We start from the raw sequence: 144179 nt of genomic DNA, 5'->3' as shown, positions 1-144179 counted from the left end.
CCTCGTGTGTCCATCGTTGAACGTTTTACTTCTGACCCCAGATGTAGTAAGTATCAGGAGGCTTGACGACAGGGTCGGAGGCACACTTATTTATTGACACCAACTTGTGCACAGTAATGGGTACACACAATACTTAAGGGGGTATCGTCCCCTTCACTCGGCTACAGGGATACACAACTTCTAACCCCGCTAACCTATGCCCAAGTCCTCCACTACGGAGCTAGGGGAGGCTACCTATCCCAGCCCTGGTCAAGCTGGGATCCCGGCACCCTGAGTCTCCAGACCGGCTCGTCAGTCTGGGCTCTCGGGGCCACGCCACCGGCTTGCCCTGGTCGGCCCTGATAAGGACAGCGAGCCAGGGGAGCTCCGGGGCCTATGCTAGCTGGTCTTCCGTCTTCGCTGGTTAAAGCTGATACCCCCGACCCCGAGCCCTCCGGCTCACCACCTTTTATAGTACTCGGCCCCCGGGAGGGGCCCGTGAGGGATGCAGGTGCGGACGTCGGTGTGAGCACCTCCTATGTGTACGGCCCTAACCACGCCCCTTGTGTTTGTTGGCCATCCGCTCCCATACACAATTACACCTCTACACATACACTTGACTTCTCCCCGCTCCTATCTATTCTGCACCTCACTTATCCTGCACCCAGCAGCTCTGCTCTCAGCTACTCCGCACACAGCAGCTCCGCACTCAGCGACTCTGCACACAGCGTATTCGCACTCAGCGACTCTGCACACAGCGTATTCGCACTCAGTGACTCCGCACACAACGACTTCGCACTCAGCGACTCTGCTCTCAGCTACTCCGCACACAGCAGCTCCGCACTCAGCGACTCTGCATCTCCACTGCTGCCCTCACCTACGCTCCCTCAGACCCGCTCACCCGTCTGTCCCGGGCAGAGGGTTCAGCCAACACCCGCCCGGCGACGGCGTGAGGGTTGAGGTCCCGTTGACGGCTGGAGCGGCGATGGCGAGATGTCTTCACTCTTGATTCCCCGGCAACATCTCCCCTCCACTTACGCACACTCCCCTTATATAGCTCCCCTCATTTCGAGTCCTCACGTGTCCCCCCCCAAGCTGCCGCCAGGCAGGCGGCAGTTGTCCCATTAATCCCTTATCATCACCCCCCATCTCCCGTCACAGCGTACCCACCTGTTCGACCTCGGTTTGCACCTACTTTCTCCCCTTAATTACAGTCGGTTTGTCGGTGCAAACCTCATGTTGCAACGCGCACACCTATTTGCCCTCAGTTGCACCCGCTTAACTGTTCGCACCGCGTATTTCTCTCCTCTACATAAGTAAAACATTTTTTCTAAACTTTGGCTCACACTGTCGGATGCTATCGCAAGTAAAAAAAACTTTACACATTCAGTGCCAATAACACTGCGTGTGGCCTTAAAATGAACAAAAATATATAATGTGATGTTTTTGGCAATGGTACGACAGCTAGGTAACGTTTCGGATAATGGCCCTTCTTTACAGCACACACCTCTCTGGCCTCGAGTTTCCTCCCACATGTAAACATCCATTAATTTGCCAATAACACCTACTATATGGAGGACCGCAGAGCTTGGGAAATTGCTGGCACAAACTTATCGCATAGCTGCCTTTCGGCTTATGGTAGTGCAACCTCCTCGCGTCTCTCGACTAATTCTGTTTCTACGAGAGTGGTCGAATATTCTGTGGGCTGGTTTTACAAGTTGAAATTATGATTATTTGCAGTGTGGAAGGGCCATTGCCTTATAATATGTTTAACTTTTAAGACCACTGTGTTTGTTGGACGTGTTAAGTTTCAGTTATCTGTACTTGTGCACCACTGCCAACGCAGCAGCATGGCCAAATAATGAGTTTTTTTATAAAATGTAAAGACACTACATCATTGACACGGACTAAAGCTAAGGCATGTTACGCTACATACGTGTTAAATGAACCACGCCATGCCGACCTCCACAGTAGCCTCTCTCTCCTATCCTTCATGACAGTCTCTACCTCTCATGAGTATCTCCATATGCACCTCTATAGGCAAAGGCACAGCCCAGCAGTTGCCCACTCACGCCACTGCTGGTCGAAGGGGGGTGCGGCAGAGATGAGCCTCTATAGCAGTGGTTCTTAACCTGGGGTGCGAGACATGGCCAGATTTTTTTCGAAGGTAAATCATCGAAATACAAATTAAGCACGGGCACGTAAATACAACTACTCTTTTTTAATCAAACCTATATATTTGTTAACACTACATTTTTTTACAATTGAGAATAAAAAGGGATGCAAGGCTGCAGTAAAGGTTAAGAACCACTGTTCTATAGCGTATTTTGCCAAATTATTTCACGCTGTAAGAGATGGCATTACCCATACTTTACCTCACCAGGCGACAGATCGACTGTAGGTGAACCGAGGCGAGGTTGGTGGTGGGCGGGGAGCCGGTGTGTAATAACCCTACCCCGGATTTTAATTTCCGTGCCAGGAGATGTAATCTAACCGACGACCTCTACATTGCAAGTGCGGTGATTCACACCGTTATACCACAGTGTCATCTTAATTCCCTCAATGCCTTGTAGAATTTTTGCCCTTAATCTCCTGCTGGAAAACAAACAAAAAAACAGACGAATAACCTCTGCAAACTCGCACGTGTTCCTGCCAACTGCATAGCGTTTTGAGATGTCTTCGTATTATCTGAGCGACTGACAAGAACCGCATTGTTGCATCCGTATTGAACCTATGGAAGGACAGAGTTGGGTGAATGTGGGTGGGTTAATACGTTAACTCCGGACCAGATATCTCATCTGTCTGTACCACCTGATGTGGGTTAACTTCAGTGGTTCTAGTTTATTAATATGGTCAACAACAGTGAATTACGTGATAAGCATTTGAAATTAACGGGGTTATCAAGTTTTTTCAGTTAAATTTTTCATTTATTTGGTATAGCCCTGTGAGCCATTCGGCTCTTGAATCGGGTGCAACCGCAACAAACAAAAACATGGACAAGAAACATCTTAAAGTGACTACGCACAAACAGAAAAATCTAGGAAAAAACAGCAGTCTTCCAGAAAAAGCACCGTATATCAATGCTGTGTGCAAAAATCCCAGTGGGATGCAAGTCAAACAATAACAACCATAAGACAATTTAGATTAAAGTTATCAGTCTAACTGTACTACAACAAATAAATATGGCTAAACCAAAACGTTTTCGAAGTAATTCGCTCACATTAGCCGTATACATAAATCGGTACGACAAAAGTTGCGTTGTGCTATCTTAGGTGGTACCGATTTCTGCATTGGCCCATGAACTATGTGAGATCAGCGTTATTAAGTGTCTGTCTGGAATACATTTGCCTTTACCCCGTAGCGATACAGTGCAAACTCCACGTTTTGTCAAAGCACTCAATGCACTGGCGAAACCAGTTTGGAGAGATTTTTGTTTGTGGTCATTATTAATTCAGGATACAAGGACAAGGCACATTTACCGCACTGTTTTAACGTTGTGTGTGTTTCTCATAATGAGGCTAATGAGCATTTAAATGTATTGCCGCTCTGAAATAATCACTCCATATTAAACATGATTATGGTGCCGCTACATAGATATTTTCTCCAAGTGTTAACCCCTCCACATATTGAAAGGCGTGTTTAGATTATTTAGCTGCTATATATTTCCAAATGATATAAGCCACTTCGTTGAGCTATCATTTGTGGCCATGTCGCTTCTGAAAAATAAACTAAAAGCTCACTGGGCTTTACTTGGTAAAATAAAAACACATTTTTGTGTTGCTAGTAATACATTTTTGTGATTTGCTTTCCTCTACTTTTCACTGCTACCGTATGTTTATATTGTTTGTTGTTGTAAAGTTCCGACCTGCCGCTTATTGGACATCTGTGAAAAAGAGCCTTATGGCTCATCGGATTCCTCCAGTAGAAATACATATTCTGATTCTGCGGTGGTGCACAAGCTCAATTAAGAAAACAAACTCAGCACATTCTTCAATAACGCATTAAAGGAAAACTAGAATATAAATATATATTAGACAACGGTTTGGGCAACGACCCTTCATCATGCACGTATACATGACGGCATTGACGAATGTCAGTTTAACACGTGGGAGACTGTCGCGACCAACATTATGCATAATAGAGCTTGTTTTTGGGTTAGATCGCGTAAATATAAATGCGTCGTTAAACCCGCCACCAACCTGACACAGCCAATTAGCAAGGTTGTGTCAGATGAACAAAACATGGCAATTCGTTACTAGTACAGCACACACCGGTTGTGTGTTGGAGAGTAAATTCACTACAACATTACAATTATAGTGTAGTGTATAGTGTAGTGTATAGTGTAGTGTAAAGTGTGGAGAGTAAATTCACAACATTTACAATCTGAGTACGACGTTTCGCCAGTAATTACAACTAGCTTCAGGCGACATCCGGATTGAATCTATTTTTTTAGTGATGTGCATCATCTGGATGTCGCCTGATGATGCTTGTCGTAATTACTGGAGAAACGTCGTACTGCAGATTGTGAATGTTGTGGATTTACTCTCCAACACACAACCGTGTGTGCTGTACTAAAGCGCAGTCAAGCATGGCCCTGTGTTTAAAGCAGCACGTGCTTTCATTTTTGTCTAGCCACTTAACTGTTACGCCACCGTGGACAGTTATGTATGTGTATGTATACAAAGACAACCCCCCCCTATAGCCTTAACAAATTGTTGCAGCAAGTGCTGTTAGCGAGCACCTCTGGCGCACGAGGAGATGGGTGGTGAGCACCACGCCCGGACGCCTTTGTCTCCCCAGTGGCGATGGTTACACGCCACACCAGGTATTAATTTAAGGCTGAGTCGACTTAGGGGGGGCAGGACCAGTTCAGATAATCGTCGCTGGTGTTGGCTGTAAGCGGGAATAGAACTCGGCTCGCTGGGTTCGCTCCCAGCGAGTTAGATAAGCGAACATTGTGCCATATTTGTGTGTATTTTTCATTTTTTTAAACCAAAACAAGACTTCATTTGTACGGAACGACGACGTTTATTTACCCAGGAGCTTCAATGTTAGTTTGTTTTACTGCTAAATTTAGGATATTTGGCAAAAATCCATGTTTTTTATCGAGGAGTGGCGTTTTTGGTTTTGAGAATCACGTTTTTTCCCGATATGGCCGCTAGCATTTGGAGTTGCTTAAACTAGTGACCGAACGTTTCAACTTCCAATGCTCATGGTCCAACCGTTTCAACTTGCAATGCTCATGGGGGTGGGGTCACGCGATTGCAAAACGATCGCAAGCGGACGCTTGTGCGATCGCAACGCTATTTCGCAACTGTCGGAGGTCACTTGAGTTTTTATTAAATGTTGTGTTGTTGCGCGATTACACTGAGGGTGCTCTGTTCAGCGTTGGCTATGCAGTGAAATTGTCACAAACCCGAGATCAACAAAAAAACGTGGACACTAAAAAAGGACGGAACAGAGGCTGAAAAGTCGGCAAATTTAGCACGGGGCACGACGCACGTTTGGGGTTAAACTGCGAGGCAGAAAGAGCAACCACGTGGATTAGAGAACATAGGCGGGTTAGATACCTACTGTACTATAATTATGGCTATTAACAAGACACGGCGCTAGAAGGGACGATGGCCTGAGACTGATTTACTGAGCGGGAGATTAAGTAGGAAACGCGCCCAAGAGATGGAGTAATGAGATCGGCTCGTCTGCAGATGTTGGGGTGGTTTGTTGCATAGCAGGACCATGAGCCATGAGATGCTGCAAAGGCTTTGGGAGGGTGCTGATAAAAATGTTTTACATTTGCCAACAAGCAGGATAGCCATGAATGTGCTCAATCAATTCGTAACTCAGAAGCTAAGCGGAACTGAGGCTGGTTAGTGCTTGGGAAGGATGACCATCAGTGCTTGCCAGCGGCTGTAAGCATGGTGCTGTAAGGTGGCCAGGATCTGTCTGTACATCAATGGCCCCAGTCCACATCACAGATTCAATTATTCAGTCTTTCTATGGATTGCCACCTGAAGAAGACCGCTTGTGTTGCGATCGAAACGTCGTGGGTTTTTTGTTTTCTATTTACGTGACTTTACCGAAAGAACCAATAATATGCATTTATGCTAGTGCAACTTGGAGGTTGTTATCCCCTCATGTGGATGGGGTTTGGCATTGGTCACATATTCCAATGTAGCAGCAGAAGTAGTACCCTCCTGAAAACAAAGTGTTGGGACTCAGTGAGACCTTTCCTTAGTAAATAAAGGACAATAAAATGTCAATGTTGTTATATTACAGTATACTGCAACGCATCAATGGTGACGGGTATTTTAAAGCAGTGAATAGAGAATGACATGTGAAGAAAGTTGATCTTAATGTTGTGTATGTGTGCTTTCACGAAACACAGATTGCGTGTACACGTTGAGCCACAGCGAAACGTAACAGTTCTGACTCACAAAGCCACACAGAGCTCATATGACTGGGAGCGTGAAAGCAAACCGGCTCCATACCACGTGCCTTGGCCCGACCCGTTAAACCTCGGAGGCACCATCAATTTGCCTCAATATCCCATCGTAATTTGCCTGCCATTAAAAAAACACACGTGGTCCCTGTAAAGCAGCGGTGGCCAATCGCGTGGATCGTCATCCAAGGATGGATATCGCAAAAAGATTGTGTTTGTGTAACTCGGGACAAATCAGAATAAACGCTTAGATCATAAGTGGACAATAATTATCGTTATGGCTGATGGAAAATACGAATCCCCAACTAAGAATTTACACAAAAATAATAGCTACCAACAGGGCAAGGACTGGGTATGTCAAAAATGTTCAATCACAGGATAAAATCTATCTGGATCTTCTTCTTTCGTATGGCTGCTGATGTAGATGCAGAGCATCAACTTATAATTTCACATTCAGGTGGCCAAGCCCAGGTAACCGCGTTAGCAGGAGCAGCGGAGTAGTGTATCGATGCGATGTCTCCTTTGTACTTGTGAATTGGGGCATTGCGTCGTTCATACATCGTTACGGTTTGTGCTGGATGACCACAGTCGCACATTGGAGAGTTTGTTTTCTTTACAATTGTGCATGAGGTGTCCGCATTTGCCATGGTTTGTGTAGTGGATGCCAGTTAGGGTGGACCATGAGCTTCGTGGAAGATCAAACCCAGCTGGATCTTCTGGTTTTTATCTATCCGGGTATTCGTTGGTTATAGCTCTTCTGTGGATCGTGGAGCCCGCTGAGTTCCACCAGAATGGATCTCAGCGCTTGGTGGATTGGACAGCTGCTGCTGTCGAAGTCTATATAATAAATATGCTTCTTGCACAGGGATTCATTTCTCGCTCGATATTTGCCGGAATGCTGCTAGGCTTGGCTGACAGTTGGGATGGGATTATTTTGGCGTAAGGTATCATAATACCTAAATTCATGCTAAAATGGTATGAAAAGGCTTATTTTTTTTACAAATTGAGTGAATCGACTCACTCCTCTTGTCAGTGTGATTTTCGTTCATGTAAGGCGAGATTCATGCAGCGTCCAGAAATAATCCCCGGAACAGAATTCAGACCCAAATTAGGCACTGCTCTTACAAATCGGTGCGAAAATTCATCGTCACAATTGTCAGCCATACTCTATCCACTGCTGGATGAAGAGCCACACCCCCCCACCCCCCTAAAAGTAGCTACCATCCCTGACCATCCTGCGTGAACAATTCATTCAGCTCTCGCACACGACATGATCTCATCATCACTCCATCTCCGTGGTGGACCCCTTGCATGCAAGTACTTATGTAGGACTCGTACTCTCGTCTTTCTCGTCTCGTTTATTTACGCGTAGAGTTCACATCTCCTCCTCATCATCGCTCCGTGTCTCTCCGTTCGCTCCGATGCACAACCCGCCATTAACAACACTCCATGTCTCCCCGTTCGCTCGCTCACTCTCCTTCTCTCCCACGGTCCGTTACTCCGCTGCTACCCTACTCTGTACTCACTCCGTCCACTGCTACCACTGCTACTGTACACTGTGTTCTCTCTATCCACTGCGACCGTACACTGTGTTCTCTCTATCCACTGCTACCGTACACTGTGTTCTCTCTATCCACTCGTATCGTATCTATCCCTGCTCACTGCTGCTCCGTCTCTGTCCCGGGCACCAACCACTCCAGCTCCAATCCCAACCAAGACTCCCGTCTGTCCGTTATGCTGTGCCCTTTATCCCCGAACCAATCAGACCCAATCAATTATCTCATCCCCCGCTTTGCTACTCGCCCCCAGGCCCCAGCCTCACGTGACCATGTTATTGCCGCCAGGCCGGCGCCGGTCATTAGCCACTCACCCTCATGACCAATCACCGGCCTGCGTCCTCAGTCACCCCTAACACCTGTCGCGTCTCTTAACGACCCCCCCCCCCCTTAATGCCACGACAACAACAACCGTGTCCTCAGATGCTCCCACTGTACTCTGCTCGCTTGCCTAGCAACAGAACGCGTGGCGCGTGATATTTCAAGTCCTACACTTATATAGAACTTCTTTCGCACTGTACGTAGCCAACCGTGCTAATCAGAGGTGCAGTGTTGAGTCTATGGGCAATGTTGAGTCTCTGAGCAGTGTTAGTCTCTGGGCAGTATGTATGAATGTTGAATTTCTTTTGCACCATACGTAGCCAACCGCGCTAATCTGAGGTGCGGGGAAGGACAACAAACTAAACAAAAAAAGCAGTTCTGAGTAAATGAATGTGTCAATTTCGATTATTTAAAAGTGCATAGCTTCCAGTGGCAACTCTAATATCAGAAGGAGGAGCGTTCCAGACGGCCACAGAAGCGCATGTTTCGCTGCCACTCGCACCATTGTTAATCTCGACACGGCCATCATCCCTTCAAGCGTTCTGCCCTGCCCAGTCATCGCTGTGGCTCTAATCAATGTGTGTGTTTGCTCTCCGATGATAATAATATTATTTTCATCCGCATGTCCTTATTAGAAAGAGGAATACATGAATTGCCTTGGAACTGGAAGCAAATGCAAATTAGAGACATTGTAAAATGAAAAAATAACTTTAAATGTGACTGTGCATCGCAAGGCCATGAGCGATGGAGAGCGACGACATGATCCAGCAGTGGATGGATCATGAATGTGAAGGATTGATGGTAATCTTGACTTAAAGCTTTCGTGACTGCAGGAATTCATATTATTTGGGTCTTTCGGTAAAGTCACGTAGATAGGTTGAAAGAAATAACAAAAATACAAAAACTACGACGTTTCGATAGCACCACAAGCAGTCATCATTTTCTTGATGACGAACGCTTGTCTTGCGATCGAAACGTTGTAGTTTTTTTATGGTGAATGCGAAGGAGTTCATGACGGAATACGGAGTGTTTGTAAAAAAACACTTATCCAGCAGCACTGGGACGGGGAGTGTGGTGAGGGGGCGGGGTGTAAGAGTGATGCGTCCAGGCATTGCCAAATGTAAAATAAGAAATTGGCCTCATTGCATAATGTCCTCCGTTATTTGTGTCCCGGGCAGCACTTGGCAGGACGCGTCCCGTCCACCCAACACGCACGCCCACAACTTTAAAAGGGACGTGCCATCCGACTCTGTGTCGGCCAATCTAAAATGTGTCAAAAGTCTAACGTCGCGCCATTGATATCGTGGCCACCCTGCTCCCTGATTGGTTTCAATGTTTCGGCTCTTTAAACGGTTTCTCCACGTGTCGTCGAGATATTTTGTGAGTCGCATCGATGATTAATGAGGATCCCAACTGAGCTTAGCAGCAAATTGTTGCACAACTGAATTTTTGCCAAGGGGGAAAAAAGAGCTCATCTCCAAGCTGGGCTTTAAAGGTAACACGCTTGCGCTGTTTATATTTGTACGTGTAACAACATTAATAACCGACACTGACCGCGCATTCGCATGGGATACATCTTAAGTGTATTGCAAGCGATATATCGGATGGGTTTTCTTGCTATTGGTTTCCCAGTGACAATCGTTGGCCCACTTTCATTCAACAACATCATCAACGTTTAATAATCGAAAAGTAAAGAGTAAACTAGCGGTCTGTTTCATTTTAAACTGTAATTATATACTTTTTGGTTCTTTCGGTAAAGTCACGTAGGTATAAAGTCAAATCTAGATTGTAATTCTATACTTTCAGTTTCCTATTCTAAAAGCCTTCTCTACTGTTCATCCACATTACATTACGTGGTACTGTAAAGCTATATCGCGAATTGATGGTTTAAATTCATTCACAGTATTAGGCTTGTTTACCCAGGAAGGCCTCACCTAGTCTCTAGACTCTGTTGTTTTAGCTGTAGGAGGAAACTGGCGAAACTGAAGGCAATCCATTGCAGAACAGGAGAACATACATGTGCCACACAGACGTGCGCCCGAGTTGGGAATTGAACCTATGGCCTTCTAGCAATGAGGCACAAGTGTAGATATCACCATTGGCGAGACAAAGGCGGTAGGGCGTGGTGCTGGCCACTCACCCTCTCGTGTGCCATTCCGGCCTTCATAGGTGCTCGCTAACAGCACTTACCCCAACAGTCTATTAAGGCAACGGGGGATATTTGCCTTTGAACGATAATGTGCATGCTATTTATCAGAAAACAGACACTATTATAACATAAACTCCAATAACCTGCACCTGGAATCAGCTCACGAAACTCTCAAATATATATCTATTCTGAATGAAGCTAGACGGCACATGCCATCGCACGTGACCTCCATTCTACGCAAGTTCAGACAGCACTGCGCACTCATCTATGAAAGTCACCTCATAACCCTCGAGCTGCTGGGACTATTGCAAACACGTGCAAGCCAAAGGGCCTTCGTAATGAAACCAACATGAATCTGACGGCTTGTTGTCTTGCTTCAATTTCCTTCTGGGCGCGTGGATATTTATTAATTGCGTTATTTTGACCTCAAGTTCTCTTTTCTTTTTGATTTCGCCCAATAACTTCGTCATACCCCCCCCACTTCCCCTTCCCAGTCCTCACCCCCGCGTTGGTGAGATAATGAACTCGATGCGAATCACTAGCCCGTGCTTGGGGAGAAATAACTACCCTGACGCCATAACTCCTGGATTTACGATTCTATTTATTTTAGCAGGTAAGGCCCACTGAGCTATATGGCTCTTTTTCAGAAGTGACCTGTAACCACATGATAGCTCAACGAAGTGGCTTATCATGTGAAATGTATAGCAGCAGCCAAATACTCTAAACGCGTGATGTTGATGATAAATGTGGAAGGAAAAACCGGAGGACCTGGAGAAAAATCCACGCCACCATGGGGAGACAGACATGCAAACTCAAAATATACAGGCGTCAGGGTCGGGATCTAACCAACGACCTCCTATATACCAGGCGAAGTCGTTAACATCTCACCACCATGGTGCTCTATACAAGCCCTTAATGTATGTTTTATGTGTCCTCTGTCATGATTGCAGATTCGGGTTCAAGAAAAACATAATAAAATATAATTACGTTATTTTACACGTGTTTACCCCAGGAAAGCCTTGTCGGTACTCCGATACCACCGATACGCCTTTGATATAAGTGACCACGACCTTTTGACCTCCTCTCTGTCTCCTCCAGTCGCGACAATGACCATTGGCGCATGTGGAACGTCGTCGGCCCTCTCGTTTGTTGGCCGCCTGGCCCGTCGCAAGGCCCTCTCGGACAGCGGCGAGGTGGAGGGCGAGGAGCAGCTGGCGCGATGCCTCACTACGGTCGACCTGGTGGCGCTGGGCGTTGGTAGCACGCTGGGTGCCGGCGTCTACGTGCTGGCCGGCGCCGTGGCCCGCGAGGACTCTGGCCCAGCCATCGTGCTCTCCTTTCTGGTGGCGGCGCTCGCGTCGGTGATGGCCGGCATGTGCTATGCCGAATTTGGCGCACGCGTGCCCAAGACGGGCTCGGCGTATCTCTACAGCTACGTGACGGTGGGGGAGCTGCTCGCCTTCATCACGGGGTGGAACCTCATCCTCGCCTACGTCATCGGTAAGCAGGTGTGCGTGCAGCAGGGCAGCGCACATTTACACTCAAGGCGGCCAGTACACTTCCATCCCTTTTTCCCCACCGTGCAACTGAGCCATGGACCGCCCAGCTCAGGGATGTGCAACCTGCGGCTCTGGAACCGCATGCGGTGGCTCTTTAAGGGACTGCTGCTTCGTAACACCTTATTCATGAAGGACCCACCGCTATCCTAGAGATCCCTCTAGAGGGGTTCTAGAGATCCCCTCTAGAGGGGTTCTAGAGATCCCCTGGATGAATCCCACTGCATGTGCTCTGAACAATGGCCAGCTCCCAAAACGTCAACTGTCACGCTTTTTCATTTTGTCTATTCAGGCACGTCGAGCGTCGCGAGGGCATGGAGCGCCACGTTTGACGGAATGATTGGCCGCCCGATGAGCACCTTCTTCCAGGCGAACGCGGGCATCAATCTGCCGGGCCTCGCCTCCTACCCAGATGTCTTTGCTGCCTTCATCATCCTCCTCCTCGCAGGTATGGGGTTTCGATAGGGGTGACCAAACCCTACTGACGCCACAACCCGGCTGTGCACCAAAAACCTTCGTGCGGCGTCGAGCCACAAGTGGAGAGTTGCCAAACGAAGCTCAAAACGTCGCGAGGGCGGCAGGGTGGTGGCGGTGCAGTGGCGACACCCGTGCCTCACAGCAAGAACCGCCTTGGTTCCATTTCTGAATCAGGCGCCTTACTGTGTGAAGTTGGTACACTCTCCCTCTCTTCTGCATGGGTTTCCTCCGGGTTCTAAGATTTTCTCCCAGAGCTAAAATAAATAGAATGTAACTGGTATTGGCCACACATCTGATGCTGAAATTACCTGCAAATAACTAAATTTGGGATTATACATAGCAACACAACTTGGCAGGATCCTCCTGAAAGAGAGTCCTAATAATAATGAACGTTGCACGATAGACCTTCTAAATTAGTAAAAAAAATTGCTAGTTCAATTTACCACGTATTCAATATTCAGTAGTAAACTATAATACTGCCGCAGTGTAATCGTTCGCATAGTGGACTTGCAATCCAGAGGTTGCCGGTTAGATTCCATCTCCAGGTGCGGCAGGTGAAACAATAGTGCAAGTTTCTTAAATCCCCCCATCCTTCCTCTGTCCACTCAGCGATGTCAATGGGTTCAACCACAGTCAATCGACAGGTCACGTACGGTGGGGTAAATTGCGGGTACTTCCACATCTTCTGAGACATCTGGCCAATGTGAAAGAGTAGGCCAAACACACTCTCACCAGTAGTGGCGCGAGCGAGCGATTGTGTATGTACGTTGAACTTCTTTTGTACCGTATGTAACCAACCGTGCTAATTGGAGGTGTGATGGAAGGACAATAAACCAAACACAAAAAGTATTTATAAAGAAATTCGTTTTCAAAAACTAATATCATATGCCGGGTTATTGACGGACACGTTGAGTTTTTCAATTCGATTCAAAAGCGTCGGCGTCCGTATTCGGCCTTCGCAGGCTTGCTGTCGTTTGGTGTGAAGGAGTCTGCATGGGTGAACAAGATCTTCACGGTGGTGAACGTGCTGGTGCTGTGCTTCGTGGTGGTGGCCGGTTTTGTGAAGGGCGACATTCACAACTGGGCCATCGTGCCTGAGGAGATCACCAACATCACCAACTCGCACAGGCAAGTCGACGGATGAACGCGCCCTAGGCAGTGGTTGGACAGACCGACAGATGGACAGATGGGCAGCCTGGACGTGCCCCATAATGTTATTCACGTGGCTGTCGGGAGCAGTGCCGGCGTTAACGCTGCTAAGGAAATCGTTAATGACAAATATTTGTGGACGAAAGCGTTTGACGTTTTTTAAAATATATTTTTTGTCAATAATGCCTACAAGTGGACGAAAATGATCATGTGCGACATGGCAGTGAATGCCCGTGAAAGAGCAAAAATGCAATGGACTGCGACGAGATGAGACTCGCGCGTCTGAGTGAAGACGCAAACTGAGATAAATAGTAACATTTCAGGAGTCCGCGGCGCACTGGAGGAAGAGCAAGCATGCTATGGGCCGTACATATATATAAATAAAAATAGTTGATTGGCTTACCTTTTAAGGCCATCAGATGGGTAATAAATGCACTTATCAAGGCCAAGTAGTATCATTGCAACTACCTCATAACGCATTGTAATCGTAATAATTTACTTACGCTCAATACACCTATGGCATGAAATCGGAGCGGCCGCTGGGCTCGAACCGCGAACCCCTGCAATTGGCTGGCAAATGCTCAACCGCTCGGCACCGTCGCCGTGGATCCCGTGACCGAGTGCGGGTGGCGCGGCGGCGCCCCTCGGCGTGTTTCCTCGCCGCAGTTGGAATGTGTCAGCGCCCGCGGAGTCAAGGCTGGGCGTCGGGGGGTTCCTGCCGTTCGGCGTGACGGGGATGCTCGCGGGCGCTGCCACCTGCTTCTACGCCTTCATCGGCTTCGACTGCATCGCCACCACCGGTAGCGATGGCGCCCGTTGGCAAGAGACCGAATAGCTACGACAGAAAAAAAAAGTCCGGCACGTTCCGTCAATAATGCCACGTGGCCTTGAAAAGAAAAGTACATCGTCGGTGTGACATTGCCCGAAAATTTCGCCATCTCACCAAGCATTTACTTTTCCCACTGTCTGGAATTTTGCCAATGGCCCTCCTTCGTGTGCAATGAAGAAGGGCTATTGCCCGAAACGTTGCCTTATATATACTTTTTCTTTAGGGCCACGGTGTTCATGACAAACGTGTTGTGACTTTTGTTTGCTATTTATCAGTGCAGGTATCGCTAAAATAATTAATGCAAGACCAGATCGGAATTGCGTGGGATTTTGGTGGAGACCTGTGTCAAGGCCTCTTGAGGCCAAGTTCCTCTTGGTTGTCTGATTTGCTACAGGGATTATTTTCCCATACAACAGTGAAAAAATGAACTGCACAATTGAATTTTTTTTTTACATATAGACTAACTTAATAATATATAAAAAATGTGAATACAAACTAATCAAGAAGATTAATTACGCTTCAAAATACAAAAACATATTTTTTTCAAGAAATATTACATTATTTCTGGGACAGGAAAGTAACGAGATTAGGCAAGTAGAGGCAATGCAGAAAATGCCCCAAAAAAACGTGATGGATATATCCCATCATCTGGGATATAGCAACAACAATTCAACAATAACTGGCTAAATACCACAGATGGTGGGAGATAGTCTGGGCGCATCTTGGAGGTCGTTGTGCATCTCTCCTGTGTAGCAGCGTTTGGTAATGAGGTGCAGTGGTGGGCATTGGTGGCATTGGCGGTTTAACACGTAGGCTTTCGCGACCAATATCCATAATAAAGGGGGTGGGGGGGGTTTGGGTTAGATCCCGTAAATATAAAAGTGTCGTTAACCTACCACCACCCAATGCAGACAATTAGTAAGGTTTGTCACGTAAACAAAACGTGCCAATTAGTTACTACTTCAGCGCACTGGTGTGTTGGAGAGTAAACCCGCAACGTTTACAATTTGAGTACCGTGACGTTTCACTGGTGATTACAACCAGCTTCATCAGGCGATTTTGCCACCGGCGTTTGCTGAAGTAATAACTAATTGGCACGTTTTATTTACTTGACAAACACATTTATCCATAATAGAGGTTTTTGGGTTAGATCGTGTAAATATATAAATGTGTCGACAGACAGTTTCTGGCTGTCGCCTGATGAAGCTAGTCGTAATTACTGGCGAAACGTCGGACTCAGTTTATAAATGTTGTGGTTTGGCTCTCCAACACACCGGTGTGCTGTACTAGTGACTAATTTGCACGTTCTGTTTACGTGACAACCCTTACTAGTTGGCTGTGTCAGGTGGTGGCTGGTCTTAACGACACATTTATATATTTATGCGATATAACCCAAAACCTCTATTATGGATATTGGTCGCGATAGTCTACGTGTTAAACCAAACACATTTATATTCATGCGATATAACAAAAAAATATATATTATGGGCATCAGCGGTGTTGGCCATGATGATGTCTCGTGTTAGCAACTCGCCACGCGAATTCCACAGGTACTATTGATTGATACTATTTGTGCGCGGGGATAAGAAACGTTCAGCCTTAAGATGATTTATAAATGACCCGCGGAGGATCATGGCGAGAAAAGAAAAGGAAGCTACAGCAGCGGATAAATTGTAAACATTACAGACACTGAGCAGCAAATGCATTCGATTTTGATCTTGAAAAACGGCGTCGCGTCCATCCCCCCGGGCTGCAGGCGAGGAGGTGAAGAACCCTCAGCGGGCCATCCCCGTGGGGATCGTCGCGTCGCTGCTCATCTGCTTCGTGGCCTACTTCGGCGTGTCGGCCGCCCTCACGCTCATGATGCCCTACTATCTGCTGGACAAGGAGAGCCCTCTGCCAATGGCCTTTGAGTACGTGGGTTGGGACCCCGCCAAGTACCCCGTCGCTGTGGGCTCCCTCTGCGCACTCTCCACCAGGTGGGTGACAGGTGACAGGTTTGGCCACCCCTCTTCTCCTCCCACCACCCCTCTTCCTCCTGCGTCTGCAGGACTTCATGTTGCGTGTGTAATGCGGGCGTAAACGACCTTCCGGATGTGACGTCATGGGGGGAGGAGTTACGTCACGTGGGGGAGAGGGTTCAGGTCTAAAAGGGGAGAAACCGGAAGAGGAAGGGAGGTTGTTTGGAGACTGGGCTAGAGTAAGGCCACGCAGGGCGAAGGTTGGGGAGAGTGGCGAGATCGCCACACACACAGAGTACGGATAGGGCACCGTCGGCCAGCGGTGACCGACCCCGGAGAAGCGGGGAGCAGCGGTGAGGCTGCAACGAGGGCAGCTGGGAGGCTGCACGAAGAGAACAGCAGCGGGACTGCTTCGGAGAAGAGAGAGCAGCGGTGGGGCTGCAGCGAGGGCAGCTGGAGAGGCTGCACAAGGAGATTAGCAGTGAGGCTGCTACGGGGAAGAGAAAGAGCCGTGTGGGAAAAGTATACGAACCCGAATAAAGGACACCAAGCCAGATACCGTGGTCGAGTCCTTTATTACACGTGTATCTGTTCACTCGGCTGGGGCGCACTTCTGTGTCTAGTTTGTAAACTCTCCCCATTATTCTGTATGGGATTTTCTCCGGGTTATCAGAAGGTTCCCAGAGGAAATCCATGCAGAACAGCTAAACCTCTTTACAGGAACACCCGCTCTGACCTGGGACATTCAGGCCAACGTGAGTGTCTTTGGGGGCAAGGTGGCAGTGTAGTACTAAAGCTTGTGCCTCACAGCAAGAAGGGCCTGGGTTTCGATTTCTGACTCGGGCCACCTTTCTGTGTGCAGTGTTTATGTTCTCCCCCGAATGTGCATGGGTTTGCTTCGGGTTCTCCGGTGTCCTCCCATAGCTAAAAAAGCCATACAATGTAACTAGCATTGACAAAAACTACTGATGAAAAATTACCTGTAAATTACGGAATTTGGATTACACACAGCAGCACCTTACTGCGAAAATTTGGCAGGACCCTCTTGAAAGAGGATATTGAGACTCAGTGAGTCCTTTCCTGGCTAAACGAGTGTAATAATTATCACAGAAGATGTCGCAAGATAGACCATCTGAAGTTATCAAAATGTTCCTAGATAATTAACTAAATATTATACATAAGGCAGTAATCTGGGATGCTGACCTTGTGTAATGGACAGCACCACACTGGACTTGCAATCCAGATGTGACCGGTTTTTATTTGATCTCCTGGCGTGGCAGCTGAAACGATGGCTGTACGTTTCTTAAATCCCCCTGCACTGTCTCTGTCTGTCCACCCGCCACAGTTAGTCGACCGGCAGGTCGCGTGTGCTGGGGTAAAGCGTGGGTACTCCCACTTCTGCCAAGACGACTGAACATCATGGAAGAGTCGGTCAATCAATGACGATGTCAACTTGCAACGCGTCGCCGCACAGTATTCACTCAGAGAGAGCGACACGATCGAACCGTAGACGAGCGGGAAAGGGAGCCACGCGGTGAACCGCCACCGAATTCTCCCCGCCCCCAAGCTCGGCAGTCCTCTATTATCAGTGGTTCTCAGTTTCCAGCACGTGCAGAGAAGCATCGGCCATCATGCCAAACATCACGTGGTAGGACCCGAGCACACATCGGAGAGATATGCAGCACTCCTGTGAAATCCTACGCAGTAGTGTAACCCGTCATTCTCTACGTGCAGTGTCCCAGGGTGTGCGTGAGGTTGATTTACAAATGTGTGAAATTATATTCACGCATGAGAGTCACTTGGTGAGTAGTCATGTATGAATCTGCCAATATAAAATTCAGAGCGTCCATTGTATTTTGTTTTATTCTCTTGCAGTTACTCTCTAGTTAGGGTATCTCACAAAATGGACAATTGGTTATAATATTGATGATGTTCATTATTCATACATTTATTCCTCAGAACCATTTTGGGTCAGGCAAGTGGGTACTCTATTTAAACAAAATTCAACAAGGGGCCACAGGAGCCAAAAAAAGTTGAGAACCACTTCTATCCGAAATATGATGGGGATCATCGCTGCCGGCTCATCTGACAGGTACTCACTTCCCTGTGGCTTCTGTGGGCCTGATGACAATCGCTACTCCTTCTTCCTCATTCAAGGCACTACTGCCTTAACTGGGACCAAGCTGAGTGGGGACTTCACCGGGATCTCAAGTGGGCACCCCCCTTAACTGGTGTTTCATCGATTAGCCCATATTAAAGTGTTATCTGCCAATTTCTGAGTGTTTATACATAAATAGTGGACGCCTTTCTGCCAGCGGTGAGGGAGGCAATTTCAAGGCTGCGCCTTTTACTCTTCACCACCTTTCCAAGTTTTTAGAATAAAAATCAATATTAGTTTGATTGTCACGTGACAATGTTTTTGCAGCAAAGTACAAGGGAAATTTGCACCCCGTCTGGTCTGTGGATAAACAAAGGCCACTTATGTAAGGATATCGGCTTCTGTGGGCCATTCTTAAACATGGAGGGTTGCTCTACTGTGTGAGATTTCTCAATGGATCCTTCATCCGAAGAGCCGCTGCTAGTTGCACGATTGGAGTAGACAAAAAAAGAATGGTTTATTGGTGGAAGTAATTTGCAGTTTTGTTTACATTAACATATTTTATCTCCCTTATTTCACTCTCAGCCTCTTGGGCTCCATGTTTCCCCTCCCGCGGATTGTGTACGCGATGGCTCGAGACGGCCTCATCTTCCGGCACCTGGCCAAACTCAGCTCCCGGAAGTCTCCCGTCGTTGCCACGATGGCGTCTGGCATGCTGGCTGGTAAGTTTTTTTTTTCTACATACAATGGGTCCCTGGTTGTTCAATCCTCACCCCTCAATCCCGCTTGCCCCAAGGAAATTGTGGACAAGTCAAAAGAGTAAAATAGTTGAAGTAGTCGATATTTCAAGTCCAAATAGTGAATGTGCTTGTAATTTCATTGTAATTTCATCAAGGGATCCGGTGGCTTAGTGGTTATCATGCCGCGTTATGATTGAGCCTAAACGTTGTGAAACGCTCTTCCCATGGGCGTTGAGGAGGCACCATACCCTGGCTTTTTAGAAAAAGGTGGTACAGAGTGGGTTTTCTCAGGTTACTCCGGTTTCCTCCCACATTCATAATAAACACTCATTAATTGGATGAAAGCATCGTAATGTATAGAGGATTGCAGAGCTTGGCCAAATATTGGTGGTAGCTCATTGCCGAGCTCAAGTACGAAGGCAACATCACAGCAATACACTCCACTACTCCTGACACGGTTATCTGGCTTGACCACCTGAATGTAAAAATTGTAGTTGTCGCTCTACATCTACATCAGCTATACGAAAAAAGAAGACTGCCTAGCTGCCTTACAGGTGATCAGAGTTCAATTCCCATCCACAGCTAACATCAGTGGTAAGCAATATCTGAACTGGTCCTTGGCACCAACTTCACCAACCCACACTAATCAGTTTGATGAACTGTGACTTCAGTTTCAGTTTCATTTATTAGGTATAACTCTGTGAGCCATGCGGCTCTTGACTCGGGTGCAAAACCAAAACATGAACAAGAAACATCTTAAAGTGACTACATGCAACAGAAAAATCCAGGAAAAAACAGCAAAGTCTTCCAGAAAAAAACCGTATTTCAACGCTGTGTGCAAAAATCCTAGTGGGATGCAAGTCAAGCAATAACAACCATAAGACAATGTAGATTAAAGTTATCAGGCTAACTCTGGACTACAACAAACAAACATATCATGGGGAGCCCCTCATCCAGCAGTCGATTAGCAATAGGGCTGTAAAACAAGTATTTTATTTATTTATCAGAATTTGAGGGCAGTAGACATCTTACCATCCAATGTATTGGGCCTGTTTTAGGCTTTACCGCTCATTCAATAGCCATATTCAAGTGTGTTAAGCTGCATTCGGCGAAAAGTCAGTTACTTGATGAGAGTTAGTGTATGCTTATTATATATCGTACAGTTTAAAATAAATGTACTGCCCTTTGGCAATCCACTGTTGGGTGAAGGCCCCCTTCTCCTCCCCCATATTATGTCGGTTATGACGATTGTAAGATCACGCTGGCCAGTACGGGTTGGTGAAGGGGAGGACTCGTATCCCGGTTCGGATATCACTCGCCACTGAGAATGGCATTCATATCACCAGGATTTTACAGCGCACGTCAACAATCACCGTTCCACCACTTTCACACGCTGGTGGCAAAAAATGGGGCTCGATTCAATGCAACGTTTACAAAAAATTTAAACCACAATTTCTGAGAAAGTGGCAATTCTCAGTCTTGGTGCACTTGCTACGATAGCTTATTTTTCACTCCCTTCTCTTGTGTCCAGCGGTGATGGCCCTGCTGCTGGACCTGAAGGACCTTGTGGATATGATGTCCATTGGAACCCTGCTCGCCTACTCACTGGTGGCGGCCTGCGTGCTCATACTTAGGTGACCCCCCCTCCCCTCCCTTCTGCTTTCATTGGCAGAGCTTTCACCTTCATCGTTTTTTGTCGAGTGACACAGCGATATTGCGATTGTGCTATCCGTGTCATGTCACGAGACAAAGTAGCCATTCAGATCTGTCTCACAGGAGAGTGACCCTTTTTATTAGTGAATGGTCCAAGGAAGTGGATACCAGACAGCTACCTCTGAGATCCCTTCAAGTGACTTATGGTCCAAACAGTAGAGGGTAGCGCAATAAAAAATATATTTGTATTACCTGTGTAGTGAGTCCAACTGAGTCACAGACGTTAACTTGGGAGCAACACTCTTTATTAACACAATAGCACCAACATAAAATAACCTACGCTTGGGTCTTGAATGCCCATCCAGCCACGCTATGGCAGAAATAGACTCGGTTCGCTATCCCGGTCCGGTCCACAAGCTGGGTCCCGGACCGTGTGGCTAGAGGCTTCTCCCCGACATGGATCTTCGAACACCAACACTTGAAGAACCCTGGGCCCCTCACGGAGCTCTCGTTATATGCCCACGCGCTGGGGCTGGCTCCGCCCTTAGCCCCACCCACCTTCCAGGCTCTTTGGGCCCCTTCTCGAACATTCCCGAGAGCTCTCTGGGACCACGTGACCGCCCCTCGGCCCCCATCCACCGGTGGCCCCCTCCAGTATTGTCCGGTCACGTGACAACAGGTCAGCCAGAGTATCATGCTCCAGCGTAACCCTGGCTGGCTGACGCTCGCTCTCGCTCCCTCACTGGGAGCCGGCACCGCACGCTGCTCGTGGTGCCTTCGTGCTCACCCGCGCTCACCCAACCACCACTAGTTGGTACTGCAGCCCGCAACCCGGGCTGCCCGCAATGACAACATCACCGGCCGTGACTTCGCAAGTCCCGGCACCATACAGTGACAAGTACAGTCACGACACCTGTGTGTCCGTCACATCCACCATAGAGAAAGATGGGTTACACTCCTGTGTAGGATTTAATAGTAGTGCTGTGTAGCTCTCTGGTGTGTGATCTGGTCCTATTGCGTGTGTCGTTTGCTACAATGTCCGACCTTTTGCTGCGCATGCTGGAAATGTAATTCAGTCTCAATTTTGGAGCATTCGTGACTGCAGGAATTATTCTTTGGTTCTTTCGGTTAAGTCACGTATAAAGATAAAATAATAAATTAAATAATAGCATAATACGACGTTTCGATTGCAACACAAGCAATCATCATCAGGTATAAAAGAAATAGCAACAAAAATCTAACCAGAAAACTATAGACAGACACACAAGCAGACAGACATCACACAGACACACAGAGAGAGAACACCTATCGGCAGAAAGAGAGAGGTTGTTTCTGTGACGAGGCCTTAAATATAGAGAGGGGGCGGGGGCGGAGAGAGGGAGGGGGCAGAGAAAAAATTTGCATGTCAATGAGTGGACGACGACGTGGTACGGTAAGCAAGACGACGACGTGGTACGGTATGCAAGCTTGAAAATTAGGAATGTAACAGGCATTACATTTCGATATTTTACTAGGTTATTTAATTTTAGTGTGTCTTTCTCCTAATTTTCAAGCTTGCATACCGTACCACGTCGTCGTCTTGCTTACCGTACCACGTCGTCGTCCACTCATTGACATGCTAATTTTTTTTCTCTGCCCCCTCCCTCTCTCCGCCCCTGCCCCCTCTCTATATTTAAGGCCTCGTCACAGAAACGACCTCTCTCTTTCTGCTGATACGTGTTCTCTCTCTGTGTGTCTGTGTGATGTCTGTCTGCTTGTGTGTCTGTCTATAGTTTTCTGGTTAGATTTTTGTTGCTATTTCTTTTATACCTGATGATGATTGCTTGTGTTGCAATCTAAACGTCGTATTATGCTATTATTTAATTTATTATTTTATCTTTATACGTGACTTAACCGAAAGAACCAAAGAATGTAATTCAGTTCCTGCAGAAGCGAAACATTGGATATCATGCAAAAATAATGCATGGTATAACCCGTAAAACGCACCAGAAAGGATGCCATTAGCTTTATCCTTTTCATGCATGTGTAGTGCTCGACTTGACATGACAGCTTCTTGCTTTTCTCTCTCGCTTTATTTCGCTAATACCGATCAACATTCCTCCAGCTAACACCAATCAACATTCCTTCCGTGCGCTCTCCGCTCGCTCGCCGCATTCCGCCGGCCTCGCTCGCTCCGCGTCTCTCCTCCGTCGACTCTCCTCTCTACTCTCTCCGTCACAGTTCAGCCGCTCTTTATCAACTCTCCCGTCACACTCAGCCATATCACTATCGGCTTCTCCGCCACACTCCAGCCGCTTTCTGCTGGCTTCGCCGTCACACTCCAGCCGTTTCTGCTGGCTTTTTCATTGCTACCATATACTGCTCCACTGCTACCCTATACCTCTCCACTGCTACCCTACACTTCTCCACTGCTTCTGGCTCCGCTGCTTCAGCTCCAGCATCTCGCTTCTCCTCCCAGGCGCGAACTCCCGTCTGCTTCAAAACCCCCTCTCTTTATCCCCAAGCCAATTAATCTCCAATTAATTGGTGGCATCCCCCGCGACGCCCGTCGCCCCCAGCCCCCCCTGGCACCTGCCATATTTTCCCAGACAATGCGGCGCCACTTAGCGACAAGAACAACTTCCCGGCCTGTTACTGTCCTCAGACAGCGTGGCGCCGCATCCAGACAACAACTCCCAGCCAATCAGCGCCCTGTGTCCTTAATCGCCCCCTACCCGTCTCTGGCCTCCTCCTCATGCCTAGCAACAATAACAACCTCGACCTCATTTGCTCCCACTACGCGCGCGTACACCCACACCCGCGTGTGGCGCGTATTTCAGGCACTACACATGTATATACATATAAGAAATCAACAGAATATGGCTTGCTCTGCGCTCTAGGTACAAGGAGGATGATTGTTATCAGTCGGTGTCAGCCACAGCGGACATGGATGTCTACGGGGAGAAGACCAAAGAGCCTCACGGAACAGGGATATGCGTGCCAAGCAAGGGACCCGGCTCTGCGACATTCTGGTTGAAATCCCTGGTCCTTCCGGAGTCACAGATCCCCACGGCCACGTCCTCGCACATCGTCAACATCTGCGTCTTCATCGTTGGTAAGCAAGCCGAGCCAAGGCAATGCGGTGTCGCGTCAACCACTATACGTTAGAGAGGCAACAGACCCTCTAGCTTCAGGGTCATGGATTAATTCAAGCATTGATTCCTACTTGTCTGATTTCACCATTTGTTTCCCAAAGTCTGGCTTTCTCGATCAGCGTAAATGTAACATTAGCATACCATCTACATAGGTAAATAATAATAATCATCTGTGTATTATTTGCCATTTTATTCCCCGGCGCACTACTGGCATCGTGTCATAGACCAGGCGCGCGGCCTGACTGTGGCTCTTGAGCCACCCTGTGGCTCCTGGGCAGTTTCAGTGCGGCTTGATAGAGGTGCAGATAATGTTCACCTCAGGGAAATTTCATTTGACATGGGAAACAAACGAGAAAGTGGGGAACTCACTCACTCATTCACGCCCTCGTGGCGGAGCTGGAATTATATTGAGAAACCTCCACAGCCAACCGATGGCGTTGGAAAGCGTGAGGGAACCCCAAGCGCACGTACGATTGTTCTTCCTCGTTTTACAACTCCCCACCAGGACTTACGATACTCCTGCTCAGCGTCGTGCTGGCCAATTGGCCGCAAGCGTTGATGGACAGACAGCCGCAGGTGGTGGCTCCCGTGGTGCTGCTCATGGCCGTCCTTGCTGCCTGCACGGTGACCATCTGGCGGCAGCCTCAGAGCCACACCAAGATATCGTTCATGGTGAGTGAGGCTGTGGGCATCACACTCCCGCCTGCTGCCACCCCCTCATGCTGGCGCGTCCTGTACCCAGTGTCGATCTACTTGATGCCTTGAAATGCTCAAAAGAAGGCGGAGGTCAGAGCAGTGAGCCAACACTGCTGAGATTCTGGGCTCCAATCCAGGCAGCTGCCTCTGATTAAACCATGTGCTCAAGTGTACAGTTTTCTTGGATAAAGACCCATATATGTCCGATTATCACGGTTGGTTACGTATGGTGCGAAAAAAATTCAACATGCATACGTACATAGACAACTGTAGAGACCTGTAGGTTCGCATAGGCTGAGTTTTGATTAAACCGGGATCCCGAATGCAGTGAGTTCATGATCTCAGCCCGGTCAAAATAAAAGCACATTAAATTTAGTTCTGCACTTAAATTGGCAAAATTCCGTCTCTGAGACTTAAAATATTGGTTTAACCCTCACGCGACAAACATTTACTCTGATACGCGGGTGGCAATTGGCTGTCTTCTTGCGATATTCGCTTCTGCCATCCGTTCGCCAGCACGAATTGTCCCGCCGCTCTGCGAGTAATTGTACTGGTGACTTTTATCTCGTGGAATATCACACACAGTCGGGATAAAAATTGACAGCAGAGGAGGTGAAGGGGCGTGAAAATCATCATCTGCAATAACCCTTGCAGGTGCCGCTGCTTCCGGTGCTGCCAGTGCTCAGCGTCTTCGTCAACATCTACCTCATGATGCAACTCGACGCCGGCACGTGGGCTCGCTTCTCTGTATGGATGCTCATTGGTAGGTACCAAGTCACAAGTGTTCACAGTAGTAGGAATAATAACCTTGTTTTATATATAGAGTGCCCTTTGATGCGGTTAACATAGTAAAAAAAACGGTTTATACAAATAAATGATTTTGATGGCAGGGGGCATGCAAAGAGATGAGGAATTGGTGACCACGATAGAGGTGTGAGTAGGGGATAGAGGAGGGTAGGTGAGGTGGTCACGATAGAGGGGTGAGAAGGTGATAGGGGAGGGGAGGTGGTCATGATAGAGGGGTGCATAGGGGATAGGAAAGGGTATGGGAGGTGGTCACAATAGAGGGGTGAGAAGGGGATAGGGAAGGGGAGGGGGAGAGAAGCAATGGAGGGGTGGGGGAAGTGAACAGGAAGAGACTGGACAATGGAGAATAGGTGAGGCTTTGAGAGAGGAACGGAAGGAGGTTAAGGAAGGGGACTGCTTCATGTAATAATAAATGCCATTTATAGCACGTGCACACATCACGAATTGTGATCGAGGACACAGAGGTGGCCACTATGGCGCAGAACTAAACGTCACCCTCGTCATAGTCATGCCCTGCTTTCAATCCCCACCTAGCATTAGGTTTCCCATTGTCACACCGTCACCACGTGTTAGTGCAGGACATTTCAGAATCAGAAATCTGTATATATACTGGAGGAATCCGATGAACTATGAAGCTATTTTTCACAGATGTCCAGTAGGGGCAGGTCAAAAAGTTACAAAAACACAATACAAAAACACGATAGAAGTTCAAAGTATAGGAAAGGTAAGCAAATCATGATAAAAATAAAACTAAACCTTTATTTTCCAGGTAAAGTCCACTGAGCGATTCGATTATTTTTCAGAATCGACCTGGCCACGAATGATAGCTCAACGAAGTGACTTATGTGGAAATTTATAGAAGCCAAAAAATGTAAATACTCTAAATTATTGCAATTGTAATCCGTGCAAATGTTGCCCACGGTGGCCAGGAGATGGTAATGCAGAGATTGATTTTGGAATCTATCTGAATAGAGCTTTTAGAGTGTTGCCTTAGGGAGACATTCATCCAGGCGTGGATTGATCATGGCCAGACTTGACAAGAGGTTGGGAAAGATTTGCAACTGTACCGACGTGCCAAACTCACCAATTCGCTCCCCAAATGTTACAATATTTTAGTTTCAATTTACATGGGGAAGGATTGAGAGCCCGAGCAGTAATTTGGAGCTCCAAATGTCTCCCAATGGGACAATGATGTTTTTGCGTACGATGGCAGAAAAATGTTCAGGAGCTAAATGCCAATGTTGAGGTCTGCTAGCCGTGACGATGAGATGGCTTCAGGAGAGAGTTACGTGTATTTTTGCTGTTCCTCCTCCGTCGGAGGAGCACAGACTAGAGTGGTTTACTGTATGGTCCGTATGGCTCTACTGATATCAGGATCCGAGGCAATTACATTAATTTTGCCTAGATGACAGTCTTGTGTTTAATATGACATGAAAACAAGTGATGGGTGCAGCCACCGTGAGAAGACTATTGTCTCCCACTTTCATCATCATCATCAATAGCTGATTTATTAGATGACAATGGTCGCAAAGAATCACATGTGGAATAGCAGAAAAGACTTCATGTCGTTTGTACAGGTATCTGTCGATTTACGAAGATTTCACATTTACGAGATTTCGCGTCAATGCAATTGATAAATTATGGACACATTTCAATTCACAACATCGAATTTCCGTGTTAACACAATTTCACATCGCACGCACCACGGGATGAAATACTGAGCACCCCGGAGGCTGCGTCATCCGTCCATGACTGGATGTCTGTGAAAAAGAGCTTCATAGCTCATCACATTTATCAAGTCCAAATCAAGGTTTCTGATCCGCGACAGTGTCACGGCATCCCTACAGTGCAACAGTAACTCATCCACATCACTTTTCCAGTCATTCGGACATGCAGATCTTTTGGTGAGTTCCCTGAAAAGGTTAATTAATTATTGTTCAATAATTTTAATATTTGTGTTATTTATTTTTTATTGTGAATAACGATATAGGTGTGTATTGTTAGGTTAGGAGTAGAGTTGGAATGACTGTCCGAAACACATCCCGAATTTTTAGTATTATATTAATGGTAAAAAGTTACTGATTTACGAAATTTCGTTTAAGGCGCGTTTTTTTAATTGTTTTATAGAATGCGCACCTCCCTTCGTAAAAATCGAGGGAATACCTGTAAATCGTGGCAATGCGAGTGCCACCTCTTGTGACTGTAACACGTGGTGAGTTCCCCATCCGCGGGGTTTGACTTTGCCGCACCGTTGTCCCTCGCAGGCTTCATCATCTACTTCTCCTACGGCGTGCGGAACAGCTCCGAGGGCCAGAAGAGGGTCACGGTCAAGATTCAGCCCCACAACGAGTCGCAGATATGCCTCGGCGCTGAGGACGGCAAGCGCGAGCCTGAGAGGGAATCCTTCATCATTTAGATTGGCACACCTCCACTTTCTCGAGCGACCCCCCCACGCCCTTGGTGTGCGCGCAAAGTGCTGTGGAAAGAAAGCTTCAGGGGACAGTGCGGCCATGAGCTGGTTGAGAAATTATGGAGGAAGGTTACAAGGAGTTTTGATGCCAAGCATCAGAAATGATTGTTCCAACTCATTGACCTAGCAGGGGTGATGACATGGCCTTGCGATAGCATGCTTGTTGCAGAGGTTTTCGCGGTTAGATTCCAGCAGGCCACCATAGGGGCGCCACAGTGGCGAGATGTTGACTACCTCACCTGGTATGCAGGAGGTCGTTGGTTTCATTCCTGACTGACACATGTATATTTGGAGTTTGCATGTTCTCCCCGTTTTCGCGTGGATTTTTGTCTGGGTCCATCGGTTATTCCCACCACATTTAGAAACATGCGTTTAGAGTATCTGGTTGCTATACATTTCCACGTAATAAGCCACTTTGTTAAGCTATCATTTGTGGCCAGGTCACTTCTGAAAAATAGCTGCATAGCTCAGTGAGCCTTGCCTGGTGAAATACAACATAGTTTAATGTTAGCACTGTAGTGTGTACTAACCAGAAAATACAACGGTCCTTGTAAACCACAAAATACTACACTCTATTATGGATACTACGCTGCTGTCTGTATCACATTGGGCGTCAGCAATCACCGGATGTAATTTGCAAGAGTAGGCCATTGTGTGCCGCTGTCATCGTCATTCCCTGCTTTCAATCCCTGCTTTCAATCCCCCCCCACCCGGCATTCAATTTTCCATTATGACACGTATCACCACGTGTCGTGCAGGGCAATTCCAATCCGTGCCGCTGTTGCCCCAGGTGGCCAGGAGATGGCAGTACAGCAATGGATGCTGGAATCTGTGAAAAAGAGCTTTGTAGCTCATCGGATTCCTCCAGTATAAATAAATATTCTGATTCTGACGTTGAACCTCTTTCACATTGTACGTAGCCAACCGTGCTAATCGGATGTGCGTGCTTAAGAGTGTTACCAAACTTGCCAAATTTGAAGAATTACTTGCAAATTACTCAATGGGAATTTCCATGGCAGTCATTGCCCTCTTCTGCGAAAAACAAAAAAACATTGCAGGAGCCTCCTGATAAAGAGGCCTTCCTGGGTAAGCAAGTATAATAATGATACTATCAATCAATTCATATAAAATAGTTATATTGATATCATTTGGTATTATTGGGGCTTTCGGTAAAGTCACGTAGATAGGTTAAATAAAAATAACAAAAAATAACAAAAAACTATGACGTTTCGATCGCAACACAAGCAATCGTCATTAGGATAAAAAATAACGGGAAAGCTACTGAGGCAGGCTGTTTTAAAGGTTTGAAATGGGTGTAGCCCAAGGGTCATAAGCGAAGTGGGCGGGGGTAGTGATGTTAAAGTGAGAAATTAGCATGTAAATATAAGATCGGAGAACTACCCCCACGATGACGAAGCTGTGGAGGTGGCCATTGTATTGTGAGAGAATAGAATGTCAATGTAAGATCGCAGAGCCACCACCACATCGAGGAAAACGAGCAACGGTGGCTGTGTTAGTGTGAGACATTTAACCTGTTAATGTAAAGACATTTCACCTGTAAATGTAAAACCAGAGAGTCGAAAATAACTAACATCGGAAGGTAGGATGGAAACATCACAGCCAGTTATGACTTAAACTGGTTAATAACGTCCTTTAAGTCAAGATTTAATATCATTTGGGTCTATTTATCTTCATGTCCAGTTGCTGAGAGATTATATGATACACTGTATGTGGCTTCAAAGCACTGCATTGACTGTCAAACTGAGGGAAGTTTGTAAACAAGGATGGATCGTCTATGAGCTCTGTTGCTGCCATAAGGGACCTATCATCAACGCTGGACGAACAAGTATTAAGGCATAAGTTAAATGTTCAAAATACGTGTGGTATTCAAGTCATACATTTTGTTGTATGATACTATGCCAAGGCAGTCTACGATATGAATATATAGCATACCTAGCAAAGGTCGCACAATATGCTTAAAAATGTATTTCATAGAAATATTCGTTTATTCCTGCGACCAAACCACCCGGAATGTGTGGAATCCAGCAGTAGATTGACAAAAGGAATACCGTGAATGTACCTATTAATTCGTATACAGGGACTTCTCTACTTACGAAAATTCGACTTACGAACTTTTAGAGATACGAACAAACCTGTCCGTATGTCCAGTTGCCTGTTCGGACCGAGAGTCGTAAGTTCAACCGCCGCGCAATAGATGGTGGTGGTGGCATCTACATCTATAAAACGTGAAGAACCAGTGGCATCTATATCTATATGAGATTATACAACTTTTAAAGTCATTCCCCGTGTTTAGTGTACATGCAGTACAACACGTTTGGAATAGACAGGAGTAAAGTTGAACTTACGAACAAATCGACTTATGAACAGAGCTCTGGAACCTAACTAGTTCGTAAGTAGAGAAGTCCCTGTATGTAGATCAAATGTAATCCTTCATTGTCTGGTTATGGCTTTAATGGATGCACAGCAACAATAATATCGCAGTAGTACTCCTTTACTTAACCTAGAGTGTTTTAAATGGGGCCAAAATATAAAATCCCAGGCTCTCATCTCAAATTAAACCAGATGTATAAGTTTTGGCCTTTTTTCTCTTACATATCATCGATTGAGCGTCGATCATCTACTATGTTCATGTCGACGCTAGTGGATGAGCGAGCTGCCTAACAAATATCTGAAACGCTGCTGGCAAATGATCAAAGCGGGCAGTGGCGTTACGACGCGCCCCGTGGTTTTAGTTTGGTGATCGCAGTCACAGTCCGCGCTATTGTGAATTGTCAGTCGGTGAAGGAGGCAGTGAGTTTGATGGTCTCGGCAGTTCATCAGTGACTGCACAGACGTCGCATTTGTATGTTTGGAGGGCATTAGCGTGTGGAGAATTGTCTGGAAATTGACACTTTTAAATATTGAATTTCAAAAGTGTACAAAAAAAACCCAACAGTGTTCACTCACCAGGTGTAGGGGGTTATAAAACAACACAGTATGAAAAGAAAATGGGCATTAAGCAAAAGGCCTCTGTAATTATAATCTTTTGTTGCCTGCATTTTAAGCCATTGGAATGCTGCCAGCACTTTACGCATTGTTACGTCTCCACTGTCACGATATTGCAAAGTATTAATCGCCAAAGTGCTTTGTTTTTACATATGTTTAGCTACACAGGCAAAATGATGCACAAATGATTTTGTTTATGCACTTTGTATTCGCCTTTTTAAGTACAGTTAGTGCCCGTTGTTATTTCAATGTCCAGTACGTCCGATAATCGTGTGTCTGTATGTAATATATGTGTGCAAGTGTGAAGTAGTGAGTTAAGTTTGCACTTCATTAACCCTCAATCCTTTAATGACCACGTGAATATTCCCAACCGCCATTTACAGCTGGTGCCTGAACCTAGCCTCAGCCTGTACTTCTGTTTAATGCGGTAATGCCTCCGGTCCTTAAATGTGAGAAGAATATCGAAAACGATGTAAATCAAAGCTAATGTTGTTTCCCAATCGCCAAAAAACTCTACGTAAATACTGTATCGTCCTCCGCAGCGCCGTGCGCATTTATTTATGCACGATACAAAGCCGTTTTGTGCGCAGGAGCATGCGGGCGGGGGGAGGCGAAGGCTGAGGTGATGGGATAAACAGAAAGGACGGACGATGTTGTCTGCAACGCAAGTGTGTGTGGGTCGAGGGCGACGCAAATGAAGTCGTGGTATTAATAATAATAAGGCGACGACGTGTTTGCGAAACGACGAAAAGGGGGGGAAGACGCAAATCAGAGTATTACTCTATGCACTGTGTGTACACAATTAGATACTTAACAACCCTAACTTCATTGGACTGCTCCTGAATTATAAACTCTTTTACAAAATACTGATTTTAACTACCTCCCCCCCCACCCCGTGAAAATGGGAAAAATTAAAAATTGCGACGTTGACCCCTTTTTTCACCCACTGAATGTCCAGCACATTACTGTCGCGACACCAGCACCAAGATTAGGCACGTGTGGTCTTTGAATATTAGGGGTGTCCTGTGGGGGGGGGGGGGGGGGAAACCCTCACAAAATGTCCATTGTCCACAAAGTAATTAGTTTTAAAATCTTTTATATTAAGTTCACTTGCTTGCTTGCTTGCGCGCTTACGACCGTGCAAATCTTTCGGTCGTTTTTTAACCCACTTCCCGTGATCCAATCGAGCTGACATTTTGCACACAGACTCGTTGTGCGTGACAATTTATTTTCGTGAAAGTTTTTTTCCAAAATTTTACACTTTTTAGGAAAGTTTTTTTTATATTTAATTATCAATTGCTTAATAGTGGCAGGCAATCATCTGACCCATAGGTGGCAGCCATCTCAAGCCAGAGGACGAGAGGACTCTAGCCGCCACGCATATAAAGGATTTATAGTGAAAAACTTAGTTTTTACGGGTTAATTTTTTGTTCTGAGCTGGCAGATGAAGTGGCGTGGGCCGCTGGCAACGCGTTTGCTAGCTTGTCGCAGAGCTTCGTGGTTTCGAATCCGGCAGGCCGTCCTGGTTATTAATGCGTGCCGCGCGTGTTAACCACATGGCTACTTGTCTGCTTCGCAGTGGACGTTAAATGTCCCATGTTGCAATTCGGATTTGGCTGAGCAGAAGAATTGCACGCGAAAGTACTCGATTGGAATATAAAAAAGAGCACAGCAACATTGCACCACACACGGTGTCTGTTAAACTCGGGGCCTTTGTGTTGGTTTCTGCGCTGTAAGATTGGCGCGGATACCAGATTTACCAAACAACGATTACTGATTGCGATAATATTGTTCATTAAATGGATTAACAAGCTGAATGGTGACGCTAACAGCGCGCCCATCCATGGAGAGTCGATGCAACGTGATTTGTAAAGTGTTCCATTGACGCTAGAATTGGTTGTCACTGCATATATACGTGGGTCATTGACTTTGTTTCCAGGACACCCCTCGGTTGTAAAGGCACCACGATGTCAATTGCACATTGAGTTTCAGATTTTTCCGAAGCAATAGCAACGCTCATCTGACGGACGATACGTATCACCGTTCTGTAACGTCAGATTTTTACTATTTTGATAAAGCTGTCTTGTCCCCCTGCTATTGTGATTGTGATGTGTATTGGCAGGGTAGCCCTTAACCCAATGCGGAATTAACGAAGTTTTAGCTATTTTTTGTTATTCCAATCATGTATTATAAACAACTTAGTATACAGTGATATATGTATTACGTACTTAATATATAGTATTGTATACATATATTCGAGTATACAGAATATACATACATTGTATTTTTATTGTACATTGTTCCACCTGTAATACATGCTAGCTTCATGAATATTTTTTTTGTGGTGATGGTTATTACATTTTATGTCCAGCATAAAATTTGTTTCGGTCATTTCATAATTATATTTTGGTCAGTTGCGTTTGTTTGGTGTTCTTTGATGGGATTTTCCGAATGTCAACTTCTTAGTCTCATTTAGCCGTGTGGAGGTAGCTACTACGCACGTGGGCAGTAATCCAGCGCTGTGGATGCAGCCGAGGTTGGTGCCTTGGTGGATCACACAAATGTCGTGAAACTCCCTTCTCGTAGGTGTCGAGGTGCCATACCCTGGCTCGCCAGGTGATGGCAATACAGCAAATATAGACTCCTCTGTTGGATGTACGTTGCACTTCTTTCGCACCGTACGTGGCCAACCGTGCTAATCGGTGCGGAGGAAGGACAACAATCCAAGCACAAAAATCAGTTCTAAATAATTTTGTTGTAAATCTAGATTTAAAAGTGCATAGCTCCAGTGGCTTCCTAATATCTGTTTGGGATAAGGTGTTGCCCCATTTCAATCGTGGATTTTCTCAGAGTGCTTTGATTCCTCCCACGTATCAACACACATTGATTGGCCAATACACACTGTAGGTGCAACTTTCTTGTACCAGAAAATAAGCCACGCCTTAACTTGTGGGAGCAATACGTCTGACGCGTGTTTGAGGTGTCTTCACTCAAAGTGTTCCTTTATTTCTTGGTTGCACAAAAATGAGCGTTTTCTAAAGTTATATCTTCGCCTGTTCACGTACTGCATCACCTTGCCGCAAGGTAAAAGACAATATCCACTTGCTCCCCACCCGGCTCTTCTCGTAGCCTCCCATTTATACTGTAAAAACCGGAAGTGACGTCATGGGTTCAACCAACGGAGCGTCTAACCACAGGGGGGTTTCTAAACAGTTGGAATATTCCAAATCAAATATAACTAGTCTGTAAACAAATGTATGACGGATGTACATCAAATGTATATACAGGAATAATACACTCACTTTCTGTCTTATGGCTCTTACACTCACCTTAACATATAAAGGACCGTCGAGCTTGTGAAGGGGGGGATTTTGCACCGACTCACTGCGTGGCTGCCTTCCCTGCTCGTTTGTGGTTCTTCACACCCAGGTTGTCCTCTCTCTTTGGGGGTGAGTGAATACTGTGCAGTGCATTATGAGGTGAGATTGCTATTATGCATACCTGTCAACCCCTTTTATCAGTGCATACCTTATTACAGAGCAATTCAGACCTTATTGGTCACCCCTTGTAAATCTCAACGTTCATCCTGCAAATTCCCATCACAAGGGAGAAACACAAACAAAAAGACAAAACAAATGCCCGTATTGAAACGGCTGTACGCCGTATGAACCTGAAAACGCAATTTCCCTGTACAAGAATATGGGTAAACCGTACAGGTTGACAGGTATGATTATGGCATGATGCTGATAGCACAGATGTAATGTAACGGGGGGGGGGGGGGGGGGGATTTAACAACACGAAGGTGCGCTGCTTACATAGGACTGGAGAGCAAAGACTCCCATCATGCCTTGCATGTGTAATAAAGGTCGTTGAGGCGACTTCTGGAATCCGTCTTTTATTCAACTTGTATTACAGCTTTCCTTCACGCTGCTGACAGGCAGCGTGAGAGGGACAGATAGAGAGAGAGACACCACCACGTGGCAACCCGGAGCCCCGCTCCCGCGTGGCCCCTATCCTCTGTGCGTTCCCGTTCTGACCACGTGTCGTTCGTCTCCACCCCTATTTAATACCCAGGTCACGTGGTACGTTTCCACCAATCCTCGTTAGCCTCCATGGAATATTCCAGGCTCCCTCGTAAGCTCCCGGGACCACGCCCCTGACTCATCTCCCCATTGGCTGTGGCCAAAGCCAGCAGAACCAATCCTTACAGCTGTCACCTTCCCATTACGTCAGGGCCACGCCCCTAGGCTTCCCCCCATTGGCTGTAAACCAGGACCGGCAGAGCCAATCATCATGACGAGTTGTGATACGTCAGTGAGCCGGATATATCCTCACATTACACATGTATATCAAGCGACCATCGAATTGTATGTGTGACGCTCTCAGCCTTGTCTAAATCACCAGCTCCGCAGAGCTGATCGTGCGGCCGCAGCTCAAAAAGTTTTGAAAATGTAGGCACCTCAACAGACATTGGACATGCAATGCCATCACATGACACACATACGATGCATGATGGGGCACGTCCTGCCTTGTTTTTTGTGAACAGCACACCTTAGGGGCCGTCTATAATGCCGTCACGTACCTGGGGGGGGGTCAGACATTTGTGACGATGTGTGACGAGGGGGGGGGGTGTTTGAGAAATGTGACGTCACGTAAAAAATGCGCAACTGTAAATAAATATAGACAACACGTTCTACCTAATTTAATATACTTTTTAATACATGTTTTCTCCTACAACATCAGAGTGCAGCGCCACATTAAATACGTCACTACAATGACAGAGCTTTGTGACGTCATATTTCAGGGGGGGGTCTGACTTTTTGTGACGCCGTGTGACGAAGGGGGGGGGGGAGTCAAAAATCGTCCAAAATCGCGTGACGTCATTTATGGACAGCCCCTTTGGGTGTTATGCCGCTCAGCTTGCACACATGTTCCTGTTGTGATGGCTTTTCTCACCATTCACACAGTGTTGGATTTGCATTATTTGGGGGAGGGGGTGGAGGACTGCCAAACATATGAATAGACTAGCTTGTTAGCCTAGGACGGATGCTGTAATATAAAAAATAATAATTAACGTTTGATTGTGTGATTGTTAATTTTATTCGTAAATGTAGCACATAAAGACATTTTTCTTGGAAGATTTCTCAGTATACGATATTTTGTGTGAATCTCTTATCACTGTTCAAAAAGTTTCCCCCGCAGTTGGCTATCCTTGATGAACACTTTGATCCGCTGAGGATATTTTGATCTAGACAGCGCTTTAATAGACACTGTACAGGGGCAGTGTGATCTGTAGAGGGGCCAAATCTAGCTAGCATAGAGGCAAAAGAAGCATTAAAATTGGTAACTTTTTTGACCAGGGACTCTTCGGTATCTTACACATTAGGCAAAGGCGAACAATCTCTGTGGCTGTATAATTTGAAAAAACCCGTAACTTCACTTTAGCACTGTTTTCAAATCACCTGAAGCTGTTAACTGACAAATGTATCTTCACCGATGGACCGCTGGATAGCGAAGAGTGAATAAAGTATAGTGCTGATACTCTCTGAAGTAACTTAGCAAATAACGAAGACCAAAGAAAAGCATTCTACCCCCCCCACCCTCAGGCCCGTTCATTGCCCAGCTCCTGCATTGTGTCGCACCAGCAGTATTAACTGCACAGTTGGCAGAGCTCCACAGTTGGCAGAGCCCCCCCCCCTACTCCACCCCCCCGGCTCCTCCCCCCCTTACCTTATATAATCTCTTGTCACAAGAAGCTCTTCTGCCCACTACAGCAATTTGTTTCTTGCTGTGGCTGTCCCACCTGATGACGGAAGCTTGTGTTGCTTCCGAAACGTCGTGATTAGATTATTTATTATTTATTTTATTTTATACCTACATGACTTTACCGAAATAACTAAAGAGTATGGAGCATTGCAGTCACGAAAACTAGATAGAAGCATTAGAGTTACGAATACATTGATCAGACTATAATTTTATCTTGTCTAAGTGTAATGTCAGGGAATGTTGAAAAAAAGAATGCCATCAAACACTTCACTGCATTTCACTGTAGCACTGTATTAATGGCAGTGAATGTTGCACCAAAGGAAGTCATAAAACACCTCACAGCATTTGACCGCAGCACTGCATTAATGGCAATGGTTGTTGCACGCAACTATGTCATAAAACACCTGACGTAATGTCACAGTAGCACTGTATTTATCGGACGTTCAATTACTTGCAATTCACTGCTCTGATACTTACTTATCTTCCGCTTTCGCTCGCTGGGGTTGAAAACAATCGGAATTCGATACAATGTCTGCAAAGTAGCAGAGACATGTTTATTGTAGCATAATTTGGAAGCATAAAGTAGACTTACCTTTTGTTGGACGTGCCGAAGAAATAAATAAAGGCACCAAATGCACTGTGATGCAACGTAGAAATATTTATTGCCTTCACTTACTATAAAGATACGTAAAATCGAAAGCGAATTTGGATACAAAAATTATTATAGCCGCTCGACCTTCTGCGTTTGTCAAAAAATGCAGGGACACATGAATAATAATGAGGGAGGGGGGCGCATGTGGAGGGACGTCACGTGCGAGACACACACAGCCTTTTTTGGCTCGTTATATTAGTTGCTGCGTTGATTTTTTTATTAGCTTTACATAAAGAAAGGTCAAAATGAAAGCTAATTTGCGTAAACAAATTTGCGTTTCTGCTCCACCTTCTTCATACGGAGTGACGTCACCCGTTCATGATTATTAATACCCGGGGGGAGGTTCATGTGGAAGACCCCACCTATTCATGATTAGTAATGCGGGGCGCTGGTCGACGAGAAGTGACGTCAGCGCGCGTTACACACAGACATTCTTGGCTCATTATATCAGTGATACCTTCAAAACAGGGCCTGAAAAATACATGTTACAAATGTTTGCATGCTGTTTTTTGCGGTGAGGGGACAGCGTTGTAATTCACAGCTGCAGGTTGCTTCGTAATTAACTTGAACTTCAGCTTTGGGCCCGAAAGCATTTGCGCAACCATGAAATGCAATCTGTGAAGTCGAGAAAATGGGTGCACTTTGTTAACGTTATAAGTTGGAAACGGGGTTCCTTTATGTGCCATTATTTGTGTATATTTGTCAGTGTTATGTTTAAAGCTATTAATTATAATTTTCCTGGCCAGGACAGTCCCTGCTTCAGAAAGGTTGTCCCAGTATCGGAGAGAAAGCTGCTAAAGACCGTCCGGCATGGCGTGGGCTTGTTGCGGCCTTATGCTCCACAGGGAACGAAGAGGCTTTACGTCGGGTACGGCGAATTGGGGCGACCGCCTCGGGTCCCCACGCTTTGGGGGACCCCGCGCTTCGACGTCACGGTGTTTTATTTGCATGTGTTTGGGTGATTTGTTTACCTTGCCCGGCAAAACAACCCCCTACCTCCTCGTGGTGCCGGACGGGCAACGCTGTCGTGGGCAGTGCTGTGGGGGGAGGGCCAATTCCAATTGGACCTTTCCCCTCATGGCGTTTGTAACCACTACAATGGCCAAATGGGGGCTCTGGACGGGTGCGAGGGGCTGGTAACCCCTCCACCTTCAATTAATTACCACTAAACCACGACGACAAAATTTTATAAATAAGCTTGTGCCGGAGGCCCCGGGGGGAAAGGCGTCTATAACGTCTCCTGGCCAAACCCCATTTGGTGGAGCCAGGAGACTGAATCCTTACCCTCGGGGCTCCTCCAGAAACAACAAAAAATCACTACGTGTGGCCACGTGAAATGTTCGAACGCTCACTGCAGAGGAGAGGCTGCCACTCCTCTGTCGGGAGCTGGACCGGTACCACCTGGATCGCTGTGGTATACAGGAGGTCCGGTGGACCGGCTCTGGCTCCTGCCACCATGAGGGGTGGACAGTCCTCTTCTCGGGGCAGGAGACTGTCAAACAACAGGGAGTGGTCTTCTTGGTTCTTTCGGTAAAGTCACGTAGATGGGAAGTAATAAAATAATAAAAATAAAACATAATAAAACAATTCTCACGACGTTTCGGCCACAACGCAAGCAGCCGTCCTCAGGTGAAAACCAGGTCTGTCGAGGCGACAGCGTCATTCAGACGCTGTCGCCTCGACAGACCTGTTTTTTCATTCAGACGCTGTCGCCTCGACAGACCTGGTTTTCACCTGAGGACGGCTGCTTGCGTTGTGGCCGAAACGTCGTGAGAATTGTTTTATTATGTTTTATTTTTATTATTTTATTACTTCCCTTCTACGTGACTTTACCGAAAGAACCAATAAGATGAATCCCTGCAGTCACGAAAGCTTTAAATCGAAATTTAACAGGGAGTGGCTCTTCTTCTGAACAAAGGAATGAAGGGGGCGTGGGAGCGTGGCGGTGAGGTGTGGGAAGCTGTAATCCCCAGACTACTTTGGGCTCGCCTTCCCATCAGCCAGAGGCGAGGAGTGGTGGTCGTGGTTACTTATGCCCCCACTGAAGACGAACATCCATGGAGGGATGCAGGTAAGGCCGATGAGTCAGATGCCTTCTATGACCTCCTGTCACAGGTGCTAACTAAAGTGGCCCCTCGGGATAGAATCACCTTGTTGGGTGACTTCAATACCCGAGTTGGTCATGATGCTGGCACCTGGTCTGGAGTGATTGGAAGGCATGGGCCAGATCAGCTCAATAACAAAGGCAGGAGGCTGCTAGATTTTTGTGCAGCCCATGGGCTTGTAATTACCAACAAGCTGTTCCGGCATCGGCGCATCCACACAACATCATGGATGCATGCCGGGTCCAAGCAAGAACATCTGCTGGACTACATAGTGACGGAACAGCAGATGCTGGCCCATGTCCTTGATACCAGGACCTACCGTGGAGCTGATCTGCCCCATTCTTCCACTCCAGTGGTGGGTGTACACCCAGGACCCATTCAAACTCTTAGTGGCATGGTCTCAGCTAGCTGATGAAAGTTGCAAGCGAGAATTTAATACTCGCTTGCGGCTGGGGTTGGCATTGTCCCCCACTCCTGATGTCGAGGGGAAATGGGCGAGGTTTAGGACGGTGGCTCATGCAGCTGCAATGGCTGCTTTGGGTACATGGTCAAGACCTCCCCAGAGACCCTGGTTGACAGAGGAGGTGTTCAAGCTGGCTGAGAAAAAGCGACAGGCCCACTCTCATCGGCTACAACATCCCACGTTGGAGAATGAGGAGGCTTACCGCAGCCTTCGCTCTGAGGTTCGGAGAGCCGTGAGCCACTGCAAGGATGGGTGGTGGTCGCGGGTTGCTGAGGAGATGGAGTCTGCGTCAATGGCTTGTGATCACAAATCGCTCTTTAATGCCATCAAAAAAGTAACCTGCAGCGCCACACCTATTACCATCATTAGGGGAAAGAAGGTGATCCAATCTCCGACCCCCAGGAACAGGTCTGCAGATTTGCTGATCATTTCTGTGAGGTCCTGGGGGAGGGGACATCCCTCAGCCTGGATAACAACGTGGGACAAAGTAGGGATGACCCTGTTGAGGCTGCGGTGTCTCAAATATTGAAAGAGGGAGTCACCCCCTGCAAGTGGCTGGCTGAGGTGCCATCTGTTGAGGAAGTACTAAAGACAATTCAGAGTCTGAGACCAGGAAAGGCACTGGGCAGAGATGATCTCCCAAGCGAAATGCTGAGGGAGGGTGGCGTTTGTGCACAGACTGCCCTACATGACATCATAACAACAGGCTGGACCACTGGACGGGTTCTGGAGGATTGGAATTATGCCCTGGTGGTCCCTCTCTTTAAGAAGAGGGACCGCACAGACTGTAACAACTACAGGGGCATCTCACTCCCCAGTGTGCCGGGAAAAGTCCTGGCAAGGATTATTCAACATCGCCTTCCTAGGCACGCTGAGGAGAGGCTTGCGGAGCCCCAATGCGGTTTCTGGACAAGGCGGTCCTGCACAGATAAAATTTCCATCTGGTACAGATACAATGTGTAGAGAAGAGAGGGAATGACTGTGGCCGAGAAGACCTGAAACTTCGTGTGGAGCGACAAACCAGGTAGCTTCCACACAGCGTTACGCAACCGATTAAAAGATAATGCCGCTCGACTGATTCGGAGTGAGACCTCTGCTGTTAAACCGCAGGCGGTCATGAGCACACTGCCCAGGTATGGGAAACTCTCCACTCTCTCCACAACGGCCCTATCACCAATTGTGAGTTGTTGGGGTGGAGTGTCCGATGGTACAAAATACCCAGGCAGGTGCTTGGTTTTGGTGGGGCTGATGATAAGTTCCCACCTCTTAGTGGCAAGCGCCAGGTTCAGCAGCAGCGCCTCCAACTCCTCCTCTGAGTGAGCAGCAATTACCAGATCATCGGCATACATAACAGGGTTGAGCAATAGGGCGCCATCCCTTGACCGCACCCAGGCATCGATCAGCCTCCCATTGTATCTGTACCAGATTGAAATTCCTCCGGTACAGCTATTGAAGGCTTCACGAACTACGTAGTCGAAATAGATGTTAAATAATATATTTAGAATAGATTTTCTTGATTTGGAAAGCACACTGTTATGTAATATATTTAATATGGCAAACAAAGACAGAGATGTGTTTGTTTGAAATTGTGAAATAACATTCGACACGTTAATATGACCCTATTAATGTGGAAAAACTCTGCTGCAGTAGTTGCAGTGTTCTGTACACAAGTGTGTTTTCCCCCACTCAATTCCAGATTTCCAAATCGATGTTATCTGTAATAAATGACCATAACAATAATGACAAATAATCTGGTTGTTGAAAAACTCTAAATTATAATGGTTACTCGTTCCGAAAGTCATTCGTGAAACGGTAACCGTTTTCGGTCGAACGTTGGTGCAGTTAATCAATGTACATCAATGACAAGCACTGGCCTGCACGATTATTTTGACACAAATCTGGCTGTTGCCTGATGATGCTGGTTGTAATTACTGGCGAAACGTCATACTCGAATTGTAAATGTTGTGGGTTTACTCTTCAACACACCGGTATGTACTGTACGGGTAAGGAATTAATACTCTGGTTCTTTCGGTAAAGTCACGTAGGTATAAAATAAATCACGACGTTTCGGGCTTGTGTTGCGCCCGATTTATTTTATGAATTCCTGCAGTCACAAAGGCTTCAAATCAAGATTGAGTAAGGAATTGGCACGTTTTGTTGACGTCACACAACTTTACTAATTGTCTTTGTCGCCTGGTGGGGGGTTTAACGACACAATAACATTTTACGCGATCTAACCCAAACACCTCTATTATGGACTATTATTCTGTGATGTGGGCGGTGTTTCTTAAGCTACGGATTTGATGAATTCGCCGATCGGACGACACGATTATCGCGAGGCTCTCAGACCTCACGATATATCGCGACCTCACGGTATATCGCGATATCACGATATATCACGGAACCGCGTCCTCGATTCCGAGCGGCCACGCGGTTGGGTCGAGGCTGGGGTCACGTGCGCTCGCCGCCACGCCCCCTCACGCCCCCCACAGGCCGGAGCGGTTCTCGTTACCGGTGGAGTCGGGTTTCTCTGCCGCTCCCCTCATGCCCTTGTTATTCTTAGACCCGTCTCCACGCACGTCCACATCACGCGCGTCATCCGCTTCTTCCCTTTTAGAACCTCATTACTCCGCTACTGTATGCTGCTGCTGCTGTTTCGCGGATATATTAAAGCCGACGGGAGAAAAACACAAAAAAATATCGTAGGCCCCACTCGCATCCCCGGGTTCGCCTAGCTGCCCAGCCGGCCTCCAGCGCGCCCTTTCGCCCCATCGCCGCCGCCTCTTACCCCCCCCCCCTCTTCACCGTGGCTCGGCAGACGAGGAGGTGTCTGGCTTGATCATGAGGAGCCGGAGCAACTCCGGGGTCCGTCTGGATGGATATGCGCGTCTTGTGCAGCAGACGATCTTGTGTCACCAGGTAATTGACGCGTCTGTGATTATCCGCGTGTTATGTTTTTTTTAGCTTGGTTTACTGTGACTGTGGTTGTCTCCACTAACTGCATATGTACGGCCTTTTTAATAAATATACTGCTGGATGAGGACCCCCCTCCCCTACCCACGCCGTGCAAGACGTCAAGTTTTGTGTCAAGACCACGCAACTTGGTGCGGCGTTGGTGAAGGTGGTGGATCATCGACGTGAGAGCTTAGTACAGTAAAACACACTTAGCTGTTCTCCGCTCTGCTGCCCAACAACAAGACCCGTCATCAGCCGACATCACCTAGTTTACAATACACGGTTGTCGCCCATTCAAGCAATATCCAGGGTCAAATATTTGGCGAGCTGCCGAACTTGGACACATTCCAGCTGATTTGGCCAGAGGCCGTCAACCATTGTGAATTGGCCCAGGCATGTTTATTGAATTCTGCCCCTGTCCGCCCAGGATTTAAACGCGTACACCACGGGTCAGGGACCGGGCAACTTTTAAAAGAAGAAGAGCCACGTCTTTGACCAAAATAGTTCGAGAGTAGCATCAGACGCAGAGCTATCTTGTGCACACGCACGGCAGGTAGGTATACGGCAGATGACAAACAAAGTCTGACTTAAAATAGGTGATGAAATACATTGCCTCTAGTTAGTTCCCCCCCTTAATTATTCTTTAACAATACAATATGACTGTACATTTTGTTTTCGTCAAGAAATTCCACAGTGACCCATTCCGTGCCATATTTAATCGATTATCTCTACGTTAAATTATGTTTAAGATTTAAGGTTTTTTTCCGAATTTCTGCCCGCAAGGGGGCAGCCAAAGCTGTAAGGGGAAACCAAAGAGCCATACGCGGCTCCGGAGCCGAAGTTTGAGGGACCCCTGCTCTAGATAGAGGTGTTCTCTAAAGTGGCACGCATTTGCAGGGCTGCACCTTTACCGCAAGATTCGATCACATTTTATACACTATAAATCCACATCTTATAATGTGTTACTTTCGTCAATCCAACATTAAACAGTGACACACTGGTTGACCTGGGTTCCACAGGTAACACTCGTGCAAAGTGGTATTTGATCCTGTTCTGGCTCCCTATTGTTCAACTTCATAAAATGAGTTACGTCGTGGGGTAAGCACACGTCAACACTGGGAGACGCGGGTATCTGGTCGTCGTGTTGCTCACACAGACAGCCCCGAGTTTTTTCCCCCTCATCTATCTGTGGTTGTATTCGGGGGGGGGGGGGGGGCTCTTCGATCTCAGTAGTACGTGTGTTTGCATGTGTGTTTTAAGTGCACCTAGCTTGGCGCAAGCGTCGTGGTGACGCCACTACCATTTAGTGGTGAATAGCGGCTGTTGCTATTTGTGCATTCGTTTATACATTTAGTGCTTGTGTAGTTAAGTATACACAGATGGTCACATTTGGCATGTCAATTGCTGGTGTACAGAGTAGGATTTTGAAAGTCAAGTCTTGAGGTCAAATTTTGTTCAAGATAAAATCATCGCCACCAACATTACAGGGAGGTTAACACCGGTTATTTATGTCGATGAGTTTTATGATAAAGCCATAAAAGTGGAGTTTCTTCCACTCTTAGACCATTTTCACACCAACGTGTATTCAAAATCAGGTATAATTTCTATAAGCAGTCGTTTTGTTTTGAAATAGCTTCAATATATTGATCAGGTTCAGAAAACTGAATTTGCACGGAAACTTTGCCACAACAGGACAAATACTGTTGGATATTAAATTATAATGTTATACCTCTGGATGGATCAGGTCACTGAGCATTCCACAGAAGGTGTTTGGCAATTTTAGTGAATCGGCCAAACAAGCACACACGTACTTGAATTTAAGGAAAACTTGGATGAGGTTAGGGAAGAAATATTCGGTAACAGGTGTGCTGCAACCCAATTTAAGAATTAGGAAGCTCACAAGGAGCTATGCATGTGTTTTGTGGCTTTAAGCAAACGTGGGATCCTAATAATTTTCAGTGACAACAGTATTCAAATGCACATATGGTCAGTGTTATAGAATATGTTACGGTTCAACAAAAAAGGGAAACATTGTTAAACTCATAAATAAGAAGAAATATTGTACATTTGCATGTAATACTGTAATAAATATTGTACAGTGACTAAAACATAAAATAAAGTAACACAAAAAATCTCTTATTTTCACTTACCATGCACGAGTCCTGATGGTGGCTTGCTTGTCAGAAGGGGCGTAATGAGTCGCCACAATTACACACACACTGGGGCACTCGGGCACACACACAAAGATCCCTCCTTTAGTCTTAATACACTTTTGGAGCAAGTGCTGTTAGCGAGTACCAATGAAGGCCGGCACAGCACACAAGGGAGTGGGTGGCCAGCACCACGCCAGGCCGCCCTTGACTCCCCAGTGGTGATGTTTACACACTGCACCAGGTACTCATTTGAGGCTGAGTCGACCGAGGGGAGACCCAGGAACCATTCAGCTAATCGTCACTTGTGTTGGTCACGGGAATCGAACTTGAGTCACTGGGTTGGTGCGCAGTGCGCTAATCATTCCACTACCGCTGCCCACAAACACACACATGGGGGTGCAAACACACGCACACAATCACTTTCACACACTCCCACAATCACTTTGACACACACCCCATTTTACACGCACATGTGCACGTGCACACACACAATACACAAAACTAACTCCCAGCGCGAGGCTAACTCATTACATCTTGCGGAGAATCGCTCTGCTGAACAAAATAGTTCCCCGGTTCAGTTTGCAAGTGCGAGTTCGCGTTTTAAGTTGATGTTAAAAAAATTAACCCGTAAAAACAAAGTTTTTCACTATAAATCCTTTATATGCGTGGCGGCTAGAGTCCTCTCGTCCTCTGGCTTGAGATGGCTGCCACCTATGGGTCAGATGATTGTCTGCCACCATTAAGCAATTGGTAATTAAATATTTTAAAAAAATTAAATTTCGATTTAAAGCTTTCGTGACTGCAGGGATTCATCTTCTTGGTTCTTTCGGTAAAGTCACGTAGAAGGGAAGTAATAAAATAATAAAAATACAACATAATAAAACAATTCTCACGACGTTTCGGCCACAACGCAAGCAGCCGTCCTCAGGCGAAGAATGAGAACATTATCAAGCTAGGAGCTTATATAGGTGTAGCGAGGAGGAGCGCCTTAACAAAAGAATGTGCATATGAAGAGGAATTTAGCATACCAATGGGCAATGCATAGGAGGTGGGCGGAGGGGTTTCAAAGTCCCATTATGCCCATGCATTATGCAGGATCAACAGCACCACGGGGGGGCGCAAGGAACAGCGTTAATAAAGGAAAGGAATGTTAGTGATATGTAGCTGCATTTGCCAAACAACCACGTAGAAAACCAAAGTGAAAACTACATAAAAAACTAAAATATGAACTGATACTTACTATACTCTACAATAAGCTGAGTTACTAACAACAAATAATAAATTACAATTCTACGTCGTAAGAAGTATATAATATACTTCCATCTAAACTTTATTCTCTTAGCATATACAGTACTATATACTGCCATAGATAAACCCAACATTAAATTATATACTTTATTGCTGTAAACCACCCTATACTTTATACATTTTAATATAACACTATGTATTATTCAACTCACCCTAATGTGTATCGAAATGGTTTATTACGTCCTTCCAATGATTGCTAAGCCTGAATCCATCTTCTCGGTTAAAATTGTCTCTGTGTTTGTATATGTGGATCGCCTCATGAACGAATCTCTCATGATAGCCAGATGGCTTGCAGAGAACCTCCGTCTTGGAGAAGTCAATGTCATGTGAGCCCACTGAGTTATAACAGTGGTCTGCCACGGCTGAGGTGTTTGTCCTACCGTGTTTTAGATCAGCTTTATGTTCACGAATGCGGTCTGAGACGTGTCGTTTGGTTTCCCCAATGTAACTGCTACCACAGAGGCAACTTAGTTTGTAGACGCCAGGGTACTGTATGTCTGGAATCACATCTTTTACAGACGGTACCAGATCACGGATTTTATGTATTGTGTTGAATCGGACCTGGATCTTGTGTTTAATCAGGATTTTGGAGATCTTTTTTGTGACCCCAGCAATGTAGGGTAAGGTGATGGTCTTGAAAGGCTCCTCAACAGGATCTTTCTTGATGGTTGGAGTGATGGCTTTGCGGATTGTGTAGTCGGAGTAACCATTAGCTTTAAGAGCTTGGCGTACGTGTTTGAGTTCACTGGAAATGTGTTCATGGTCGGAGATGCATTGGGCTCTATGATATAGAGTCTTGATGAGGGAATTCTTCTGGGATGGATGGTGGTGGGAATCCGGTTTTAGATAAGCATCCGTGTGGGTGGCTTTCCTGTAGACAGAGTGGCTCATTGAACCATCAGGTCTCCTTTTGATTAGGACATCCAAAAAGGGTAGCTTGCCATCAATTTTCGACTTCCATGGTGAATCTGATGGCTGGGTGTATGGAATTGATGTGGTCGAGAAATTGGTCTAGAGCAGGCCGGCCATGTGGCCAGATGACAAAAGTGTCGTCTACGTATCTCTTCCATAAGGTCGGGCGTAGAGTGGCAGTCTGGATGGCGTCCGTCTCAAATTTCTCCATGAAGATGTTGGCTACAACCGGAGATAGGGGGGAGCCCATTGGGGTGCCCTCAATTTGCTTGTAGAAGGTTCCATTCCAGGTGAAGTATGTATTGGTTAAGCAGTGTCTCACCAGGGGGGGTACCCCAGCATTTAGTCCTTGATGAACCAAGTCTTCAATGATTGCGATGGTGTCAGGCACAGGCACCTTGGTGAACAAGGAAACCACATCAAAACTGACAAGCAGGTCGTCTGGGGACAGGGCAATCCCCTTGATTGTCGATACCAGGTCAGTAGAGTTTAGTACTGCAGAGGTGGTTTTTCCAGTGAAAGGCCGTAGGATTTCGGACAAAAAACGAGCCAGTTTGTAAGTGGGGGAGTTGATAGTAGAGACAATGGGACGAAGAGGTGTATCTTCTTTATGTATCTTTGGCAAGCCGTACAATCTTGGTGGCCTGGCTGCAGAAGGTTTCAACGAGAACTGTTTGGTCTGATCAATTAATGCGGTTGAAGCAGAAATGATGTTGTTGGTTTTGGAGACGAGTTCTCTGTAACCCTCAAAAACGCTAAGATGCCAGCTAGCAACATCAGCAAAGATGAGCGTTTTGAATTAGCTCAATTAAAAAAGAGGGATGACATTGTCATCCTCTCAGCCGACAAAGGCAATGCCACTGTCATCATGGACAAAATAGAATACAACAACAAAATTCAAGAACTACTCAACGATGGCAGCTATACAAAAATAAAAAGAGACCCCACCAACAGCCTCGTCTCCAAAACCAACAACATCATTTCTGCTTCAACCGCATTAATTGATCAGACCAAACAGTTCTCGTTGAAACCTTCTGCAGCCAGGCCACCAAGATTGTACGGCTTGCCAAAGATACATAAAGAAGATACACCTCTTCGTCCCATTGTCTCTACTATCAACTCCCCCACTTACAAACTGGCTCGTTTTTTGTCCGAAATCCTACGGCCTTTCACTGGAAAAACCACCTCTGCAGTACTAAACTCTACTGACCTGGTATCGACAATCAAGGGGATTGCCCTGTCCCCAGACGACCTGCTTGTCAGTTTTGATGTGGTTTCCTTGTTCACCAAGGTGCCTGTGCCTGACACCATCGCAATCATTGAAGACTTGGTTCATCAAGGACTAAATGCTGGGGTACCCCCCCTGGTGAGACACTGCTTAACCAATACATACTTCACCTGGAATGGAACCTTCTACAAGCAAATTGAGGGCACCCCAATGGGCTCCCCCCTATCTCCGGTTGTAGCCAACATCTTCATGGAGAAATTTGAGACGGACGCCATCCAGACTGCCACTCTACGCCCGACCTTATGGAAGAGATACGTAGACGACACTTTTGTCATCTGGCCACATGGCCGGCCTGCTCTAGACCAATTTCTCGACCACATCAATTCCATACACCCAGCCATCAGATTCACCATGGAAGTCGAAAATGATGGCAAGCTACCCTTTTTGGATGTCCTAATCAAAAGGAGACCTGATGGTTCAATGAGCCACTCTGTCTACAGGAAAGCCACCCACACGGATGCTTATCTAAAACCGGATTCCCACCACCATCCATCCCAGAAGAATTCCCTCATCAAGACTCTATATCATAGAGCCCAATGCATCTCCGACCATGAACACATTTCCAGTGAACTCAAACACGTACGCCAAGCTCTTAAAGCTAATGGTTACTCCGACTACACAATCCGCAAAGCCATCACTCCAACCATCAAGAAAGATCCTGTTGAGGAGCCTTTCAAGACCATCACCTTACCCTACATTGCTGGGGTCACAAAAAAGATCTCCAAAATCCTGATTAAACACAAGATCCAGGTCCGATTCAACACAATACATAAAATCCGTGATCTGGTACCGTCTGTAAAAGATGTGATTCCAGACATACAGTACCCTGGCGTCTACAAACTAAGTTGCCTCTGTGGTAGCAGTTACATTGGGGAAACCAAACGACACGTCTCAGACCGCATTCGTGAACATAAAGCTGATCTAAAACACGGTAGGACAAACACCTCAGCCGTGGCAGACCACTGTTATAACTCAGTGGGCTCACATGACATTGACTTCTCCAAGACGGAGGTTCTCTGCAAGCCATCTGGCTATCATGAGAGATTCGTTCATGAGGCGATCCACATATACAAACACAGAGACAATTTTAACCGAGAAGATGGATTCAGGCTTAGCAATCATTGGAAGGACGTAATAAACCATTTCGATACACATTAGGGTGAGTTGAATAATACATAGTGTTATATTAAAATGTATAAAGTATAGGGTGGTTTACAGCAATAAAGTATATAATTTAATGTTGGGTTTATCTATGGCAGTATATAGTACTGTATATGCTAAGAGAATAAAGTTTAGATGGAAGTATATTATATACTTCTTACGACGTAGAATTGTAATTTATTATTTGTTGTTAGTAACTCAGCTTATTGTAGAGTATAGTAAGTATCAGTTCATATTTTAGTTTTTTATGTAGTTTTCACTTTGGTTTTCTACGTGGTTGTTTGGCAAATGCAGCTACATATCACTAACATTCCTTTCCTTTATTAACGCTGTTCCTTGCGCCCCCCCGTGGTGCTGTTGATCCTGCATAATGCATGGGCATAATGGGACTTTGAAACCCCTCCGCCCACCTCCTATGCATTGCCCATTGGTATGCTAAATTCCTCTTCATATGCACATTCTTTTGTTAAGGCGCTCCTCCTCGCTACACCTATATAAGCTCCTAGCTTGATAATGTTCTCATTCTTCGCCTGAGGACGGCTGCTTGCGTTGTGGCCGAAACGTCGTGAGAATTGTTTTATTATGTTGTATTTTTATTATTTTATTACTTCCCTTCTACGTGACTTTACCGAAAGAACCAAGAAGTTTAAAAAAATTCCCTAAACAGTGTAAAATTTTGGAAAATAAATTTTCACGAAAATTAATTGTCACACACAACGAGTCTGTGTGCAAAATGTCAGCTCGATTGGATCACGGGAAGTGGGTTAAAAAACGACCGAAAGATTTGCACGGTCGTAAGCAAGCACGCAAGCACGCAAGCAAGCAAGTGAACTTAATATAAAGGATTTAAAAAATATTTAATGGATCTGGTTCGGAAGTGCCGGTGTTCATAAGTATTTGATTTTGCACTTTTATCGCAAATGCAAGTAGGAAGTGGGAATGTGGTATTTGTAGAGGCTCTTTTTTATTTTTAGTTAATATGCATGAGGCAGGCAATTGTTCATGGTTTTTGTTTTTTGTTTGTTGCGGTTGCACCCGATTTAAGAGCCGAATGGCTCACAGGGCTATACCAAATAAATGAAACTGAAAACTGAAAATTGTGAAGATATGAAATACATATTGCATTTTCAAAGCAGGTGTTGTACTCCATACTGTGATAATAACAGATTGTTAGAAGTTTGGGAAGTGGCAACATCTGGCGAATCTTTTGTGAAGCAATGTCATAGCTGCGCAAAGCAGGCTGGGTAGTTTCCACGATGGTGGTCAACAGTGTGTCATGTCCTGTGACATGCGCTTTTGTTCTCGGGCTCCTTGAGAGGGGTTGCATTTTGTAGAGAGTTCCCGGTTAACCCTGTTGACGTTTTCTCCATGACAGAACGCTGTCACAGGGCTGTTGCCCGCCAGCCCAGAGCAGCCGGATGCGTGGGTGCGAGACAATGTGTACTGCATCCTGGCAGTGTGGGGGCTCGGCATGGCGTACCGCAAGAACGCCGACCGAGATGAGGACAAGGCCAAGGCCTATGAGCTGGAGCAGGTGAGCCTTCGAGCGGCCAGTGTTATGACGACCTGGGATGGAGGTGGTGGGCCAAGCCATCGCAGTTTAAGAAATTCTGTGATGATTCAATGCTGTTCCAAATGCTGTTGCTAAGTTTAGGATATCCTACCCAAACGTGAAACCGTATCGCGCCATGTGCGTCACATTAACATCTGTACTAACTCAGTGCTGAAAGAGCTCTCAGATTTCCTCCTTAGAAATTATGAATATAACAGTTGTTTATGTTTTGAATGTGACCATTTAATAGATTAGATCATAATTATGTTTTTCAGATCTTAATAATGCCAAAATCTAGTTTGAAGTAAACTTAATTCATCCTTTATATTGCACGTACTCTGTTTTTGCCTTGTACTTCTAGCCTTGTTATTCTGTTTTGCTTGTTATGTCTTGCTTGCTGGTTCATCCCACATCAATGCAACCAACGTCCAGGGAGATTTCAACATCAATAATTAGATTTTGGTTATATTTTGTGTCGTGGAAGATAGATATAAGGTATGAAACCAGGCCAAGTCTTTCAGTTCAGAGATTCATTTATACTGATATATATCCCCTTTAGGGAGAGGGGGGTCTGCAACCTTGAAATATGTTGGTTTGAAATAATTTTGAGGATCCAAGATGTAACGTTCTTAACCGACCTTACTGGACATCTGTGAAAAAGAGCTTAATAGCTCATCGGATTCCTCCAGTATAAATAAATATTCAGATTCTGATTTGTAATGACAGCACCTCAATAAATACTTTTGTACAAAAAGTTATCTCTTCTTTAGATATCTTGTAAATAAGTACGTAACTACTCTTTCCCTGTCGATTCTAAGATCCCAGAGTATCCCTGATTATAATTGCAAATTATCTGAATTCTGTTGTGTAATCCAAACAAATTAATATACTTTATCTTATTATTTGGGTCTTTCGGTAAAGCCACGTAGATAGATGAATTCCTGCAGTCACGAAAGCTTTAAGTCAATACTTTATCTTGGTCATATAAAGTCATACCTTGCCCAACGCTGTTTTATCGAACGGTTAACTTAATTTATTGACGTACGTTTTCCAGAACACGGGGGTGATATTTCGACTATACGCAGTTTGACCCTGCTAAGAATGTCCGCATAGAAATGTAGTGCTCGGTCCGCTTGTACGTATGTATGTTGGACTTATTTTGCACCGATGTAGCTAACTGTGTTTGTAGATTCTGCGGATGAATATCTCGTCGCCATCTTCCCTCCCCAATACTCATGCGGTCTCACCTTTTAATCATGGCCCCTAAGCGTAAGTTGAGCGGTGGTGATTTGAGTTAGAAAACACACAGAAAAGTCAGAACTTTAGTGCAAAAGTTCAGTTGCTAGATAGGCTTGCGAGAGGTGAGAATTCTGCATTCGTTGGAAGGGACCGTGGTATGAATTGAATTGACTGAGAACTATTTATTTACCAGAAATATGTTTTTTGTATGACATTGTAACACACTCCACATGCTCATGCACAACGTAAATGTTCACACATTGCCGCAGGCTTTTAGCCATCCACTCGTTGAGGACGTCAGTCATATGGACACCTTGATGGCGTATCATTAACGTTCAAGTGACCGTGATATACCTAGACAGACCACACCCATTACACCAAACTTGGGCGTTGGTTGGTTCATGAAGATATGGATGAATGGGGAGTACGGTTCGGAGATTCGGTGTTAGGGGCAAGCATCGGGTTGGCAATTTAGTGTTAGGGACGAGCGTTGGCCGTGATTGCCCGGTGCGTGAAGGGTAATGGAGACGGGGCATTTGTATTGAGGTAAAATTTAAAAATAAAGAGTGCACACACATACACACACAAGAAAGGGTGACTCGGCATCCTTGATTACAATAACAAGGGGGGACATTGTGTAGAAATAATTAAAAACGAGGGAGGGGGTGATCATTTCCAACCCAGGAATATAAACCTATTTTTCCCGTAAGGTTGATTATTTGTCGAACACGGTTTCGGCCAACACGGAATTTTCCAGAAACGTAATCGCTGCGTTCCGCGAGGTGTTACTGTACTCAAAGTGGATCCAGTCAACACTTCATGTTTTGTTTGCATAGAGACTGACAGGCACTTACAAGTGTGCATTGTCTGTTTATGTGTTTGGCAGAGTGTGGTGAAGCTTATGCGAGGGCTGCTACAGTGCATGATGAGACAGGTAAGCCTGCAATTGATCTTCTCAATATACATTCTAAGTGGTGTGTCCTTCATTCAACCAGGTGAGAACCAATTGAGATGTATTATTGTTTTGACTACTGGTAGGCTCTGTGAAATTATGAAATAAACATCCAGATGAAGTAGGATTATTTATGCGATAGAATTATATTATTTGAATTTACTGGTTTCTTTGGTTTCGACGTGAATGTGTAATATGAAACTGCGGGCCATATCCGGCTTAGGAGCCATAGGTTCCCCAGCCCATAGCTATAGGATCTAGCAGAAACTAAGGCACGACGGAGAAATATGGTGCCATCAACAGCACAGCCCATGGTGTTACCGCGTTAAACTGACCTTGACACCACACCTATACTTCGAATGTTTTCCCTCTGGACAGCCTTCTCTAAATAGGGCACGTGTGAACCTTGACAGCAACGCTGCACACATTCCAGCTTTTGAGTAAGCTCTAAGGTCAAGATCAAAATGTCATCACGGCCAAAGCCGCTGATACCACCACCTACACCTCGCCAACGCTGTCTACTCTCTTCCACATCCTGCAGCTGCCGCACAGTTGCCACGCGAGTAAACTGAGAACATGGATTTTACTCGCTCTTCATTTGACAGGTGGACAAGGTGGAGAAGTTCAAGGTGACCCAGAGCGCCACGGACTGCCTGCACGCCAAGTACAACACGGCCACGTGCAGCACGGTGGTTGGGGATGACCAGTGGGGTCACCTGCAGGTGGACGCCACCTCCCTCTACCTGCTCATCCTCGCTCAGATGACTGCTTCAGGTCCGGGACGGTGTTGGGTTTACACTGCCATGTGCTATATTTATAAAAACTATTTTTAAACTTTTTATTTTTATTTTACGAGGTAAGGCCCACTGAGCTATGTAGCTCTTTTTGAGAAGAGACCTGGCCACAAATGATAGCTCAACGAAGTGGCTTATCACATGGAAATTTATAGCAGCCAAATGCTCTAAAGCATGTTTATAAATGTGGAGGGAAAATCCGGAGGTCTCGGAGAAAAATGCACATGACCACGGGGAGAACAAGCAAATTCCAAATATCCAGGTGCCAGGGTCAGGATTAAACCCACGACGTGTATACCAAGCGAGGTAGTTAACATCTTGCCACTGTGGCACCCCGATAAGAGTGTTGGACATGCTGTTTCCATGGAAGGGATGTCGCATGGAACCCTTCCTGCTTGTGCGTGTCTGCGTGTGGGGAGAGCTGGCGTAGTGCTTAACGCACCTGTGCTAGGAATCTGGCGAACTAAGCTCGATTCCCTGCCTCGAGGAAACATCATTGGTGAATTCTTTGGTTCTTTTCGGTTAAGTCACGTCTAAAAATAAAATAATAAATTAAAATAAAATAACATATTACGACGTTTCGATTGCAAAAAATTAAAATAAAATAACATATTACGACGTTTCGATTGCAATCGAAACGTCGTAATATGTTATTTTATTTTAATTTATTATTTTATTTTTAGACGTGACTTAACCGAAAAGAACCAAAGAATAATTCCTGCAGTCACGAAAGCTCCTAAATTAAGATCATTGGTGAATATCTGATCTGGTCCTTGGTCACGCCTAGGTCAACTTAGCCTTAAATGAGTACCTTGTGAAGTGCGTGTATACATAAACACTTCTGGTGTGATGTGCCAGCCTTAATAGGTGCTCACAAATAGTACTTTATTTTTCATTGTGTGCATGTGCATGCGCGAGTACTGGGTGTTACAGACAATTGCGATGCCTGATTGCAAAATTATCAGATAGCCATGCAACATCAGGGTGGAGTGATGGCACAGTGGTTCGCGCATCGCTATGAACCCAGGGACCAGAGTTTGATTCCCAGGCACTACTAACATCACTGGTGAGTGATATCTGAACCAGGGCACTCCCTTCACCAACCCGCACTAATGTGCGGGTTGGGGAGGCCTTCATCCAGCAGTGGATTGATAGAGCTGTACATCACGTTGATAGATTGGTATTGCAACCCTGTATTGCTGGTATTGGCCCATTGCCATGTTCAGTTCTTAACCACTTATGTCACCAGTGGTAACTGGAGTCTGAGCTCAGCCTGGTCTTCTGCTAATATCACTTGACCTTGAATTATGTACTTTCTGCTAAGTTGTAAAAACCATGGCAAAAAAATAGAGGCAGTTGGTAATTATGAATTCCATCACCATCACAGGTTGAACATTGCAGCTTGCCTTGGAAGATTGTGTTCGTGTCTTTGGCTTCAAACCTCTTTAAAGTATAATGAAGCAAATATAAATCAGGAAAAAAACAACTGCTTAAACTTTTTCACTTTTCTGGCTATGTATTCAATAGCTAAAGCCTATGAAATATGCTCATCAAATACCTCCCCACTTTGAGATTTTTGAATGATTAATACTGCAGTCTAAATTCTCATAATTCTCCGTTTGTTGTGTTCGTGCTTTGCAGGACTGAGAATTATTTTCACACTGGATGAAGTGGCCTTCATACAGAACCTGGTGTTTTACATTGAGGCAGCATACAAAGTGGCGGTGAGTGTCTTATGCAGTCATCTTTTAAAAGCTTAAGATTAAATGCAACAATATACATCAGTTCCTTGAGCAGCTGAGTCGACTCGATTTTGGCCTCTTTTCTCGCAGAACTTGAATTCATGAACAAGTCAAGTTGGTTAAAAAAAAAAATTAACCCGTAAAAACAAAGTTTTTGACTATAAATCCTTTATATGCGTGGCGGCTAGAGTCCTCTCGTCCTCTGGCTTGAGATGGCTGCCACCTATGGGTCAGATGATTGCCTGGCACCATTAAGCAATTGGTAATTAAATATAAAAAAAAAGTCCTAAAAAGTGTAACATTTTGGAAACAAATTTTCACGAAAATTAATTGTCACGCACAACGAGTCTGTGTGGAAAATGTCAGCTCGATTGGATCACGGGAAGTGGGTTAAAAAACGACCGAAAGATTTGCACGGTCGTAAGCGCGCAAGAAAGCAAGTGAACTTAATATAAAGGATTTAAGAAGTGGCATTTCCATTTTTTTTCCAAATGTATCCTAGTCATCACGTGAGTTAGGAAAGTCAGTACCGAGGATGTCTAATTATATACGTTCTGTATGTCCATTACATATTCTGACATAGGGAATTCATGCCAACCCAATAAACAAAATCGTCCCTGAGAATTTGGGCTCCAGCCCAAATTGGAAGCCAACTCGATATGTCTAAAACACATGGATACAGCAGAAAGTACAAGGTTGGAGGCTGAGGGCAAGTGCAGGAAAATTAATTGTTGTACAGAAATCTCTCCGTTTAACGCGGTAGATGCGTTCCTGAAAAGTGCCGCATTAAGCGAAGAATGACTGTTCTCAATCCCATTTGTGAGATGAAATGGGCATGTAGTCATCACATGGCAGGCCAATTAACTGAGATGAGGGTACGCTGCATATACTGTATCATTCCGTGTGCTGTATCACCTTACTGCTCAACCACACAGCACAGGAAAGTAGTTCGACGTCGACCGCTCAGAAACTGCTTTTTAATTGGCGTGTTCCACCTTGTGCGAAAAGTGTTCCCAAATAGAAGAACCATATTGTTGCAAAAATGTGTTGTGTTAACACACGTTAAGCGAGGACTTACCATACTGCACTTCTATGCCACTGTGTCTCTGCTCCTTGCCTTCAATATTCACATGGACCAGCGGTGGTGAAGCATGGTAAAAAAAAACTGCTATTCATGCGGCGTTTAGAACGTCCCCCATCAAATGGGCTGTACTTGTGCATTTCATAGTGTTCGTTGAAGGATTTTAGGAATTTCTTCACGTGACCATGAACAGTCAATCAGGATTGCTGTCTGGCAACATATGACAGATGTATTCTAAACCTCAAACTTAAAACCGCAAGCTTCAAGAATTTGAAAGGGAACCATAAGAGCAGCGTCACACAGTAGGAAGACATGCTTCTAAAAATGAATGTCCTAATTTATTGATTACTTTAAGGGTGATGCTGAATGTACAAATCAAGTACTAGTGTCTACTGTAATGGCTGTTATGATTATAAAATGAATACTTCTTAATCTCTTTTTTTACCATATTGCTCCTGTAAGGTCATTGGTTCAGATCTCCTTCTTGGTTCTTTCAGTAAAGTCACGTAGAAGGGAAATAATAAAATAATAAAAATGAAACAATACAATAAAATTCTCACGACGTTTCGGCCACAACACACAGCGCTCCATTTGAGCACTGTCTTTCCGACAGCTCTGTTTCTTCACCTGAGGACGGCTGCTTGTGTTGTGGCCGAAACGTCGTGAGAATTTTAGTTTGATTATGTTTTATTATTATTTTATTATTTCCCTTCTACGTGACTTTACCGAAAGAACCAAGAAGATGAATCCCTGCAGTCACGAAAGCTTTAAATCGAAATTTGGTTCAGATCTATTCTACACTTTATACTTCATGTGGTGCTCCGTGGCTTTGCAAGAAGAGGAATTCTCAGTGGTGTTGATGCACTAATGCTGCACTTCTCCTTCTTAAGGATTATGGGATGTGGGAGAGAGGTGACAAGACCAACCAAGGCATCCCTGAGCTCAATGCCAGCTCCATTGGCACTGCCAAGGTTTGTGCAACAAAGCGTTCAACTACAGTAAAACCTTGGATTGCGAGTAACTTGGTCTGCGAGTGTTTTTCAAGACGAGCAAAAATTTTAAGTAAATTTTAATTTGATAAACGAGCGAGGTCTTGCAATACGAGTAGTACGTATACGCTTTATTTGCCGAGCGTCACGTGATCACAACTGATATACGAGTGCTTTGATCTTCGAGTGCTTTGGATTACAAACACGTTTCCGGAACGAATTATGCTCGCAATCCAAGGTTTTACTGTACTTGGTTTTAACTTTCTGTAGCCTGACACTGTTTTGTTGACTTGCGCAAATATTTCACAGGGGCACTGGATGTGACATGGTCGAGCAGTAGTGCGTTTGTCGATTTTCGCAGAGGTTTGTGATTGAAGCCCAGTAGTTCCCCCCTCCCTCCCTGGTTAATGCTACAGGTGTATTAACAATATTTACTATGTGCCAAATGCTTTACAGTGGATGTGGAAATAGCCCATGACCTTGTTGGTTAAAGGCCATTTGTGCCGGCGTCATGGTCCAAATGGGGCATTTTGTTAAACTGCATAGCAGCGTCGCCCCTGCGAGCAGACTTCACCCATCTGTGAAACATAGTGACTTCACCGTAGCTATTGTGTATAAGGCACAAATACTAAATGCACTATATTGTTCTTTAAGATTCATGACCATGACGATGCAAACAAATGTTTTACTAAATATAAGCATTGTTAATGGATGCTTTCAGTCAGTGACACCATATTGCATGGGCAAAGACACAAGCCACACTTTTTTTTCTCCGTCGTCTCATCAGTGTTGCACTCCAGTCTCGTGGATTAAACGTCACCTTAGTGTTTCGAAGCAGCCCAACTCTGCCCTCTTTCTCTCGCAGGCTGCGCTGGAGGCCATCGACGAGTTGGATCTGTTTGGAGCACATGGGGGCCCCAAGTCCATCATCCATGTGCTTCCTGACGAAGTCCAGCACTGCCAGGTAAAGGCCCTAAACAATCGGAATGATTTTCCTTTGCATCTGTCAACGCTTTCGTGTCCAGAACTTGTGGTAAAGCGCTAGCTAGACGGCTGTGTGAGAAAGCTGATGAGTGACCTTTTGATCAGTTTGCTTCTGTGTCTCCACACGTTTTGAACGTTGTCCCATATTTTATAAGGAGTGCTCTTTGGCCAATAGCTGCTAATCATTGAGAAATGCTTTTTGTGATTAGTTTATTGCCTTTTGTAAAGCGCTAGCTAGACGGCTGCGTGAGAAAGCTGATGAGCGAGTGACTTTTTGATCAGTTTGCTTCTGTGTCTCCACACGTTTTGAACGTTGTCCCATATTTTATAATGAGTGCTCTTTGGCCAATAGTTGCTAATCATTGAGAACTGCTTTTTGTGTTTAGTTTGTTGCCTGTATCCTTCACCTCCGATTAACATGGTTGGTTACGTACGGTGCAAAAGAAGTTCAACATACATATATGATCCATCGGCATTTGCTTCATGAGCCTGACTGCTGATGGGACAGCCTATTTGGATATCAAATAGTGGAGGCACAAAACGGGGTTCTGGCTTCGCTTTTGATGAATGGAATAACTGCTAAATTATTTTACTCAGAGTTCAGTTATATTACTACTACTGCAGCTGCTTGGTAATTTTTTACAACCTTAGCATTAAGCTAAGCACATTATCAGCTTTTTTAAATATTGCATGAATGTAAATGAATAGATGTGTTGTCATATATCTATTAATCAATTTATTTTAATGATGAAGCTCACATTTTACATGTGTCACATTGCATGTGTAAGAGTCAATGATTTTGTATTCATATACCTTGTGATCTCTAAAACCACTGGAGGTTGCTATATTTTCCTCTGTGTAAATAAACAATGATATCTAAATGTTCCCCTAATCGTGACCCTGAATGGGAAGGAGCTGAGCGATTCCGAACATTGTTCATGTGCAGCTCTTTTTTAATCCACTGGTGGATGAGGGCCTCCCCATACCATGTCGGTTACGGGGGTTATATCACTATACTTCGCCACGATGGTCAGTGTGGGTTGGTGAAAGCGTATAAGCACAGCACAACAATTAATTGGCTGCATTGTCCTCTCCTGCCTCTCTCCGAGCCTGCAGCAGCTATATGCCTCTGACAGGAGTTTTACAACTCCTTGAGGCTTCTATTGATAAATTAAAGTTTATTATTGTTTACAATTCTGAGTAGGTATTCGATGAATTGTACAGATTCAGTCAGGGTCGTGATTAAATTCAGGAATTGATATTTTTTGTCACTTTTTTTCTTTCTCATTTGTATTCGTTTTAGCATCTCGTTTGTACAGTTTGGTTCACTTTTTACCAGTATGTAGTTTTCACGTATCTTATGCATTTGATTTACAAAAGTCATAAATAATGTATTCTTTTATGGACAGGACAATTTTATCCTTGTATTGTGAGCGTAAGAATCTATTTTAATTAGCAAATATGCCTAGCCATTAGGCATATAGAGCACAAGACATGCATAGAAGCAGGTGACCTTATACAGCTTGACAGGGATATATGAGAACCGAAAATATGAGAGCGGTTGAAGTTCGCTTTTGAGAAGACAAAAATAATATGGAATTCGAAGGCCTAAGGAGATGCCACCTGTATATGATAGGAGGAACAGAGGGAGGCCGTGTTTGACTTGGAAGGATGCAATGGAATGAGATGTGAGGGCAGCGGACGCCACGGGATGAGAGGCGCCGAATAGGAGTACGTGCAGAGGAGAGATCTGAGCAGCCGATCCGATGCAGTTGTGGGACTTCTGGCTTAGACGGAGGAGAAGTTGAAGTGCGCTGCCAATGTGGTTGTCTATTAGGCAGGGTACTTGACGATGCTCCTGGGCCTCGAGGCATTCGTCTGGGTCACGTCAATACCACCACCAGGAATAACTTGCGCCAAAAATAAACGTCGACCGGAGGAGGGTGGCTTCTTAGAAAAGTGTGGCACGTTACTAAATGTAACGTCACTCGGCAAGCGTGCGGTCAGGAGATACGAGTACAGTGAATTCATCTCTGTCTCAGGCTTGTCCGATTTGAATTAGTTGTGATGTTGGACAAGCGACAGATTGTTTTCTCCTGAAACCCTGTGCTTGGTGTCACCGTTCTTTTATAAAATCGCCTTGCAAAGTTCCTTGAAAACTGGGGTTTTGTGAATTGCTGTACCAGCTATAGGTCCTATTGGTATATCAAATTGAGAAGGGCCATTTCCGGATATATGACACCTATTTCTATTTTTTCCCATTTTTATTTTCAAGGCAGTGTCATTGACGAATATGCTGAGTTTTCCTTCGCTATCATGCGTTAAGGTTGCGTTTTTCAATGTTTTATATTTAGTTCTTTTTGGCATGTAGAACATGCAAAGTCAAGGTGTCCCCCATGCTTGAACAAGTGGTTTGGAAGTGTAGAACCTTTTCAGTCTTGAGTGAATTTTGTAATGGTCTTGTTTATTTAATAGGGATGAGAACTTCCCATCATCATGAGACTTTCATTTGTAAAGTCTCAATTTATGAGGATCAACATTCAGTAGTTGTTTTTCCAATGCTTTCTACTCCTTCGGCCACCAGAAATGCACTTGTCGCGCTTAGCCACCCGGGCATGCTAGGTTTAATACAAAATTACAAAAATGTTCAAAACATTTAAAATAATAACATTTAAAAAAATAGTGCGCAATTATGAAAAAATAAGAATAGGTTTTATTCTTTCTGGAAATGAAACGTGTTAAAATGTTCAAACACCAAATAGAAACCTTTTTGCAAGTGATCATGTCGACAGTAACCACACGTACTTGTGGTGAACATGCAAACAAACGTGCTCTGATAATAGATGCATTATCTTTTAAACTGATTGATCTACACTGGAGACAACCTTCTTTAGGATGTAGCCTCACCAGTGTCAGACCAGAGAATGGCAAAAGGCTAGCAGTACAACGACAATGCACTATCAGAGCATTTATAGCTTGGGGTGAGCAGCTACAAAATGGGACCTTTATGGCAGTATTTTTTTTTTGTGCGCAATTGTTAACAGCTACTCGGCACGGGAATGGGGGAGAATAGCACTCGCAAAGCCAGTGGAGAAATTACATAACCCTACCCCCGCGTTTGCATGGCTAGTTCACCACATGCCGGACCTTGGCCCATGCCAATTTGGTGCCAGACTGCGCTCAGCTGTGTCCGCAGAAACCACGTGGCCTTATTCCTTTCTGTGCCTCTGTCCCTCCGCCTAGGGGGACCCAGTGTTGTATCACGTGAGGTTACACAATGGTGAACCAACCTCCAACTAGCCAGGAATGTTTGGTAAGGTGGTGTGGTGGAAGGAGGGAATGGATGTTAAAAAAACAACAACTTTGTGTTGGACGCATGGGAATGTGAGCTTAGGTAAATATTTTATATGTAGAAATCGTTACATACGTTTTTAAGCTACTGGTAAACTCTGCTTCTTTTCTTCTTTATGTTTTTGCTATAATCTTGACTTGTCATTCCTAAAAACACCTGGTTTGGGTGGAGAGAAGCTTTTTTTATGTCTTTGTGCTCATTATCACTCACTCATGAGATGTTTTTTTTCCACATGAGCATGCGAATGGTCTCATTTTTAATAAAATTGTTGCCTTACCTCCTTAGCGCCAATGAGCAAGAGACTCCAAACTCTAGCCTTGATGGCAGCATTTATTTTGAAGTGCCCTTGTGACCTTAGGTCGCATGTCAGAACTGACACTATTCTGTAGAATCTTATGTACAGCAGTTATCAGGAGCAGGGGCATCTTACTTAATATTTATTTTTACTTTTGGCCCAGTTTTATCCCCGATGTGCTAACAGCGTCATGGCATGAGAATAACTTATTCGGAACTCTCGCAGATCAGTGAATCTGCTCCGTGCTAGATAACAATCTGCTGAGGAAGATTTAATGGAATAGATTACCTCATATCCACGCCAGGGCCAGATTCCCCCCACTTTTGCCCTGCTACAAGGACAAATGATGGTCACATTATGGTTGACTCGATGTTTTATATTCAGTGCAGACATCGGTTGCCGGACTGAGACCATCAGCTTGCCACACTTGATGAAGGACCCACGTTAATCACGGGCAGCTGCCTGGTTTGAATCCCAGGACCTGAGTGGTGCCAGATCAGCGCTGCAACCTCTGAGTCACTGTGCCACCTCTGAGGAATGGGAATCCTAATATTTTACAACTGCAGGCCTCTTCCTGCCCATTGATTGGACACTGGTGTGTGTTCACTTACAAATTGATCAAACGTCAATTTGTTAGTGAACACATACCGTACCTCCGATTAGCACGGTTGGCTGTGTATGGTGAGAAAGAAGTTCAACATACGTGCATACATGCAAACAAACCTCGTATATACGAAATATTATCTCTGTTCTGAAAAACGTACCTCAATAAATAAACCGTGTATAGCTTAAACACAAGTTTGGTAAAGCAGCATTTGTCAAGGTATGACTGTACATCAAATATCTGGGGGTATCAATCTCGAGATACCCAATTAATTCACTGACTGCCAATCTACTCTGCCACATTTATAGGCTACTTGATTATCTCAGCATCTCAAAGCACCTTGCATCACAGCTCATCTCAACCATTCCATTGCCCTACGGCAGCCTATCCTAGGGGATACCCAGTGGCAACCTCCCCTGTGAGTCACAAGGTTTATGCAGCATTGGCCTGCTTGTTTGAATACTGTATTCTCTGGATTATAAGACGCACTTCTTTACTCAGTATTTTAAAGCAAAAGTCGGGGGTGTGTCTTATATGGGAAAATTGTGTGTGTGTGTGTGACCAATTTGTATCTGGCCACACACACACACAATTATGTCAGTGTATGATGCAATTTTTCCCCTTCGCTGGCTCAATGATCCGTGTGTTTTGTTGCGGGCGGTGTTGTGACGGAGCAGTCGATCCTGCACTCCATGCTGCCACGGGCATCCACGTCCAAAGAAATCGATGCGGGGCTGCTTTCCATCATCTCCTACCCCGCGTTCGCCGTCGAGGACATAGACCTTGTGATGATCACCAAGGATGAGATCACCTCCAAGTTGCAGGTGTGTACGCCTGGGTGAGAGTGCCGAATATCCGGACAGGTTCTGGGCCTCCCATAGGTTGACTGGGTCTTAAATAAGTACCTGGTGCAGTGGGTACAACACCAACACGAGGGATAGAAAGGTGGCCGGGCACGGTTCTCACTCGGAGCACTTGCTCCAGGGGTGGGGAACCTCTCCTTATTGAGGACCGAATGTCTTTAAAATGCCTTTGGTGGGCGACATTTATAACAGACACCTCACTTAGCTGTGTTACTGCACCTCAGATTAGCACGGTTGGCTACGTAAGGTGCAAAAGAAGTTCAACTTGATACTGCAAGAGGCCAGCTGAAGCTCTACGTCTCAAGTTGGAAGCTCTACGTCTTACGAGGCAAACAAGTGGTCGCGAACCCAAGTGAGGCCCGACCCTTCGTAGCAGTAACTCCTCTGTATAGAGTAGTTAGCTGGGTGGTCACCACCCTAGGCTGTATCTGGTGAAGGGGCAGTTATCCTTTTGTGTTGCGTGTTACAAATAAAAGTGTTGCCTCTAAAAAGGAACAACGTCTGCAACTCAGTTGGACTCACTACACCTGTATAATTGAATGATAATAACAATACAGGGTGATCCATTTATAGACAACCCAATGATTTATGATGATCCTCATCTTGCGCTTCATTGAATGATGAGGGAAACGTCAGACTGGCTACTTCCTTCTCCCACACCTCCGAGAAGCGCGGTTGGCGACGTACGGTGGTAAAGAAGTTCAACATACATACGTGCAAAAAATCTAAACCTATTGATGCTATTTTGGAGCGTTGAAATGAAATACTGTTTTCTCCATAATTTATCACTATTATATTTCGGGTGGTATCCATAACAACAAACTAAAATTATTCATGCACCTATAATGTAACAAATAACTCTGAGCACAGAATTACTTACGAAGACTGCGAAGGGGAAGGAGAGAAAGGAAGCACCCACTCGCTCACCAACCCAACCGCTCACCCACTCACTCGCACATCCACCTACCCACTCACAAAGATCCCCCGTATAGCCTTAACAGACTGTAGGGGCAAGTGCTGTTCGCGAGCACCTCTGAAGGCTGGCACAGCGCGTGAGTTGGTGGCTCGCCAGCACCAAGCCTGATGGTCTTTGTCTCCCTCATGGGGTTGTTTTTCACAACCCACCAGGCACTCATTGGAGGCTGAGTCGACCTCACACAGCCACGCGCCATCTCGCCCAACAACAACAATAACAACAACCGCCTTTCGCCACTAAGTGGTGGTGATGTCACCATGGCGGTTGTGCCATGCTAGGTACACTTTGAGGCCAAGTGAAGTTTCGAAGGGTGACTTGGAAGAGCTCACGGCACAGACACAGGTGGTATGTGTTGATTGATTGAGATGACGGCAGATGCACCACCTGTGCTCTCCACTGTGCCAACTTGCTACGTTTCACCCTATCGGTGCTCTGCTTGTGGTTGTGAGCGTTGCTCCTCCACCCCACTTGCTCAAACACTCACTTACCCACCCACCCACTCACCGACCCACTCACCCATTCAGAGAAAGGTAATTATAGTAGAGTTTAAGGCTCGCTTGAATACTAATGTTTTGAGGAGATACTTGCAAGCAGAGAGAGAAGGAATCAAGCAGAGAGTTGGGGTGTTTTCGCTAACAGTTTACAGTAGAACCCCTCTTAACAAGCACCCCTGTTAACGACTAATCGCTTAACGCCAGGCCTCCATAGAGCCCAATGTGTTCGCTTACCGACCATTCCCCTGTTAACGACATGCTGTTGTTGGTACAGTAAATATTAATTAATGCATTGATTAACCATGTTTATTTTAATAGTATGCGTTTATAATGTTGTTGGCATATTTATGTATTCATATCTATTGCTTAAATTTTTTACAGTACGTTTTTGGGGTAAAAAAAACTTTCAATGCTATGGGAACGAATTAAACTAACATGTATTTACTATATTTGCTTAATGACCAAATCACTTAAAGACTGGTTTTCAGGTAGCCAATTACCATTGTTAAGAGGGGTTCTACTGCATTGTAATCGAATCATAATTTAATAATTGAATCATTTCTGTGAAATAACATTGACCCTGGTCTCTAATGCAGTGTTTCTTAACCTGGGGTGCACACCCCCTGGGGGTGCAAGATGTCCTTTCTGGGGTTGCCAAACATGCCAGATTTATTTTAGAAGGTAAATCATCGAAATACAAATTAAGCATGGGAACGCAAGTACAATGACTTTGTTTTATCAAACCTATATGTATTAACATTTTTTTTTCACGATTGACACCCAAAGGGGTGCAAGGCTGCAGTAAAGGTTAAGAACCACTGGTGTAAATTAATGGTTGGTGCCGCCCCTCTTCTCTCCGTTACTCCCTTCAGGGCCGCTATGGTTGTTGTCGCTTCCTCAGAGACGGACACAAAACCCCGCGAGAGGTGAGCTCACAAAATATACGTCTCTGGCTTGGACGTGACTGCGGGTGATAATTGTGCCTATTGGTAAACTAGTGGGAAGTACCCAGCATTTTCCGGGCGAAAAAGACACACACATCGACTTACACACACACACACACAGACATCGACCCACACACCCAAACACATCGACCCACACACCCAAACACATCGACTTGCACACACACACACACGGACTCAAACACGCACAGTGACTTACACACACACATTGACTTACACACATTGACTTGCACACACACACATTGACTTACACACACACACATTGACTTACACACACACACATGGACTTACACACACACATGGACTTACACACACACACACACATGGACTTACACACACACATATGGACTTACACACACACACATGGACTTACACACACACATGGACTTACACACACACATGGACTCAGACACACACACATCAGACTCACACATCGACTTACACACACACATACATGGACTCACACACACACATACATGGACTCACACACACATGGACAAAAAAACGCACACATCGACTTACACATGCACAAATCCACTTTCACATGCACGTCGACTTACACACACACTTATGGACTTACACACACAAACAAATGGACTTACACACACACATGGAGCCACGCACACACAGCAACTCACACACACACATCAACTCACACACACATAGCGGCTAACACACACATCGACTTCCGCACACACACATCATCCTACAGACACATCGAATCACACACACAACTCGCACACGCATCGACTCACACACACACACACATCGACTTGGACACACACATCGACTTAGACACACACACATCGAACCCCACGGTTTGCGAGCCAAATCTTTCGCAAGTTTATGTCGACAGACAGATGGACAGACAGACAGACAAAAAATGCCTTTTATAGGTAAGACGATGAGGCACGAATGATAAATGTTGAATCACGAATGGAAATTGAATGATAAATACAGAGTGATAATGACTTTTAAGGTGTGATTGCTGAATACCGTTTGTTTGATAATGTCCCAATCTGGAATGATGGTTACCAAGTACATGTACTTGCAATGTTTTTTCGATTTTATGACCAATAATAAAAATCTAGACACACAACTTCGGGTCGAGACACGAAATTTGCATGATCTGAAAAGAAAAATACTTTGTTATTCTACTAAAATATGATGTCACTTGAAGTGACATCGCCCGTCACGTTTGCTTTCCTCAATAAGTGGTCACATGGCATTTTGTGATGCCATTTAAGAAGATGTGTTAAATGTTAACATAATCCAGAAGTATAAAATTGTCCTTAAAAATCCCAAACTCCAAATGTTTTAAATGTGGAACCCACTTCTAATGTGTACATGTGCAGCTCTTGGGAAATCTACTGCTGGATGATCGAGTCCCCACACCATGTGGGCCATGTGGGTTATTTGATTATACTTCACCACGCTGGTCAGTGTGCATTGGTAAAGGTGGGTGGGTAGAAGAATAGAAGCACTACAACAATTGAATTTTGTTGCACTGATGTCTGCCGCCAAGCTGAATTGATGAATGTTAAATGCCACGTTGCTTGGTGTGGCGGATGGCTTGTCCACTAGGACCCAAGCCGTCTGTACTACGAGCCTGCCGAGCTCAAGCTGTTTGAGAACATCGAGTGCGAGTGGCCAGTGTTCTGGACATACTTCATCATCGACGGCGTCTTCATGAACAACCACGAGCAGGTAAAATGACGACGATGACCTCCTCGGCTGCTGCCTCAATATGTTACAAGCCAGTCGGACACACAGAATTCTTCAGTGGTTACCAGACCCTAGACATATAAATATTCACAGCTCTTTGTTGGTCGTGGGGGTTGTTTGACCATACATTATGGACTGTTTGTTTGTTTTCCCCATGGGTTTTCTCTGGTTTTTCCCAAAGTAAAGAAAGAATATTTTTGTTATATAACTGGTATTGGCAAAACATCCCAATACAACAAAAATTACTTGCAAATTATTCATTTGGGATTACACATACTAACATCCCCGCCTCCTGTGAAAACCTGGCAGGACCCTCCTAAAAAAAGTGTATTGAGACTCGGTGAGGCTTTTATGGGTAAATAAGTGTCGTAATAAAAAAAAAATACATCACCACGCTGATCAGTGTGGATTGGTGAAGATGGGGAACCAGGACCGGTTCAGTTATGACCCGTCTCTGGGATTACCTCTGGTAGGAATCGAACTCTGGTGGCGGGGTTCACTGCGCCGTGTGTTGCCACCACTCCACCCCGCTGCCTATGGTTACAAAGAGAGATTGAATAATTATACAGGCATTTTGAGCCGTACTAATGCAAGTGTCGTGCTTATAGGTTGAGGAGTATCGAGAAGCCTTGGAGGCCATCCTCGTCCGAGGGAAGAACGGGCTGCGGTATCTGCCGGAGCTGTACTGCGTACCCCCTGACAAGGTGGTGCACGAAGCTCAACACTAAAACACCAACAGTCGCGTCCGAGGGTGACTCAGAGCTGCCGAGTGCTGCGCCAGCATTTCTGACCACCCTGGGTTCGAATCCGGGCAGCCGCCTGTGTTTAAACCCTGTTCCCAAGTGTAGCTCATGAACGCTTTCCGACTCAGGCTGGTTGCCAAATCAGAAATCCAGTACCACTTAAGATAGCAAAACGTGAGTCGTACTGATTTATTTATACGGCCAATAAGAGTTAACTCATCGCTTCACATGGTAATCACATAGGTCACTGTTGTTGGCCACATGTATAAATTGGAGTGAGTGAAGTAATGCCACCTCATGCAGTACTGACAAGTTAAATATCTGGTCTGGGCTCATGGGACTGTAAGGTTGAAAACTTTAATGAATTAGATCTGGCTGTCTGTCTGTAGCGGGTGGCACGGTAACTCTCGTAAATATAATCCAATGAGTTACATTTCATATAAACCTGTACTATTAGGAACTAAATCAAGAAAGAAAAAAAACTCCCCAAAAGTTAAGAGTAATACTCACATTTTATTGAGCGTCATATATGCTAATATCCCATAACGCTGTACATTAATTATATATATGGACAAAATCCCATATACAGCCACTACCAAGCAAATGAAACCTTTACTTACCAACCAAACTCAAAAATGAAGCAACAACTTAAGAAATGGCACCAAAAAGTTGGCGATAAAAACAACCAGCGCTAAAAGGATTCATCCTTGGTGGCCAACGTAATGACAGCATTCCGTGAGGCGTCACCTTTCTACGTCACACATAATGCGCGTGCCTCCCCTCCCCATGCGGATGGGGCGGCCATTCACAGGACGATGAACGTGGGTTTGGTATGGCTCCTTTCATAAAGTCTTGCCATGTGCGTTGTCTTGCCTGCACCGCCGCTGTTAGATGGAGGAGGAGTACCGCAAGCCGCACACGGTGGACCGGGTTTCTGCTGGGAAGCTGCCGCACATGTGGGGGCAGTCTCTGTATATCCTCAGCAGCCTGCTGGCAGAGGTAGCACAACCACAGTGGCACTTGCATGCATGCCCCACTCCACTTGCGTTCAGTGGACATTATTATAGCCCGGCTCTAATCTGACTATATAAGCAATCGCTTTACTCTGTCGTTTATCGGTTCAATTGCTTGACTTAGAGATTAACACGAAATTAGTTGGGTAAGATTTTTGTTGTTAATGCTGCATGGGAGGTGATGAGCGGGGTATGGGGACGATTATTAAATTGTAAACTTTTTTTTACCACGGCTTTTTGTGCTTAGTTTGTTGTCCTTCCTCTGTATCTCCGATTTGCACGGTTGGCTATGTACGGTGCGAAAGAAGTTCAACATACATAAGGATAAGAAGAATAAACGATTTTGCACAAAAGGAAAGAGTGGCACCTGGGGAATTCAACATATGAACATTGTCAAATAATGTCCTCTCCTATAAATTTACCGTAAAAGACCCCATGACAATGTGAGGAAACCACTGTATGGTGAAATTGCCAACAATCTTGTTTTAAACCTTAAGAATTGTCCCTTAATATTCATTACTTATGATTTTTACTGGAGGTACGAAACAAAGTTGGGCATTTTGAGATGATTACTCCTAAAGTGATTGCAGACCAAATATGCTCTGCAAAAAGACCATATGAGCGACATAAGAAATTAGAAATATCAAAGAGCTCAACTGTGTTTGAAACTACTCTATTGTCCATTTAACTTGGCACTGTTCCAAAACTTGAGCGAGAAAACGTCTCCCTTGTTAATTAGAAAATGTCAAATGAGCCGTCGCATCTCTGAAGCAGATTATGTGGTGATGCTGCTGCATTGGCAGTGGTGCACAAGCACAGATGAACAAAAACTCAACGCATTCGTCAATAACAGCCCTAAATGGAAATATACACAGGAATAGGTGACGTTTCAGGCAATGGCCCTTTTTTATTGCACGCAAAGTATAGTAGATTATTTAACCAACAAACATAAGCATCTGCATATCAATATTTAAGAAATTTGCCATTGTCAGCGCTCGTATAACCTCCCATGACCCACACCTTCGGGGAGGCTGTCATCCGGCAGTGGATTGACACAACACTTCACACGTGCAAGAGTCTCCACGAAGTGAGCCCTCTCCTATGGTGTGTACTGAGCGTTGTTGCGACTCGAGTGGCGACGTGGGACATGGTCGGTGCATTTGTCTTTCGGCAGGGATTCCTGGCTCCCGGTGAAATCGACCCTCTTAACAGACGCCTGTCGACTATTCCCAAGCCAGATGTCGTCGTGCAAGGTTCGACCCCCCCCCCCCCCCAACACTCTAAGCGGTGACGGCTCAGTCCAGCGTTATGCCACGGCAGGGATGGGGAACCATTTTCTTGCAGAGGGGAAATACAGAGACAAAGACAAAGATTCCCCCCCCCATATAGACTTCACAGACCGTTGGGGCAAGTACTGTTAACGAGCACCTCAGAGGGCAACCACGCAACAACACATGGTCACTGGCAGAGACACTTGAGTGCAATCCATAAAGTTGTCCTGTGTCGTGTATGCATTCGTATTTGTTTATGAACTGAATTACCTTTGGCGTTTGGCACAAATCACTTTTTCTTCGCCTTTAGTATGGACAAGACTTTTGGGATGCCGTTTATAAATTTATTCATATAAATTATCTGGATAATCTGTCGAGATGTACACGGGGGGGGACATTTTGCCCCCTGGGGTATATTTAAAAAACTTCGACTAGAAAGGATCTCTGGGGTAGTTCTATGATGTCTACTTCCACAGTGTGCTGCTCTGCGAGTGTTCTGATTGGACGACATGTCTTGTGATGCGACGACAAAAAAAGAGCTCAAAGGTCCCGTTTGCTTATTGACCCCTCGCGCGTGCAGTGGCAGTCCTGGCCGAGACGAATGAGATCAAGGAGATCCTGCAGAGCCACGGCTTCATGGTGGAGACCACGGCAGACGTCCACCCGATCCGCGTGCAGCCAGCACGCATCCTTAGCCACATCTATGCCCGTCTGGGTGAGGCACGCATGCCCCCTCGCCACCACCCTACACTTGTGGCACGTTTATTGCCTTGGGCGGCAAGATTGCAACGCAATGGTGACACTCATACCTAACGGCAAGGAAGGCCCTAGGTTCAATTCCCAACTCGGGCGCCTTTCTGCGTGGAGTTTGTAGGTTCGTCCCTTGTTCTGCATGGGTGACTTCTGGGTTTTCCCAGTTTCCTCCCATAGCTCAAAGCAAACATATATGGTAACTTGCATCGGCCAAACATCGCAATGCTAATTACCTGCAAAGTACTTAGTTGGGATTACACATCACAGCAGCATACCCCACAACAAATACATTGTAAAAGAGTCTTGAGACTCAACGATACCTTCTAATGCCACCCCCCCCTGCCCACCCGCTCATATTGGCTGTCATGCCATCTTCTACAGAGTATTTTAATTTCCTTTATTGATTCTCAACCACAAAAGGTTCACGCAAAAAAAGGACACCTGACCCGTGACATGCACGCACTTTAAAACACTAATCTGTTTTGAGTAGCTGGAGACCGTGCGACCACGTGGTGCACCGTGAGTGCGGTGATGACGATGCTGCGAACGTCCTCTCACTGAAGGCCGCAACAAGAAGCTGAAGCTGTCTGGCCGCCCGTACCACCACATTGGCGTCCTGGGAACATCTAAGCTCTACGTCATCCGCAACAACATCTTCGCCTTCACTCCCCAGGTGCCACTCTTTCCTTTTGTGCCAGATTGTTTTTTCTTTTCATCGTTATGTACTGTATGTTGAACTTCTTTCGCACCGCACGTAGCCAACCGTACTAATCGGAGGTACGGAGGAAGTACAACAAACTAAACACAAAAAGCAGTTCTAAAGAAATTCGTTTTAATCTAGATTTAGAAGTGTATAGCTCCAGTGGCTTCCTAATATCGTAAGGAAGAGCATTCCAGACAGCCGCAGAAGCACATCTGAATGTGCGCGATGCAGTGACCGTCTTTGTTCCATGGCGAGCCAAAAGCCGCTGCGAGGATGACCGGAGTTTAATGTATTTGTTTAGATTGTTGAGCCGGTAAAGCCTCACTTGAGTGTGTACTCCCTGCCATATGAGCCTGGAGTATGGTAAAGTACAGTAAAACCTTGGATTGCGAGTAACTTGGTCTGTGAGTGGTTTGCAAGACGATCAATTTTTTAAAATAAATATGAATTTGATAAACGAGCAAGGTCTTGCAATACGAGTAGTACGTATACGCTTTGTCTGCCGAGCGTTACGTGGTCACAACTGATATATGAGTGCTTTGATATATGAGTGCTTTGGATTACAAACGTTTCCGGAACGAATTATGCTTTCAATCCAAGGTTTTACTGTACTCGGTTCACCTAATGTGGGCACAATGATTCTGATTATACACGGTCAACAAATGCATAACAATGCATATATATTAGACCTCCATAAGTACAATAAATGTTTATTTTGTTTGGAGTTGTGCAATTGCACCGGTTTCTTTATGACATGCACTTGAGGTTTTCCTGGTTAATCTGCCGTTTCCTCTGCGTGTGTAGTTCATAGATGAGCAGCAGTTCTACCTGGCCTTGGACAGCCGCATGATCGTGGAGATGCTGCGCACGGATCTGTCGTACCTGTGTTCGCGCTGGCGCATGACTGGGAGGCCCACTGTCACGTTCCCCGTCACGCACACCATGCTCAGTGAGGAGGCTGGCAAACGATGTTGGCACGATGGGTTGGCGCACATGGAAGTCCACTGATTCTCTCGCCTTTGTCGTTAAAATGAGAATTGTAAATTGCATACAGGTTGCGGTGGTTGGTTGGGTCTTGAGGTCAGAGCTCTGAACTGGCACTGCTGAGATCCTGGGATCAAATCTGGGCAGCAGCCCGTGATTAACCAGGTTCTCAAGTGTAGCGAGTTTATGTTCTCAGCCCGGCGACCAATGCCTGTACAAAAATCCATCACAATAAATTTGGCTAGTCACATAAATTGGCTAAATTTCAGCTCTGAGAATTAAATATTGGTTTGATTTTCTTGCGACGAACATTGTTCTCCGTAGCAAAGTGGGTGGGAAAGTGTTGCCCTCCACTGTGGATCAGAGGAGGGCTCTTTGAAGGGATTTAAGAGGCAGCTCTGTGATATCTGGTTCCTGTGGGACATTCTTTAGCATTGAGGGTCGCGCTGCTGTGTGAAAGATCAGAATGGATCCTTCATCTCATTGTGTATTGCCGACAGCATCGTCGGGTTAACACTGGGGGGAAAAACAAACGACAACAAAAATATTTGTGTTATTAAGTCTCTCACCCAATGGGCATTCCAGATAAATGTTTTCCAGCAGTATTTATTTAGGCAGCAACCTATGGGTTGGTTTTGATTTTATGTTGCATCTGTACAATCTGGTCCGTTAACCTCCTCCCGTTCCTCTCTCAAAGCTCACCTCTTCTCCATTGCCCATTCTTTTCCTCTTCCCTCCCCCCTCCCCTCCATCTATTCCCTCCCCCCGCCCCTCCATTTATTCCCTCCCATCCCCTTCCCTATCCCTTACTTACCCCTCTATTGTGAACACCTCCCTAACCCTTCCATATCCCCTACTCACCCTCTATCGCGGTCACCCATAACTCATCCTTCGCATGCCCCTGCCATCTAAATAATTTTTTTGTTTATACTGCACTTTTATTATGTTAAGCTCCTCAATTAAAGGCGCTATATAAATGTAAAATAATATTAGATCTGCCGGGTTCTGACATCTCACTCTGTATGGTGTGTGTGGTCGTGCAGCGGAGAACGGCAAGGAGGTTGACCCTGCCGTGTTGGCCACCTTGAGGAAACTCCAAGACGGCTATTTTGCCGGAGCGAGGTAAGGAATAATAGTAACAATCGAGCAAGTAACATTTCAGGCAGAAGCCCGTGTGATAAATAAATTATGTTTGAAACTATTTTTTGTATCTTGCCAGTTAAGGCCCACTGAGCTCTTTTTCAGAAACAACCTGGCCAAAAATGATGGCTCAACAAAGTGGCTTATGTGGAAATATATGTCAGCCAAATGCTCTGAACGCACAATGATTCTAAACGTCTGGAAGAACTGGAGGACCCAGAGAAAAATCCACACGACCATGGGGAGAGGGACACGCAAACTCCAAATATAGACCAGGCGTCGGCGTCGGGATAGAACCCGCGACCTGTATACCAGGCGAGATAGTTAACATCTCGCCACCGTGGCCAAATGCGCTATGTATAAGTGCGAACAGAAGCAGGAAAGGCTTCTCTCCCTACCTATTGGGCTGTGCTGACTTCTTCTTGGGGGCCTTAACATGCAGTGACAGCATGTGGCCAGTGACATGGTACAATATTAATATAAAGGCGCAGCCTTGAAATTCCTTGCTCAAACCACTCTTGGTGAAAGGGCTTTAATTTTAGCGAGATCTGGAGAGCCCCTCTCCCTTGAAAAAGGTCGGAGTAATCACTCACACTTTCAGAATCAAAATATATATACTGGAGGAATCTGATGAGCTATAAAGCTCTTTTTCACATGTTCAGTAGGGGCACAGGATAAGAACGTTAGAACAACAAACAGTACGAACACATGATAGGAGTTGTAAAGTACAAGAAAGGTAAACAAATAACCCAAACACAAATAAAACTAAACCATCCCCATCCTACCAGGCAAAGCCCACTGATGCATTCACTTATTTTTCAGAAGCGACCTGGCCACAAATGATAGCTCAACAAATTGTGCCATCATTTGAACATTGAGAGCACCAAAATAATCTCAGTACCCCACCACATGAGAACTGCCGATCACATATCCTATGGTGAACCCATTTGTACTCTTGGGTGGACAGAGAATGGTGGTGGTGGAACATTTAAGAAACCTGTTCAATGCGTTTTACATGCGCTGCCAGAATTTGAAATTGAACTTGCGACCTCTGGTTGGCAAGACCAGTGTCCCAATCATTACACCACGAAAGCATCCGTACACAGTGTAATCAGCATTATCTGAACCGACCCACCCTTGACAACGGGTGGCCAATATCACGGAGCTTTAGCCACGTGCAATGGCAGTCGAAGGCACAAAGCATGTAATCTTCATGGAGATGTAAACAGAATTTTAAAGAAGAGTCACTTTTATAATGTAAGATTTATATTCTTGGTTCTTTCGGTAAAGTCACGTAGAAGGGAGGCAATAAAATAATACAAATATAAAACAATAAAATTATCACGATGTTTCGATTGCAACACAAGCAATCGTCATTAGGTGTAAAAACAACAGCAAGAAAATTTGAAAAAAGTGGCGTTTTTTTCTTAACGTTAGCACCACGGATAGCGACTTGGCAGTTTTATATTTGTATTATTTTATTGTTTCCCTTCTACGTGACTTTACCGAAAGAACCAAGAATATGAATCCCTGCAGTCACGAAAGCTTTAAATCAAAATGTAAAATATAGCGAGGGGGTTAGAGCACTGACGCAGTGGTTAGCGCATTGCACTATAAACCCGGTGGCAACCATTTAGCCTTAGTCCGATTCCTGGCCATGGCTGACATCGATGGCGAGTGATATCTGAACCGGTCCTGAGCTACGTCCCCTCTCTTTTACAAACCCACAACCCACACTGACCATCGAAGCAAAGTATGGTCAAACAGCTTCTATATCTGTCAAGAGTGGTGAAGCCTTCATCTAGCAGTGGTGGATTGACAAAGGGCTGTACGTTATTACATTACAAAGTGAGCCTCCTGTTGATGCGCTGCACGGTTTTTCAATGTATAGCTGCACTGCCTCGTTCCACGCGGTCATCTCTCCCTTTCTCTTGTCGTCTCCTCCCCGCGCACCCCTCGCGCATTTTTTCCCACTGCAGGGTGCAGGCAGGCAGGTTGTCGGAGTTTCTGACCACCTCTTGTTACACAGCCCTGAGCTTCATGGACCCCGGTCCTGACGGTAAGATGTTTGACGATGACTCTGACGATGTCAGCACGGTGCAGCACGCATGCAGCGGCAGTGGCCACTGGCGGCGCGGCAGCTCCTCCCGCCTGCACGCAAGCCCCGCTCCGCCAAGCTGCTGTGACTCAGATGAAAGTAAGGCTTTGCTGAAACTGCTGTTGTGTGTTTCCCTTTCCGGCTGCTCTGTTTCTGGTGTATGGTTCTGTCGTAGATCTCCCCTACTGCCTGCGTGTGTATTTTTCTATACGTCGAATGGGATTCTGTCCAGACCTGGGGGGGACACTCACAATTATAATTTTGTCAATGGTACTCAATCGGAAGCACAATGCGATTGTGATTGCGATTGTCATTTAAGCGAATGTCACTGCTGTTATGATAATTTGTTATTCATAATAAAGGTTTTTGGGTTAGACCGCGTGCGTATAAATGTGTCGTAACCCTCCACCACCCGACACAGCCAGTAAGTTTCGTCACGTAAACAACGCGCAAATTAGTTACTGCTTCAGCCCACTGGTGTGTTGGACAGACGGGACATAACATTAGCGTAAGACTAAAAGAAGACTAAATAAATATTACATACTCTCAAACACAACTCTCGATAGTTGCAGAACATGCTTGCCAACAAGGACACTCAATTGATTTTGATAAAGTTTAAGTGTTGTGTAAAACTAATTATTACTGGCTGAGACTAAATCTAGAATCCATTGAAATTGAGAGAAATACAAATAATTTTAACTGCTCTGACAGCTACAGGCTGAGTACGGCCTGGAAGCGTATTATTAAGTAACTAGCGGTAAGTACCCGGCGTTGCTCGGGAAAAAATATATTTCAAAACTTATCTTTAAAACATTATATATATGTACACATTTACTAAGCTATTCTGAAAGCCCGTTGGGCCGTTTGTCCATTTCTCCACCAACAAAATGATAAGAGGCTTGCAGAAGTACAAAAAGTTACCCCCGCGTAGGTATATATTCCTACACACCCTACATACAACAGAGGAAGTAGTATCTATTGACTCTGTAGTTGTATCTACTGACTGCACAGTAGTATCTACTGAGCCAACCAGGTCTGGTCCAATCTCAATGTTATTTGTGTTCTCCGTCTCTTGGTCTCTGTACATTTTCTCAGGCACTTGTCATTTTTATTCACCGTCTCTGTCCCCATCTTCCTCTTCCACATTTTCATGTTAATAACATTTTACTCTTGATTTCTGGCTAGCTCTGGCCCCTTCTATCCTTAGTTTTACCTTATTTTTACTGTGTTATCTGTCAAATCTAAGTATGTCTCTATATTGTTTCATTAGAATCCCCTGATTTTAACTGCATATTATTTCTTGTCACTCTGTTTTTCAGTTATTTTTCTTAACGTTTCCCCTCTTATAAATATTTATGTTTAATGGAGTTTGTATTTTCTATCTACAGCTTCATCACCTCCCTTTTTTTCATTTCATTCTCTCTCCATTGATCTTTTCTCTCGCGCCATTTCACTCTCCCTGTGGCTCTCGCTTATTCTGATTTCTTTGTTCATGCTCTCTTGATTCTATAACGTGAGGTTTTTACGCCAAATGATGAACTCTGCTCCAGTTTATGTAGTTGGTTATTCATATCCCATGTCAGTCATAAGAGAAAAGACATATTTCTTTGCCTTACAAATGAAGCCATCACAATTGAATAACTTAAATATAATTGAAATATTTAAAATACTTACAACAAAAATTTCCATGTTGGCCCTTATACGGTGGTATACATTTTACCAATATTTTACCTTATACAGCGTAAGCCATTGAGCTCTATCGGGCGTGGTGTGGCCACCCACCCCCTTGTGTATCGTTCCGGCCTTCATAGGTGCTTGCTAACAGCATTGCCCCTACAGTCAGTTAAGGCTATATGGGGGATCTTTGTTTTTGTGTGAGTGTGTGGGGAGCGGTAGTGTAGTGGTTAGTGCACTACGCTACAAACCCAGTGACCCGAGTTCGATTCCCGTTCACGGCCAATAACACCAGTGACTTTATCTGAATTAGTCCTGGGCCTCCTCTAGGTCGACTCAGCCTCAATCCAGTACTGTTTGTTATTTGCGAGTTTTATTGGAGCTGAGTTTATCATATTTCTTTATATGTTTACAGTTCTTTGTGTATTATAATATTTTGTTATGTATTCATTTCTCCTTTGTATCTTTGTTCTGGTTTTGTGTTCTTGGGTTGGCCTTCATATGTGTGGTATCGTCTCAAGACATTTGACCATCGTCAAATATTAACTTGAGCAACTTTATAACTTCATCTACCACAGCAAGTGATGCCAGTGTGTGCATTGTGTTGGGCAGTGTCTTTCACTGTACGTAGTGTAAATTGTAGGGCAGTCCTCGACTTAGGAACACTCGACTTACGGACACCCGACTTAAGAACACCCGACGTAGGAACGACCGCACTTAGGAACGCCCGCACTTAGGAACACCCAACTTACGAATGCCTTACTTACGAACATCCATATTTATGAACCAGCTTCCATGAGATATTTAATTCTTAACGTCGACTTAAGACTTGAACTCGCACTTGCAAACTGAACCGCGGAACAATTTGTTCAGAGGAGGGATCCTCCACGGGATGTAATGAGTCTCGCTCTGGGAGTGAGTGTTTTTGCGTGTGAGAGTGTGTGTGGGGAGCGGTAGTGTAGTGGATAGTGCTTTGCGCTACGAACCCAGCGACCCGAGTTAGATTCCCGCTCACGGCCAACAACACAGGTGGCGGTTTATCTGAACTGTTCCTGGGCCTCCCCGAGGTCGACTCAGCCTCAAATGAGTACTTGGTGTGGTGTGTAAACATCGCCACTGGGGAGACAAAGGCGGTTAGGCGTGGTGATAGCCACCCACCCCTTCGAGTACCGTGTCGGCTTTCATAGGTGCTCGCTAATAGCACTTGCCCAACAGTCTGTTAAGGCTATATGGGGGATCTTTGTCTTTGTGGGTGCGCACGTGTGTGAAAGTGAGTGTTTAAAAGTTTGTTCATTGAACTCTGACCCGAGTTCAATTCCTGCTCACGACACCAGTGACGATTATCTGAATGGGTGTGGAGCCGCCCCTAGGTCGACTCGGCCTCAAATGAGTACCTGTTGCCTTGTGTAAACATGGCCACTGGGGAGTCAAAGGCGGCCGGGCGTGGTGTTGGCCACCCAGCCCCTCCTGTGCAGTCCTGGCCTTCATAGGCGCTGCTCGCTAACAGCACTTGCCCCACCATCCTGTGAAGGTTACACGGGGGATCGTTGGATGTGTGTGTGCGCAATTGTGGGGACTCACTGCGCCCCTTCCGTTAAGCACGCCAGCATCGGGACTCTGGGTCGGTTAAAATAAAACTTTTTTTTTCTATTTTTTATTTTATGTTATGCTTTATTTACTACACAATATTTATTAAACTATTACATGCACATGTACAATATTTATTCTATTTTTATGAGTTTAACAATGCTTCCTTTTGTTGAACCATAACAGATTTTATAACACTGACCGTATCGGCATTTCAATACGGTGCATTATTGTGTTCCGACTTACAAACCGTTGGACTTGGGAACGTGGCTCAGGAATGGAACCCGCTCGTAAGTCGAGGACTGCCGTATTACAATTATGAAGGCTCACTTGATTGACTGGTTTGTGACAGTTTGCCTTTTCTCGTGTGGTCTGGTTATGTCTCTTGTGCTCGTTTGACTGTGGGCAGCTGTGCTTTGCGGTGCTGTATATTAACAGCTTATGAATGCCGTTTGCACTAACAATCTTGCTCCCAGCCCACCCCGGCAGCGGACATCGTGGGTTTGTCGAGTTGGGTAATAACTGTCCAACGTGTGGCCTTGATTAAAGCTGCTCACTGAAGCTGCGGGTTGGGAAAGGGGCAATGCGAGTGATGGAGTGTGTGCGTTTAAGCAATGCCACTAGTGCTAGAAGATGAACGGCATCAAAGTGCTCTTGCACCGCTCGTGAATAATGTCACCGGTTTAAATTATTACTCGAGTAAGCAATTTGGCCAAATTTGTATTTTTTTGGAAAACAAAACTTATGTAGAGCATAGGTAAGCTAATGACAAATTCAGGACATGTCGCTCGAAGACACGATCGCTGATGGTAAAGAATAGTGATCGAGTGGCAGTCAAGGAATGGAACGCGTCCAGGTGGACGCCAAAAGGCGAGACGGAGCTATGAAATCAGCTTGTGTGCAGGCGCTAGGCGGATTGTTGCACCGTTAGAGATGGTGACTCTTTGGAGATGCCCTTTATCCAGCAGTGAAATTGAACATGGCAGATGATGATACATTCATTTTATTATTATTATTATTTAGCAGTAAGAAATGTGGCATGTTATGTTTTGGAAAACAAAATAAAGACTATAACCCCGTATCATATTGCCGACTTTTCACCGTTTAGGCGATACGAATAAATTGTTTTCGTTTCGTTGGCTGATTGGCTAATTGGGAACATGCTCACCACTGAGTCCCGCCTGTGCGTCGCTATTGGTTACATTCATGTGGCCGCCGCCTCCTCATATTATGGTTTTCTTGGAATTGCCAAATTGCACAATGCAGCGAAAACGGACATTTAACACCCTGCAATGTGATTGGTAAGAGTGGCCTACTATTTGTGGGTTTTGCGTATGAAATGATTAATGACCCACCGCTAAATCATGCCACCAACCTTATTCTGCCAGCAACATTTGTGTGACAGTTTTACCTTCTGGTCGGCCCACAGTTGCTTAACCAGAATCCATGGTATTCCTATGGTTGTGAATATTGCACTTTAGCTGACATGAGTTCCACAGCTGATCCCAGTAGTAGATTATACTAAATCAATGCTAGATGGAGATAGCTGTAAGATGAGATAACATGCATATATTAAAAGTTGTATATAATTGCTATAACTCCTTTGGGAATGACTCCTAATATATGATTTAGTAACCCTAGGTTGGTATTGCTTTTGAGTAAAAAAACAAATATCCACTTCGCCAAGTTATTGCATAATATCAAGCAAACCTTAGTGTATTGTCTTTAGTGAGGGTTTGATTTAGTATTTACAATAAATTATATGAACCATAAACACTAGGAAACACTGATGCGGTTCTTAAAATAATTTTCAAATAATTGTTATTTATGCTGGTATAATAATTTTCAAAGAATTTGTTTGTTGTTATTTATGCTGGTATTACATAAGTGATGCAGGTGTTTTGGAGTCCTCATGAATAAGATACCGTTATGGAACATTAGCACACGTAACATTGTCAAGGGACCTTGGCTACGACAAACTTATCACCCTCTCGCACGTAATCATGTTATTTTGTGATGCTGCGTTGGTAGTTGTGCACGAGCACAATTAACAAAAGACTTGACGCATTTATCAATAGCACCGTGAGCTTTAAAAGGAAACATACGTAACAGGTCTTGTTTCGGGCAATGGCCCTTTTTCACTGTACATATATATAGCGAGCCAGAGAGATGGAGCGGATAAGAGAGTTGGAGACTGCACTTTACGCCGTGGGGCCTAATGGGAATGCAATTTTAAAAAATCCCGATCAACAGGTTTTTTTTTTATTTGGAATGCGAACAGTCATCGAACATTATCATCTCATAGGCAATGCACTGCCTTCGCGGGATGCCGTGTCTGTTCTATGCCAAGAGAACACACTACACGGTAGTGTAGCGGTTCGCGCTCCACTTCGTGGGGAGCGGTAGTGTAGCGGTTAACACCATGCCCGGCGACCCGAGTTCGATTCCCGCTCACGGCCGACACCAGTGACGATTATTTGAATCAGTCATGAGCCTCCCCGAGGTCGACTCGGCCTTAAATGAGTACCTAATGTGGTGTGTAAACATCAACACTGGAGAGACAAAGGTGGCCGGGTATGATGTTGGCCACGCACCCCCTCATGTGCCGTGCCGGCCTTCATGGTGCTCGCTAACAGCACTTGCCCCAATAGTTTGTTCAGGCTATACGGGGGATCTTTGTCTTAAGGCATCAGAGTCTCTCGTACGCAGCCGACATTTTTATTGGAAAGCACGTTCTCCCCGCTGCCTTGTACGTGAATCTAGCGGGAAATGGAACACTCATTGTGAGGAGCGAATGTAGCTCATAAATTGCTCGCGCTTTTAAAAACGAGGCCTCATTAGTCACAAGTACATTCAACAAGTAATATTTCTAAAAACTTTTTTAAAAACACGTTTTAATTAAATGTACCGTACTAGTAATGGAAGAACTCCACGACTCCAGGAAGTTGCCCCAAGCTTGCCATAACGTAAGGGACCGTGGTCAATTACAGCCAACGTTAGTTGACCGCGGACAATTAAACCCAAGCCGAAACATAACATATAAAAATTTTTTTTTCATAATATCTGTTTAATAGAATATAGTATTGTCATCAGTATGACATACGTATACCAAGTTTTAAGTCGATACCACTTTGGGAAGTGGGTTAAAATTGAGTTACAAGATTTGAGGATACGACAACAACAGACAGTGAGTTAATAGAAAGCGTGTAAAAAATGAAATGGCTTCGTAACACTTCAGTCTCACAGCAAGAAGGGTCTAAGTTTTATACCCGATTTGGGTGCCTTTTTTGTGTGGCGTTTGTATGTTCTCCCCCTGTTTTGCATTGGTTTCCTCCAGGTTCTCTGGTTTTCTCCCGTGGCTCTCTCTATTTAAGGCCTCGACACAGAAACGTTGTCTTTCTGTGTGCCTATGTGTGTGTCCCTCTCTGTTTGTCTCTGTGTGAGTCTCTCTCTGCTTGTGTGCCTATGTGTGTGTCTCTCTCTGTGTGTCTCTGTGTTGTCTCTCTCTGCTTGTATGTCTGTCTGTGTGTCTCTCTCTGTGTGTCTCTTTGTTGTCGCTCTCTGCTTGTGTGTGTCTGTGTGTCTCTCTCTGTGTGTCTCTGTGTGAGTCTCTCTCTGCTTGTGTGTCTGTCTGTGTGTCTCCGTGTCTATGTTTTCTCTCTCTCTCAAATTTAGCAATCTTTGGAATAACGTAATCAACCAGGTGGGGTGTTGACTGTTTTGTTGGCCGACTCTCTGTGTTGTACTGCATTATATTTCCAAGTTTACTATGTTTGTTTTCTCATTCATTTGTACCTGATGATGGTTGCTTGTGTTGCAATCGAAACGTCGTATTCTATTATTATTTAATAAAAAATAATTTCTACGTGACTTTACTGAAAGAACCAAAGAGTAATTCCTGCAGTCACGAAAGCTTTGAATCTAGTTTGAATGTAACTGGTATCGCATTGCTATTGGGCAAATATTCCAATGCTCCCTACTGTGAAAACGTGGCAGTATTCTCCTGAAAAAGAGTCTTAAGATTCAGTGAGGCCTTCCTGGGTAAACAGACATTCATAAAACATAATTAGGAATGTGATGAACCGCAAGCATGCAGTCATAAGTTTGCTACCTTTGTGCAAATTCAACTTAAATTTGAAATGTGTTTTAGTGCTAAAACATTCGTCTGGATGCAAGTGCATCCATTGTGCATCGTAACATTCTCACACATGGACGACTCACAGCTCACAGATGGCTCTGCTGGGTTCTCAGTGGCTTGATTAACAGTGCAGCGCTGTGCTTGCTTTGCTTAATGAAAGTGATTGACCTAACATAACGTTTATCATGCGGATGGTGCTTCAAATATGCAAGTCACGTACACCATAGTATCCCAAACGATCCACTTGTTCAAGACAAATGTTTCCAATGTGTTTGTCCTTTTGACTTTGAAATTAAAAAAAACGAGATTACAGATTAAGTCAAAATTACAGGTAAGGGAAACGCAGAAGAGAGGAGAGAGGGCAGCACTGGTGTCACAACAACGCCGCCGCCGACGACGACCCGCAGGGGCGCAGCCGGGGCAGGACTAACGAGGAGTCCCAGGGCATCCTGAGTGGGCTGGGAGTGGACAGCACATTTGGGATTACATTGTGAAACTGACATGAGATTAGGAACTTCACAGATAAGGTCTATACATTGATGGATTAAATGGTATTTCTTTTCAGAAAATTAATCCTTCCCATAGAATTAAGAATTACACTGCCTTGATTACGATGTAACTTTTTTTCAAGTATGACTGCGTGTGTGACGTCACTTAAGCAACAGCTGGTGACAAAGTCACGTGCAGTAGTTACTCGAAGAAAGAATAAGAATTAAAGTGTAACCCACTTGTATTTTTATAATCTGCCGAAGAGAGAAAAACTATTTTGTTACCACCTCATGATTATTTGTCGATGAAATCGTCATGTGTGCAGGTGCCAGGTGGATAATTACATTGTCGGATCGTGGGGTGGAAGGCCCTTCATCCAGCAGTGGAGTGACCATGGCTCTCGATGACGAAATCTCGTTTCGCTCCCCACCCACGTCCACCTTTTCCCCACGTTAGCGGACGAGCACGACGAGCTGTCCGTGTATCTACGTCACCTCATCGACAGCTCGGGGCCCAAGTCGCGCCTGCCACCCACAGCCGGCGGCAAGGCCGGGCCGCAGAGGTTCCGCGCCGCCGCATACACGATGCGCGACATCGTCAGCCTGGTGTCGCACGCCCGCGGTCTCGACGTTCCCAGTGAGAATCGCCACGATCCCCTTGGCGCTACCGATTTCTGCGAACGTGTGGCTCGGCCAAGGGTCAGCAACCGAAATAACAGGAAGAGGCGTTTTAGTTCGAATATGGCGGGGGGGGGGGGAACCCCCCAATATTTCAAGAGCCGCAATGCATGTGATGAACACGAGACAGTCCTTAATAAATAACGTCATGAAGCAGTCCTTGAAGAGCCGCATATACGGCTCCGGAGCCACAGGTTGCTTACCCCTGGTGAGGACTACTCGGCCTACCAGACTTTCGTCTCATCCACACTGTGTGCTGCTGCCACCACACTGCAGTTTACAACATCACACTCACCCACTCGTCACACCGCAGGTCACACCAATTTTCGTTCTGCTTCGTCCCTCGTACTGCTGCACTTGGGAATTCCCTCCCGTCTCTCTTCCAAAGCTATCATCATAACCTTGTTCCTTTTCAAGAAACGTACTACCTCTTATCTACTACACCTTCAGTTGGGCCGTTTGTTACTCGCCACTTGGCATTGTTGGGGCTGCGCTGAGCAACCGAAAGCTTTCGTTTTTTTACAAGCAATTGCAGGTGTGCACTAAGGGTTCTCTTATTGAGTTGCTGAATTGAATACTTGGTCATTTGTCTAGTGAGTCAATCGGCAGGCTGCAAGATATCGGGCTAGCGTGGAAAGAGTATGTCAAAGTGCCCTCTTAGAGGGGCTGTCTGGAGCCACTCCAGTGGAGGACCCCACCAAATGTTATTGCTTGAAATCTGTCAGGCACTGATGGACAACACACATAAGGGCTTCTTGTTTTTTTTTAAGTATTCAAACTTATTGGCCAGATTGTAATAAAGAAATTGAAGTTTTCAAATGCCCTCTTGTGTTTCTTGTCCCAATTCAGATGTGTCGATGTACCTGCCCACGAACGTGCTTGTTGGACCCAGAGCAACGCCAAACCTTGTGGAGGCTCCACCACCGGCACAGGATGAGAAGGTGAGTGAGTGTGCCCATCTCATTGGGGTGGCGCAGTGGTAACGCTCGTGCCTCATGGCAAGAAGGGCCTGGGTTCGATTCCAGACTTGGGTGCCTTTCTACGTGAAATGTGTATGTTCTCCCCTTGTGCTTGCACGGGTCTCCTCTGGGTTCTCCGGTTTGTCTCACAGCTATAAAAAAAAAACCCATTAATAGTAACTGGTGTTTGCCAAACATTGCAGTGCTGAAAATTTACCTACAAATAACTCAATTGGGATTATACACCGCAGAAAGATTGCTCCCCTGCTGCGAAAACTTGGCAGGACCCTCCTGAAAACGAATCCTGAGACTCTGCGAGACCTTCCTGGGTAAACAAGCGATAAAATAATCTTGTGCCTTGCATATCAGCCAATCATTCCATGTGCCAGTTTGTGAATGTAAAATACAACGGTAAAGCGTAGGCTGATGTTCGGCAAAATTTTCGTAACAAATATCGGCGACTCGTCAGCGCTCGGAGACGAGCCGAGCGAGTAGGTCTGCGTGTCGTATGCCGTGCCCATGGACAGGAGGCCCTGCACCACGTGCGAGGCTCCATCGAGATGCCGCGCGACGCGCACGGCAGCATCGACGTTCAGGCGCTCGTGGAACAGCTCAAGGAGTGCCCCAGCCTGCACGACCAAGTGGACATCCTCTACATCCTCTTCGTGGTCAAGTGAGGAGCGCCCCCCCCCCCCCCCGTAATGTTCTCTTCGCGCACAGTGGAACAGGGTCACTCCTTGTCATACTCCCCGTGCGCTCTCTCTCACACTCAAGAGAGTCGTCCTCGGTTCAAAGCATGGCTGTCTGTGTTGCTAGCGTGAGCCGGTTGTATGCATGTGTGTATGTTGAACTTATTTCGCACCGTACGTAGCCACCATGCTAATTGGAGATGCGTGGCGAAGGACAACAAACTCAACACAAAAAAGCAGTTCTTAAGAAATGAGTTTTCAATCTAGATTTAAAAGTCCCTATTTGTGTGTGTGCTTTTTTTATGGATTATTATTTAAATAAAAATTTTAGAAGAGCTCAATGTTTCGGGTGGTTAAGAGCACAGAGCACTGAGCTAGCACCGTTGAAATCCAGACTGTTGTCTGCAATTGAAGGACAACAAACTCAACACAAAAAAGCAGTTCTTAAGAAATGAGTTTTCAATCTAGATTTAAAAGTCCCTATTTGTGTGTGTGCTTTTTTTATGGATTATTATTTAAATACAAATTTTAGAAGAGCTCAATGTTTCGGGTGGTTAAGAGCACAGAGCACTGAGCTAGCACCGTTGAAATCCAGGCTGTTGTCTGCAATTAAAACTGATATTTAAGTTTAATGAGATTATGGCTGCACAAAAAAAACGACCACGTTAGATTTTGTAATGCATGTCATCCCAATTGAGTGATTTGCAAGTCATTTTTCAGCATCAGGATGTTTCATGGCCATTTCCGGTTACAATGCATGTTTTTTTTTCCTATGGGAGGAGGGTTCATTAAAATATAAACCAATTGATTTGTGATTGTCATGGTTTTAAAAGACAGATCAAGTTTTAAGGCCCAGAGTATTTCCATATACAGTTAAATTATGTATCATCTGAATACAGGGTATCAAAATGATGTATGCATCAGCCATTTACAAATCATTGGCCTAGCATTTGTTGTAAAGTGATAGCCTTTGAGAATTACTTACCTGTAATCTTGACTTAATTTATGTCGGTTTTTTTTCATTTCATAGTCAAAGGACAAACACATTGGGAACATTTGCCTTGAACAAGTGGATCGTTGGGCATACTATGGTGTACATCACTTGCAGATATGTTTGATAAATAACTTTCAGAACGGGGGGAGAACATACAAACTCCACACAGAAAGGTACCCGAGTTGGGAATCCAAATCTGGGCTTTTTTTGCCGCGAGACACGAGTGTTACCACTGCGCCGCTACCCTGCAAACAAAACATGACCGATAAACGTGACCTGAGGTTTGACGCCTCGTTCACGTGGCACGTGTTTCCCGGCGTCTCTGCTGCAGGGGTGCGGATTGGGACACGCGCATCTCGGGCCACGACGGCACCACTGTGCGGGACCTGCTGAGCGAGGTCTATCGCAAGGCTGGATCCAGCCAGCAGTGGGCGCTCATCCGGTACATCTCGGGCATGTTGCGCAAGAAGGTGGAGGTCCTCGCTGAGGTAGGGGAGAACCGGCGACCCAGACTCGACTTCTGAACTAAAACTTGATTTATATAGCGCCATTCATGCGAGACCTCACAGCGCTTTACGTAAAACAACACAACCCTTTGCCAACCCTGAACAAATCAAGCTGAAAAGGATAACAGGAAAAAAGGCAAAAAAAATTAGACAGACAGATAAGCAAGCAAAAAAAATCAGTTTTTAAGATGGGACATGAAAGGCTCAACCAACTCATAGTCCCTATTGTTCTGGGGAAGAGCGTTGTTCCACAGACACGGGGCCTGGCTGCTGAGGGCTCTCGCCTAGTTACCGCAGGCTCGTCCTAGTCACACACAGGTGCATGGATTCTGTGGTGTAACTCCCGATTGCCCCCTTAAATGACCTTTTTGTGAACCATGGAGTTTTAATAAATATTTTGGCGGCGACGAGGCCTAGCGGTGACAGGGCCTACCGGTGGCACGTTCGCTGCTTGTTGCCGAGGTTCACGGAATCCCTGTGCGCTGCATCGTATTCATTACAACGTTGTGTCTCCATCCCTGTATTCAGGCCGCGACAGACCTGCTGTCTCATCAGAAGCAGCTGACGGTTGGACTCCCTCCTGAGCCACGGGAGAAGACAATCACGACGTATGAACTGGTTTTCCTCCCTTGAGTGCCGAGTTAATGCGCTGCGGCAGGCCATTACCTCCTCTCCCTTGCCCCTTCACTACTCTCTCACTCACCCCTGGTGTGGTACACCAGAAGTGGTGAGACAAAGGTGGCTGGGCATGTGTAATGCTGCCCATGCTACCACTTATTTTCATTGTAAAAAGATGAAGGCGCATCCCTGCAAGTGCTTGCTCATGCCACTGCTGGGAGAAGGGCCTCCACTGGAAATAGCTCTACAGAGCCCTTCTAGAGGTCATTTGGCCTACTCTTCTGTATGCCGTACTCAGTCAACCGTGCTAATAATTTACCACAATCCACCCCACCACAGGGACCCGCCAATTGTGACTTGCTGTGGTGTACCCATTTATATTAAGTGGGTGAACAGAGGCTGGTGGTATCCAAGAGGCTTGCACCATTGTTTCAGTTGCCACGCTGGCAGATAGAATCAAACCGGCAACCTCGAGATTCCAAGTCCTGTATGCTGACCATTATACCACGACAGCATCTTTTCTTGTGATGTACTGATCTCAGCATAATTATTTTGGTGATAGTTGTGTCGGTAGCGGTGCCCAAGCACAAATAACCTTATGTGACAAATCTGACGAATTGGTTGTGTCAGGTGATGGCGGGTTTAACGACACATTTATATTTATGCAATCTAACCCAAAAATCCTCTTATGGATAATATTGGTCGTGAAAACCTACTACATGTTAAACCAAATATCAACTTTTTAGTCAATTACACTGCCTGATGTACTCTGAAGATGAGCCATTGCCGCCGGAGACGTCGCCTATTGTGTTGTTTTCCTATTAAGCCCACAGTGTTACTGACCAACATGTTAAGAGTTTTCTTTTTTAATCTCAGTAGTAGAAGTGCTGCCTTACAGCACTTGCCCTGATGGTTGGGAATGCTAAATTGGCGATTTTGTGTTTGTGTTAGTGAGTGTGTGTATATGGCCTCAAGGTGCACATGGCCTGGCGCAAACGTCGTGGTGACGTCATCGCCACTTAGTGGCGAATGGCGGTTGTTATTGTGTGTATGTTGAGTTCTGTGTCCATTCCACAGGCCTCTCCCTCCCGATGAATTCACAAAGCTGATATACGAGGCGTGCGGTCAAGACATCAGCATCGCCGTCCTCACCCAGGTACTGATATCGGCTCACTCCTGTCCTGCTGCCTACACTATCTGGAGTGGCTCTCTCTTGTGCTGCCGTTATTTTAGAATCACATTGCTCACCCAACAAAAACAATAATGAAAATCGAAATCCAACACATTCTGTAAATTATGACAAAAACCCATCAAGCCAGAACAAGTGAACACACAAGTTGTATTCACAGCCAATATGATTCACAATTTAGGTTTTGGTTGGGCCATATCATCTGGCCATGGCATTCTTCGTTAGTGCCAAGGCTGCCGTGTTTTAACACAACAATGGCAAGGATGGCTATTTAAAATTTAACTTGCCCGGCGGTGGTGGCTATGCACACCTGTAATCCAGTGCTGTGAAGGCGAGGGTTGGTGGATCACACAAATGCTGTGAAACTCCCTTCTCATCATAGATATTATCGAGGTGTCATACCCTTGGTTGCCAGGAAAAGGTGGTACAGCAAAATGTGAATTAAATCTGTATGGGATAGTGTTGCCACCTCTCATTTGTGGGTTTTCCCCAGGTGCTCCGGTTTCCTCCCACATGTAAGCATTCATTAAATTGCTGCTAACATTTTAATAAATAGAAGACCGCAGAGCTTCAGGGGTTCACCAAGTGGGCTGCCTATCCCATTTGTCTGTGGTTCCTCCTCGTTCCTCAGCGCCATTCTCTTCGGGAGCGAGTGAATATGTGCAGCGGCTTGTTAAACATTTCAATTATTATTATTGTATCACAAAACCTTTCTCCACCTAACAAAAAAACCAGTTACGAAGCATAATAATATTGGCTACAAAAATCAATGAGATAAGTTTACCTATTTCGTGGTCAACCATTCAAGCACGAACGGGGGCTCTTGCCTGCTTAACTTCTGAGATCTGGCCAGTTAGAGCGCATTCCTTGTGATTTTGTTCAAGTCCCATGAAGTGATAGTCGATCTATCGCACTCCGGAGGGATGATGGATTAATTCGACATTTTTATTCTCAATGATAGCGGAGCACAGCAGGATACATAATCACCATGGGGGTGTGTGTGTGTTGTGTATGCTGTAGGAGATCATTGTGTACCTGGCGATGTACGTGCGGACTCAGCCCAGCCTCTTTGTGGAAATGCTCCGGCTGAGGATCGGCCTCATCATCCAGGTCATGGCCACGGAGCTCGCTCGCAGCCTCAAGTGCTCCGGTGAGCCGTACACGTCACACCGCCACCACAACTGCGTTAGACCCACCCCCCCCTCAATCACCAATTTTAAATCTCGGTTGTTCGTATAAAAAGTGTGATCGTAACACCGCTCTTTCCTCCTCTTAGCCCTTCTCTTGATTTTTACAAAGCTGTCTAATTCAGTTCATCTTTCAAGTGACTTTTTTGTCTAACTATTCAGACAAATTTCCAACCTTTGAGTGTTTATGTCATTCACTTAAGAGTCTGCTTAATAGCTGCGTCCCATTGGTAGAAACTCTTTTTCGTAAAGCAGATTTCCAAAATAACTCCTCTTCATCAAGTGAAAACCTTTGTCAAATAGAGTGGTGGCACAGTGGTTAGTGGACTAAAATGAATCCGGTGACCCGAGCTCAATTCTCGGCCAAGGCTAACATCATTGGGGAGTGATATATGAACTGTTCCTAGCTTCTATCATCCCAACGGCAATAATTTGATATCGAGGTGGTTGAGCCAGATGAATATGTCGGGAGTAGCGTAGTGTGATGATGCCGCTTCCTTCGTGTTTGTGAATTGGTCATCGAGTCGTTACCTGTTCCACGATCTGTTCTGGGTGACCACAGTTGCCGTACACTAACTGGAGGGTTATTAACTTTCAATTTCAGGCGCTCCATAAGCAATCTCTAAAATGTAGTATCAGAGTCTTAAAAATAATAATAGGCTTTATCCTTTCTGGTGTAGATACAGGCGTTAAGATGTTCAAACACCAAATAGGCACAAATTACAAGTCATCAAGTCTCCATTAATAACACATACTTGTGGTAAAAAAATCACAGTATCTTGATTCTGGCGAAATGATACCACAGCTATCTCACACAGTTAAATTTCAGATTTTTTTCCAATTTGTGGCAAGACCTGTTGATAGGAAAGGTCAACAGCGTTTGACCACGGAGTGTCCTTCACTTTTCGTGACTTTCTCGTGTGCAGGAGAGGAGGCCTCCGAGAGCCTCATGAACCTCAGCCCGTCCGACATGAAGAATCTCCTGCACCACATCCTGAGTGGCAAGGAGTTTGGCGTAGAGCGCAGCGGTAAGGCCCCTCGTGGTTGAAACATGGACAGGTTCACGTCCCGGTAGGGACACTTGGGAGTCTGTGGCAAGCGCCACTGATGGACGGCTCAGGAGCCATTGTAGAATGTTGATTGAACGGTGCTTTAAATTGTTATTGCCGTTCGACTGCACAACGCACTTGCCCGGCAATTTGGGCGAGTGCGTTGCTGAGTTGGCTCGTGGATCATTAACAAAGCATTGTATTGCATAATTATAGCAGGTTTACTGCATTTTTATTGCAGTCTAATCTGAATTTGTAAGACATCCTGGATTGATAAGAGATTCCGAAGCCTCCGAGACCTAACCGAGAATATTGTATGTAGTTATGAGCAGCGGGGGTGGTGCAGTGGTAACACTTGTTCCTCACTGCAGGAGGGACTTGGGCTCGATTTTCCAACTTGTGTGCTTTTTTTGTATGGAGTTCATATGGTTAACTGCTATAGAGTCGATAGATACTATTATAGAGTCGGTATATATACGACTATAGAGTCGGGAGATACTACTGCAGAGTCGGTAGATACTGCTGTAAAGTCAGTCTGCTATAGAGTAAGCATATACGGCTATAGAGTCTGCATATACCTTCTATAATCACCCAGGAATGTCCTTAACGCTCGTGACGTCACTCCACATCGACCAGCCCCCCTCATTAATATTCATGAGCAGGTGACATCCTCCAAATGGACACCCCCCCCACCCTCAGTAATCATGAGCGGGTGACGTCGCTCAACATCGAACAGCCCCCCTCATTAATAATCATTATAAGGTCACGTCCTCCAAATGGACATTCCCCCCATTCATAATAATTAGCGGCTGACGTCACTCCTCCCCCCTCCTCGGCGTCAACTTACAACCCTCACTACAAAGGCAGAACCCTCACGTCACGCGATCTCCGTAACGCTCTTGAGACTTTGAAGTAAAAAGAACTTCATGATGAACATGGGATTATAACCTTAAAATGAAATATGTCTGTTTCACCGCGCCCTTACAAATAGCACACGAATGGATGCAATGAATATCACGTCACGGTCTGCTTTTCACTTGCAAGTTTCAGATTTACTGCAATACACCCGTCCTTGGACGGGCAAAAGTCTAGTACTACTATAGAGTTAGTAGTTACGACTATAGTCAGTAGATACTACTATAGAGTAAATAGATACTATCAAATAGTCAGATATTACTGTAGAGTCAGTAGTTACTACTTTCTCGGTAGATACTACTACAGACTGTAGATACCACTATAGTCAGTATATACTGCTGCAGAGTCAGTAGATACGACTAGAGTCAGTAGATACTACTATAGAGTCGGTAGATACGACTCTAGGGTCAGTAGGTACTACTAGGGTCAGTAGTTACTACTGTAGTGTCAGTAGATACTACTATAAAGTCAGTAGCTACTACTGGGCTCAGTAGATACTACTGTACAGTCAGTAAATACTACTCACTCTATTTTATGTAGGGTGTTTAGGTATATATGCCTACGCTGGAGGGGGGGGTGGGTCGACAATTTGCGGAAACCTTTTAGATCAACTATTTACCCCCCACTTTCTATAACTTTTTGGACTTCTGCAAGTCTCTTATAATTTTTTTGATGGACAAATTGACAGACAAACGGCACGCCGGGCTTTCACAATAGCTTAGTATTTGTGTATGTGTAGTGTCACACCGACACGTTGTAACAAGTCACCTGCTTACACTTTATTCACCTGGTCTTGCGCCAGTTATAGGCACTCCTATAACTGTCTGTCCGGTCACATATACTTCACTTCTCCCCGCTCTTATCTATTCTGCACCTCACTTATCCTGCACTCAGCAGCTCTGCTCTCAGCAACTCCGCACACAGCGTCTTCGCACTTTAATGACTCTACACACAGCAACTTCGTATTTCCACCGCTACCCTCACCTACGCTCACTCAGACCTGCTTACTCATCTGTCCCGGGCGGGGGGTTCAGCCAACTCCTGCCCGGCGTGAGAGTTGAGTTCCCGTTGACGGCTGGAGTGGCAGTGGCGAGATGTCTTCACTCTTGGTTCCCGGCAGCAACCCCCTCTCGCTCACACACACTCTTGCTTATATCCCCCTGCTCATCCCGATTCCTCAGGTGCTTTCACTTAAGCTGCCGCTAGGCCGGTGCCAGTAGTCACATTAATCTCTTGTCATGACCCCCCATCTCCCGTCTCCTAGGCGCCAACCTCCGGTCACAACGTAGCACCTGTTTGCCCTCCGTTGCACCCGCTTAACTGTGCGCACCGCATATTTCTCTCCTCTACATATGTATATGTTATGTTTTTAAGAGACGTTTTGAAATATATTTTTCCCCCGGGCAATGCTGGGTACTTCCCGCTAGTAACTAATAAAAACATACAAAGTAACTGGTATTGGCCAAGCATCCAAATGCTGAAACAATAATAAGAAAAACACTAAATTCAGATTGCACTTGGCAACATTGCCCCCCTCCCGCAGAAAACCTGCTAGTTCCTGAAATAATCTTGAGACTTTGGCAGGGCTTTTCTGGGGGAACAAGCGCAATTGTAACAGCATAATCTTTCATTACTTTTATCCAAGAAGTCTAGTGTCGACCGTGTGCTTGGGACGTACACCCTCCTATGTACGCAGTGCGCTCGGTGCAGTCATCGGCCGTCTCCAGCCCGGGAATCTCCATCCGAGGGGTGGACCACACGGGCGCCACCAAGACTGAGCGAGCTGGCATCAGCAAGCTGAAGAGCCAGATGAAGCAGGTGGGACCTTTGGCTCGCCGAGCCATTCTTTTTGCACGTGAAACGAGACGTTCCCAGTTGTGAGTGTGCCGTCTGTATTCGAGTGTCCCATAGCAAAGGCAAGAATGCGGAGAGGACAGCGTCGTTGCATCGCTGGGTACGTCGTGAAAATGGTGACAGCAGCGTAGATGATGATGATGATGCAAACTCTTGTCGGGCCGATGACTTGCATGCTGGATTGGAGAGTTACCGCACAGGGGCGCAGCAGCCACACTTTCGACGTTGCGGGTTCCCGACTAGCGAATGCTCTCCCGGTGGTTATTGGTTACACTCCACAGATAAGAGCAGTTAGGGATGTGATCCCTGACATGCAATACCCCGGTGTCTACAAACCAAGCTGTGTCTGCGGCAGCAGTTACATTGGGGAAACTAAGCGACATGTCTCGGAATGGGTTTGTGAACATAAGCTAGATCTGAAACACGGTTGGCCCAATACCGTGGCTGATCATTATTTTAACGCTGTGGGCATACACGAAATTTATTTTGCCAAGACGAGGGTACTCTGCAAACCCACTGGCTATTAGCAAAGATTTGTTCATGAAGCCATCCAGATATACCAACACAGACACAATTTCCACCAAGAAGATGGGTACAAACTGAGCAATCATTGGAAGGACGTTATTAACCAATTTATGTCATAACTGGCTGTGTTGTTCCCTTCCTACCTAGCTATGTTAGCAGTTATTTTCGAGTTACATTCACTAACACAGCCACCGTTAGCTGTGTTAGTAAATGGCGGCTTGCCATCATTTTCCACCTCCATGTGGCGATGACTCTTTCCGAGCTTTCTCGGAGCTTACATTTGCAAGTAAATTTCTTACATTGATATGCTAATTTCTCACAATACAATGCCCACACCCACAGCTTTGTTTGTCAAGATTTCTGCGACCTTCCATTTACATGCAAATTTCATCTTTAGCCCCGCCCACTGACCGTTGGGCTACACCCATCTCAAACCTTTATAACTCCCTGCCTTAGCAGCGCTCCCGCCATATATTTTTTGCTGCCTCAGTAGCTCTCCCGCTATATTTTTCACCTGATGACGATTGCTTGTGTTGCAATCGAAACGTTGTGATATTGTTATTATTTTTATTATTTTTCTATCTACATGGCTTTACCGAAAGACCCAAAGGATATTAATTCCGGCAGTCACGAAAGCTTTAAGTCAAGATTTATACTATACACTATTACACTACTATACACTACACTACCATACACTACACTACCATACACTATACACTACTATACACCACACTACTACACTACTATATACTACACTATTATACACTACATTACACTACTATACACTACACTATACACTACAGTACTATTCACTACACTATAGACGACACATTGGGCTCTATGGAGGCCCGTCGTTAAGCGATTAGTCGTTGACAGGGGTGATCGTTAAGAGGGTTTTACTATACACGACTATACACTCCACTACACTTCTTTCCACTACATTTATATACACTAAACTACTATACACTACACACTGGGCTCTATGGAGGCCCGTCGTTAAGCCATTAGTCGTTAACAGGGGTTCTATTGTATAACATGCATTCATGCTCTCAGTCCAGTCAGTTGATGACTGATAAAGTTCCCCTGCCCATGATGTCAGGTTTGTTATTCCACATGTAAGGTGGCTACATTTCAACTGTGAGATTTAAAAACTATTGATGAGATGCAATGAACTGTACTGCAATGAACAGTGCTCAGTAGCAGGGCGGGTGGGAATAAGAGGCAATGCAAAGAAGTTGCGGAAGCTCTTCTGTGATATGCCCGTCAGCATGGCTGTCACATGCCTTGTGTTATATTACCGATGCTAAACAAGCGTGATTGTGATATGAGATCTGAATGTTGAATGGTGACTCATAGGTCGAAGGAGACCCATGAGGTTTAATGCTGGTCCAGCCACAGCAGTGGTTGCTGATTCCGGGTATCGGTTTATGAACACACAAATGATGGGGAAATGCAAAAAAAACTGCCAAGATGCATAGTGTACCACCTTTTGTGTGCTGAGATGCATTTGCCTGTGGACCAGGTATACGTCAATGCATCTGTGTGTACATTTTGCGTGTGTAGTTTTGAATGTTGTGCGACTCATTTCATTCCCTCGTGTTTAATTTGGCATTTAACCTTGTTGACGTGTTGTAATTTTCCTCTCTGTTTCCCTCCCTCCCTCCCAAATCGACATATGAAACCAGTCCACTTGGTTTGGTCAGTCGTTTGCCGGTGGTGATGCCTACTCCCCCCAATCGACGGTAATGGCCTGCTGACCTTTAGCAGGGCAGAGGTCGCGTGGCGTCTCACAGGCACTGCCGCCCCCTTTCTCCCAACCGCCCACCCTCCACACCTCACGTGACCCCGTCTCCTTCCTCACTGGGTTTAACGCTCGCCTGTGCTGCATTTCCATGACCACTTTTACAATGAAATGTTCAAACAACACCGTGCCTCATTGGCAGCGGTTAAAGTAAGATAGTTTTGGAGGTCACTAATTAGAAACCGGAAACATTATTTTATCATATGTTCAGTTGGAAATCAATGCACACGACTGTGTATATTGAATGGCTTTGGGGGTGTTATGGAAATACCGAGGCCCTGCCATGGAAATGTGGAATATCCATTGCTGGCTCAGGATGACCGATAGAGACAAGTGCTGTGGACTACGCAAGTTAGAGCAGGGTGACTGTAAGGTCCACCTGTTGTCATCTAGACAGCCTAGATATAATGAGTCACAATGGGTTCTGACTAAATTAAAGGACATCAATCCATAATTATATATATTTACTGATCTCCGGATTTGCTTAAATAATAAAGAACATACTATGTGAAGCAGTGAGTATGTATGAGTTGCATTTAAAACACCTTTTAATTGCCAAATTCCTTTGTATGCAAAAGTGCGTAGTAATTTTTTAAACAAGATGATGTAATTGTGCTCCGTATGATTGTAAAGTTACTCATGTCAATGCAGCAAACTGTGCGATTGCTGAATTTCACCACCGTGTTTTTAAAGGTGGCATCACGTGCGTGGGGGTGGAGGTGAACTGTTCGGCGTAACTCTTGACACGAGTTGGTTGGTTGGTAAAGGTTGTTGTTGAGGTTCACTTCAGGTCCGGATTTGAAAATTTGTCACATTTAAGAGGTGTGGAATGGACTCTTCTTTGTCCCACTTTGAAAAAACCTGGGTTGGATCGCTTGTAACTAGCGTACCTGGAGCATCTAAAAGAAGGTGGAGGAGCCTTTAAGGGCTCTCTACGTAATATGTGATGTTGGATAATTGTAGGTCATATATGTAAATGCATTTAATAAAAATATAACTGCTGCACAATATTGTTGTGGGCTTTATTAGTAGCCTCACATTTTCCGAGTAGAACTATATCCAGTAGAAACAGATCTCTGATTCAAAATATTTAACCTCATTCATCTTACTGTGTAATCAAGTGACCCTTTTCCACTACCAAATCCGTGCCGAGCCAGCGCGCGGGGCCCTTCGGGTTCGGGTGGCTCTCAATTGGCGCTTTGCCATGCCGAGCCACAATCAAACCATGCTGCTCCCTTTTCACAAGATTTCTGATTCTGGCCTGGGGCCAAGTAGGGCCAGGCACTGGGCGAATGACGCACGCAATGTGTGTGACATCAGCCAGTAACAACTCCAACACTGCATCAACTATATGCGCCTCGACTCGTTCACTGCGTGCGAAGTCAGCGGCAACGCCTCGCGTAGTAGAAAGAAACAACGCGGCGCTTCCTGAGCCACGCCGGGCAGGCTTGGCATGCCCCCGGCACGGTAGTGGATAAAAAAGGATCGTTCGCATCAGTCGGGGGTCTCTTGTTGCGGGTAAGATTGAATGCAACTCTTTGGGCTCTCACCAAGGTTCACATAAGTACATTTCATTTGGTTGGATTTCAGTTGGATTCATGATATTTACCTACGTATTCTTCGGCACATTGCGCAGCTGGTCATGTTATAATCCGAGGTGCATTTACATATCCACATTGTGTATGTATACTGTGCGAATGGGGTGGTCAAAAAGTGTATCCTTGTAAAACTCTCATCAACCTAATATGTAGCAAACGCCACACATTTGTTTAATAACACTGGCCTGAAAGAAAATGTATAAAAGGTGCGTTTCGAACAATGGCGCTTCTTAATAGATTATAACATAGAAAACTTTTTTTATTTTAATAAACAATTATTTTAAAGCTATTCTAAGATTATTTTTTAGTGCCCCCTCGCTGTGCTACTTGAAATACAGTACAGGGGTAACATTACCACATTAATACATTACAATACAAAGTGGATTTATATAGGGTCTAAATTTGTCCACTTCCCGAAACACAAGCGGTGATTAATTTCAAGGAGAGGCCTATGGCCGATTAACCGCGCGTGCGCCTGATCTCGTCAGATCTCACAAGCTAAGCAGGTTTGTGCCTGGGTGAGAACTTAGGTGGGTGCCCAATACCAAGGCTTGCCAGGTGTTGTGGTCGTGGGGCTGCGACGTGGCCAGGTGTCATCCCCTTATTTTAAAGTGGGTTTTGTTTTGGTACTTCAGTTTCCTGCCACGGGCTATACACTCGTGAATGGAATTGACTTAACTTCTCTGTGCAGTGAGGCTTTATTGAGGTAAATAATTGGCATTTATTAGTATTCTAAGGATGCATGTACATCCTGTTTTTGCCATTCCACTGCTGGATGAGGGTCGTGAGGGTTATTTGTCCATCATACTTCACCACGCTGGTTAGTGTGGGTTTGGTAGAGGCTTGGGTGTGTCTACACAATGACAATGGATTTTGCACTGACCTCCACTGCCGACAACACCTACTACTGCTTCACCTGCTTTATGCACGGTGGTGGTCACCCATCCAAGCACTATCCAAGCTCATCCATGCTCAGTTTCTGACGTCCGATGGGATCGGGTGCATTCGGCGGTAACGTGCAACAGTGAAACCCGTAGCCCTTTTTGACCACCCCTCCACACATTACCTTGTGCACATATAAACGTATATACCCGTCTCTGGCCATTGATTTCATTGCTTTCGGTGATCGAAGCCACCGCCGCCATGCGCCAGCTGGAACTAACAGCTTTGCTTTGCAGAGACTTTGCCACTCACCGCCGCGGGGACCGATGAGGACCTTTGGGATTAACAGAAGCCGCGTCGGTCGCTTCTGCAACCCCGTGGGTCTCGAAACGCCCTCCAACCCCCCCCCTTCCCCGCCGAGTCACGCCCAACGACTAATGCATTTGCACATTTTCTGCAGACCAGAAATCCGGTGCGTGTCGCTGAAGCTTGTGGACCTGTGTCTTTTGTGCGGAGTAGATGTCGACGTGCGGAAAAGCACCGCCCGCATACCCGGGTGAAGCTGTGGGTAAATGAGTTTTGTGAATGCCAGTGGGGTGAAGGAACCAAGTGACTGCTGGCGCAGCTTTGAGAGAAACCCAGAAAGGGTGTGTCTTACGATCCCATAAGAGAGTGTCTTTGTTACGCAGGCGCCTGATGAACTTTTACGTGTACCGGTGTGTACACACCTCTTGGGGATTTTGAGAGTGTCATTTTGTTATGTTGTTGGGTTGATACTTGATCAGAGGTGTTGTTTTCTCAATTGAAGATACTTTCTGATTTCACTGCAAATGGTTTAGCCTCACCTTTCATGTTAAAGTTGCGGAAAAAAACATTTGCTTTGATCCGAGTTGCCGAGCACAGGGCCCAAAGGCCTACAACACAAAGTGGCCAGGAACAGAGAGCACGAACGGTCTTGAATTTGTGTAATTTAAATACATATCGGAGATTAGTAGGCCAAGTATACTCTAAAAGGGTTCTAGAACGCTCCCTCTTGTGGACACCCTCCTGCCAGCAGTGACACGAACAAGCAGTTTCAGGTCTGCAGTTTTCCATACCTATATTATGGACACCCTTTTCGGGTAAAAGGATGCATCTCGGCGATTCACAAATACTTGTATTTGGTGGCGTTGCTCGCCCTCGGTCCATTGTTTTGGAGGTTTCCATTGATAGTTCACTCCTGGAGAAGAGTTGTGAATTGCCGTTGCTAGCAAGAGCCATGGTCCTTGCTGGGCAGCGTCATACGGCGAGACTCGAGAAACTACGAGGTATTTTTAAATGATCATTCCTAATTATAAGAAAATAAACGGACCAATGCTGTGCAATAGGGTGCAAGTGATACCTTTCCTAAGGCACTTGAATGCTTTGCCCAGTCCAAATATAGTTTTGCGTATTGAATCGTAGCAATCAGTTGACCAATGGTTCATATCTTAACTACAGTCGAGTCTACAGCTACAAGATTTCCGGACACAAAACTGTACGAGTCCCAGTCTTAGCACTAGGATGCAGCCCTCCATTATTATATAAAGGGATCAGTAGGTGGCAGGGGGTGATGCTGTGATAACGAGAAGAGCTTGGGTTCGATTCTAGGCTCGGGCACCTTTCTGCGTGGCGTTTGTATATTCTCCCCTTGTTATGCATATATTTATTTCGAGTTCTCCGGTTACGTATGTGACTGCTATTGGCAAAACTTACCAGTGCTGAGAAGTGACCTGCAAATTACTTGATTGGGACGACACGTAGTAACATCGCCCACATCTGCGAAAACTTGGCTGAACAAGGGTCTTGAGACTCGGTGAGACTTTCCTGCGTAAACAAGCATAGCAGTAATAATAACAGTGAGTCAATTTCAGCACGTATATTATATCTTGTTCGGATCTTCAAGACCCAAGCACTGGAGCAGTGTAGAGTATTTAAAGGTTGCATACTAAGTTTAGCCGACCTAGTTTTGTGCTTGGGACTATGCCAGGCCACAGCTAAAAAATAATTTGGGCGGAGTTTGTTGTGGAGGTTGTGCACGCATTTGTTTTGTTATTTAAACAACTTTCATTAACTGCCAGTAAGTGTGGAACTATTGAAAACTAATTTGTTGGTGCTGTAAATTTGCCCCATATCTGTAAAAAACGCGGTTTAGCAGTTCGGGTTGGGCACCTCAAGACTGCGTCACAGCGACGTGGAACGTCCCGTCGGTGTCCGTGGCTGCCTCGTATATATCCATGGCAGCACCAGAGATCGCCAATAATAGCTGGGCCCACTTTTATAGTCGTGCGAGTGCGCAACGCCAGGTCTGGCACCGGCCTATTTAGAAAACTCGCTGTGAGAACGAGTAGGTGGTATATTCAAGAGACCGCCAAAGAGAAGGGCCTCTGTATCTCGGTGGTGATGGGACTTTTGGTGATCCTCGCGCTTGGGAACGCAGCAATGATGCAGTGATGATCTTGTCTTGAGCAATGCATGGCAGCATCTTTGTCTGCGGCTTTTGGTGTACTGCGTGCAATAAAGTGATAAAGTGCGCTACACAAACCACCCTAAGCTGATCTTTTAAGGCTGCAAAAATGTCTTGCTTTTTTTTTTCCTCCCTTAACTTTTTGGTCAACACGCTTGAAGAAAGATTGATAATTTTTTCACTTATTTTTTTTTAAGCTTCAATTTTTTAAATGTTGCAGTATTTTTCTTTGTTGCATATGAAACGTTACATCTGTAAACTATCAAATATGTTTGAACTATTGGAACAATTAGGTTGGTTGACAACAGTAATTTGTCAGTAGCTTTCTTGTAATGTAATTGAATGTTAAGAAATCAAGGTTAGGGAGTGTAGACAGTTAATGTTGTTTTGCGCGTATGATACAGTGTTTTAACTTTACTGCGTGCTGTGTGTTGTTTGCTGTGTCTGGTCTAAATATTCCTCTTGCCACTCTTTCACATCTCTTGCTACACCTGACTACCTCCTTTTAAAATCTGCTGCTGCCCCAAATCGTTCGATTAACTCTCTTACGTACACACCCGAGCTCCATCGTACATGTCTTCTTTGCAAAATCCAACTTTTTCTGATCGATCGCAAAACATCATTCCGTCTTTCCTCCCACTATCATCGCCTTTGTCTAATTTCCTTCCCCCATTGGTTACCGCGGCCTAACGGCCACATCCTGCCTGCGGCCTTCACCGCTTCCGCTAAATTCTCTGCCCCTCCACGTTTCTCGCGTCTGTCATCCGCTACTGGCGGCGCCATCCTCGCGTTTGTCCCCACCCCGGGTAGCACGCGAGCACGCCGTCGAGCCCCACGGCGACGGGAGAGACGTCGCCGCTGGGCGCCGTGCTGGAGCAGCCAGCGTGGTATGACCGCCAGGGCCAGTGGCTGCGACGCCGGCGTCTCGACGGCGCGCTCAACCGTGTGCCCATCGGCTTCTACCAGAAGGTCTGGAAGGTCCTGGAGAAGGTACGTTGTGCCCCCCCCTCCCCCCCCATTAGCTGAACGCCACAATGGCGATGCTGCTGCTGCTTTGGCAGCGGCGCGCTACTCGCACGCATTATGACAACTTGACACGTTTGCCAATAATGCTGCCCTCGAGGGAATATTTATATTTACTGTGGTCTCTGCATGTTAAGATGCGCCTTTTGGCGTCATCTGGTTCAACACCATGTGAGACTAGGCTCTAAGAAAAGCTGTCTCGGGTGTGGACCAATCAATTTCAAGGACAGTGCATACATTATCAGAGTTGTGTTTTTTGTTTGCATTCTGAACGCAGGTATTGTAGTCAATGCAAACATGACTCCTTGTAAAAAAAGGTGTCAGTTTTGTTGCCAGATAAAAAAGGTAAAAAAAAACAATTATCATGATTTGGAAAGTAAAGACGCACCCCAAACTTGTGGCTGGTGTCACTGAAGCTCTACAAATCTGCTCACACACCTACCAGATTGTATGACGCACCACCAAGTTTTGATTTGAAATACAGTAAAAGAAAGCTAGTTTTTCTAATCTGGAATATACAGTAATCGTCGACGTTTTGGGCAATGGCCCTTTTTTAGCAAGACGATAACTGATTTTTTAATTCAACTTGTGATTTAACCCCACAAGCGACACCGTTGCGAATCATACGGTGCCTCAATGTGTTGTTTTATGGCAGTAGCTACCAACACCATCCGAGCCAATGATTGATTTGCAGCAGAAATCTTGCCCACATAATTTATCTTTGGCAATTAACCAAAGGGCTATAACCAAATCAACCGCACCTCTGATCAGCACGGTTGGCTACATACGGTGCGAAAGAAGTTGAACAGTCATACATACCTGGAATACTCTCCATCTCTGAAGCTAAGTTGGATTGAGCCAGGATATTGTAAGGGTGACCACCATGCATCACCAGGTTGTCAAAGGGCTACAGAACTGTGCGGTGGGCAGCAGAGGGCAATACAGCAAAGATCATTGTTGTGCTGTCCTTTGAATGCTGATACATCTTTGCTCTCTCCACCTTCACTCTACAATGACCAAATATGGAAATGGGCCCTCATCCAGCAGTGGATTAACAAAAGCGCTGTACATGCACCTCCGATTAGCACGGTTGGCTACGTATGGCGCGAAAGAAGTTCAACTTCCACGCAATTTACAGTTATTTGCTGTCAATGCAAACAGGTAATGTTACGAAGCCAAGAAACAAAGATTGACAATTGTTCTGGTGCGTCTGCTTGCAGTGTCACGGTCTCTCCATTGATGGATTTGTGCTGCCTTCCTCTGCTACAAGAGAGGTAAGGCAGACACGCTTGTGCATGCACGCAGAGATTTGATTCCTTTGGTATTCTTGCAGTGCAGGGCAATCGTGAAGGAAGGCGCTATCTTTCACAGAAGAATATAGTCTGCCAGTAGGGATTTTTTTTAGAATAGACTTGTTGATGAATGGGGATAATGCCATGGTGTAATTGGTAGCACAGTAGACTTGCAACCCAGAGCTGATCTCCCAATGGTGCAGATTTTTTGTATGTACGGGCAGGCCTTGGGTTACGAGCACAATTCGTTCCTGAGACCCTTTTGTAAATCGACCGTTTCGTTCGTCGGAACACGGTAATCTACTATTTTTTTAAATGCCCATACGGTCAGTGTTATGAAATGTGTTATGGTTCAGCAAAAAGAGAAACATTGTTACACTCATACTTAAAGAATAAAATATTGTACGTATTCATGTAACACTATAAAAAATAATGTATAGTAAATACTTTATAAAGTAACAAAAAAACTTATATTTTCACTTACCTTGAGTTCTGATGCTAACTTGTAGTCAGAAGGGGGGCAATGAGTCGCCACAATTGCACACACACACGGGGCACGTGCTGCACACACAGACAGACACACAGAAGACAAAGATCCCCCTATAGCCTTAACATACTGTTGGGGCAAGTTCTGTTAGTGAGCTCCTATGAAGGCCGGTACGGCACATGGGGTGGTTGGCCAACACCACGCCCGGCCGCCTTTGTCTCTCGAATGGCGATGTTTTACACACCGCACCAGGTACTCATTTGAGTCTTGAGTCGACCTAGAGGAGGCCCAATCATCACTGGTATTGGCCGTGAGCAAGAATAGCTTTCGTAGTGCAGCTCGTTAACTGCTACACTACCACTCCCCACACAGGCCGACTCATTACATCTCATGGACGATCACTCCTCTGAACAGAATAGTTCCGTGGTTCAGTTTGCAATTGCGAGTTCGCGTTTTGAGTCAACGTTATTTTTTTATTTTTTGTCATGGAAGCTGGTTTGTAAGTCCGGGCGTTCGTAAGTCGAGGATTGCCTGTTATAAATCCTCTGCACCTCTGTACGAATGGGAACATTGAAGTCAGTCAACGGGCAGATCTCATGTGGTGGGCTAAAGTGTGGTATCCGACCACCTCTTCCAAGATGTCTCGTCAGCGTGGAAGAATAGAGCAAATACAGGAGACTCGATTAATCGTATGCGATTTATCCGATTTGCGGATTCACCGTGCAACTGAGATTTTGACATAAATTAATGGATTTTCCCTTAAGCCCCAACTTAATAATTAAAAAACAGTTCTATATTGTTATTCTTGGAAATGTTTATTCTAAGTCAAATGGTTAAACCGATTAAATGTGTGCTCAGGTGAATCCGAAATCCACGTGATCGCCTCCACAGTGCAGTAGTTGCAATATCTTTACAACATTGGCGTGGAGTTTGATTGATGTTGATTGATGTTGATTGATGTTGATTGATGTTGATTGATGTTGATTGATGTTGATTGGCGTGGCTCTGCTGTCCACTTAGTGGGCCGAGTCTTCTGCACAGGAGCAGGATCGGTCGATCGTTAGTATTTGTTCTAAATTGAAAGAGTAACAATGAAAATCGTCAGTTGTGCTTCATTTTAAGTGATTTATCTCGATCATTTATTTAGTGAGTTGAAATTTATACCTATATTAGTGGCTTTTGGCATAGAGATCCACGGAAAATGGTTTTATTTTTGGATTATCCGCGGCTCCCCTCCGTAATTAGCGCAGATAATCCAGTCTACTGTTTACCATTTTAGAAGAGCTTTCTAGGGCTTCTCCTAGTGGTGGGATAAAGCTATTGCTGGGCTTAACATTTTTCAGTGGACTATTTCTCATGAAGGTGAATGGATGAATGAATTGATGCATGGATGAATGAATGGGTAAATGGATGTATGAATGGATGGATGAATGAAATTGATCAATGGATGGATGGATGAATGGATGGTTGGCCCGGCTTGCCCAGATGACGCCGGGAGAGCTGAAGTTTGCGGTGCACGTGGAGTCGGTGCTGAACCGCGTGCCGCAGCCCGAGTACCGGCAGCTGCTGGTGGAGGCCATCCTGGTGCTCACACTGCTCAGCGACATGGATATCCACACGCTGGGTGGGATTATCCACATCGACCGCATCGTGCACATCGCCAACGAGTTCTTCATCAGTGACCAGGTGGGAGACCGGCTCTGCTCGGTTAGGACCCTTGAAAATCTTGTACGTTTGTTACTTGTGCCATTCTTATAGCTCAAGGCTATCACAAAGGTGCTATGTTGCAAATAAACAGTCTGCTGTAGTTGTTATAGAAAGGGGCGATAACCCTAATTGGGTGCCACAGTGGCGAGGTGTTCACTACCTCACCTCTTAAACAGGAGGTCGTGGGTTTGAGCCTGACCCTGACGCTTGTAAATTTGGAGTTTGCATGTCTCTCTCCTCGTGGTCACGTGTATTTTTCTCTGGGTCCTCCGGTCTTTCCACCTCCGCATTTAGAATTGACATGCGTTTAGAGTTTTTGGCTGCTATAAATTTCCATGTGATAAGCCACTTCGTTGGGCTATCATTTGTGATAGCCAGGTCGCTTCTGAAAAAGAGCTATGTAGCTCAGTGGGCCTTGCATGGTATAATAAACATAGTTTTATAGTTTAAGGGTCGTTTGCAAGTGATTCTTAAATTTGGTAACATTTGGACTGTGAAACGGGCACACAACTCTGTTTTGAATGACGTCAGGGGGAATCATCCATGCACACTGTAAAGCAGACGGCGGGTATTTCATGGTCAACGTGCACCGCGGTAATCGCCGGTTCAGCCTGTCGGAGTTGAACCCCATGAACCTCCGTGGCATGCGGTGACGAATGCGCCGTCGTTGGGCCGCATTGCCACCCGAGCCTTCCGCTGTGCGGGAGAGCAAGGCCGCGAGTTGCTGATGGATGGGAGGTGATGGGTGTGACTTGGCGACATCATGGGCATCGGTTAATTTGTGCAGGACATTAATGTACGAATGTGTTTAAGACGATGCAGTAGAACCCCTCTTAACAGCGGCAATTAGTTACACGAAACCGGTCGTTCAGTGATTTGGTCGTTGAGCAAGAATAGGAAATGCATGTTAAAGGCTTAATTTGTTCCGATAGCATCGAAAGTTACCCCTTTTCACCCAAAAAACGTACTTTATAATATTTAAACGATGGATATTAATACATTAAGATACTAACGACATTATAAACACGTAATATAAAAAGAAACATGGTTAATAAATGCATTAATATTTACTGTACCTACAACAGCCCGTCGTTAACAGGGGAATGGTCGGTAAGCGAACACATTGAGCTCTATGGAGGCACTACACTACTATACATGGCACTACTATACACGACACTACTATACACTACATTACTATACACTACATTACTATACACTACACTACACATAGGGTTCTATGGAGGCTCGTCGTTAAGCGATTAGTCGTTAACAGGGGTGGTCGTTAATAGGGGTTTTACTGTACACCTATGGTTTATTGACCGAGTCATCAACACATTGGGAAAATGTGTGGGTCCTACCTTCAGCCATCAGTGGCGCTATTTTAGGGCTTCACTTTTAACCATTACCGAACAGATTACACTGAATTGCGAATACTCTTTCAGTTTCCAACTAAGCTTGAGGCATTTATGCATTTGCTTTTCTGTCTATTTCGTCTGTAATGTGTGATAACAACAACCCTCGTAAAGATAATCTTCTGTAATTGACATTTAGTGTAAAGTTGTGTTGCTGTTAGGGACTCAACCTACTGAAAACTGGCCAGATTAGTCAAAACACACAAAGGAGAGCAAAAATAACTACTTAAAAACAGCTAGCCGTCGGCGTCTGTACTCGGGATACAGCACCTTGACAGCGTGAGTTGGACAGCGTTTACGGAAAGCGTTCCAAAAAGCCACGCATGACTCCCGTGCCTCGCTGTTCAATTCTGACAGAGGTCGCTGGGTGCTGACGACAACATGCTGGCCATGGACCCGAACACGAAGATCTGCCACCTGCTGTACGACAGCGCTCCGAGCGGGCGCTATGGCAGCATGACGTACCTGTCCAAGGCGGTGGCGACATACGTGCAGGACTTCCTGCCCAGTGCTGGCTGCTTCGTGCAGTGACAAGTGCTGCCCCTCCCTCCGAGACCTCGGCTGCAGTCGTAACGTTGAGCTCCGTAGGTTTGTTTTTCGTCGAGTGAAAAAATGTGCTGCTTGGTGTTTAAGCATTTCATTTGCAGATTTGATAATTTATTGTTACTTTCGTTTTTTTTTTATTGACGGTGACATCCGAAACGGTACGTTTGTCACACCACGCACGGTCGAATTAACATTACGCATGGGTGCACTGACCACATACAGCAGGAAGGCACGACTCCCCATCACGCCTTGCACGCTTGGCATGTGACCGCCACATTGTATGCGCAATTCTCACGGCCTTGTCTCAGCCTCTTCGGCGCGAGTCACGTGTGCGAGCCGCATGCACGAGCTTGTGTGCGGATGAGAATCGTGTGCCGCCTTCCTGCCATTTGTGAGCATCACCGAAACCTTTGCGAGTTGCTTTTTCTGTTCGTTTCCAGCCTACATGTGCTGATGTCGATTGAGACTATTGCATTTGTGAATGTTATATCTGCAGGTATCGCAAATCCCAGTAACATTGAGCTACCTAACCCTAGACACGTGTAACGCTTTACATGTTAATTAATTAAAATCGGTTCTTAAAATAATATGCAAACTCCGTGCAATCGTGGTACCATTAGACGAATGGAACGGACAAGGCAACACAGAATGTGACAGTCGTATAAAGTCCTCTTTTGCGTGACAAAAGAGTTGACTTTCGAGTTATTGGGAATTTCATTGAACCACATGGGGAGTGAATCTTTGCAATCCTGGACAAGGATGCGTGGGGGGCATTGCTCGGCTCTCATGAGTACAGGCAGCAAGGGGTCATCGTTTCAGGAGTGTTTGATTTGTAAGCTAAATAGACGTGTGCAGGTTTTGATGTCAAAAGGGCCTGGAAGAAGGTACATTTGTTTACTGTGTTATTGTTACATATAGACATCATTTCTATCTTATGTGTAACATAATGATTATTTGTTGGTGACTGTGTGCCCCTCCTGTTGTGTAAAAAAGCAAGGTTCTCTGGGGTGGTGTGTGATTTGTGTTTCTGCTCACCTGTTGCCCCGAAAACCATGCATGCGCACGTGAACTTTATGCGATGTTCGAGTGGAAATTGACAAATTATTTGCTCAACTTTTTACTCGCCACTTGCACTTTCCTGTCTCACGGTGGAAGTACCGAGGCTGCGAGTTGCACAGCTGGAGTTATGGGTCGATGAGTGTACACAAATGCTAATAAAAAAATATATCCTCTGCGCATCGCCATTCATGCGGAGGAGTGGTAGCTCAGTGATTCATGTGCTGTTTTGCAGTATCGGGGAACCAGGTTAAATTCCCTCTGGTAATCTCGTCAAAATGTTACCTCGCCTACACCTCCCACAGTTTGACTCTGTTAAACAAGTACCTGGTGCACATTGCTGTGGCTTCATTCTCAATGCAGAGAATAATCGGGTTGCTCGGCATGCCGCAGTATGAGCTGCACCTATTTGAGGGTGCCGCTGGGCGTTATGGTTGTTTTGCCTTCGCTTGTCCTGAATATTTGTGACGCTGAGTGAAGGCTCTTTTGGTGTTTTCTGTATGCGTATTGTGTGCAAAGGTTTCGGCACGCTCACTTCGGACGTGCTTGATATCGTCAGTGACTGGAGCACGTCAGTGTAATAGGCCACAGGGCTTATGGAAATGGGCATTGATATGTGCCAATTCTGCAGTCGCATCCAAACATAAACTGGATCTTTCTCTACCTCCGTGTTAAAATCGCAGAACTAAATACTGTAACGAGTTGGAACTAGAGTGAGTTCATATGCATTTTGTTCACCAATTACTACATCGTCCATATAGGCCTGGTTCCAGCTCCTCATCATATATATAATGATGACTTTCCGCTAAGAAAGGTGAACTTGGGTGGGTCGAAGGTGTATTTGGTGGTGCAGCACATAGCCCAGCACCCCACGAGTGTTGCTACATGCTTTGATTGTATGCGTATGAATGTTACATGTCTTGGCAATGATTTCCCATGGGCTGGGCTTGTTTATACATTTGCTGCAGTTTAAATTCTTGAATACGTCTGATAATGTAGCTGACAGTGGTGCTATGTTCATCGACTAAAGAGTAAGTTTAAACATCTTGACTTAAAGTTTCGTGACCGCAGGAATTCGTATTCTTTGGGTCTTTCGGTAAAGTCACGTAGATAGGTTCAAATTAATAAAAATAAAATAAACAAAAAACTACGATGTTTCGATCAACAACACAAGCGGTCGTCATCAAGCGCCTGATGACGACCCAAATAATAAGTTTAAACATTTGAAATGCTGTAACTTGTTAAATTGGATAAATCATATCTTGCAACTAATTTAACCATTACAAAACAGCCAATGGAACAATATAGAAAGGGGGGAATTATCCTTACAGATATTTGTGACAAAAATGTGTAAATTAGTTCTGCGGTTAGTGTCTGGCGCAGAAGTTGTGGTGCTACGCTATGAGCCCCTGCAATTTTGATTGATTTACAGACACCGTGAGTATGACATTTAAATTGAATGACATTTAAACTCAATCTGCCACCCCACCTTCACCACCCCACACTTACCAACATGGTGATGTATGGTAAACAAAAGAAAATCCCATTATCAACAAGGCATGGGGAGACGTTAACTAAGCAATTTATTGGCAAAAGCCCAAAATATACAACTTTTGGTGAAATTTATGAGAAGCGTTTCAGTTTACCAACGATTGTGATTGTAAAAAATGTAGTCATGCTGGACGATGAATGCTGCGGAGAGCGAGCACTTTTGAAGGTTACGACGGGGTTGTTTTTAAGCACTTAAGAGACGTGGTAGAGACATGCTCGTCTGCGTTCAGCTGCGTGAGTTGGCCTATTTGTAGTTAATAGATGGCGCTGTTAAAGCATGTAGATGCAAGTCGATGTAATTTGCCGTGATTATAATAATTACATTTATATAGCATGTTTAATCAAGGATCTCAAAGTGCTGTACAGGACACAGCAGCAGCAGACAGCATAATATAAATACATTTAACAAAAAAATGTAATACGATGTATGCAGTCACTTGTTTCATTCGCTGAGTCTGATTTCGTTTAAACATTGCAACTCGCTCGCATTATTCGTGTTCCTTTATCACGTTTGCATGTGCACGTTTGTGCAAATTATTTTCTCTCCACATTTCAAAAAGCACGCACGAGGAGACACGTGAACCGGGGCATCTCCTCTGCACACCGCCCTCTTATCCCTTAACAATGTTTTGAGTTGCAACGCCTCGTTCGGTGATGGAATTGCCCACCCTCTGCACCTCCTGGGGCGTTGGAAATAAAAAAAAAACACGCAGATATTTACAGTACATGACGGAATTGAGTCTAAAACCAAATAGGTTGATGTTTAACACAGTAGTAGTAGGCTTTGGCGACCAATGTGCATAGGAGATTGTTGGGTTATATCGCGTAAATATAAATGTTGGTAAACCCGCCACCTCCCGAAACAGCGAATTAGTAAGGTTTTTTCACGTAAACCAAACATGCAAATTCGTTACGACCTACAATATTTACAATTCGAGTACGACGTTTCGCCAGTAATTACAACTTGCATCATCAGGCGACAGCCATAGTTGTGGAGAAATCCTGTTTCGGTCTTAAATAGAGACAGGTGCGGGGGGGGTAATGTGTTCATATAAATTACAATGGACCAATTACCGGTTGGGTTATTCATGTGCATGCGCAATGCACATACATTATGCACGCACACCATGCATGCGCATCCTGGGGTTGATGTTGCTGACTTGTGGCAACCCCCCCCACCTCTGCCCTCTATGGCAAACGATCTCATCACCAGCACAACGCTGCTGTTGATTAGTGTGATCCAAGCTTTTCATAACTCTCCAAGACCAGAAAAAGTACATGGAAGCCGCTGGGCAAACCTCTTTATTAAAAGCGAGTGATAATAATGACGAACCGTTTTACTTTTGCCTGTACACAACTCACTCCCTGTACGATGTATTGTTTTCCTTGACCTGCAATTTTTCTCCAATTAAAACATTACTTTGCTGACATTTCGAAGCCCTTGCCTTGCTGTGTGTCTGGGTGTCAAGATGTTATTCATTGGTTTAATGTATATAGACATACATGTGTAGTGACATAGGAAGTCACTACTGTGTCGGCCCGTACGAGGGCTGGGGGCCCCAAGGGGGTGCCTGGGGGGTCACGTGGTGGAGGGACCCAGACCTTCCCGTGAGGTGGGGGAAGGGAGGCGTGGCCTGGGCGGAGCCAGCCACGCCGGAGCGGATATAAGCGGGGTGTGGATGCAGAGCGGGGCTGTTAAACTCCGAAGTGAAGACGACATCATCGGTCCTCAAGTCCCGGGTCGTCGTCCTGGATCAGGCAGCCCGTTGCCTGCCTGGTCCCCTCTGTGTAGTGTTCAAGAGTGTTAGTGAGTTGAGGAAGGTGGTCACCACCTCATGTACAGTGTTATATTACTTACCGTTAATAAATAGTGTTGCCTCCAAGCTGTGTGTGTGTGCACCTAATTCGAACCCACTACACATGTTAGAGTGTCATTGACAATTTACTGACAGACCAGTCTCTGATGAAGTCACAAGTTTAGATACGGTATTAGACTACTCTCTGAAGTCTACAGCCGCATCTGATGGGGTTTTGAGGACAACCGACTGGTCTTGGAACCTTTGGACGATAAACTGTCAGGTTTGACCTTTGTGTATTTGACATCGATGGGGAAATGTCTTTGAATCCGCCAGTCTCTGTCCACCCAGCAGCATATGGGTATACCACAGGTGCATGTGGTGGTGTGAAGTGTGGGTACTCCCATATTTTCTAAGACATCTGGACAGTGTGGACGAGTCGGCCAGAATTTCCCTCTAAAGCGGCTCTCTAGAGCTCCCTCTACTGGATGCCCTTCCTCCAGCAGTGGTATATGTGTAATGTAGTAACTCGGCGGGAGACGACTTCACGGGTAACACACTCTTTATTTTACCAAACTCGTTCACAGGTGACTAACACCTACTTTGTATCTCGGGTGACAAACACCCACTTAGTATCTCGGGTGACAACACCCACTTAGTATCTCGGGTGACAAACACCCACTTAGTATCTTGGGTGACAAACACCCACTTAGTATCTTGGGTGACAAACACCCACTTAGCTACCCTGGCGACTAACGCCCACTGAGCTACTCGGGTGACCAACACCCACTTAGCTACTCGGCGACTAACGCCCACTGAGCTACTCGGGTGACCAACACCCACTTAGCTACTCGGCGACTAACGCCCCTGAGCTACTCGGGACACTCCCTGCCCGGGGTGTCCGTCTTGACTGTGGGTCCCCAGCCCGACCCACGTGGGCGTCGGACCCTGGGTCCCACTGTCTCGCCTCCGAGCCACACAGGGCCCCGGTCCCTACAAGGACGGCGGGACTAGGGGTCTCGGGGCACTAGGTCTTCAGCTCCGTCTTCTGGTCTTCAACTGGGTAACTTCTCCCCGAGTGCTCTCGCGCGTCCCCCTTTATACCCCACCTGCGGACGTCGCTGCGAGCACCCATCTTATTCGACCAATCACTGGGCGCTGGCTACGATCCTGTTTTCCCACATCTCAGCGTGCCTCACCACCCACGCCGCGCCGCCCCGTCATCTGTCACTCCCGGCGCGCGCGTCCACACCACGCCCACAACGCGTGCCCAACCCCGCACCCCGCGCCGCCCCGTGATCCATCACTGTCACAGTCGGCGCACGTCAACACCACCACTACATCACCCCCTACCACATAGCTCGCAGCCGACCCGGCTGCTATAAAAATATACAAACCCCCCTGTGTGCCCCGTAACACAACACAACAACAAGAACAACAACTAACGTAACAACACAACACGACGCGAACACTACCATCCGCAACCATCAACCAATGCCACCGCGACCATAGAACAATATATACAAGCCGGCGAGTGACAATAGCAATGTGTATGCAGAAAGAAAAATAAATGGAAAATTTTTTTTTTTTCTTTTTTTTTCTCTCGACTCGTGCAGCGTCCCATTCTTTCCGAGCGTCCCTACAACGGGACATTACCGCGGCAGAGGGGAACACCGGGCGAGCTCGGTGTAGAGAAAAAAACGTCTTCATGAAAATTGTTGTGCCCTAGCCCGAGTCCGCCTTGCCGGTCCGTCGTACGGCACCAGACGCGGTTGAACGTCCGGTGGTGCCGGCGGTTCAGGAAGACATCGGCCAGGCATCGAGGACCCGTGCGTGCCGCGGGGTTCAGGCTCCCGACGGTCAGCAGCCGTCAAGCCCGAGGCACCTGGGGGTGGGTCAGGTGGAGACACGTGAGGATCAGCCTGCGACACCTCCCTCCCCGAGTCGACGGTCACATCACACGCACGGTCGTTACGGCACAGAACGGGGTCACACGGTGCCGCATAGGGCTTCAGTCGGGAGGGGTGCACGTACCAACGGCGTTTTTCCCATTGAATCTGTATACTCTGGGGTCGTGCAACCCGCACAATTTCCACCGGTCCCCTCCAAGGTCTCAACAACTTGGGGGACGTAGCCAACGGTGCATGTGGACAATGCAGCCAGGCCTTATCGCCTGGTTTCCAATCATGCGTATGCACCCTCCGCCCATGCAATCTCTCGTTCGCAATTTGCCGAGACCGCGAATTCAACCTCGCCGCCTCCCGCGCTTCAGTCAATTTGGCGATATTAAATTTGATGTGGTCTGCCAATTTTGATTTTGCACGTGGCTGGGAAATCCCCAGTTGGACGTCCATGGCCGGATCGGCCTCCCGCCCATACATAAGAAAAAATGGGGAAAACCCCGTTGCCGCATGAGGGGCCATTCGATAGGCCGCGAGTACCCCCGGCACCTGTAAGTCCCAATCAACCTGATCGTCGCAGACCTGTTGGCACAACATAGACGTAATCGTCCTGTTCAGACGCTCAACCATCCCGTCAGTCTGCGGGTGGTAGGGGGAAGTACGCACTTTCTTTGTACCCAACAGGTCGCACACCTCGCGCAACAAAACGCTCGAAAAATTCTTTCCTTGATCCGTCAGCAAGCGTTCGGGGGCGCCCTTGTCCAAAACATAACCCTGGACGAAGGCGTCCGCCACCGCTGCAGCCGACTGGTTGGCGAGTGGCCATGCCATGGGCCATCGGGTGAAGTATTCTACGCCAACCAGCAGGAACCTATTTCCCCTTGGTGTAGCAGGAAAGGGCCCCAAGATGTCCAACGCAACCAATTCGTTTATGCGCGAAACTTGAATGGATTGCAGCGGTGGATTAGCTGCCAATGGTGGCGGTTTCCTTTTGGCGCACCCTACGCATCCCTTAAGAATATTCGCCACGTCGTTACCCATCCCCGGCCAATAATAGTCTCGCTGGATTAGGGCGAGCGTTTTGTGAAAACCCAGATGCATGAGCCGTTCATGAGCTGCCAGAACGACCCTACCCCGCATAGCAACAGGCACAACGAGCACGTGACGCCGGGACATGTTGTCCCACTTCATCAAAAGGCCCTGTCTGCACACCCAGGAACCGACCCGCGCATCCCCTATCTCGGGAGCGCCAACTTTTCGACGTAGCGTAAGTAGGGAGCTGTCGGACATTTGGAGACGGCCCCACTCAACGAGGGGCAACGACAACAGCGAATCCCTCCCCGTGGGGGCGTCGACTCCCGGGGTGTCAGTGGCGGCGAGCGCAACTCCCGGGGTGCCGCCGACCGGGGGTTTGCACCGCGCCGATCCCAACAAACATGTGCAGTCCGTGCACGGTGGCAACCGCGACAAGGCGTCCGCATTTGAGTGTCGCAATCCCTTGCGGTAAATCGTCGTGAATTGGTAGTCCTGAAGGACCTCCAACCATCGGGACAATTGGCCCGATGGCTGTGCCACGCGCATAGCGTATTGTAGAGCCGCATGGTCCGTACGGACCGTAAAATGACGGCCGTACAGATACGGCCTGAATTGCTGTGTAAAAAACACAATCGCTAACAATTCACGACGAGTTACGCAATAGCGTTGTTCGGCGGGGGAAAGAACTCTACTACAGTAGGCGACCACCCGTTCAACCCCCCCGACCACCTGTGAGAGCACCCCCCCGATACCCGTGTTGCTGGCATCTGTGTCCAGCAAAAACGGTTGTGTGAAATCGGGGTAACACAAGGGGGGAGCCTGCACCAAGGCGTCACGAAGGGAGCAGAACGCAGCCTCCTCTTCCGCCCCCCAGTGAAACCGCACACCCTTAGCCGTCAAAGCGTGCAGGGGCTTGGCTATGGTGGCAAATTGCTTGACAAAACGACGGTAATAGGAGGCGAAACCAATGAAACTGCGAACCTCCGTGACCGAGGTTGGCGTTGGCCATGAGCTGACGCAGTGCGTCTTAGCAGGGTCCGTCGAGATCCCTGAACGACTCACGATATGGCCCAAATACCTGACCGATTCCCGAAGCAGAAAACATTTAGCCGGTTTAAATTTAAGCTTAGCGGAACGCATCCTGAGGAACACCGCTCTCAGTCGCTGGAGGTGCTCCTCAAAAGTCCGACTGAAGACGATGATATCGTCGAGATAAATCAAACAGGTATCCCATTGGAGGCCCGACAAAACCAATTCCATGAGTCTCTGGAACGTGGCGGGAGCGGAATGTAAGCCCATGGGCAAACGGTTGAATTCAAATAGGCCACCAGGTGTCCGGAAAGCGGTTTTAGGTTTAGACTCGTTATCGAGTGGCAATTGCCAAAATCCGGAAAGCAGATCGAGTGTGGAAAAAAACTGTGCTCCCGCCAAGGCATCCAGCGACTCATCCATCCTGGGGAGCGGATACGCATCCGCCATCGAGATTTTGTTTAAGCGGCGGAAATCGACACAAAACCGCAAGGACCCGTCTTGTTTTTTTACTAGGACAATAGGAGCACCCCACGGACTAGAAGAGGGCGAAATGATATCGGCCGCCAACATATCATTAACCGCCGATTGCACATGCTCCTTCTCGGCTGGGCTGAGCCGGAAGGGATTCTGACGAATAGGGGCCGCGTCCCCTGTAGCTATGTGGTGGCGCAACAGGTCAGTGCAGCCGATATCGTACTTATGTTTGCTGAACACGTCAGCAAACTCGAGTAGCAAACCCCTCAATGCTCCCAATTGCACCTTGGACAAGTTAGCAGAACCGGCACACAACGAGTCCAACCACTTAGTCCCCTCATCACTTGGAGGATGCGACTTGACAGTGAAATCTGCTTGAGCCACGAGCCGTTCCTCAACGGGTAGCGGCGCGGCATGAGCCAGCACCGTTCCCTGCGCAATTACGGCCGGCCGCGACCCTGTATTCAGGACCATTACGAACGGCTCACTGTCCCCTCTCACCATGGTTTGAGCAACCGCTAAGTCGAGGCCCCTTCTGGCCCTGTTAGACGGCCCCAACAGCACCCCCTGTGCCTCCGCACCCACCTCGAGTGGCTTCCTCAACCGAAGGGGTACTAACATTTGCGATCCCGGGGGCACCCGTACAGTGTGAGTTGCCAGCGCCTGCACCGTCGCACAAACCGTGCGTATTTTGGTAGGGCTCGTCAAGAACGCAACCCGCCGACCTGACGGAAGCTCAATGCAGGCCTGATCTATAAGAATTTTGATGGGCATTTTGGACAAAAAGTCCGTACCTAGCAAACAGGGAACGGCCAGCGATGATGATACAAAAATAGGGCCCGCCAATTTGATGTCACCAATGCAAATAGTCGCCCGAATCTGGCCGATGATCCCCAGGGATCCCCCATTCGCCGCATAAAATGGCACGTCTACTGGCAGAAGGGGTCTACTTTGGACGGGAAGAATGTTATAAATAAGGTCCGAGATGATTGTGGCCGACGCACCCGTGTCCACAAGCACCCGGACCTCAACCCCGTCAATAAACCCCGTTACCACGGACGACCCGGCCGACGCAGCCACGATCCTGTGGGCCAATTCGGACCACTCGACTGCTTGCGGGCCGTGTACGGACCCCCCTCGCCGAAGTGAACCCCCGGCACCCAGCCGCGAACCCCCCACCGCCAAGCGGCGACCCGAATGTGCCGTGTTTGTGGACCGAACGTGTAAGGTGCCGCGACTTGCCGGGTTTTGTTGGGATGACTTGTGGGCCTGGTCGTCGTCCCGACGTGGTCCTGTGGCGCGCTGACGCGGGGCCCGGCACCCGGCTGCGACGTGACCCCGAAGGCCGCAGTTGTAGCAGACGACGAGGGACGTCGTAGGTTTCGGTTGCTCCAGCTTGCGGGATGAACGTGTGGGCGAACGACCTCCCGTTCACCACTCCTCCGGACGCGATGCAGCGAAGGCCTGCTCCTGATCCGCAGCTGGCTGAGGTTCGGCGATCGTGGCGGCCAGTGCCGCGTTCCCCGCCCATTTGCAGATGACCCCCGGCTTGCGTTTGAGGACCTCGTACGCGTGAATGCTCGTGGCGATCGCCAGGGAGCAGATATCCATTTCGTCCGCCACATTGATGGGGACCCCCAACTCGTGGGCCAACGCCAGCAGCTGCTCCGTCACCATGGCGTCCTTCCCCTCCTTATCCATGCGGGGAAAAGCTGCGTCCGCCAAAGCGAGCAGTGCCGTGCGATAGGCGAGCGTCGTTTCTCCAGCCACATTCCGCCGATCGTAGAACTGGTGGCGACACGTGGAGGGCGGTCCAAACACCTTCGCCATCAGGTGTAGTGCGGCCTGGAGCGTAGAGCGGGACGACCTTGCAGCAGATGTGAAGGCTGCAAGCGCGTCATCGTCGAGCATCGCTGGCAACGCACGCAGGGCAGTGGTGTCGGACCACCCCGACATCTCCTGATGAGCGAGGAACCTTCGTTGGAAGGCTCCCCAGTCGCCCCCATCCGCCTTGAACGCCGACAGCGCGGGCAATCTTTGCTGGAGGACCCGATCGTCGTCGACGTCGGAGAGATTTTCCCGCGCTCCGCTGTAGTTGTGTAAAATGTCGGCTCGGTTGTCAGGCGCAAAATGGAGAGCTCCGGCGCGCGCTGATGACGTGGGCTGTGCTGAGCGGAGGTCTCCGGCCACGTGGTGTCCGTGTTTCCCGCCAATCGATGGCGGCCCCTCAAAAACGGCGGCAACTTCCAGACTTTTGGCGCGAAGCGCCTTTTAGCGGGATCCCTCCAACGTCGCTTTCTCCACCAACCCCGCAGCCGTTTTTCCGCTCGCCGGAACAGAGATGTCCGCCAAGACAGCGGCGGCGGCGAGTAGCAACTCCACCAACCGGGAGTGCGCGTCTTGGAGGCTGGTGTCGGAGGCGAGCGGAGCGTCGGCCATCACCGCGAAGTGCTGCATCGGCGGCAACTCCTCGTCCTCTCCTCCCGAAGTTGGTGTCCCCGGTACGCCGTCGTCGTCCCGACCTCGCTCGTGGGTACGGGTAGTCTTCCTCGTGTCCATACTTCTTGAAGACAGGTTTACTTCTGACGCCAGTTGTAATGTAGTAACTCGGCGGGAGACGACTTCACGGGTAACACACTCTTTATTTTACCAAACTCGTTCACAGGTGACTAACACCTACTTTGTATCTCGGGTGACAAACACCCACTTAGTATCTCGGGTGACAACACCCACTTAGTATCTCGGGTGACAAACACCCACTTAGTATCTTGGGTGACAAACACCCACTTAGTATCTTGGGTGACAAACACCCACTTAGCTACCCTGGCGACTAACGCCCACTGAGCTACTCGGGTGACCAACACCCACTTAGCTACTCGGCGACTAACGCCCACTGAGCTACTCGGGTGACCAACACCCACTTAGCTACTCGGCGACTAACGCCCCTGAGCTACTCGGGACACTCCCTGCCCGGGGTGTCCGTCTTGACTGTGGGTCCCCAGCCCGACCCACGTGGGTGTCGGACCCTGGGTCCCACAGTCTCGCCTCCGAGCCACACAGGGCCCCGGTCCCTACAAGGACGGCGGGACTAGGGGTCTCGGGGCACTAGGTCTTCAGCTCCGTCTTCTGGTCTTCAACTGGGTAACTTCTCCCCGAGTGCTCTCGCGCGTCCCCCTTTATACCCCACCTGCGGACGTCGCTGCGAGCACCCATCTTATTCGACCAATCACTGGGCGCTGGCTACGATCCTGTTTTCCCACATCTCAGCGTGCCTCACCACCCACGCCGCGCCGCCCCGTCATCTGTCACTCCCGGCGCGCGCGTCCACACCACGCCCACAACGCGTGCCCAACCCCGCACCCCGCGCCGCCCCGTGATCCATCACTGTCACAGTCGGCGCACGTCAACACCACCACTACATCACCCCCTACCACATAGCTCGCAGCCGACCCGGCTGCTATAAAAATATACAAACCCCCCTGTGTGCCCCGTAACACAACACAACAACAAGAACAACAACTAACGTAACAACACAACACGACGCGAACACTACCATCCGCAACCATCAACCAATGCCACCGCGACCATAGAACAATATATACAAGCCGGCGAGTGACAATAGCAATGTGTATGCAGAAAGAAAAATAAATGGAAATTTTTTTTTTTTTTTTCTCTCGACTCGTGCAGCGTCCCATTCTTTCCGAGCGTCCCTACAACGGGACATTACCGCGGCAGAGGGGAACACCGGGCGAGCTCGGTGTAGAGAAAAAAACGTCTTCATGAAAATTGTTGTGCCCTAGCCCGAGTCCGCCTTGCCGGTCCGTCGTACGGCACCAGACGCGGTTGAACGTCCGGTGGTGCCGGCGGTTCAGGAAGACATCGGCCAGGCATCGAGGACCCGTGCGTGCCGCGGGGTTCAGGCTCCCGACGGTCAGCAGCCGTCAAGCCCGAGGCACCTGGGGGTGGGTCAGGTGGAGACACGTGAGGATCAGCCTGCGACACCTCCCTCCCCGAGTCGACGGTCACATCACACCTGCGGACGTCGCTGCGAGCACCCATCTTATTCGACCAATCACTGGGCGCTGGCTACGATCCTGTTTTCCCACATCTCAGCGTGCCTCACCACCCACGCCGCGCCGCCCCGTCATCTGTCACTCCCGGCGCGCGCGTCCACACCACGCCCACAACGCGTGCCCAACCCCGCACCCCGCGCCGCCCCGTGATCCATCACTGTCACAGTCGGCGCACGTCAACACCACCACTACATATGTAAGCACTTTTAGAGCTGCACCTTTAACTTTGTGGTAATTATAATTTAAGGTTACCCAGCCTTTTAATAAACAAGTGAGGTGTTTTAACTCCAAGCAGATCAGTTTTTGGACACAAATTTAGACACCAATATTATTGTTCATAATACAGGTTTTTTTGGTTTCGATCGCGTAAATATATAAATGTGTCGTTAAACCCGCCACCACCCGACAGCCAACTCGTAAGGGTTGCCTCGTAAACAGAACACGCCGACTTCAGCAGTTTTTTTCTTGCTGCGGTTGTCCCACCTGATGACGATTGCTTGTGTTGCGATTGAAACGTCGTGATCTATTATTTTCCTACCTACGTGACTTTAACGAAGGAACCAAAGAGTACAGAACAAGCTAATAATAGCCATTTTATATACTTTTTAAGGCATAAGCAATTACGAAATAACACTTTACTACCCAGGAACAAAAATTTGTTACATAGTGGATCCTCCCAGACACCAGAAGAAGCTAAGGGACAATGTGTGGGTTTCGTAACCGTCATCGTGCAAGTAGCACACCTATTTCAACCATGTAAATAAATACAATACTTGCAAAAAGTCACATTTTTATTTAAATGTTTTACGATTTTTGTTCGTGCAATTTGACTTTCACCATAAAAAATGCAGTGTTTTATTGATTGTAAATTATTAAGATTGTTTACATTCCGTGAGTACAGAGGGACTGAATCCGAGTCTATTACTAATTTATGATTGCTTCTACAGACATGAAAAACCCAGGCCCGGGTAAAGTTACATAGTCGGGGGAGTCAGCGCCATTCCCTGTCTACCTTGGGGTGCGACAGGGATATCCTGACACCTACATTATTGAACATATTTTCGACCGCGTAGGTCAATAAGCAGTAATTTACATCTGGTACAGATGCAATGGGAGGCTGATCAATGCTCGGGTGCGGTTGAGGGATGACTCCCTATTGGTCAATCATGTTATGTATAATGATAATACTTTGATTGCTGCTCACTGAGGAGGAGTTGGAGGCACTGCTGCTGAACCTGAAGTGTTCTACTAAGAGGTGGGGCCTTACCATCAGCCCCTCCAAAACTAAGCACCTGTCTGGGTGTTTTGTGTCATCAAAGACTCCACCCCCTCAGCTCCCCATTGGTGGGGTAGTTGTGGAGAGAGTGGAGAGGCTTCCATACCTGGGCAGCGCGACGTCCTCGTGCGCCATCACAAATTCCTTCACGCAGCAAGGCAACACAGCGCATGGAGCTCTCACGTGACCGTCTCCATGTTCCCCCCACGCGTGACCATCTCCCAGGTCCCCCCCCCCCGCGTGATCATCTCCCAGGTCCCTGTGTGACCGTCGCACGATCGCTGCCATTCATTCCCACGGTTGGATGTTTGGCCAAATTTAAATAGATTAATTAAGTACTAATTCAACGTAATGGGGTTTTTTGTGTGCAGACGTTGGTGACCAGGATGAGACAACAAAACTCACTACAATTGAGAACCCAGTCTTTGGGTACCTATGGATCTCTATGCAAGTCTATAGGTTGCTATGCGAGTCTGTGGGTCTCTGTGAGTTTTGTTTGTTGTCCTTCCCCACACCTCCGATGAGCACGGATGGCTACGTACTGTGCGAAAGTTCAACATACATAGATAGACATGTGATTATGCGTGTCTCTGTGTGCGTCTATGGGTCTCTATGTGAGCCAGGCTTAAGGCCATCAACTCATTCCACCCGTGCGATCCGTCGCTTGCTCCGACGTTCGTTGGGCGCCGGTGGGCCGGGTACCTTGCAGGGCATCTTGCCGGAAAGAGCTTTGGGTTGACGTGGGTAAATGACGTCACAAGAAGTGACGTTGCGTCCGCAATTGTTGCCAATAGCGGTGTCAGTGGCATCAATTATGAAATGTAAATTATGCGCAAATCTGTTAAAAGTCCGAATATAGTGAAAAAGCTGATGCAAACTAAACGGCACACATCACGGGAAACTTAAAGACTCCCGTGAATGTATTTTATCGGGAGCTAATTTATCGGATATGCCGCATAAGGAATGTTTTATAGGAACGGGATGTGTGTGGTGGTTGTTGTGTGTGTGCATGCTAACTAAATCACTTGTGCCAGCAGTGGCTCCGCTTGCCTATTTGACTGCACGATGTCGAAGCATTCCACGCTCGTCGGGTTCCGGCCCACGCGCTTGCGGGAACAGTCGCGTGTAGTAATCCAGGTCCCACTCATCCAGCGCCAGGCCTGGCCCAGGTAACCTCCAAGAGGTCACAGACAACAGCCGGAGAGGTCACAGACAGCCGGAAGAAGTCACAGACAGCCGTGAGAAGTCACAGACAGCTGGAGAGGTCACAGACAGCCGTAAGAAGTTACAGACAGCCGTGAGAAGTCACAGAGAGCCAAAAAGGTCACAGACAGCTGGAGAGGTCACAGACAGCCGGGAGAGGTCACAGACAGCCGCTGGCCATTTTGTCACAACTAAAATGTGTTTGGGTGTCCCTGGCAACAAAACTACTGGCGCCAGGTGGAGCACCGTTCATAGCTGAGGACATTTCCCGGACATGGGAGCGATTCCCGGTTTGTCCTGGCTAAACTGCCGTGCACAACGTGCATTCAGGATCAATCGTTTATCACCGGTTCACGATGCTTTATACCTTGATATGCCCTGCAGAGAGTGTTTTTCGCACGTCAATTAAACTGAGAATGTAACCTTCAGAGATATATTACGCCAAATAGTGGGAGGATCCGAATTTAATGATGAAACTAATTATATTCGGCGATGCTGCTGCATTGGCAGTGGTGTACACATAACAAAAAAGCCACACGTTCGTCAATAACACTGTGGTCTTAAAAAGAACCGTCACCAATAAGTGACGTTTTGGGCAATGGCCCCTCTTCATGGCATTAAGGCAGCTGCCTCGATCCGAACCCAGGATCTCAGCATTGCCATTTCAGCGCTCTGACCTCTGACCCACTTGGCGCACAAGGCACAGCGCATTATGTCTGCCCACCATCATGAAGGTCCTTCATGATTGTGAGCAGAGGGTCAGGGACTTTGAAAGCACAAATAACAACCAGAGCCCTGGGTTACTGATTGTATCATAGGTCTTGACCAGGCAAATAAAGCAAAGATGTAGGTCCCTTTGAAATTCCTTACATCTAATATAGCGGAGGGAGAGAGAATATGACATCTGTGCAGGACGGCCCCGGCCTGAAACCACATTGGGGCTCCGCAAGCCTCTCCTCAGCGTGGCTGGCAAGGAAATTTTTAATAATCTTGCTAAAATCTTTTCCCGGCACACCGACAGAGATGCCGCAGTAGTTGATTCAATTTGTGCGGATAGGTAGCGGAGGGAGAGTAGACGGAGCAGCACATCACATCTCCTAAGAGAGAGATAAAGGCGTCTTCCCTGTGCTGGACGCTTCAGAATTGTTTTTGCTGAACTCGTCAGGAGTAGAACGATAAACAGGAGGAGGATCAGCAAAGAGGAGCCAAAGGAGAGGATTGTCGAGAGAATTAGCCGAGGAAGAAGTGGTGCAGAATGCGCTGATGAGAGAGCAGCAGCACGTTCTCCTGAACAGACACAAGAGATGCGGATGCATGGACAGTATCAAACACTACAACTGCCGTTCAACACAAAGTGGAAACACGGTGACATGCACATGACGACACGCACACGCAATCGCGTTTCCGGACTCGTGCTCATGTTTTTTAAACTTATAATAAAATGTACTTGTCTTTGTTTGTCACTATTCAACTCTTGTCAATCATTAATAACCCAGGTCAAGGTCACGAGGTCGTAGTGAGCGGTGCCAGTGCATACCTCGGGCGATTACTGACGGTGGGTCAGGATCAAAAAGTAATATTAAAAAAAACTTTTTTAAAAACACGCTTTTATGAAATGTACTAGTAATGGCAGAACTCCACGACTCCAGGAAGTGGCCCTCGAAGCTTGCCTTAACGTAAGGGACCATGGCCAATTACAGCCAATGGCAGTTGACCGTGGACAATTAGACCCAAGCCGAAACATAACATATAAAAAAGAATGTTTAAACATATGTAGAGGTGTCAGGGGAAGGATTCCCACCAATAGGTGGGTTAGTGGGAGGAGTGATCGAGGATATATAAGGAGAGAACGGGCGGGAAGAGGGGGCCTTTTGGCGGGAACGATATTGGGACGGCTGGGGACAGGTGTGGATGGAAGAAAAGGAATAAAGGACGAGACCCCTGCAATCTGGTGTCGGCTCCCCCTTTACATCTGGTAGCAGCGGTGGGATTACAATGGCTACAAAAAAGAATCCCCGCGGAAAAGAGCCAAGGGAAGAGGAAGCAGGGGCCGGGGATCCTTCCCATCCCGGGCAACAAGGGGGCCTGCTATCAGAAGCAGCAGCAGGGGGCCCGGATCGCCTGGAGGACCCCATGGAGGATCGCATGGCCCGCGTGGAGAGGGCACTCCAGGAGCTACTGCAGAGGCTCCCTATAGGGGGCCCGCCAGCACCGGGACCCCCACCCCCACGCGTACTACGGGAGGAGAGGTCACGGGACCCGGAGGCCGACCAGCCGGCCGGGCAGGAGCCGCAACCAACCTCGTCACGCCAGCCGCCGCCGCTCCCGCCAAAACCCCCAGGGCTAAACACCCAACACGGAGAGCAGGTGGCCAGACGGCCGCGTCGGCTGGGGCCCGTCGACAAGTTCGTGGCTGAGGAAGAAGATTGGGAGGGGTTTGTCCGCCGATTCGAGGCTGCCTTCCACGCTCTCGAGTGGACAGACGAAGAGGCACTACGAGCGCTGCCATCCGTTCTGGGCAAGGAAGCACTCTCCTCTTACACCTCCCTTCCCTCGCACAGCAAGTCCACGCTACAGGCGGCCTACGAGGCTTTGGGGGAGATCTATTGCCCGGCGGAAGGAGCCTTTAAACGGTTCCAGGATCGCCAGCGAGGGGCTAAAGAATCCCCTTTAGCCTACAGGGGTGCGCTGCTCGTGTTGGCGAGGAGAGCTTTCCCTCGCCTGGCGGAAGAAGCGCTCGAGGACCTCGTGGTCGAGCACCTCATCGCCTACGCTTGCCGCGCTGGCATTGTAATGCCCGTGGTGATGCCGGGGGAACGCACCTCGCTGTGGGCTGCCCGGACCATCCAAGCCCACGAGCAGGTCATGGTCCGGGCGCCACCCGTGGGCCCGGTGGCTGGCGCGGCGGGGGGGAACAGCCGAGCCGTTGCCGCGGCGCTACTGGGTCCAGCGACACCAACCACCGAACCTGCACCGTCGCCACAGGCTGCCTGTGGGGCAGCTGGGAACGGACCCCCGACGTCTGAGATGGAGCCATCGCTGCGGGAGGTGTACGCGGCGATCCGGGGACTGGCGGAGCAGAGGGACCAGGGGCGCGACCAGCCGCCGCGTCGCTGGCAGCCGCCTCTACAACATCGCGCCGAGCCCCCCCGACGGAACGCCCCATGGGTCTGCCACCATTGTGGTCGAGAGGGGCATGTGGCGAGGGGGTGCCGCACGGAGCCGGAGGCCGCCAACGTCACCTGGAACCCGCCGGGGCCGAACGCCGACAGGATCCAGGCGAGTGACGCCGTCCCGCCCGGCCTCTCGGTCGGGCCGAGCAATTACAATTCCGACGCCGCGAACTTACCGGGAGTCTCCTCGGGGTGGGCGCCGTCGGTGTCGTTCCCCGGTCCCCATTGTCCGGGTCGGGGGAAGGGGATCGCGCCGGGGATAGCGCCGGGGCCTGTGATTGCGTCGCGACCAGAAGTGGCGTCGCGACCCGGAGTGGCGTCGCGAACGGACGTGACGTTGCATCTGGAAGTGACATCGCGGCCGAAAGTGGTGTCGCGGATTGCGCCGGGAATTGCGCCAGGGCCGTGGACCGCGCCGGGAATCGCGCCGAGGCCGGGGACCGCGTCGGGGATCGCGCCGAGGCCGGGGACCGCGCCGGGAGTCGCACCGAGGCCGGGAGGGACGTCGCGGGCGGAGGTGACGTCGCAGGCGGACGTGACGTCGCGGGCGGAGGTGACGTCGCAAGCGGACGTGACGTCGCGGGCGGAGGTGACGTCGCGGGCGGAAGTGACGTCGCGGCCGGGGGTGGCGTCGATACCGGGCGTGGCGTCGCGGGCGGGCGTGACATCGCGGGTGGGCGTGACGTCGCCGGCGGGCGTGGTTTCGCGGGCGGGCGTGGTTTCGCGGGCGGGCGTGACGTCGCGGGCGGGCGTGACGTCACCAGTTTACCACGACGCCGGCGAGTTGCCAGGGGCAACGGCCCGTGTGCTGAGACGGCACACAAAATTGACATTGCGCCCTGGAGCAGTTCCACGGCCCGCCTCACCACCGCTTTGCGGCGGAGCGAGACAGAACCAGGGGGACCACGCCCCCGTGACAAAGGAAAGGGAGGGTAGAAGGGAGGGGCTCACGGGAAGGCCCACCCCCCAGTCCCCACCGCCCCCTACAATGGGCCCCCCCCCCACACCACAAGGGGGGCCCACCCTACATCACCAAGGGGGGGCAATTTGCACCACATAGAGAGCCCAGCCCGCAACCCAGGGGTAAGCCCACACTATGTAACAAGGGCGCGCTCACCCTGCTGCGATGCACTCCAAAGGGAGGAACCCCATCTTCGGTCCATTCACATCCATCCCCCATCATCTCACCATGCACCACAGGATAACGAGACGCCGCCTGGTCAGTGGCCGGACTCAGCCACACAATGGAGGAAGCTGGCAAGGCGGGTGGTAGCGGCCACGTCAGGAACCTCGGTCCTGGTCGGTGAAATCGCGGGAGTGTCGGCACGTATCTTGGTGGATACGGGGGCATCAGCCACGATCATCTCGAGCACCATGCATGAGATGCTGCCAGATAAAATCCGACCTTTAGTCCCCGTCAAGACAACGTTTATTGCAGCAAATGGAGGCAGCATGGGCTTCCTGGGCCAGGTTGAAGCCCCGATACAGATTGGGCAGCTTTCAGTAGCAGGACCCATCCTTGTCTCCGCAACGTTGCCCGTACCCTGCCTGTTGGGGACGGACTTTCTGAGGCGGATGCCAATGAAAATCGATCTGGCCATTGGGCGGGTCGAAGTCCAGGGAACGCATCTCCATTTCCTACAGGCGGAGGGGGCCAGCCAGGGTGTACCCTATGTGCAGGCTCTGGTCAGTAAGTCTGTCTCCATTCCCCCGGCAGCCCAGATGCTGATTCCGCTGCAATATCGGTCCCCCCTCGTGACAGCCCGACCAGACTCACCCATCCTGGTGTCTCCGGCGTCAGCTGCCATGGATCGCCATGCGCTGGTGGGAGCCGAAACTATTGTACAGAGGAACCAGCATCTGTTCATTCAGGTGCTGAACACCTCCGATAGAACAGCGACGGTGCAGGAGGGAACAGTTCTGGCCCACGTTAGTCCCTTGTCACTAGGAGCCCCAGGGACAGAGCCCGAGCTTGTAGGCAGCATCAGCCAGTCCGAGGACAGAGGGGCCGAATCGTGGATGGACCAGCTGGCGGGGCCTGAGCCGGGATTGCCGCCCGACCAGAAACAGCAGCTGCACTCGTTATTGCATGAGTTCTCGGACGTGTTCAGCCGGGGACCGTTCGACCAAGGGCGCACAAATCTGTCGCAGCACCACATTAACACGGGAGATGCCGCACCCCTGCGCCAAAACACATATAGAATGAGCCCAATGGAAAAAGGGCACATTCAACAAGCGGTGCAGGAGATGCTGCGGGCCGACATAATTTCTCCATCCTCGAGTCCCTGGGGGGCACCAGTGGTCCTAGTCAAGAAGTCAGACGGGTCACTGAGATTCTGTGTGGACTTCCGACGCCTCAATACCGTCACGCTGGCCGACGCATATCCCCTACCACGTATTGACGACTCATTGGATGCACTGGCGGGAGCAAAATTTTTCAGTACGCTGGATTTATTGTCCGGGTTCTGGCAGGTCCCACTAGACGCGGACTCCCGGCCTAAAACAGCATTCCGGACACCACAGGGCCTGTTCGAGTTCAACTGCCTGCCTATGGGCCTCCAGACTGCGCCGGCGACGTTCCAACGCATAATGGAGTTGGCCTTAGCAGGCCTCCAATGGGAAACGTGCCTCATCTACCTGGATGACGTCATTGTCTTCAGCCGATCATTCGAGGAACACATTGACCGATTACGTCAGGTATTCCTGCGGTTCCGGAACGCGAACTTGAAGCTCAAGCCGTCGAAGTGCCACCTTATGCAGTCGTCGGTACGCTACTTGGGCCACGTCGTCAGTGAGTCTGGAGTGGCTACAGACCCGGAAAAGACGGCCTGCGTGAGGGCCTGGGCTGTTCCCACAACGGTTCCAGAGGTACGCCGGTTTGTGGGGTTCGTTTCTTACTACCGCCGCTTTGTGCCCAACTTCGCAACCATTGCCAAGCCCTTGCACGTGTTGACGGCGAAGAACCAGAGGTTTTATTGGGGCCCTCTGGAGGAAGAGGCATTCCAGCAGCTGCGCTCACGTCTGACAGATGCACCACCATTGGCCTTTCCGGATTTTGGCCTCCCCTTTATCCTGGACACGGACGCTAGCGATGTGGGCATCGGCAGTGTTTTGTCGCAAGTCCAGCAGGGTCGGGAGGTGGTTATCGCCTATGGTAGTCGCGTGCTTTCATCAGCGGAGCAGCGCTACTGCGTCACACGTAGGGAACTCCTGGCAGTCGTTCACTTCGTGCAGCAATTCCGACCCTACCTGTATGGTCGCAAATTTACGGTCCGCACTGACCACGCGGCCTTGCAGTATTCGCTCCGCATCGACCAGCCTTCGGGCCAGCTGGCCAGATGGATAGAGCGCCTGCAGGAGTACAGGTACCAAGTAGTGCATCGCAAAGGGACCAGACATGCCAACGCAGACGCATTGTCCCGACTGGCGCCCCAGGGCCCTTGTGCATGCACCACAGGCGGGGCACGCTGCAAGGAGGCGAGGCCGGAGGGGACGGTCATCGCTCCCGTACGCACGGCGGAGGGCGCACAGGGTGAGGTCCAGCTGACCGACCATGACCTGGGGCTGACCTTGGACGATTGGAGACGGCTACAGCTGGAGGAAGCCCCACTGCGAATGCTACGCGCCTCAGCAGAGGCAGGGGGGGAGGAGTACATCGTATGGGAGGACCTCCTCATGCGATGGGACCCGAAAGGGCGCCGGCGATGCCTGGTAGTTCCGGAGTCGCTGCGTCAACAATTGGTTATGGACGTACACGGCCGCCAGCTGCTGCACCTGGCGGGGCGAAAGACACTGTACACATTACAGGGTTGGTACTTTTGGCCAGGTATGACCGCTGACGTGCATCGATGGGTCGCTACCTGCGTCGAATGTGCGCAGCGAAAGCCGCCACCCCGGGTAAGCCGGGCGCCCCTACAGCCCATCACGGTGACCAGGGTCAACGAATTGGTTGCGTTGGACATCCTGGGACCACTGCCGGTCACGCCACGGGGAAATAAATACCTGTTGGTCGGAGTCGAGTACTGCACGAGGTGGCCGATGGCGTGGGCCCTCCCGGACCAAACGGCACAGACCATCGCCGATGCCTTCGTGGGAGGCTATGTCCTTGATAAGGGGGCACCGGAGCGGTTGCTCACGGATCAGGGCAGGAATTTCTCCTCACAGCTATTGAAGGACGTCTGCTCTATCCTGGGCACTAAAAAGGTCCGAACATCTCCGTATCATCCCCAGACCGATGGGATGGTAGAGCGGCTTAACCGCACCATAGCGGCCATGCTGTCCTAAGTGGTGGACGAAAACCATTCCGACTGGGACCTCCACATTCCATCGGTCTTAGCGGCGTACAGGGTGGCCCCACACGCGGCGACGGGGTTCTCGCCGTTTTTCCTGATGTACGGACGGGATCCCGTTCCGCCTATTGAGGTGCAGCTGACGGACATTCCCGCAAGAGCCGACGCATGGCCGAAGGCACTAAAGACCTCCCTCATTTATTTGAGAGAGGCCCGCCAAGCAGCCGAGGCCGCATCGGCCACGAGCCAAGAGAGTAATGTACGGATACGGGAGAGGACAGTGACAGCCAAGCCCTTTAAAGTCGGGGACCAGGCATGGCTACACTGTCCTCAGGTGCCGGTTGGCCTCTCACCAAAGCTGCACCGACCCTGGAAAGGGCCGGTCGAGGTCATTAAAGCACTCCGACCGCAGTGCGTCCAGGTCCAACTGGGTAAGCGACGATGGTTTGTACACCCCACCCGCCTTAAGCCATACATCTCTCCACCGTCATCTTCACCAACATCACCACCAACATCACTGCCAACATCATCATCCCTACCCAGGCCAAGGTCGCCGACCACCACGCGCCGACCGGCAGGGGGTTCGGTGCCCTGTGTTCCCTTGTCACCTACAGCACCCCATGTGAGGCCTGACGGAGCGGCGGCACGAGCGGGGGCCGGAGAGACAGCGGCGCCAGGCAAGGCGACATCGGTACCACCGAATCAGGGACCGCGACGAGAGGGCCTTCGAAGGAGGGGGCCGCCACGGTCATCTGCTGCCTGTGGATGTCCGGGCTGTTACGGGATGCTGGCTAGAGACCTGGGCAGGCCGCGCAATTGATTTCGTTGTGTTATATTGCATTGTATGGTTGTGGGGGGGGTAAGGGCTGTCGTCACTGTCAGTGGTGGGAGGCATGGGGAGACTTAAATGGTCCATGGAGGAGGCAGGACGGTTATTTTTTCTCCGGGGGGGAGGGGGGGGTGATGTAGGGGTGTCAGGGGAAGGATTCCCACCAATAGGTGGGTTAGTGGGAGGGGTGATCGAGGAAATATAAGGAGAGAACGGGCGGGAAGAGGGGGCCTTTTGGCGGGAACGATATTGGGACGGCTGGGGACAGGTGTGGATGGAAGAAAAGGAATAAAGGACGAGACCCCTGCAATCTGGTGTCGGCTCCCCCTTTACACATATATATATATTTTTTATAATATAATATAGTATTGTCATCAGTATTACATAAATATACCTAGTTTGCAGTCGATACCACATTGGGAAGTGGGTTAAAATTGAGTTACAAGATTTGAGGATACAATAACGACAACGACAACAGACAGTGAGTTAAAAGAAAGCGTGTAAAATTATAACAGATTTGGTGAGTGGGAACAAGGTGCAGGGCTGCTTTGAAAGGTGAACTTCAAAATAACGAGCAACGTTATTAGCATGCGATAAGCATGTCATTAGCAAAACATTAGCGTAAATTGTAGATGATCTATTTCCACGCGATGTGGTGGCTGCGTTGTGAGCATTAGCAGGCAAAAGGAACCCGCGTGTTCGGCATGGCCATGAGAACACTCGCGGTGGCGACGCTCGTCCCTGCACACCGGCGAGCGGGTTTACGCGAGAGTAGAGCCGGCTGCTGTATCGACTGCCGTTACATGCTGTCCAAGCTGGAACAGATAATTGAAAAAGGCGGTTTTGGGAAAAGAGACGATGAAAGAGGGAATGCCAAAGTGGTGCAGTGCAGAACGCAATGCGGTTGGGACGGAGCGATCAGCTGTTTGGTAGGTTGTGCACATGTTGGCAACTGATTGGAAGTTTTCGTGACATCAGGGATCCATACTCTTTGGTTCTTTTGGTAACGTCACGTAGGTATAATTGTTCAGCAATTGTTTCTTGCTGTGGTTGTCCCACCTGATGACGGACGCTTGTGTTGCGCCCAAAACGTCGTGATTTAATTATTTTATACCTACGTGACTTTACCGAAAGAACCAAAGAGTGTTGGCAACTGGTTGTAGAGACGTCCACGTATAAAAGATTCAGTTGCATGCAACCAAGTTGCACTACTGATCGCTGTGGTATGAGACTGGCTTGTAATCGGTGTACAGATGATGATGCATTGATGATACATCACGGTACCTGGCCTTCTATTAAACCTGAGGCTCGTGCAGTGTGTACTCCCAGTACACAACGCAACAGCGGGCGTGTCACCAGCATTCACCAGCTCATTCATTTCATAATTCGTCATTCTTCAATTCGTAGATTCATTCATTGATTCACTTGTCAATTAATTTATTAATTATTTTGGCGGTTTATTCATCATGTCCATAGAGTCGATAGCTACATAAACTGTTTGCCGGCGTCACTGATATCTTTGGTAAGCCAGGTCACTCGTGCTCGTTTGGCAGATTAAGTCGTGTGAGCGTAGGGCAATTTTTCACCCTTGGGGGCCGTCCATAAATGACGTCACGTACCTAGGGGGGGAAAGACATTTGTGACGATGTGTGACAAAGGGGTTTGAGAAATGTGACGTCACATCAAAATGCGCAACTTTAAATATAGATAACACGTTCTACTTAATTAAAGACGTTTTAATAAATGTTTTCTCCTACAACATCAGAGTGCAGCGCCACATTAAATACGTACTACAATGACAATAGTTTAAAGCGATTTGAAGCATGTTTTATTTTTGGGGGGGGGGGGGCAGAGCTTTGTGACGTCATATTTGAGGGGGGTTTGACTTTTTGTGACGACGTGTGACGACGGGGGAGGGGGGGGGGTCAAAAATCGTCCAAAATCGCGTGACGTCATTTATGGACGGCCCCTTAGTGACACATCACTCGCGTTGACGGTTTTTGGTTGTAAGACAGTCACCCAAAACACTTCCAAACCGTAGCACAACTTCAAATAGAAAGTGGCACACACAATGTTATAAGCTGGAACAAAACACACCCCCATTCACACCTATTTAAAAGTAAATATTTAGATTTTATTATTTCGTAAATATCAGGAAAATAAATATACAAGAAACTTTGATTGAGCAATATCAATCACTATAAAACGATATTTAGCAAAATGGCCACTCAATTACCCTGGATATAATTTCTAGCCATATTCCGATTTTTGTGACATCCAAAAGCCCTGATTGCAATTAATGAGGAGTTTCAAGTCTCGTGATTGTTAGACTCAAAGCGCCGTGGGACCCGAGTCAGATCATAATATTTAAAATACTTTTTTTTTAAACACGCTTTAATGAAGTGTCCCGTACGAGGAATGGCAGAACTCCATGACTCCAGGAAGTGGCCCCGAAGCTTGCCATAACGTAAGGGGCCGTAGACAATTACAGCCAACGTCAGTTGAGCGTGGACAATTAGACCCAAGCCGAAACATAACATATAAAAAAGATTGTTAAAAAAGATATACTTTTTATTTTTAATGATAGAATGTAGTATTGTCATCAGTATGACATAAGTATACCAAGTTTGCAGTCGATACTACATTGGGAAGTGGGTTAAAATTGAGTTACAAGATTTGAGGATACGACAGAGTGAGTTAAATAAAAGCGTGTAATAAAAAAAAAATCTCCGCTGCTCTGGGAATTGCCTTGACTTGCCACGTTCTTCTCTCCTTACTGTTCCCATGATCGGACCAACACAAGACAACAAACTAACAATTGTCAAAAAAACAACAAGATTAAGAATGCTTGGTCATTTTATTTTATGGGGTAAGCACGATATATATTTTTTAGATAAATTATAAATATGCTAAATATGTGACGTCTATGCACTGCATATACAATAGTCCCTCGGTTAACGTTTATAATCCATTCCACGAAAACGATTGTTAACCAAAATAACGTTCAACCGAATATATTAAAATCACCTGGTATGCAAGAGAGTTGTTTGGCTGAAATTGGCGCCCACGTGCATAACGCAAACATCGCGTTAATCAAAATGTTAACGTTAGTCGAAACCATGGGGTCCCATATGAGTGTGGTCGGGGTTAAGTCTGGGTACTCACACTTCTTCCAAAACGTCTGATCAGCGTGGAAGAGTAGGCCAAATAGGGTATTTTTACAGCTCCGTCTCGTGTAGGCCTTCCACTGGCAGTTGTGTAAGCAATTGCAGAGCTGCACCGGTAGCTTCACTTTTATCAGCAGTATTAGCAAACTGACCCTACTGATGAGGCCCAGATGGGTGAAACCGGCCCTGAGTTTGCGAGTTTAAGCAAATGCTGCTGGATAACTTAAGTCTGGAAGACCGATGGCCGGGCAGACTTTGTGGCAATCTATAAATGACGTCACGCATCTAGGTGGGGGGTCAGATATTTGTGACTATGTGTGGCGAAGGGGGGGGTTTGAGAAATGTGACGTCACATCTATGAATTTCGTTGTAATACAAACCCGCCTAAAGACGTATGTGGGCCATGATTTTTCGAAGGCAGGTCCTGTCGCATGGACCTCTCGAACTGCCAAATTCAAGAACAAAAACTTTGAGTTCAACTACTTCAAATGAGACCTTAAAATTAATTTAATGAACACAGCGTGACGAGACAGCAATGTGCATTAGAGATGCTATTACATTACATCAGGAAATTAAATCTAGAAGAAACATTGATTGAACAATATCAATCACGATTAAACGATATTTTGCAAAATGGGTGAGAAAATTATAGTAGATCTCATCTCTTGAAATATTCAGATTTGTGTAACATCGCAAAAGCCGTAATAGTAATGAACTAGTTTCAAGTCTCTTGTTTGTTGAACTTGCTGCACAAGAGGCCCTGATTCAGATAAAAATATTCCCCGCCGCTCTAGGTATTATCTTGGCTTCCCACGTCGTTCTCTTCTCACTGTGTTCTCATGATAGGATCAACACAAGACAACAATGATCAAAAAAGCAACAATGTCGATAATGATAATTTGGTCATTTTATTTTTGTTAAATACATTTTCAAAAGTAGTATGTGGAAACACAATCATTTCTATAGATGAAACGATACATATCCTAAATATGTGACGTCTATATATTGTTATCAGCTAACAATAGCAATGGCACCAGGTACATCCAGCAGCATGACTTTACTGATGAGGTCCATAGTGTTGAAATCAGTCAACAGGTTTCTAACTTAAATACATGCTGCTTGATGATATGGTCTGGAAAGTCGATAGGGCGATGGACTAAAATCTATTTGTATTTATACGTGGAGGCACAAAACGATAGTGAGGCATACATTTGAGTTCAATACCCAAAGCAGGGTCCTTGTAAAGTTCTGCTGAAGTTCAGAGAAGCTCTTGTGGCTGATTAAAAGAAATCAGCGCGAATCTCTCAATATCCTCATGAGACAACACTACATTTGTCGCAGCCACATTGCCCGGATAAATTATATGAATATTTGATGTGTTGTTTACAAATGAAGGGGAAATGTTTTGCTTATAATAACCATATGCCATGCTTATCTCCCGGTGAGAAAGTTGAAACAGAGGTGCACGTTTCTTAAATCTCCCAACACCTCCTCTGCCATTCCAGGATCATAAATGAGTTAACCGCAGTTCATAGGTAAGTCACGTGGGGTAAAATATGGGTCCTCCCACATCTTCCAAGACTTCTGGTCAGCGTGGAAAAGTAGGCCAAATACCCTCCAGAGGGGCTCTTTAGAACTCCGTCTTGTGGAAACCCGTTTCAATGCTAGTGATGTCAGTGTGCAATTGCAGGGCTGCACCTGTACCTTTACTTATATCAGCAGTATTTGTTTAGCAAGCTGACTACTGAAAGCAGCCCAGATATTGTGAATTTAAACAAATGCTGCTGGATAACTTAAGTCTGTAAGACCGATTTCCAGATAGACTTTGTATGTAGACTGTTTTATACTTTATTCTGAGCCATATAGAAATAAATTATTTACTACCCAGATTACTCTATTTCAGTGCTCAGTGAGTAAACCAGCAGTACTTAACATTATTGATTATGATCACCAAAACAGTGAAACCAGCCCAATGTGTGCATGTTCAAACAAATTCTGGCAGATAACGTGAATTCTGCTGGTTAACGTTATTCCAATAGAAAGTCAGGTTTATTAATTATCCAGCACTCACTAGTCACTCATCGAGTGGTCAATCGTCTCATTTTCACTCTTTACCGCTATTACCATGGTTAATTTTCCTGACAGACTATAATAAATTAAAATTGCACGTGGCAATACGGAACAGAAGGTGGTTTATTTTATTTACCGACCATAATGATGCATTCCCAGGCTCTGGAACTAGATCAACTCCACTGAGATGCGTATATATGTTCACTTGTCCCGATCTCTAGCAAAGCATGGTGATGTTAATTTTGTACATTTGTACGTGTGTTGTGGCCATAATAAAGGCTGCGATTTTTGCATGGAGGTCACGGAAATCATGATTGAGTAAAATCCACAAGAACTTGGTAACGGTTCGATGAACAGTTTTATTTCGATAATAAAAAGCCCTACGTCATGCACCGAATAAACAAATCTGTACTCTGAGATCATTCCATCCAAATCGACCAATAATGCTCAAAATAACAAATAAATAAATAAAATGACTTGAATTTCCACTTTGTTTAAGGGGTTTATACTTTTAAATGTTTAATTTTAACATGTTTTAAAGTTTAAAACGTAAATAAAAATATTTCACTTCCTGTGTGGCACCACCGCATCTTACTCCATGACCTCTGTGTGAACCCCATCCTCACCTGCACCGCAACAAATCTGTAGGCAAGATTGAGCCGTGTGGCCGTGTTTCAAATTCCAAGAACACAGGATGAGATGTTACTATCCTTTGTGCAAACACTTCCAAGAGTTCATGAACAGTGAGCCTGGCGACATTTGTGGAGCGCATCGTCAGTAGTGTACCTTTGGTTCCTAGGGTGTTTCGGCCTTTCATACTATACACCCTCCCCAAAGGCGGCCAGCGACAGGGTGATCAATCCTACACTTGCGTCCCATTCCCAATTAGTCATAGGAGTTGTCTTGTTGTAGATAGCCAACATCCCATGGGACTATGCATGGCAGGGGCGTCCTCCTCCCTGAGTCAAGCATTGTTGACCGCATACCTCCTGGCCCTCTCACTTCGGGGCCCAGCTGGGGTCTTTCCTCTTCATCCAGAGCCACTGACTGCTGCCTTCTGCCGCCTCCGATACAGCTCTGATTGCCGAACGCTGGCTCTGGCCCTTAATTCCCAGGTCTCTAAGCAGTCTGGTTGTAGATGTTGCCACAAAACCTCTGCAGCCCACCTCCACTGGTCGGACTTCTGTGTTCCAGCCATGATGCCGTGCTTCGGCAGCTAGATCGGCATAACGCAGATGTTTTCGCTCATAAGCCTCATCTACTGAGTCCTCCCAGGGTACTGTGAGCTCAATGATGAAGACCTTCTTGAGCGAACGGGACCAGAGCACAATGTCAGGTCTTAGGGTGGTGGTTGCGATCTCCGGAGGAAACACAAGTTGCCGGCCAATGTCAGCTAGCATTTTCCAGTCGTGGGCCAAGCGCAGCTGGTCTCGCTCTAATGATGTAGAGCCGCTCTTCGGTGGTTTAGCCCCTTCGCAGACAAAGGTCGTCCGTAAGGGGTGTGATGCTGCTGGGGGTGGTAGGGAGTTGGTGGCAGCTCGCTTGTCCTCCAGGGCGGACGCAAGGTTTTTAAGGACTTGGTTGTGACGCCAAGTGTAGCGTCCTTGGGTGAGGCTTGTTTTACACCCTGTGAGAATGTGCCTGAGGTTGGCTGGCATGGAACAGAGGGCACATTCCGGATCTTCACCATACCATTGGTGAAGATTAACTGGTGTTGGAAGGACGTCATATGTTGCTCTGATGGAAAAGCTCAACCGCCTCGCTTCCATGGCCCACAGATCCTTCCAGCTGATCTTCCTCTTCTCCACACTGTCCCATCGAGTCCACTGCCCCTGTTTGGCAAGAGAGACTGCCTTGGCCCACCTTGCAGCCTCCTCCTGATGGCGTACTTCCTGCACTACCATCTTCCGCCGCTCTGGTGCAGTGGCCTTACTCCAAGCAGCACGGCTAGTTAGCCCAAGGCCTCCTCTCTCTTGCTGAACATGACCCACAATGTCAGCATGTCTGAGGGCTGCTGTTGCCTCCTGGACTGCTTTTCCTGGCCTCCATTTGCGCCCAGTTGCCAAGGTCGGCGCGTTGTTGCTCACCACTGGGTCTCGAGATTCATTCAGTGTCATCTGGAGCCTGGTTTTTGCACACTTGAATTCCTCTGTTAGACTGGTGAGGGGCAGCTTGAGGACACCATCTCCATAGAGGCCTATGGTGGTAAGGCATCGTGGAACTCCGAGCCACTTTTTTAATTAGCCTGTGACTCCTCTTTGAGTAGTCCCACAATCTTCTCAAGTCATTCCTCGACTGCCACCCCTCTATCCCTATTCTGGGCACATCGTACCTCATCTCTTCCAGTCGTCCTACCCTAGCCCACTTCCCCTTTTGTACCCATCACCGTCCCTTCCAGCCATGACACATCTTGCCCAAGCTCACTTCCCCTTCTGAACACGTTGGATGACGTCTCCTACGTATGTTCTGCTATCAGCGTGTTCCCCTCTCTGTCGCTCAATTCCAAGCATGCATCTTTCCAGTAAATATTTAAGTAGTTATTAAAATTAGAAAGTATTAAATTTCGATTTAAAGCTTTCGTGACTGCAGGGATTCATCTTCTTGGTTCTTTCGGTAAAGTCACGTAGAAGGGAAATAATAAAATAATAAAAATAAAACATAATAAAATAAATCTCACGACGTTTTGGCCACAATGCAAGCAGCCGTCCTCAGGTGAAGAACAGGTCTGTCGGAAAGACAGCGTCTGAATGGGCACCACCAGGCTTGGCAGCGTATATTTAAGTTGGGTTGGAGGGGGGAAAGGGCGCCTTGACAAAGGAATTTGCATATCAAGAGGAATTTAGCATATTTATGGGAAATGCAGATATGGGATTAGTCACTACTTGTGGAATGCATATTCCACAAGTAGTGACTAATCCCATATCTAGAAAGTATTCATTAAAATAATCATAACCTTATCGTGGTGGTGGGATTTGTTTGTTGCAATGACCCTCAGAGCTATGTCGCCTGGAGTCTTGTACTCCTGGTAGGGGTCTCCCTTGGCAAACAGGTCTGGGGGGAGGTTCTAGACAGATAACGATCCAAAATAAAGTCAGCCATGAATGGCTACAAAATGCCATAATCAGAGAACCTCGCCTGGACAAGGGATACCGGGACACACCCCTGGAGCCAGGCCTGAGGGTGGTATTCGCCAGCAAGCGCCTGGTGGCCGGGTGGCCCACATAACCTGGTCGGGCTCAGCCTGAAATGGCTACGTGGTGCCGCCATCCGCAGGACAAAGGGTGAATGGCAGGTTCGATAACTATGACAGGGAGAGGGATGGTCTCAGACGGACTGGCCTTTGGCGATGGACACTAGCTATTGGGACGTGGAATGTCACGTCACTGGGGGGGGGCGGGGGGGGAGGAGCTAGAGCTGGTGGAGGAGGTGGGAGGGTTGGTCTCACCTCCACACGCAGCATTGGCACCGGAACCAAACTTCTCGAATGGAGGTGGTATCTTTCCTATTCCAGAGTAACCCCTGGTGAGAGGCCCCAGGCGGCTGTGAGGATACTCACAGGACCCTGGCTGGGTGCTGTTTGGCTGGAGTTTGTCCCAGTGGATGAGAGGGTCACTTCAATGAGACGTCGGGTCTCAGAAAGGAAAACTTTGACTGTTGTCTGTGCTTGTGCACCCCACAGCGACTTCAATGCTCTCGTGGGAAACTATGGATATACCTGGAGAGGCGTGATTGGGAGGAATGGACCCCCAAACGGTGAGATGTTATTGAATTCTGCACTCGTCACAGAATGTCAATAACAAGCACCATGTTCGAAGACGAGGATGCTTATTAGTGTACTTGGTGCCAGAGCACCTTGGGCTGAAGGTCAATGATTGACTTTATAGTTGTATCATCGGACCTAAGACCGTATGTTCTGGACACTCGGGTAAAGAGAGGGGCAGAGCTGTCAACTGATCACGACCTGGTGGTAAGTTGGATCCGACGTGTGGGGCACCAACCAGATAGACATGGAAGACCCAAAAGAATAGTGCGGGTTTTCTAGTAACATCTGGTGGCAGACCCAGTGCATAAAGATTTCAACTTCCACCTCTAGGCAAACTTTTCCTACACTCCAGGGGAGGTCGTGGACATTAAGTCTGAGTGGACAATGTTCAGCACCTCGATTGTGGATGCAGCTGGGAAAAGCTCTAGCTTAAAGGCAGTTGATGCCTGTCATGGCAGCAACCCTAGGACCCGCTGGTGAACATCAGTGCTGAGGGAAGCTGTCAAGTTGAAGGAGGCTTTCCGAGCTATGCTCGGAAAAAGGTATCCCAACTCGATTGGGAGGTACCGATTGCCACGAGGGTGGCAGCTGCAGCAGTCGCTGAAGCAAAAGCCCCGGCGAGGGAGGAGTTTGGAGAGGCCATGGAGAGGGACTACCGGGCAGCCTCAAAAATGTTTTGGCAAACCATGCGATGCCTTTGGAGGGGTCGACGGGACGTGGCCCAGGTTGTTTTCAGTAAGGGTGGTGTAACATTGATCTCAACTCGGGAGATAGTTGAGAGGTGGAAGGAACACTTTGAGGAGCTCGACAACCCGGTGAACATGCCTTCCTTTCAGGAGGCAGCCCTGGAAACAGCTTGGGGGGGTCAAATCCATCATGGTTGCTGAAGTTGCTGTGGCGGTCGAGGGCCTTCATAGTAGCAAAACTACTGGGGTGGACGAGATTTTCCCAGAGTTGTTGAAAGCGCTGGAAAGTGTAGGATTGTCGTGGTTAACACGCCTCTTCAATGTTGCATGGAAGGCGCGTACAGTACCTCTGGACTGGAAAACTGGGGTGTGCTCCAACTAAAGAGGAATTACACTACTAAGCATCCCAGGTAAAGCCTATGCCAGAGTGCTGGAGAGGAGTCTCCACCCGGTGCTCGTGCCTCAGATTCAGGAGCAACAATGTGGATGTTGTCATGGTCGTGGAACAATGGACCAGCTCTTTTCCCTCTCACGGATATTTGAGGGGTCATGGGAGTGTGCTTCTCCAGCCTACCTCTGTTTTGGAGACTTGGAGAAAGCATATGTCTTGTGGGAGAATATGATGTACCGGTGCTGCTTTTGTGCACTATCCGGTTCCTCTATTCCCGGAGTGAAAGCTGTATCTGTATTACTGGTGTTAAATAAAATTAATTCACTGTGGGTGTTGGAGTCCGCCAAGGGTGCGTCTTGTCTCCACTCATGTTTGTGATTTTCATGGACAGGATATCAAGGCGCAGCCGAGGTATGGAGATTATCCAGTATGGGGGCATAGAGGTGGCATCGCTGCTTTTTGCAAATTACGTTGTCCTCTTTGCCTCAACAGTCTCCAGCATGCACTTGAACAGCTTGATGCCGAGTGTGAAGCGGCTGGGATGAGGATCAGCACCTCCATATCTGAGGTCATAGTTCACTCCAGGGCGATGGTGGATTGCTCTCTCCAGGCGAGGCGGGAACAGCTGCCCTTAGTGGAGGAGTTTAAGTACCTCAGGGTCTCTTTTGCAAGTGGTGAGTGGGAGCGGGATATCGGCCGGCGGTTTGGTACGGCATCCGCAGTGTTCCAGGCACTTTATCGTTCCATGATATTTAAGCGGGAGCTGTATTATTGAACAAAACGCTTGGTTTACAGGTCGATCTAGATTTCCACCCTCATCTATGGTCATGAGCTTTGGGTAATGAGCAAAAAGATGAGATCACGGGTACAAGGGGCCGAAATGAACTTTCTTCACAGGGTTGCCGGGCTCACTCTCCGTGGTCGGGTGAGGAGCTCGCTAATCCGGGAGAGCCTCAGAGTCGAGCTGCTCCTCCTCCGGATCAAGAGGAACCAGTTGAAGTAGTTCGGGCACCTTGTAAGGATGCCCCCCGATAGACTC

At 46.9% G+C, this 144179-nt stretch overlaps 2 protein-coding genes across 5 annotated transcripts; both read left to right on the top strand.

The window, feature by feature from the left end:
- Window positions 1–9448: 9448 nt before the first annotated feature.
- On the top strand, window positions 9449–33437 carry LOC144736279 (high affinity cationic amino acid transporter 1-like). The gene is given in 14 exon segments (XM_078618916.1): window positions 9449–9728; window positions 9731–9749; window positions 9752–9790; window positions 11543–11944; window positions 12293–12448; window positions 13440–13605; window positions 14293–14426; window positions 16212–16434; window positions 19100–19236; window positions 20786–20888; window positions 23787–24001; window positions 24547–24713; window positions 25392–25500; window positions 27809–33437. Coding segments are annotated over 14 exon segments (2055 nt in total). The 5' UTR covers window positions 9449–9695; the 3' UTR covers window positions 27961–33437.
- A 9040-nt stretch (window positions 33438–42477) lies between these two features.
- On the top strand, window positions 42478–113412 carry LOC144736278 (phosphorylase b kinase regulatory subunit alpha, liver isoform-like). 4 transcript variants are annotated; one of them, XM_078618915.1, is made up of 33 exons: window positions 42478–42925; window positions 51159–51317; window positions 53461–53508; window positions 54132–54300; window positions 55962–56044; window positions 58034–58114; window positions 58998–59096; window positions 64045–64191; window positions 66573–66626; window positions 68247–68369; window positions 68996–69091; window positions 70022–70129; window positions 71318–71396; window positions 71995–72129; window positions 72731–72840; window positions 73675–73819; window positions 74898–74976; window positions 76974–77053; window positions 85437–85616; window positions 86507–86598; window positions 87144–87289; window positions 88631–88787; window positions 89334–89413; window positions 90501–90579; window positions 91633–91762; window positions 92726–92827; window positions 95460–95581; window positions 97828–97884; window positions 100720–100800; window positions 103719–103898; window positions 105152–105205; window positions 107196–107396; window positions 109187–113412. In XM_078618915.1, the coding sequence occupies exons 1-33, from the start codon at window positions 42848–42850 to the stop codon at window positions 109358–109360; spliced, it is 3708 nt and encodes a 1235-aa protein (XP_078475041.1). In that variant the 5' UTR covers window positions 42478–42847; the 3' UTR covers window positions 109361–113412. The 4 variants fall into 4 exon arrangements, with proteins under 4 accessions (XP_078475041.1, XP_078475037.1, XP_078475039.1 ...); XM_078618911.1 differs by having other exon boundaries at window positions 76974–77191; XM_078618913.1 differs by lacking the exon at window positions 100720–100800 and having other exon boundaries at window positions 76974–77191.
- The last annotated feature ends 30767 nt before the right edge of the window (window positions 113413–144179 follow it).

The sequence above is a fragment of the Lampetra planeri genome, chromosome 60, assembly GCF_965212315.1.
Source record: "Lampetra planeri chromosome 60, kcLamPlan1.2.h2, whole genome shotgun sequence".
NCBI classification, from domain to species: domain Eukaryota; kingdom Metazoa; phylum Chordata; class Hyperoartia; order Petromyzontiformes; family Petromyzontidae; genus Lampetra; species Lampetra planeri.
The sequence above is the reverse complement of the archived record's forward strand: the minus strand, read 5'-3'. Positions and strand labels throughout refer to the sequence as shown.

Excerpts from the sequence above, each read along its gene's own strand:
- LOC144736278 (XM_078618911.1), top strand. The coding sequence starts at position 42,848 with ATGAGGAGCCGGAGCAACTCCGGGGTCCGTCTGGATGGATATGCGCGT. Across the intron at positions 86,599-87,143 it reads CACCGGCACAGGATGAGAAG|GAGGCCCTGCACCACGTGCG; the intron begins GTGAGTGAGTGT and ends GCCCATGGACAG. Across the intron at positions 92,828-95,459 it reads GTTTGGCGTAGAGCGCAGCG|TGCGCTCGGTGCAGTCATCG; the intron begins GTAAGGCCCCTC and ends CTATGTACGCAG.